Here is a 142,182-nt window from a genome sequence, read left to right on the forward strand (position 1 = left end):
AGTGGATTCATGTATGTATATTGACAATATTTTAGGCCAATAAAAAAACGATATACTAAATTTCGCACCCCCGGCTGCCGGACTAGAATAGAATAGAATAATCAGAATGTGATTTTCATAATGTCAGATATCATTCTTGTAATCATGTATATACTACAGATTAAAAAGAATAAAAACAATTCCCGTTTTTCATTATTGTGTTGATTAACTTTTTCCATACCACTTCAGTGCTTCGAACTGAGGAGTTCCCTTCCCAACAGTTTGATGAGGCTACTTATTCCTGACAAGATCAGCATGGTGATCGGATCCCCGCCGGCGAACGTTTCTGCTTGGGCAATCTGTAGTGCATGAACAAAGCCCCCTGCCCTCCGTGTGGTGGTGGGTAGGACATTTTGCTCAGAAACAATTAGCCCTTCGCTAAGAGCCTCCCCAAACTGTCAATGTCACATTAGCAGCGAGGAGACAGCTAGGGCAAGCTGTCCTTCTCCCCCATTGAGATGCATGTTAAATGATGGGATTTCTCCATATAAATATAATGGATCATTTCAGTAACAAAACCTTCATAATGTCTTCTAAATCTAGTCAACCAGGCCTGCAGTATTTAAGTCCGACGTAATTTTGTAGTGCTACGTTACGTCCGGGTCCAAGTGGCACCAGCTCCCATCCGCATCTCATTGTAAATAGAATATCTAAACGCGTGAATCTTTTTACAATGACGTTACAATGAAGCCATTGAGGGTTAAAATGGGTCTTAATGCTTCCAACTCGAGTAGAATTATTAAAGTCCATTTGCTCAGTAAAATATTTCGGGGGCATATTTAGAATGTTTGCAGGCTTGAGTATGTTGAATCTAGTTTGCATTAATGAGGATTTAGTTGACACAATGAAATAAAATGGCGATAGTATTCCGTGTGGGGCAGACGGCCTGTCACAGCCAGATTTGGGAGAGCAGCACAGCTTTGTTGTTGCGAGGAAAGCGGTGAAATGAGACTTTCGTGGTTGTTTTCGTCTCAGATTTAGTCCGACGGAGCGTCACAGTATAACTCTATGGGGACACAAAAGCGACACAAAAGTAGGACCCGGAAGTATCTCAGGAGGGGGCGCTCACGTCACAGCTAAAATACTACTCATGGGCAAATGTGCATGACATTATTTCAATAAGCTAGAAATACGAGGAAATGACAGAGGCAGAAACAGTATCCAACAATCAACTTTAATGACTGTCCGACGGGAGTTTTCATGTTGCACGGTAAGAGTACGGTCATTAGTATTATTGCCATCACCTGGGTGGCTCAGACGTGTACCTTTCCCGACGTTAAGCTGTGTATGTGTTCAACAACACAGCCATGAAAAATAACAATGACAGCTATGAGGTGACGAAAGTTGCTAAACTATTTGGCCCTTTTTGGGGTGGGGTTTAAGCGAAGGGCTAATTCAGGAGCCTAATCCCAATATTCAAATTTCTGCCTCCTTCACACCAATAGAAACACATTTTCAATATGGGGTGGTACCAATCCTACCCACTCATACAGAATAAACACATGCAATTGGACAGTGGTTATAAAGTAACTAAGTACATTTACTTAAGTACTGTACTTGAGTACAACTTTGAGGTATTATTTACTTTACTTGAGTATTTCCAATTTTGGATACTTTTGAAAACTTTAGTTACTAGTTACTTTACAGATTTTGATTAATATTACAAAACATTAGCCATTCGAAAATAGCCGATCTACGACACAATGTGTCATTTTATACAATTAAAAACTTTGAAATGGGACATTCTGTATAATTAGTACTTTTTGCATTTTGATACCAATGCTTTTGTACTTTTACTGAAGTAAATTTTGAATTTTGGACTTTTACATGTAACAGAGTATTTCTACATTGTGGTATTGATACTTTTAATTAAGTAAAAAAAAATAGTACTTTATCCACCACTGAAATTGGAAGTGATGAAAAAAATAATAGCAGACAAATTTGGAACTGAAAGTAAACACTATACATTTTAAGATGATGAATAATCAGTTTTTTTTTTAAATAAATGAAAATGTGCCATAAACAGTAGACCTGAGATCAAGATCACGGTGGTGAGATGTCGGAAAACGTGAGGAAGTTATGGAGCAGAGTTGGAACCGGTAGCCGCTCAACGGCATTGGTTCTCATAAGGACGTCACTTCCCAGTATGTCCCTGATCTTCAGCCTGCACAGGTGAAGCAGAGAGGGGAAACCATCTACGACACACACACACACACACACACACACACACACACACACACACACACACACACACACACACACACACACACACACACACACACACACACACACACACACACACACACACACACACACACACACACACACACACACACACACACACACACACACACACACACACACACACACACACACAGTTATTGATTTTTCCAGAAACACATAAACAAAGAAAAGTAAACGATGGCCCGGACGGCTAGGGTAGCGGTCCGGTCACCCAGCCTGACGGCGTGTCGTGGGTTCGAACAACCTTTGCACTGCGTGTCAGTCCCCTTCACTCTCCCCATTACCTCTCAGTCTACTGTGATCTATCAATAAAGGCAAAAGCCCCCCAAAATCTTAAACCTAGAACACTAAACCCACACCACTTACTGTAGGAAATCCCAAGCAATCCCTATCCTTGTAACGGTTGTGCACATTTTAAGTGCATTTCCACAAAGTAACAAAAGTTAATCAATGTGTGTTTGTCCATCACGTCGTATTCTGAAGAGCTCACAACATTATGCAATGCTCTTGGAAAAGTGGTCCTAACGCATTGTGAGCTTGTACATTGTCTATTTTATCACAACCTTTGTGCATCACGATGAAACAGGGCATTCATTTACGACAAAACATAAAACGTTTAAATATGGAGCAACAATGTACTAAATGGCATACAGCACATAAGTGAATGTGTTGTACACACCGACGGGACAAGCAGGTATCCAGGTCTTGCTTCTCAGACGCTGCTGCAGAACTTCAGTCAGGGCCGGCGACAGCGTCGACCAGTTCACCATCTCCAGCAGGTAGTTCAGAACCTTGTCATCTGCTGTTCTGAAACTGTGTGGCATGAATGACGACAAAAACACAGCAGCGATCAGAACAATCTATCAGTCGAGTCACGATTATGCACATCAACAACATCTCTAGCACAGTGGTTTTCAACCTTTTTCACATCAAGGTCCATTATTTATTAATTCTGCATTTGAGCCGAACCACCGTTTGATGAGATTTAGCCTCTCAGACCCAAAACCTAGAATATTTTTGTTGTCGTTGGATAGGATTTTGTCCACAATTCCGTGCTGGATTGATGTTGGTACCATTAGGAGAGATGACAGGTAATTATTCCTTCGATAGGGTCCTCAGATGTGTAGTCTTAATTAAGTAATTTAAGGAAATTAAGTAATGGAGATGTTTAACAATAATGTAACTCTTGAGAGTTCATTGCATTTTACACTCTCACAAATTACAGAATAACAACTCTCCATTATTTCGCTGGGGACCACCTGGAATCCCTTCAACGACCACTGGTGGTCCCCGGACCACTGGTTGAGAGAACCACTGCTCTACCATGTAGTGTAGTGTGTGTGTGTGTGTGCGTGCGTTTAAATGTGCAGTACATTAAAAATTAAATAAAAATAGCATAGCAAAAGTAGTAGATCGAATTTTTTTTAAATCACACCTGTGTGAAGTGAGGGGTGCTCTTATCGTACATCATGAATCATCTCATACTGGCCAATCAGAATGCCTGTTGCCACAAATTTAGGTCATATTTGGCTAACTTTCCCTTCATTGTCAATGGCATTTAATGTGTGCGTTGCGGACATTTGACCTAATTTCTCCTTTCATTGTCGATGGCAAATATGAGACGTGTGGGGACAAGATGACGTACATTTTCCCTCAATGGCATTTAATGTTTGTGTGTTGCAGACATTTTGTGGGGACAAAAGCTGTATATAGGAGCCCCTCAAAAAATTGTCAATAGTGGCATCTCTCTTACAAGTTAGGCAGCAGGAGCACAGAGGGGTCCAGTCCAGCCGTCAAGAGGGTGGGGAGCCAAAATTCTGCTTCTTCTGCGTTTTGGGCGGCAACACTCTGCAACGCCTGGAGCTCACTGGGGCAAAAAAGCCCCTCAGTCCGCCATTGCTGTCTTCTTCTGGTATACCCTCTATAGTGGATCAGTGGTGACAGAAGCACGGTGTCTGTTAGACACGCGTCCCAGGAGTCCCTGGTCACGCTTGCTCCTGCAGCCATCAACATTTTCAACGGATGTCTGTGAAAGAGAGCCGATACAGAGCTGTCAGTGAAGTGTAAAAAAATATCATTCTGTATTCAATTGCAGTTATAATATGTTATTGGTTTGTAATGAATGGCTCTACTTTGAATATTGTTTGGACATGATTAGCCTGGTATGGGCACCGGATCGGACAAATTAGGGGCTGGCTTGTCAGTGTCATTGCATTATTGCTTATGTTAGTGTTTTCACTTAACTGCATTACTCACTAAAATATCTTCTTTAGTTTTAGAGGCCCTGCTAGATTATCTTAATGCAGACTAGATGCTTATTTTGTACTTTGGATTCTTATATTAAGGATGGTGTTGCGCAGTGATACCACATCACGTTGTGAGCTGGCCAGATTGGCTATTTTATTTATGAATGAACTAGAGCGGTGCCCGTTGGGCACTGGCCTACTTGGAATGATGGAAATGAATGCCCCACCCAGATATGTCTGTGTCCCTTTTATGCCCATGAAGTTCCTTGTCAGGCATACCCAAATATGAAGTCTATGCAGATTGTGATGTCCTGCTTGTCAGAACAGGCCAGCCCCATATATGGAGATCTCGAGGTGATCAGGTGTGATCAATTGGCAAATTTGGGCCCTGTCCAGAGCCCGGGCAGGGGCCCTGTCCAGAGCTGGGCAGAGGCTTTTGTGGTGTTTCTGGACAACAGTGTATCCCACCAACTCAAGGCCAGGCACTATGGTTTCACACCCTGTGGTGGTGTGGAACACGTGGGTTCTCGAGTTACGTGGATTACAGACATACACACGTACACACAGACATTTATAGATATAGATGAAATACAGATGCCAAGTGGTTCGTACGTGACGGATTCCAGTTCATATATATCGTCTTGAGACAGGACTAAGGCGAGTGGTGAGTCCATCTCGTAGAGGTTCCTGCAGTCCTGGCCTTCAGGACTGAAGCCCTCACTGAGCAGGAGCTTCAGCATGGGTGGATTGTCCACGGCCTCGTACACTGGACTCACCATTCCCTCACCACGGTCAACAGCGCGGTCTGTCACAGCAATGAGCCTTTTAAGGATGCTGGCGAGAAGAAAGTACACAAAAGTTATACCACAACAAAACTGCGTTGGCAGAGTGGAGGACATCTTTGACAAAATGCATATCTTTGCTGTGGGTGGTAGAAACCTTGTATATCGTAGGTTTTCTTTTGTAAATGAATGTCTTACGCCGTCGTGCAAGTGTGAGTGAGTGTCACGTTGTCATAACCAAAATTGGTATGGAATGTTGAAAACGGTTAATATCATAATCATATTTAACCCAGAGGCCGTTACTACAAATGCCTTCTAAATGCACCAATATCTTTTTTTTCTTTTTGCAGTGAGCTTGTACATCTGATAAACCATCTCAAATGACATGGTTTTAATGAGTTAATATAAACTAAAGGGTACAATTTATGCAAAGTGCTTTAAAATGTGTGCATTACATTCTCACACTCATGTGCATTGCACCAACGTGCTTATCGGGAGCAGTAACGACATGCAGGGGTGAGCAACTTTGACAATGGAGAGGACCACTATATTGCCACATTGCATAGTACTGTCATAGCAAAAATAGCCAATCTACAAGCTCGCAGTGCGACGCGTTTTGAGCATGTAGATCAGCTATTTTTGCCATATTTGAATTGAAATCCTGATTTCTTTTGCGCTCTTTTTGAATTGGAATCCTGAAAAGTTTTTATTTAATTTCAAATGCATTTCGTTATAGTTATGTTAACTTTATGAACCAAATACAAATAAAAAAAAACACTTATTTTTTTTTGTGCCGGCATACTTTTCATTTAGACCCTTGGCAGCGGCATGAATGGGCAGTTGTGGCCAAACACGGCTGCAGTGAAGATTTGGGTCGGCCTTGTGGTTCAGCAACACCTCCACACACTTGTCGCACGCGTTCTTTGTAGCAGCCATCAACGGGGTAGTGAAGTCAGCTGCCCGGGTATTCACACATGCACCTGCAAGTCAAGTCTTAAAATGGGTTACGCTATATATTATAGTTTTAAAGGGTTGTCTACTGTAGGAGAAAACTATCGCACACCTAGCAATCAGGCGTATGCACAGGTGCGTAGGCCAGTGGACATCAAAGAAAGCAATAAGGTACACCCGCACACTGTGTATCTGCTCGGCACAAGAGTATTGTCTTATTTAATGAAGCAACGTTTCGGTCACTAGGGACCTTCCTCAGGCATGAGGAATGTCTACTAAAACACCAAGAATGAGAACTATAAGATTGGAACTGGAAATTTTAAGGTGATAGATGGGTAGTCTTTTCTGATTGGCTGAAAATTGGCAACACATGTGAAAATGTATTTTCTGTTTACTAAGCAGGATGATGTTGAGCATGGTTTGCTCAAGTCATGGTAATAATTCTGGCAGAGGTTTACACCACAAACCCATTTCTTCATCTTATTTCACTCTTGTTTGACAAACACCTGTCTTTTCATTCTGGATTTTAATAAAAAAAACTAATAACTAGTACCTGCTTCAGCTAATATTTTCAAACAATGGTCATGACCATTCTCTGCTGCCAGATACAAGGCTGTCTTCTCCTTTGTGTCATAGCGAGCTAAAGAACACAGTGGTGCCAGGATTTTAACAATTCCACAGAAACCCTGGAGAGAGAGAGAGAGAAGTGGGATAATATCCAAGTGAGTAGATTTATCTGAATTGTAGCAATATATAGATTCCATACAAGATAATAGTCTCCTCATACAGATGATGGGGTCATTTGTGTGGCTCCACTATTCGGCTAGGACAGTGGTTCTCAACCAGTGGTCCGGGGGACCACCAGTGGTCCTTGAGGAGGTTCCAGGTGGTCCCCAGATAAATGATGGGAGCGTTTGTAACTCTTGAGTGTGAAATGAAACCAAATGGACCCTTAAGGGAAACAAATGGACCCTTATGGGTCCATTGGTTTAATTTTACTTATTTAATTATTGTTAAACATCTGCATTACTTAATTTACAGTCTACACAATTAGAGAATGTAGAAGAATTGTTACTAGAAAAAAGGCGGCGATCCGAGCACTCAAAAAAGTAAAAAAATGAGGAGAGGGTGGATAAAAATCAAGGCACTAAGAATTGTTATTTTTATCAACGTTTGCCTGTTATCTCTCCTACGGTCAATACAGATGGAATTGTGGACAAAGGTTTTGGGTCTGAGTGGCTAAATGGCCACTCAGATGCTCAAATGCCAAATGATATGAAAAAGGTTGAAAAGCACTGTGCTAGGACAAAAGCTATATTTGTAAAGCTGTTCCTCAACTGACTGGGTTATCAATCACACTGGAAAGGGCCATACTTTCTGGGCCATACTGTGCACTTGTATTTACCTTTTCGGCAGCGTAATGAAGAGAATAGCGGGAATCGGAATCCGTGGCGTTGACATACGCCCCGTTCTCAACGAGCAGCTTGACCATGTCGAGGTGCTGTACACTTGAGGTTCCCTTTCCAGCAACGTAGTGAAGACAAGACCAGGACTTGTCATCTTTTGCGTTGACATCTGCCCCTTTGTCAATCAGCAGCTTCATCATGTCCAGGTTGTCATCTATCACGGCTGTGAGCACCAGTGTTGTAGTTTTAGTCATACTCTTTTGATTTTGAATACAAAATAAATTATTTTTTGTCACATTTTAGTCATCTGGAATGTTTTAGTGTTAGTCTAGTTTTAGTCGACTAAATGTACAGTTGATTTAGTCAACTAAAATGCATTTTGGCGTCGTAATGGCCGATCTACAAGCTCACGTGTCGCGCTGCGGCACGTTGTGAGCTTTTAGATTTATTTTCTGCATGCAACCAAGTGTAAAATGACTTATACTGGTCCCTTGTCCACTAGTCCCTCAATTTTAGTCTAGGTTTTATTTGACGACGAAATTGTCAATATATTTAGTCTTGGTTTTAGTCGTCATAGCTTAGTTTTCATTTAGTTTCCATTTAGTTTGTCAGTGAAAAAAGGTAGTCGACGAACATTTTTTGTCATAGTATTAGTCAACGAAATGAACACTACTGAGCACACATTGACACATGAGAGCAATCCTCAAAACAACATTCACAGACAAACCAACTCTTTGGGCACGTTCGGAAATACCGCACCGGAGCACACTGGCCTATTAGTTTGCATTGCACAGTGCGCTCAGTGCGCTATTTCCGAACGCGCCCATAATGTATCTGCAGACCTGAATCTGGGTACATGTGTTTGGTCCGACGCACTAACAGTCCGACAAGCATTATATTATTAGTCCCGACAACCTACCCCAAACAGGGAAGCCATGTGGGTGAGTCTTAACCGGCCACGCATGTGTCGGACTGTTGCATGTCGGACTGTTAGTACGTCGGACCAACGTATGCCCCCCCCTGAATCTTACCCACGTGGAGCGGAGACAATCCTATTTTGTCTCGGATGTTGACGTTGCCGCCTGCATTCAGGAGGAGTTTTACGATGTCAAGGTTGCGGATACCGACAGCCAGGCGGAGCGCAGTGCACCCATCTTCAGTGGTCCAGTCCACATACTCACTTATGGTGCAGTTGGAGGCTGTTGCTGGGAAATGATCCAGTCAGAGAAACAGAGAGAGGGAGACAGCAGGTGGTGAAATATGAGCAAAGATTGCAAACATAATGCCACAAATGTGATGAGTCATCACTTTTCGAAAAGTGGCTATGGCCGTTTTTAGTCCAAGGAGTGCAAACCAAATGTGACTCTTTTTGATACAGAGTTTGATTGATTGATTGAAGAATTTATTAACAGTTTGCAGAATTACAGTACATTTCAAGCACAAACTCAATACAAAGGCTGTTAACTGTGAGTGGACGACCCAATTAAGCATTACACTTGTTTCCAATAGGGTCCACCATGTTCAAATCATCAAAACATTTAGAGACGTACAAATAGACACTTCTATAGACAGAACAGGAATTCATCATAAAGGAGGTAAAAAGGGAAAAGAAACATATACAGTGAGGGGGAAAAAAAGGGGTGGGCGGTGGGGGGGATTCACGTTCAGCTCCGTTAATTTGTTTGTTTTCCTTGGAGGAGCTGCGTTGGGTCCCCAAGTCGGCTCCGTGGCCGTACCTTGAGCTGGCTGTGTGGCCGTGACCGTCTCTTGTGTTGTCCTTGCGTTGGGTTATACATCACAGAGAAACATCTTATGGATCAGTACTACAGTAGGTACCTGATGTGGCCCAACTGAGCGGCAGCGTGAATGGGGAGCTGGGGCCAGTCAGAGCTGCATGGGAGGTTAGGATCAGCGCCGCGCTCTAAAAGAAGCTCCACGCATCCTTCATAACCCTCTTGAGCTGCAATAAACAGCGGCGTGGCCAAGTCCTCTACCTGGGCATTCACGTTGGCACCTACAGTACAGTGGAAAACACACCACGTGAACACCTAATAACAACAGTAATAAACTAGAAAGGTGCAATTCTGGGTAATTGCAAGTGTGGTTGCACTGATACGTGGGGAATCCATTTATATTATAGAAATAGATAGAGTGTGTGTGTGTGTGTGTGTGTGTGTGTGTGTGTGTGTGTGTGTGTGTGTGTGTGTGTGTGTGTGTGTGTGTGTGTGTGTGTGTGTGTGCATGTGTGTCTTATCATTAAAATAAGATCTGGTTGCAAAAGGGGTGAAGTGTCCCTTTAAAGGCAGAAAAGCCCCCCAAAAATATTTTTAAATAAAGAAGAGAGGACCAGCCGGCGGGCGGACCATGTCTAGTAATAATGATGATGATGATGATCGTCACAAAGACACAGTAAGGAAAATTGGTTGACCTGCATCAATAAGAATCTCCAGGCACTGCTGCTGTCCGTACTGCGAGGCTAAAAACACAGGAGTGATCTTGTGGTCATCGAGTGCCTCCAGGTGACACACACCAACCAGTGTGCGTAAAATGTCACTGTGACCCTTGGGAAAGAAAATAATAAAAGTGTGACATGATTCATGGTATAAAATGTAAACTGTACATCTGTGTGTGTGTCTGTGTGTGTGTGTGTGTGTGGGGGGGGGGGGGGGGGGGTGTGTGTTAAAATATTACCTTATAAACAGCTTGGTGAAGGCAGGACCAACAGGAGGCAGTATGTGTGCCGTTGACTTCTGCACCTTTACGGACTAGCAGTTCCACAATCCCTTTATGCCCAGCATCCACAGCTACAGTATATAGGAACAAAACGGATAAATAACACATAATATACAGATTTAAGTACCACAATGACAATAGTAATGAATGAATGCGTTCGTTACATACAGTACCTGCAAAAAGAGGACAGGACAGATCGTTGGTTGGCTGGTTAATGTTGCCGTGTGCTTTCAGAAGGGTTCGTACCACCGGCAGGTTCCCTTGCCGTGCCGCCAGGTACAGTGCAGACTCTCCCTCGTGAGTCAAAGAGTTCACGTAGCCGCGATGGCCGTGCGATGAGCCTGCTGCTTAGCAATTCAGAGGAGAAAAGAAAAGCAGGAAGAGAAAAGGGAGTCTTTAGCCACTGAAACCTAATACTGTGCCATACGACGAACATGAGCCATGAGCAATAATGTACGGAAGTATTTGAGACCACCTATTGATAATCAAAGGCCCCTTTTCCACCAAAATAAGATAATAATAGAACTGGTTCCCTTCTAGATTCTTGGAACCGTGGCGTTTTAATGGAACCGGCGGCCATTTTTTGGTTCCAGTTTTGAACCAACTTTTAGGGTTCTGAACTTCTGAACCAATTCATTTTCAGTGGAAACACTCTGAACTGGTTTAATATTAGGCGGGAAAAAATACTTGAACCGGTTCAACCCAAGGGGCCAGTGAGGCGCTCCAACGTTGAAGCTCTGGGCCCTAGTGGTAAGAGGAAGGACTGCAGGCGGACCCGTGCACGGACACGTAGGACCATCACTCCCTACGTCACCCATACGTCACCCCGGACCTCAAATTTGAGGTCCGGAGGAGGTACTTCCGGCAGTCTTCCGGGTGCTTCAAAACGCCACTGAGCAACTTCATCGAAATGAATAGCTTGGGGGCGGGGCTAGTGCTCCAGTTCAGTCTCTATCCTTTATATACTCTATGGTTCAACCCCGGTGGAAAAGGGGACATAGGGTACTCGTGTCATACGTGGCACAGGGGTAAAGTGGGATATGGTGGTTCAACTGCAGTGCTCTTATTTTACATTCCACAGACCAGAAGACAGAATGTTGCGTGTTGTGTTTATTGTTGGTTGCGTCTCCTCTCAAACAAGCACTTGTTTGAGAGGAGACCCCCCACCCCCCCCAAGTATGTATGAACATAACTGTTTGCCGTATACAATCCTTGCTTACCAGCAGCAGACAGGATCTCTTGCACGCACTCCTTGTGGCCAGCGGCTGCTGCCTCGTGCAGGGCGTTCCAGCCACGGTTGTCTCTGCTGTCTACGCTGAGGCCTTTGCGGATCAGCTTCCGAACACGCTCTCTGCACCCGGAGCGAGCTGCTGCCGCGACGCTGGACACGGTGTCCCCGTAACACTCAGTGAAGTCCATCGCCTTTCTAAGTGTTTTAGGAGGATATACAATTATATTATACATACAGGAACTGGGAAGTTTGTGTTTTTTTCCCTCACCTATGAATACCTTAATGGAGAGAGGGAACAACAAGTTTAACTAGAGTAGTTTTCCACCCTTAAGCATAATTTTATACTTTGTCGCACATGTTGTGCAAAAAATAATGGAAATGGCAGATCTACAAGCTCACAACGAGTTGCATAGCAAAGTGTTATCGGCTTGTTGATCTGATATTGTCACTATTTTTGAAGAATTGTAACGTTTCTTGAAACTTCTCACCTATGACATGCCCAAAATAGGGACTGTTTTATTAAATTGTTGATATCAATTACTTTTATGATACATTAAATCGATTAGTTCTCTTAACTGCTGCACCCCTGATCTGCAGGGCAGAATCATAGAACCATTAGGGCTATGGACCAGAGCTACCCAGCTTATCTGTGATTGGACGGTGATAAAACCTTTCCAGTTTGCTCTCTGTGAGTGAAAAACATTTAGCTAATTAACTTGCCCTACATTTGCCAGGAGCCCAGGACCGTCAGAAGATAATTTACAAGGAAGTGGTGCTTGCATAGCCTTGGATCAATTCAAGACTATGTCTTTTGAAATTTGCATAGAGAAATACGAAAGTATTAGTCAGACTCGGATATAGTCTTGAGCCAAGGCTAGCATTCTGTCATTGCTGTGTGACTGTGACTGAGAGAGTTCATACAATACAGTGCAAAGAGAGATTCCTGCATTCGTGTTTAAACCTAAATGGAAAACGTAAAAAAATAAATGTCCAATTGATTGATTGAAATATGTATTAACAGTTTGCAGAATTACAGTACAATTCAAGCACAACGAGTCAATAAAAAGACTGTTAACTGTGAGTGGACGACCCAATAAAGCATTACACTTGCTTACAAGAGGGTCCACCTTGTTCAATTCATCAAAAAAATCACCAACGCAATGGACCAGAGCCCCACACACTTTAAAGTGTTACGCTAGGACACAATTTAAACAAACGTAGTACTGTAGTGATTAATACTGTATATGATTTTATATATGTATATAAATACATGTATACACGATTACACGGTAATGATCGGTTGTAGTAACGAGTTAAATTCCTACCCTGTGGGCATTTGGTCCATTTATAAATGTATATCAAGTGCCAGTTGGGGAGTTTCACCAAAGAGGACCATTTTACCAGTTCACTTTACTTCCGTACACACACGGCAGCTACTGCTGCGATTGGTCAACAGAAAAGCCCCTGTGACATGATTGGACCAATATTATTGTGGGTGCAAAAACCTAGATTGGGCGAGAGGCTCCCCCTAGTGGCTAATCTGAATTCCACTGCAACTTCAGATTTAAATCAACTAAGGCAAATACCGTTAACTTCAAATCATGACGCAAAGGTCAGTTTTAAAAGGTCTTTCAAGGGTTGTCAGTTTTAATTTAATGCTGCTACATCCACAAATGCCACCTGCATCCTCAGAGGAGTGAGAGTTCACTATACCAGATTCTAAACCCTTTTCATTCCAAAAAACATAGTTATACAATTTGTCATCCGTCTCTGGTCCCCAAATCTACACTTTTATTCATAAACTCTGGTAAGGGTTCATATATTGGACCCCTGGTGTTGAGAACCAGTGTACTATGAAGGCATGTGGTACAGCGTAGACAGTATACTGTACCACACATGTGGTTCCCCGCTGCAGTCTATTCCAGAGCAGAGCTTTTCACTTTGTGCCCAACAAAGAGACAAGTCAAAATCTCAAGTCATACCTGTATTTAGTGAAATAGACGATCTACAAGCTCAGTATGGCACAATGAGCTTGTAGATCTTTTGTCTGGGGGTGGAAAATAAATTCCTTAGTGGTTAAAATATTCTTTGTAGGTATATCATTGTTTTGCCTCTGCATGGGGAAACTGGGTGTGCATTAAATACTTATGTAAACAGAAATGTTATAGTACAATACAGTATATTGCAATAATGCATGTCTGTCACACAATCCCAAGGCACACCAAAAGGAACCAAGTGTCTATTCAATCAATTTCTTAGAAAAAGTACATTAGTAAATAAACCAGGTGAAGGTTTCATGGGCATTACAACTAGTGGCATAACTTCCTTTTAAACATTACCATACAAAATTATACCACCAATTCAAAATGTATTACATTTATTATTTACATAATGCATATATTTACAAAAATGTACATGTGAGAACTTTGCTATAGTTTGCCATTTACATTGATAATTCATAGATATGTTTGACATGAGACCTTTTCCATATGATGGTACACAGAACATAATTGATACATTGTCTTTGGCACAACAACATGTAGTATGTTATGTAGCCTACATGACAAGAAGTCTACAAGGTCCCAACACGTGAGCTTGTAGATTGACCATTTGCTGTCGAGTCACACCCATCCAAAACGCATCACTCTCATTTTGAGTAGGCTCAGAGAAAAAATATATATATATATATATAGAGGTCGATGAAAGGCAACATGTCTGCAAGCATGTCCGATTCAACCTCAGGGATTGCCAAGCAGCTAGACTCTTCACAGTAGACGACTGCAGCTCAGAAAGGCCAGTGACATCAGCTTGCTCTCCGAGTTCTTCTCCTTGACGGCCTAGTTGAGAGGGAAAACTAGCATTAGAATTATTGTATTTAAACATTATATTATACTAACCCTAGTGGAGAGGAACTCTTGTATTAAACATCCCCATCCAACTCCATTATATGCTACATTTTACTAACCCTAGTGGAGAATAGACATTTAGTATTCAATATTTATCCACGTAAACATCCCCATCTTACTGCATTATACTCACTCCAAGTTACAATTAAGCAGATGCTCATCACATGCAGAGAGTGTCTCAGTAATCTAGAATAATTGGTCTGAACATCTGTACATCGAAACTATAGGATGCCTGGTAAAGAAATGACCCTAGCATCCGTCTTAAATTACATGCCATCTAACCTACATTTATACTAACCCCATCCCTAGTGCAAACTCACCTGGAAATGTTCATTCCCCTCACTGACATTCTTAGCGATGTGCTGCATAATTGGTTTCAGGTGAGCCTCATCATGTTGCGAGATGAGTCTCCTGATGTAGCTGGAAACTGTGATGAGCGTTGATCAGCCAGTCCATTAAGACAGCTCACATGTGTGCCGTTATCTTGTAGCCCTTCACGTACCCTGGTGTGTGACCTGTGCAAACAAAACATTTCATTACATTGCTGCAAGACACCAGGTCACATTATAGGCCCCACCTGTCCCAATTATAATATACAAGTCTACAAGCACACAATGCGTTGCACAGATTTGTGAGCTTTTAGATTTTGGCATTTTTTGCCTAGCTAAGTTATTTGTCAAATCTGCCTAGTGCAATTTGTGTTTACAATGCCTAAAAGCCATATAGAATAATTGAAATTGTTTTTTTCATTGAACATAAACATTTAATTTCTATGACAATTAAATGTCAAGTAAAATGTCATGATTGTGACAGACAACCCTAGTCACATCATGTAGTAAAAAAAAAAATCACACCCGTGTGAACTGAGTGGTGTAAGGTCTTACGTATATAGACTGATCAGCTGTGGTCTTACGAACAGACAGACACGTAAACTAACAAAGCCAGTTGTAAGAGTGGTTTACACCACTCAAAAAAATAATATATATATATTATACACACACACACACACACACACACACACACACACGGTTTAGAAGACATTTTGTAGGGCGAATCTAGCCCCTAGGATGACCCGAGGCCCACCACTTAAAAACCACATGCTACGGTGCCCAAATCTGAATTTAGGTGCTCAAATGAACTCAAACTGAAGCAATTCAGTAAAGGCCAACACTTCCTCCTGGGGTCATTTTAGGGGCTGGGACCTCCAGTAAAAGGCCTAAATACTCTCCAAGAGTTGGGGAACGACATATCAAGAGAGTGGAGTGGTAGGCCCTTGGATTGACCCAGGACCAGTGATTAAATGTACCCCACTGAAAAATAGCAGATCTACAAGCTCGTAGCGTGGCACTCGGTGCCGCACTACGAGCTTGTAGATCTGCCCAAAGTTGAAGGGCTTCAACCTTGGGTACTGGGTAGCTGAAGCTCTGCCCTTCAACTTTGGGCACTTTTACATGTAGGCTGACCCAAAGTTGAAACAGTTGCCAGGGGGACATCTTTGGGCATGGGGTCCTCATCGTTGGATATGTTGTTCCCACAACCAAGAAGAGTATTTTACCCTTTACTGGAGGTCCTAGGCCCTAAAATGACCCCATGAGGAATCGTTGGGCACCCTAACATGTGGTCTTTAAGTGGTGGGCCTGTGGTCATCTTTGTGGCTAGGAGGTCCAGTGAAAGGCCTACATACTCTCCCAAGATGGAGGAACAACATTTTACAATCTGGGAACCCTAGGCCTTTGTATGGCTACAGTGAGACTGGTTCAATCCTACCCTAAATCTAGGCCTAAAACATGACACCTCAAAGTGGGGTACATTGCATCCACTGGTCAATCCAAGGGCCTACCACTCCACTCTCTTGATATGTTCTTTCCCAACTCTTGGAGAGTATGTAGGCCTTTCCCTGGACCTTCTAGCGGCTAGAAGGTCCAGGGAAAGTCCTACATTGTAGGACTAGTAGCATGCCAAAGTTTGTGCTATTGCCATTGAGAATGCATTGGGCGTTAAATACGGGGGGGGGGGGGACATATTTTGACAGCAGACAGCCCCCCCCCCCCGGTACATTATATATTTAAACTATTTTCAGCAATGGTACACTTATTTTTTCAGTGGGTAGATCTTGTTGAGCTGGTCATTTTGAAAGTAGATCTCACGTCATAAATGTGTGGGCACCCCTGGCCGCTAGAGTTCATGCAGCTTTCTCTGCTCCAGCAATTGGCGAGTCACCTTGGATGAAGAGCAGTGTTCAAAGATAAGAGAAAAAGAGATGAAACTACTTCAGAAAAGTAGTGTGTGTGTGATTTACCTGGGGTCCCTGCTCAGTTGTGCATGTTGTAAGGGTCTCCCACCACACACCTCCTAGCATGCTCCATGGTGGTATCACCTTGGACGTCTGCCTGGAGTGCTTTGGATCCTTGGTGATTTCTGTAAAAGGTTTGTTTTATCTACGGGTGGTCCTTCGTCTGATCCCTTACCCTTTGAGCTGTCCGGCATGGTGGCCCCTGCCAAGACCTGCTCTGGGTAAGCGATTCGCAAGCTCCTCCACCAACGTCAAGGTGACCACCCATGGGAGGAGTCCCAATTTAGTCATCGCCAATTCCCAATTGCCCCAAGTGTCCTTGAGTCCCTGTTGCTGGCACCACCACCCCCACAGCTGGGGAGGTATAAAACTACTGTGTGCATCCTCCCATACACACTTGGAAGTAGCTTCTGCAGTGCAGCAAAAGGGACAGTCACTTGATCCATCGCCAGCTTAAGTTCCCACCCGTAAACACGGCCAATTGTGTTTGATGGAGCGCCAGGCCAAGCTGGAAGCACTGCAGTTACTCCTGGGCGTTGAACCCAGCTTTCTGCTGCAGTGGTGGGTGAGTACTTTACCTCTTACCACACCCAGACACCCCACAGACAGACAAACGCTCAGGCGCAAGACGCAACCTAGAGCATTCACAGGGTTGAATGGCACCTCCGCCAGACACAAGGCCAACTGACTGGTGAAGATGACACCGAGCAGCAGCATGCAAGACTCAGTCGGTAGAAACCTGTGAACTGAACATACTGCAGAAATGATACAGGCAAACAAGACTGTTAGTTTTGTCATAATCACCATTATTACGTTATGTTAAAAGTTAAGTCAAAACAGTGCGATAGTGTCAAGTTTCTCTGAGAGGGCTACCACATGTGGAGGAACATGAATCCCACCCAGATCCACTTCCTGCTGAAGGCACCAAACCAACCCTCACATCAACATAGATCACCCTCCCCAACTTAACACACCGATGCCATCATTTGCGTGTACATTTTTCATAATTTCTAAAGTAGTCAGCCAATAGAAAAAAAAGAAAAGTCAACCACCCCTTAACTTAACCTTAAATTACTTATCAATATTATAACAATGGAGCAGCGGTGTGCCCCAGAGGCGAGGACACGCATTGGTATCAGCCAACCTGATCCTATCACTGACATCACAGGCATCCTCTAAACCTGCAGGTTCCACACACCTGTCGTCCTCATGAAGAACTAAACAACTCAAATTGAATTTAGTTTAATGTAATTAAAGATTGAAATATTTTGTAGATCCAGTGAGGTGAATGAGCTAAAAGTCTAACAGAAAAAAAGTTATTACAGTAATTCATCAATAATACTTACTTGCCATAATACTTACTTGCAGTCTTGCACGTCCGAGGTAGGCGACGGCTCGTTGATCTTACAGTCTTGCTTCGAGGAGGACCTCTGCCGATGGTCTGAAGGGGAAGGCGCTCCGTCGGCTCGTCGCTAAAGGCGAGGCACCGCCGTACCTTCTCCTCGGGGAAGCTACAGAACACAGACAGCTGCATCTGTAGACGGTCACCCTCCACTGGCACGGGACAACCCGTGGGAGAAAGGTCACTTTCCTGATCCATGCACCGATAGAGCTCAGGGACGCACTCTGTGATGGCCTCCATCGGTCAGGGGCGGTTCCTCAGGTTGTCCACGTGGACGTTGATCTGCCTTCTGGAACGAGCTCCTGCAATGCAAAACACAACTTTAGTTTACCATCATCGTTATTCTAAACTGAAATGTTTGTTGAGGGGCGCCAGCACCTCCTATGCCCAGCTTTGAGTGTTTGTGTAAACACAAACATGGAAGACAAAAGTGAGGACACAAATTGTGATGATGTATGAATATGATAAGAGCTCCTCTAACTTCACACAGGTGCAATTGTTAAATTCCAAATTAGATTGAAATATTTTGTAGATCCAGTGAGGTGAATGAGCTAAAAGTCTGACAAAAAAAAAAGTATTACAGTAATTGATCAATAACTTACTTGCACGTCCAGAGGTTGAAGACGGCTCGTTGATGAACTTGATGTGACACCGCTCCATTCTGCTGTTCTGTGGAGAGAGGGGGGGGGTGCTGAGAGAGAGAGAGAGAGAGAGAGAGAGCGAGCGAGCGGACACCTATGGAAGTAAAATACTTTATACATCTCATTACAATACATTAGTTACAAAATATTAATTTACCAATTAAGCTTACTTGCCATAATACTTACTTGCACGTCCGAGGTAGACGACGGCTTGTTGATCTTACAGTCTTAGACCTGTCATGCTTCGAGGAGGACCTCTGGCGATGGTCTGAAGAGGAAGGCGCTCCGTCGGCCGGCCGCTAAAGGCGAGACACCTCCGTACCTTCTCCTCAGGGAAGCTACAGAACACCGACAGCTGCATCTGTCCATCTGTCCTGTAGACGGTCACCCTCCACTGGCGCGGGACGACGCGTCCCCCCAGTTCCCATGTGGCGGAGACACCGGAGATGACTCTGGCCAGCTGCTGACCGTTCACCTCCACAAGGTCATGCTGGTTGCCGCTGCGGGCGTTCCAACACCTGAAGGGGGGTAAATGAGGAAAAAGAGGTTGCGCATCAGCAATGGTTTTCAGTGGAGTGCTAAACCCAAATCCAGTATATGCGTTTCGGCTATGCAGCCTTCATCAGAGCATGATGCTTCATGATATAATAAAGAAATGGAAATGTGTGTAAATTCCAAAAAGGTAGCAAATAAATGGTGGACAAATTCCTACCTGAAGGGGGGTGTTAGGGTGTCAGGGTGGGGTGGAGTCACGAGGGACCTGGAGAATTCCTGGAAAAGAATGTTGTTTTGAGTAGTCACCACCGCTGGTGTTGGCATAGGCCGGCGCACCCGCACAAACTTCTTAGTAGGGGGGTCATACTGCACACAGCCACAGCGGTGGTACTCGGGTCTGAACGCCGGCCTCCACCGCTTAGTACGCCGGTCATAGCGTTGGTACACCGGCCTCCACTCCTTAGTGAGACGGTCATAGACACACTCACAGGGTCTGTTCAGGTGAACAGCAGGTGTGAAGTCCTTTGGAGGTCTCAGGAGCTGCTCGTCTACTACTGTGAGAGAGGAAAGGTCACTTTCCTGATCCACGCGCCGGTAGAGCTCAGGGACACACGCTGCGATGGCCTCTATGTCGTAGTCGGTCAGTGGGCGGTTCCTTAGGTTGTCCACGTGGACGTCGATCTGCCTTCTGAAACGAGCTCCTGCAATGGAAAACACAACGTTAGTTTACCATTAGCGTTATCGTTCTTAACTGAAATGTTTGTTGAGGAGCCCCTCCTATGCCCAGGTTTGAGTGTTTGTGTAAACACAAACATGGAAGCCAAAAGTGAGGACGCAAATTGTGAGGCCAGAATGAGATGTATGAATATTATAAGAGCTCCTCTCACTTCACACGGGTGCGATTGTTAAATTCAAAATTGGATTAAAATATTTTGTAGATCCAGTGAGGTGAATGAGCTAAAAGTCTAACAAAAATGTATTAGTTATTGATCAAAAACTTACTTGCACGTCCAGAGGTTGAAGACAGCTCGTTGATCAACTTGATGTGGCACCGCTCCATGCTGCTGTTGTGGTGAGGGGGTGCTGAGAGAGAGAGGGGGGAGAGAGGGGGGGGGGGGGGTGCTGAGAGAGTGAGAGAGAGAGAGAGAGAGAGAGAGAGCTGAGAGCTTTGCAGAGATCTGACACCTGTGAAGGAGAGAGAGAGGTCAGTTTATTATGTCAGTGGTGGAGGAAAGTAACTAAACATTTACTACTAACTGTAGCCTAATTAAGTACAATTTTGAGGTAGGCCACTGTAGTAATATGGAAGTAAAATACTTTATAAATCTCATTACAATACATTAGTTACAAAATATTTATTTACCAATTAAGCCCCAAAATACAAACTCGCAATCGTATTGTTAGCTTGTAGATAGAAAAATAAGCAGATCTGCTTATTTTTTAGGGATAATATAGGCCCCCCTATGTCCAGCTTTTAGTTTATGTAAGCCGAATTTTGTCCCAACAAACATTAAATGCCATTGATAATGGACAATCTTGAGTGTTTGGGTAAATACAAACATTGCTGTAACAAACATTGATGAAAGTGAGGACACATTTATGATTGGCCGGGATTACATGTATCCATATATGCTGATAAGAGCGCTCCTCACTTCACACAGTGTGATTTTTGAAATATTAATTTGGCCAAATTCCATTCATAATGCATATAATTACTGTAACTGTTGATTTGCTCCCATGCACTCTAACCTTATTAGGTCATGTATAGCTCTGGTCCATAGCCTTACTGCTTCTATCTGCAGGGCAGTAAGGCTATGGACCAGAGCTAGGTCATGTTGAGAGAAAATTTGGAAAAACAAAAAAAACAGATCTCCCAACGTTCCAAAGAAATTTGAACGACTGTGTAATCCGTTGTTACTAGTTTGATTCAAATGTGAATCACGTTTGAATCAAACGAGTAACATCATAACCGAGGCCCAGAGCCATTAACGTCAACTCGTTCACGATCGTTAACGTTTAAATGCAAGTAGGCCTGACTCATTTAAACACACTGCAACTTACAACGGCAACCGACAGCCTATTTAAATGACATTACCACCGTTGATTTTTTAAAAAAAAACACAACTGTTCCATAAACGGTGCAAGTTGCATCATGTACCGATGACAGCCACGGTAACGGAGTATCCACACCGACGACCGACCTTGCAGCTGAGCTTCTAGACTATAGACGTTAACCCACGCTACAAACACATCAATAAATAGGCATTTTAAACTGCATAGCATTGAAATGTCAGGTGGCCCTAAACCCCCAACGGACTAGCTCCGTTTGGAACCTCATATCTAGGTAGCCCCTTTTGGAACCCTACGTTAAAGTTTCTGACATTTAAAGTCATCAAAATGTCAGAAACTTTAACGTAGGGTTCCAAAAGGGGCTAATATCTAGGCTGCTACGCTCAGAGCTCAAGCGTACTAGCAGCGTTGATAGAGGTTCCAAACGGAGCTACCGTTGCACGACTCCACGGGCATTTCGAAAATAAACTCACCGTTTGTAGAGGAAAAGCTGGTTAAGAGCAACAAATAATACTGCTGCAAAACGCTGGTTCCTCTAGTTGGCGATGTACAGTATCCTGTTTAGCGCTGGTCTGGTTGGTTGGTTAGTGGTTTGCTGTTAGGCAGTTAGTGATGCTGTGAAGCGAGTAGAATGCGACTGGTCCGATCAAGGTCTGGAAGCATTCAGAGAGGTAAAGCTCCGCGCTGTGGTTTAAATACCTGCAGTGGTCTGCTCGAGCAATGGGCCCGCCCCTCGTCGTTGATTAGTCAGCTGTGAGCTGACACCGGCCGATGATTGGTCAGATTGAATGTCAACGTAGGATGCCATAGTTCAAAAGTTCAATATCGTCGCGTAACGTAACAAATTGTTGTTTTTATTTTCGCGTTGCAATTGTTATTTTTGTTTTAATTAAGTGACACGTCCGTTTAGAGGAGAAAATATTTAAGTTTAAAAGGTACGAACGCTCGTTTATTTACTTTTATTAAAGTGACATACGTTACGTTTGTTGAACCACCACTGCGGGCCACTGAGCAGATCTTACCGTAATTACAATCCTTAATGCGCAATGAAATTATTTGTGGTGTGTTTACTGTTTACATGACATCACGTCAGAGCACATTAGCACATCAGCACATTAGCACATCAAGCTACTGTCATGTGGGCCTCATTTACAATATTAACCGAATCCCCCATTAATTATGTAAATGTGGCCCACCCGTTGTTTGTTGTGTATTGATAATAGAGTATAGTATTTCCGTATATACATCTAGGAGATTTACATTAAACCTAAGACAAGTGATGTGTCCTGAAGAAGCCACTATGCTGCTATAACACTGTCACGGGGCAGCCATAGGGGGGCAGCACGTGCCCTATAGAGACCTGTCTCGCGTTGCCAGACTGTTGCCTCTCGCAATTTCCAAGTGCTTATACTTATAGCATTCGGAGATTATAGTAATAGTTATCTGGCTACACGAGACTATAGAGACAAACCGGGACAAAGCCATAGACTGTGGACAATGCACACACATTCATCTACACAATTGCTTCTAATTAATTATCACTGGCCAGCTTGAAAGTGACTGTGGGGAGTGGTGTGTTTCATATGTCTCAACTATATCTTAATGAATTCCTGAGCATGGACATTGCAATTATTTTAAACATGATGTTCAAATTGTGTCACCTGTCCTGACTCCTCTCCAGTGCTGGCAATCCTCCTGTTGATTGGGAGGTGCCAAGTGCTGTAGAGGAGAGGGGTGTTTGTTCCCGTTTCTAATTATAGGCCTAATGTGTTTGTAAAGTGGTGCTTGAAATATGAAATGTAAATAGTTAAGTAATGGTGTGTAAATTATGCAAAGGCTCAACTTATGTAACTTAGATAGCATTTTATGTAGACATATCACTATAGTATATAGGCCTACTCAGTTTCACTGTTAGGTTCTTAACTTCTTAGCTTACGTATGATTCTATCTTGATGACTATTTCTATGTATTTCATGTATTACCATGTGTTGTTCTTGCTTGCTGTAAGTCACTCTGGACCACTTGCCCAAAATGTGCTGATCTCATCACATTTGTGATGACGGCTATGGCCGTTTTGAACCCAATGAGTGTTTTTTTGTGCAAAACTAATGCTTGGAATGGATTCAGAAACATGAAAACCCCCTAGTTTGACACTCGCATGCTGATGCTACTTAAAGCATAATGACATTTTTAAAATGTTCCCTTATATAGATTGTTAAAAGCGCTCGAACGGTTTTGTTTTCATTAATCTCCGTCCTGTTTATCAATCTCCGTGTTGGGCACTTGACCATGACCTTGAACTTGGACGGAGAACTCCGGCTTGGACATCCAAGGGTAATGGTATGGTCACATATAAACCCCTATAAAAGAAATACCGCCGGTCAGCAAGTGGATTCATGTATGTATATTGACAATATTGTAGGCCAATAAAAAAAACGATATACTAAATTTCGCACCCCCGGCTGCCGGACTAGAATAGAATAGAATAATCAGAATGTGATTTTCATAATGTCAGATATCATTCTTGTAATCATGTATATACACTACAGATTAAAAAGAATAAAAACAATTCCCGTTTTTCATTATTGTGTTGATTAACTTTTTCCATACCACTTCAGTGCTTCGAACTGAGGAGTTCCCTTCCCAACAGTTTGATGAGGCTACTTATTCCTGACAAGATCAGCATGGTGATCGGATCCCCGCCGGCGAACGTTTCTGCTTGGGCAATCTGTAGTGCATGAATAAAGCCCCCTGCCCTCCGTGTGGTGGTGGGTAGGACATTTTGCTCAGAAACAATTAGCCCTTCGCTAAGAGCCTCCCCAAACTGTCAATGTCACATTAGCAGCGAGGAGACAGCTAGGGCAAGCTGTCCTTCTCCCCCATTGAGATGCATGTTAAATTATGGGATTTCTCCATATAAATATAATGGATCATTTCAGTAACAAAACCTTCATAATGTCTTCTAAATCTAGTCAACCAGGCCTGCAGTATTTAAGTCCGACGTCATTTTGTAGTGCTACGTTACGTCCGGGTCCAAGTGGCACCAGCTCCCATCCGCATCTCATTGTAAATAGAATATCTAAACGCGTGAATCTTTTTACAATGACGTTACAATGAAGCCATTGAGGGTTAAAATGGGTCTTAATGCTTCCAACTCGAGTAGAATTATTAATGTTTTGTACAAGTTTCCATGACAAAAAAAAAATTATGTGGAGACAATAAAGACTAAGTCCATTTGCTCAGTAAAATATTTCGGGGGCATATTTAGAATGTTTGCAGGCTTGAGTATGTTGAATCTAGTTTGCATTAATGAGGATTTAGTTGACACAATGAAATAAAATGGCGATAGTATTCCGTGTGGGGCAGACGGCCTGTCACAGCCAGATTTGGGAGAGCAGCACAGCTTTGTTGTTGCGAGGAAAGCGGTGAAATGAGACTTTCGTGGTTGTTTTCGTCTCAGATTTAGTCCGACGGAGCGTCACAGTATAACTATGGGGACACAAAAGCTACACAAAAGTAGGACCCGGAAGTATCTCAGGAGGGGGCGCTCACGTCACAGCTAAAATACTGAATGCACTCATGGGCAAATGTGCATGACATTATTTCAATAAGCTAGAAATACGAGGAAATGACAGAGGCAGAAACAGTATCCAACAATCAACTTTAATGACCGTCCGACGGGAGTTTTCATGTTGCACGGTAAGAGTACGGTCATTGGTATTATTGCCATCACCTGGGTGGCTCAGACGTGTACCTTTCCCGACGTTAAGCTGTGTATGTGTTCAACAACACAGCCATGAAAAATAACAATGACAGCTATGAGGTGACGAAAGTTGCTAAACTATTTGGCCCTTTTTGGGGTGGGGTTTAGCGAAGGGCTAATTCAGGAGCCTAATCCCAATATTCACATTTCTGCCTCCTTCACACCAATAGAAACACATTTTCAATATGGGGTGGTACCAATCCTACCCACTCATACAGAAAAAAACACATGCAATTGGACAGTGGTTATAAGTACTGTACTTGAGTACAACTTTGAGGTATTATTTACTTTACTTGAGTATTTCCAATTTTGGATACTTTTGAAAACTTTAGTTACTAGTTACTTTACAGATTTTGATTAATATTACAAAACATTAGCCATTCGAAAATAGCCGATCTACGACACAATGTGTCATTTTATACAATACAATTAAAAACTTTGAAATGGGACATTCTGTATAATTAGTACTTTTTGCATTTTGATACCAATGCTTTTGTACTTTTACTGAAGTAAGTATTTCTACATTGTGGTATTGATACTTTTAATTAAGTAAAAAAAAAAAGTACTTTATCCACCACTGCAATTGGAAGTGATGAAAAAAATAATAGCAGACAAATTTGGAACTGAAAGTAAACACTATACAATTTAAGATGATGAATAATCAGGGTTTTTTTTAAATAAATGAAAATGTGCCATAAACAGTAGACCTGAGATCAAGATCACGGTGGTGAGATGTCGGAAAACGTGAGGAAGTTATGGAGCAGAGTTGGAACCGGTAGCCGCTCAACGGCATTGGTTCTCATAAGGACGTCACTTCCCAGTATGTCCCTGATCTTCAGCCTGCACAGGTGAAGCAGAGAGGGGAAACCATCTACGACACACACACACACACACACACACACACACACACACACACACACACACACACACACACACACACACACACACACACACACACACACACACACACACACACACACACACACACACACACACACACACACACACACACACACATTATCGGCTAGTGTAAGGCCACCTTTACTGTAGGAAATCCCAAGCAATCCCTATCCTTGTAACGGTTGTGCACATTTTAAGTGCATTTCCACAAAGTAACAAAAGTTAATCAATGTGTGTTTGTCCATCACGTCGTATTCTGAAGAGCTCACAACATTATGCAATGCTCTTGGAAAAGTGGTCCTAACGCATTGCGTTGTGAGCTTGTACATTGTCTATTTTATCACAACCTTTGTGCATCACGATGAAACAGGGCATTCATTTACGACAAAACATAAAACGTTTAAATATGGAGCAACAATGTACTAAATGGCATACAGCACATAAGTGAATGTGTTGTACACACCGACGGGACAAGCAGGTATCCAGGTCTTGCTTCTCAGACGCTGCTGCAGAACTTCAGTCAGGGCCGGCGACAGCGTCGACCAGTTCACCATCTCCAGCAGGTAGTTCAGAACCTTGTCGTCTGCCGTTCTGAAACTGTGTGGCATGAATGACGACAAAAACACAGCAGCGATCAGAACAATGTATCAGTCGAGGCACGATTATGCACATCAACAACATCTCTAGCACAGTGGTTTTCAACCTTTTTCACATCAAGGTCCATTATTTATTAATTCTGCATTTGAGCCAAACCACCGTTTGATGAGATTTAGCCTCTCAGACCCAAAACCTAGAATATTTTGTTGTCGTTGGATAGGATTTTGTCCACAATTCCGTGCTGGATTGATGTTGGTACCATTAGGAGAGACGACAGGTAATTTTTCCTTTGATAGGGTCCTCAGATGTGTAGTCTTAATTAAGTAATTTAAGGAAATTAAGTAATGGAGATGTTTAACAATAATGTAACTCTTGAGAGTTCATTGCATTTTACAGTCTCACAAATTACAGAATAAGGGTCCATTTGGTTAACAACTCTCCATTATTTCGCTGGGGACCACCTGGAATCCCTTCAACGACCACTGGTGGTCCCCGGACCACTGGTTGAGAGAACCACTGCTCTACCATGTAGTGTAGTGTGTGTGTGTGCGTGCGTGCGTGCGTGTTTAAATGTGCAGTACATTAAAAAAAAATAAAAAATAGCATGGTTATTTGATTAATCCAAAAGTAGTAGATAGAATTTTCTTTAAAACACACCCATGTGAAGTGAGGGGTACATCATGAATCATCTCATACTGGCCAATCAGAATGCCTGTTGCCACAAATTTAGGTCATATATGGCTAACTTTCCCTTCATTGTCAATGGCATTTAATGTTTGTGTTGCGGACATTTGACCTAATTTCTCCTTTCATTGTCGATGGCAAATATGAGACGTGTGGGGACAAGATGACGTACATTTTCCCTCCATGGCATTTAATGTTTGTGTTGCGGACATAAGCTGTATATAGGAGCCCCTCAAAAATGAGTCAATAGTGGCATCTCTCTTACAAGTTAGGCAGCAGGAGCACAGAGGGGTCCAGTCCAGCCGTCAAGAGGGTGGGGAGCCAAAATTCTGCTTCTTCTGCGTTTTGGGCGGCAACACTCTGCAACGCCTGGAGCTCACTGGGGCCAAAAAGCCCCTCAGTCCGCCATTGCTGTCTTCTTCTGGTATACCCTCTATAGTGGATCAGTGGTGACAGAAGCACGGTGTCTGTTAGACACGCGTCCCAGGAGTCCCTGGTCACGCTTGCTCCTGCAGCCATCAACATTTTCAACGGATGTCTGTGAAAGAGAGCCGATACAGAGCTGTCAGTGAAGTGTAAAAAAATATCATTCTGTATTCAATTGCAGTTATAATATGTTATTGGTTTGTAATGAATGGCTCTACTTTGAATATTGTTTGGACATGATTAGCCTGGTATGGGCACCAGATCGGACAAATTAGGGGCTGGCTTATCAGTGTCATTGCATTATTTCCATACAGTTCAATTACACAAGGCTTATGTTCGTGTTTTCACTTAACTGCATTACTCACTAAAATATCTTCTTTAGTTTTAGAGGCCCTGCTAGATTATCTTAATGCAGACTAGATGCTTATTTTGTACTTTGGATTCTTATACTAAGGATGGTGTTGCACAGTGACACACCACATCACGTTGTGAGCAGGCCAGATTGGCTATTTTATTTATGAATGAACTAGAGCGGTGCCCGTTGGGCACTGGCCTACTTGGAATGATGGAAATGAATGCCCCACCCAGATATGTCTGTGTCCCTTTTATGCCCATGAAGTTCCTTGTCAGGCATACCCAAATATGAAGTCTATGCAGATGTCAGAACATCATTGTGATGTCATGCTTGTCAGAACAGGCCAGCCCCATATATGGAGATCTCGGGGTGATCAGGTGTGATCAATTGGCAAATTTGGGCCCTGTCCAGAGCCCGGGCAGGGGCCCTGTCCAGAGATGGGCAGAGGCTTTTGTGGTGTATCCCACCAACTCAAGGCCAGGCACTATGGTTTCACACCCTGTGGTGGTGTGGAACACGTGGGTTCTCGAGTTACGTGGATTACAGACATACACACGTACACACAGAGACATTTATAGATATAGATGAAATAGATGCCAAGTGGTTCGTACGTGACGGATTCCAGTTCATATATATCGTCTTGAGACAGGACTAAGGCGAGTGGTGAGTCCATCTCGTAGAGGTTCCTGCAGTCCTGGCCTTCAGGACTGAAGCCCTCACTGAGCAGGAGCTTCAGCATGGGTGGATTGTCCACGGCCTCGTACACTGGACTCACCATTCCCTCACCACGGTCAACAGCGCGGTCTGTCACAGCAATGAGCCTTTTAAGGATGCTGGCGAGAAGAAAGTACACAAAAGTTATACCACAACAAAACTGCGTTGGCAGAATGGAGGACATCTTTGACAAAATGCATATCTTTGCTGTGGGTGGTAGAAACCTTGTATATCGTATGTTTTCTTTTGTAAATGAATGTCTTACGCCGTCGTGCAAGTGTGAGTGAGTGTCACGTTGTCATAACCAAAATTGGTATGGAATGTTGAAAACGGTTAATATCATAATCATATTTAACCCTGAGGCCGATTCTACAAATGCCTTCTAAATGCACCAAGATCTTTTTTTTCTTCTTGCAGTGAGCTTGTACATCTGCTAAACCATCTAAAATTACATGGTTTTAATGAGTGAATATAAACTAAAGGGTACAATTTATGCAAAGTGCTTTAAAATGTGTGCATTACATTCTCACACTCATGTGCATTGCACCAACGTGCTTATCGGGAGCAGTAACGACATGCAGGGGTGAGCAACTTTGACAATGGAGAGGACCACTATATTTCCACACTCACTCCAGAGTGCCACATTGCATAGTACTGTCATAGCAAAAATAGCCAATCTACAAGCTCGCAGTGCGACGCGTTTTGAGCATGTAGATCAGCTATTTTTGACATATTTGAATTGAAATCCTGATTTCTTTTGCACTCTTTTTTAATTGGAATCCTGAAAAGTTTTGATTTAATTTCAAATGCATTTCGTTATAGTTATGTTAACTTTATGAACCAAATACAAATAAAAAGAAACACTTATTTTTTTTTGTGCCGGCATACTTTTCGTTTAGACCCTTGGCAGCGGCATGAATGGGCAGTTGTGGCCAAACACGGCTGCAGTGAAGATTTGGGTCGGCCTTGTGGTTCAGCAACACCTCCACACACTTGTCGCACGCGTTCTTTGTAGCAGCCATCAACGGGGTAGTGAAGTCAGCTGCCCGGGTATTCACACATGCACCTGCAAGTCAAGTCTTAAAATGGGTTACGCTATATATTATAGTTTTAAAGGGTTGTCTACTGTAGGAGAAAACTATCGCACACCTAGCAATCAGGCGTATGCACAGGTGCGTAGGCCAGTGGACATCAAAGAAAGCAATAAGGTACACCCGCACACTGTGTATCTGCTCGGCACAAGAGTATTGTCTTATTTAATGAAGCGGAGGAAGGTCTACTAAAACACCAAGAATGAGAACTATAAGATTGGAACTGGAAGTTTTAAGGTGATAGATGGGTAGTCTTTTCTGATTGGCTGAAAATTGGCAACACATGTGAAAATGTATTTTCTGTTTACTAAGCAGGATGATGTTGAGCATGGTTTGCTCAAGTCATGGTAATAATTCTGGCAGAAGTTTACACCACAAACCCATTTCTTCATCTTATTTCACTCTTGTTTGACAAACACCTGTCTTTTCATTCTGGATTTTAATAAAAAAGCTAATAACTAGTACCTGCTTCAGCTAATATTTTCAAACAATGGTCATGACCATTCTCTGCTGCCAGATACAAGGCTGTCTTCTCCTTTGTGTCGTAGCGAGCTAAAGAACACAGTGGTGCCAGGATTTTAACAATTCCACAGAAACCCTGGAGAGAGAGAGAGAAGTGGGATAATATCCAAGTGAGTAGATTTATCTGAATTGTAGCAATATATAGATTCCATACAAGATAGTCTCCTCATACAGATGATGGGGTCATTTGTGTGGCTCCACTATTCAGCTAGGACAGTGGTTCTCAACCAGTGGTCCGGGGGACCACCAGTGGTCCTTGAGGAGGTTCCAGGTGGTCCCCAGCTAAATGATGGAGCGTTTGTAACTCTTGAGTGTGAAATGAAACCAAATGGACCCGTAAGGGAAACAAATGGACCCTTATGGGTCCATTGGTTTAATTTTACGATCTCAAGAGTTAAATTATTGTTAAACATCTGCATTACTTAATTTACAGTCTACACAATTAGAGAATGTAGAAGAATTGTTACTAGAAAAAAGGGTGGCGATCCGAGCACTCAAAAAAGTTAAAAAATGAGGAGAGGGTGGATAAAAATCAAGGCACTAGAAGAATTGTTATTTTGATCAACGTTTGCCTGTTATCTCTCCTACGGTACCACATCAATACAGATGGAATTGTGGACAAAGGTTTTGGGTCTGAGTGGCTAAATGTAATCAAAATGGTCGTCTGTGGCTCAAATGCCGAATGATATGAAAAAGGTTGAAAAGCACTGTGCTAGGACAAAAGCTATATTTGTAAAGCTGTTCCTCAACTGACTGGGTTATCAAGTTGGCTTGTGAAAGACGGTAGATCACACTGGAAAGGGCCATACTTTCTGGGCCATACTGTGCACTTGTATTTACCTTTTCGGCAGCGTAATGAAGAGAATAGCGGGAATCGGCATCCGTGGCGTTGACATACGCCCCGTTCTCAACGAGCAGCTTGACCATGTCGAGGTGCTGTACACTTGAGGTTCCCTTTCCAGCAACGTAGTGAAGAGAAGACCAGGACTTGTCATCTTTTGCGTTGACATCTGCCCCTTTGTCAATCAGCAGCTTCATCATGTCCAGGTTGTCATCTATCACGGCTGTGAGCACCAGTGTTAAAAAATAAATTATTTTTTGTCACATTTTAGTCATCTGGAATGTTTTAGTGTTAGTCTAGTTTTAGTCGACTAAATGTACAGTTGATTTAGTCAACTAAAATGCATTTTGGCGGGCCTCGATGCTGTCGTAAATCGTAATGGCCGATCTAGTGTAAAATGACTTATACTGGTCCCTCAATTTTAGTCTAGGTTTTATTTGACGACGAAATTGTCAATATATTTAGTCTTAGTTTTAGTCGTCATAGCTTAGTTTTCATTTAGTTTCCATTTAGTTTGTCAGTGAAAAAAGGTAGTCGACGAACATTTTTTGTCATAGTATTAGTCAACGAAATGAACACTAGTGAGCACACATTGACACATGAGAGCAATCCTAAAAACAACATTCACGGACAAACCAACTCTTTATGTATTATTATATCTGCAGACCTGAATCTGGGTGCATGTGTTTGGTCCGACGCACTAACAGTCCGACAAGCATTATATTATTAGTCCCGACAACCTACCCCAAACAGGGAAGCCATGATGTGGGTGAGTCTTAACCGGCCACGCATGTGTCGGACTGTTAGTACGTCGGACCAATGTATGCCCCCCCCTCCCCCTGAATCTTACCCACGTGGAGTGGAGACAATCCTATTTTGTCTCGGATGTTGATTTGTTGATTTGATTTGATTTTTTATTCTTAGATTATGCCATAAGATGACAGACGTTTCAGATATCCAGCCTTCATCAGTGTGAATAGAGGGTATGCGTGTGACATAAAAAAAACAAAACAAAGGGGAACACCTACTGAATAAACTACTTTGTGGCCTTGACAGCCCATACATTCAAACAGAAAGGTCCTAGTTGATACTAAATTGCATTAAACAATGTTAAACTAATTTTGCCACTTGTATTGCCACTCACTGAATGCATACACATACCCTCTATAGTAAACAAACAAACCAACAATCTTTCCACTCCTGGCGTTTTGAGCAGGAAACAAGGGAACAGATGTTCTCAACTCAAAGGAAAGCAAAAATAGTAATCAGCACTTGAAGACAAGTTGGAAATAATGTACAAAAGGTTTAGTCATATTGCATGGATACAAAATAATATAAATGTACTATAACGAGAGGCAGAAGGGCATAATTACACAAGTGTCTTTATAGAACATGTCTGTGAATGTGTATGTGTACGATATCGCTGTGCCTTTGATCTGGCAAAGGCGGGGGTGGTGGGACGTCTGAGAAGTGGAGGTAGCCATGTAGTCGGGTGGGCACTGGAAGCTGCTGGATGAGCGTCGGATGCCCCCCCAACACATCTCTGATCTTCAGCCTGCAGAGGTGGAAGAGAGACGGTACACAGTCTAGAGAGGAAAGGGGAGAGAGAGAGAGAACAGAGATGGATTGTTACAATTCCATTGTTCAGAAGACACTGTGGAATCTGTTAATGCTGCTTTGTTTCTGCACCACATGTCCATTCAATCCAACCTTGGGTCGGGAGCATAGACTGTAAGGTCGGGAGCCTATCTTCTGTTTCTGTAGCATGAGGAAGATGGATGTACCTGTACCTGCCCTGGACATGACGCTAGTATGTCGCAAGGCCTTACCCCGAATCCAACCCTTTATACCAGGGGTATAAACCTGTTTCATTTGAAAAAACATTATTTATTCACCATTTCTAAAACGGTTAGTCCCAATACTTGATTCTGATTGGCTGGTTTATGATTAGACCATGTACTAAATGTCACGATAAATAATCTACACCTTAAAGCTGCTATAAGCAATAATGACAAAATTTGAATGACCTTTTTTTGGTATTTAGACAGCCATCAATGAGTAAAACGCTCCCCCAAAAAAATTAGTCTCTGTGACACATCTAAGGCATCTGCATTCAAAGATGTTCCTAGAAGCTTTGTCATTGGTCAAAAACACTTCTAAGCACCACCCGTGCTCTAAGGACTGTGAATGAGTCTCTCCAGGCGGGCTTGTAAAGACAGCAATCCTATTCCCCTGTGAACAGCTGACCACCCTCGTAATGTAGCCAAGCTAGAGTTTGTGACATGATGTTCACATACATATCAGCTAAATCTGCCACCAAATAAATGTTGTTTGTCAATGTAATTTCGTTTGGCAAAAGTTGACAACTAACAAACAAAGCCTGACTGGAATGGCTGAGTAAACAAGGAAGTAGCTCTATCTGGTGGCCGTAAAGTGTAACTACTTTCTCCAGTAGGAATAGTTTTATGAGTTTAATATTGCCAATCGTTTGTAACCGTTTTAGACACGTCTCGTGCCTCACCACGACTCACGCCATTATAAAATACAAGGTAATCTGAGACCTCTTGTGGCTTATTGCTTTATTGAGCCACGGAACAACATTTGATGAGATTTAGCCTCTCAGACTCAAAACTAAAGAATATTTTGTTGTCGTTGGATAAGATTTCTCATACCGGAAGTTCAATGAATATATGGCAGTTGAGACCGTTGTCCTATAAATCGGTTCAGGAATACAAAAGAAGACACAGTACATCATTTTATTGAGCATCATAAACAGCGGTATAGGTATCGTTTCTGTCTCGGGGGTATCACGAGATTTGGCTGCCAGACAGGAAGCGGTGGAAAGTCTCACGATACTTGGTACGTTCAGAAAGGTACTTTGTGCTCTTTAGATACCATACCTCTATAAAATTACACAGTGTACATACTGTACTATTATGGCAGACAATCTTCCTTATTTACTCTGATTCTACGGCACTGTCCGTGGTTTTAATAATTCTAATTCTAATTCTGTCCTAATTTCTGACTTGATCATGCGTGGCCTTACCAAAACAGGCCAGTGGTGTCCAGGTCTTCTCATCCAGTCTCCGAAGCAGAATGTTTCTCAGATCTTGTGACAGGGTCGACCAGTTCACGAATGCCAGTAGGTAGTTCAACACCTCGCTGTCTGCCTTTTCCAGCCTATGAAAATAATCACAAGCTCAATTGACGGAGCTAGTACAGGGGGTCCCCAGCTAAATGATTGATAGCTAGGGAGTATGAACCAAAGTGTTACCGTAACAGTGTACGAATTAAGTCACATTTATGCGTTGAAAAAGCAAAGAGCTTACATGATGGGCTGCAGCAGTAAAGACGGCTCCAGGTCAGCCTGTAGGAGCACGGGCAGCCAGCAGGAGGCAAACTTCACATAGTCGAGTGCTACACAGAGCAGTGCCCTCAATTCAGTGCGCCTCAACGCTCTTCGCTGGTCCGGTATGGAAGAAAGGCTCCGGCTCATATTCTGGATCTTGGGGATACGTCTGTGCTGCAGTATCAGCGGCAGCAGCTCTGGTTTAATGGGCAAGGCAAACATCCACACAGCCTCAGTCAAAGTGGCTCCTGCGGCCAGAAGCAACTTCACCGTTTCACTGAAAGAAGATATTTAGTTGTATATTTCAGCCATGTCATACAGCAGAAAAACTGCATTTTAAATTTACTGTACATAGGTGTTAGACTCCTCTGGCGTTTCAATAGCGCAAGGTGACGAAAATAGCCTACAGGCAGCTCGTAGTGATAAACACCACACGTGAAATGCTACAATAAGGATGCAAGGATGCAGCAGAAAGAACGCCATTATGAAGGAAATAAGGAATCGGCAGTGATGTGACATCACTGGCGATTCCTTGACTTGGGTATGTGAGAAGCACCCAGATGCAATCTTGCAGTGCGCTCTGATTAAAGTGTTACCCGCCCACGTTTAGTTCAGATAACGCTCGTCCCCGTACCATAGCCCCGTACCCGTGAAGTATATTTTTCCACCCGCTTTCACCCATCAAAGGTTGCAGGACTCTGGCATGTGGATAGTTTATCCACTTACGGTGCTGTAAGTGATCTAATATAACTTTCAATTGAAAATGTTACACAGTATGTCCTTAAAAGTAAGACAAAAGGGCAAAAACAAATATAGAATATAGCTGCAAGCAGCGATAAAGCGGGACCAAGATAGAAGAAGAACAATGCGCAATAAGAACAACACGCACAAATGAGACTGACGAGCTGAGTTGTCGGTACCGGGATTTGAACTCGCAACCTTGTGCACCGAAGGCGGGAGCTCTACTGACTGACCTACACAGAGACAATCAGTGAATACATTGTAAACTGTAAAACCATTTACTGATTTGGTAACAAGAAGGTGTGTCCTCATTTTGGGCATGTCTTTATCCATTACTACAGTGTGTTTTCACGCACAGTTAAAGTGTGTGTGTGTGTGCGTGTGCGTGCGTGCGTGCGTGCGTGCGTGCGTGCGTGCCTGCCTGCCTGCCTGCCTGCCTGCCTGCCTGCCTGCGTGCGTGCGTGCGTGCGTGCGTACAAACTTCTCTTTGTGTGTGTGTGTGCGCGTGCGTGCGTGCGTGCGTGCGTGCGTGCGTGCGTGCGTGCAAACTTCTCTTTGTGTGTGTGTGTGTGTGTGTGCGTGCGTGCGTGCGTGCGTGCGTGCGTGCGTGCGTGCGTGCGTGCGTGCGTGCGTGCGTGCGTGCGTGCGTGCGTGCGTGGCTGCATGCGTGTGTGTGTTAGGCAGACATTCGTTCACAACCATGGATTTGGATTGAAGATCATCTCTTTAGTTTTTGTGGTGTTTAACATCACACCAGTCTTTAAAGTTATTGATCTCACTGATATAGCCCACAACAATATGTACAAATAAGACTGACAAGCTGAGTTGTCAGTAGCTGGATTTGAACACACAACCTTGCGGTCCAAGGGCAAGAGCTCAACTGACTGAGCTACACGGAGACAATCAGATACTCCATTGTTAACAGGAAAATCATTCAGTGTTTGTTCAGCATAAGTACTCAAACTTTAGTGTGTGTGTGTGTGTGTGTGTGTGTGTGTGTGTGTGTGTGTGTGTGTGTGTGTGCGTGCGCGCGCAATTTTCATTGGCTCATAAAAACTTCATTTTTTCACTTAGAAAAAAGTGTTCTACGATTATTTGTCCGTATAGGTCCAAAGTTCACGTGTAGAAGTTTTCGTGCATTTTGAGCAAAGATTCTGGGAGGAGTTACATTTTAACTGTTTTTCATATAATTCAAAATGGCGGGTGATCTAAAGGTCAGAGGTCAAAAGTCAGAACACGAAAGTTGTTCGGCATGAGGAGACACATATGTGTATCAAAGTGTCATTGCCAACGGTCAAACGGTTCATGAGATATGCACGTTCAAAGTTTGCAAGTTTTGCATCAATTGAGTGCTATAGCGCCACCATTTGGCCAATCGTGATGGGCTTCGCATAGTAAAGTGACATAAGCATATGTGTGTATTAGAGGCAGAAGAAAAATTTTCACAAAACAGCAATTTTTATTGGTTCATAAAAACTTAATTTTTTCACTTAGAAAAAATGTGCTACGATTATTTGTCCGTATCGGTCCAAAGTTCACGTGTAGAAGTTTTCGTTCATTTTGAGCAAAGATTCTGGGAGGAGTTACATTTGAACTGTTTTTCAAATAATTCAAAATGGCGGGTGATCTAAAGGTCAGAGGTCAAAAGTCAGAACAAGGCAGTTGTTCGGCATGAGGAGACACATATGTGCATCAAAGTGTCATTGCCAACGGTCAAACGGTTCATGAGATATGCACGTTCAAAGTTTGCAAGTTTTGCAAGTTTTGCATCAATTGAGTGCTATAGCGCCACCATTTGGCCAATCATGATGGGCTTCACATAGTCACCGTTTGGCATGGTCCTCTATCATGTTGACAAGTTTTGCGCAAACCGACTGCACGGTTCAGTCAGAACAGCTATTTTTGGCAGAAGGAGAATAAAATAAAGTACTGATCATATAATTCAAAATGGCGGGTGATCTAAAGGTCAGAGGTCAAAAGTCAGAACACGAAAGTTGTTCAGCACGAGGATACGCATATGGGTATCAAAGTGTCATTGCCAACGGTCAAACGGTTCATGAGCTATGCACGTTCAAAGTTAGCATTTTAAATTGAGCGCTATAGCGCCACCATTTGGCCAATCGTCTTGGGCTTCGCATATTCACCGTTTGGCATGGCCCTCTACCAGATTACCGCGTTTCGCGAAAACCGACTGCACCATTCAGTCAGAACAGCTATTTTTGGCGGAAGAAGAAGGAGAAGAAGAAGAAAAATAAACACAAAAACAAAGAGTGACCAAAGTCACTGCGTGACTTCTTGGTCCCTAAAAACAACTAAAACTGTTCAAATTAGAAAAAAGTAAAAAGGGGAATTTGATTAGGTGGGGAAGGAAAGTCTGAAGACGTGATTTTAATCCATTTACTGTAGGACTGAGGCCGAAGTTTTCTGAAAAACGTACAAAAAATTACAAAACATTTATGTTGCTATACTGTACATAGCAACAAGAACCCCAAAAGGGGTTCCCGTCTTGAAGGAACAAACACCAAAAGTGATTCCCGTCCTAAAAGGGTTGGAGAAGGGTGAGTTTCATAGGGAAGGCCAGCGAGTGAGAACTGAGAAGGCCCTGACACCCCAGGTTCAGCGCTTTGTCCTGGGGACCACCAGGTGGTTGGCACCACCAGGGGCATGGTTATGTATGAGGTCGTAGAGGTAGCAGAGAGCTGCTAGGTTGTTCAGGGCCTTATAGGTGGTGAGCAGTATTTTAGAATCTATTCTGTATTTTACTAGTGAGCCAGTCCACTTCGGGGAGCCAGAAAGAGGGGCTTTGAGCTTGTATCTCTGATATGTTCAATGTTTTTTTGTTTGTTTTTGTTTTTGTTAAATGAGTTTGTGTACAAACCTGCACGGTTGGTCGTCACACGCTATAGACATGGCCAGCGGTGAATGATGACCCAGCTTGAGACTGCAGTCCTGGGCGTCTGGACTGTAGCCCTCCTGCAAGAGCAGCGCGACACTCCACCGCCGATTCTGATCCACAGCTACGTACAGAGGACTCACCATGGCCTCGCCGCGGTCGCACGCACGGTCCGTCACAGCTATCAGCCTCTTGAGGATGCTGGAAGCACAGAAGTGAGAAACATTTCTCAGTAAGTATTTTTTGAGGGGCGCTAATGTTTGTCTTTAGTTCAATGTTTGTTTTGTAAACGCCATTGACAATGAAGGGAAAATGTATGTCATAATCAGTGTTGGGTGTAACGGCGCTATTAATAACGGCGTTATGTAACAGACTACTTTTATTGGTAACGGAATAAAGTAACTACTTAGTTTTGCAATTTAGTAGTTAGTTACCTAGTTACATTTCCAAAAAAGTAATCCCGTTACTATAATGTGTCCCTGTTCATTTTGTTGGCAAGATTTAAAAAATAATAAAGCCCCGACTGCCCGCGGAGTCTATTTCTCCTGCCTTCTGTGTGAGTTATCCTTCCATGCCCACTATACCATGTACTATATATCCTGCGTCTACTACATCCTGTAGTTCACTTAAGAAATAAAAGTATTGTTACACGTAGCTTTTATTTTGAAGAGGAAGAGGAAGTTGTTTCGGTTGTAGCCAGCTGCCATGACAGTCTAGTCGACTGGAAGTGCCGGGTGGTAGTGGAATAATAATAACTAGAAACAGTGCCCCTCAGGGCACAGGTCTCCACCAGGGCAGGTCAGGTTGTGGCCTCCTGGTGGTGCTATAATAGGCCAATGTGAAAAGGGTGCCATTTCTTCATACGCCTTTGATGGCAATTGGATGATTTGAGGCATTTTGTTCCAAAAATGTGTTTTGCAAAAATCAACCTGTTGGTGGCGCTATAACAGGCCAATGTGAAAAGGGTGGGATATATTCCTCAGCCTAGTAAGAAAATGTGTGAAAGATTTCACGTAAATTGCACGCTGCGTTCCTGATTTGAGGCTTTTGTTCAAAACGGGGCAATCTTGCAAACTGTGAAAGCCAATTATAGCCAATTAGGATGGAATATGAAATATTGGACAGATCCGACTTGCGCACATGACCATAGAGATACTGTGTAACGATTTGTGAGATTTTTGGACAGAATCTGGAGGAGTAATATCAAAAAATGTGTTTTACAAAAGTCGGCCTCCTGGTGGCGCTATAAAAGGCAGATGCGGAAAATGCAGGTCAAAGGTTTGTCCTTGGCCTCTAGGGAGTGTGCATGCAACATTTCACGCAGATCGGTGCAGTTTTAGGTAAAACATGTGAAAAGCTGCCTCATGGTGGCGCTATAACAGGCCGTTCTGGAAAATGTGGGGCAGAGGTTCATTGTTGGCATCCAGGGAGTGTGTGTGCAAAGTTTGGCATCGACCGGGTTAACGGTGCCGGAGATTAGCTGGTAACAGACGGACGGAAGGACGGACGGACACACACACACACACACACACGGACGGACACACACACGGACGGAGTGCAAAACATACTCTCTCCCCATGCCTTCGGCCTGGTGGAGACAACAACAACATGCTTTTAGCCAAAGTTCATGAAAACCGCATGCGTCTATGACTTAAACAATGTAGGCTAAGCACTTTGGAATTACGTTTAACATGGTATATCCTCCGTGGCGGCGTCATTAGGTGAGTACTAGTTAATGAATTGTTAAGTTTCATAGTATCATTCATCATCAACAACAGGCTGTTGTTGTTGCCCCCCCAAAATGAACAGGTTACTGCCTACAGGATTCTCATTCTGTTACTGTCACTGCCTGCAAGGATGGCCGCCGTGCCATTGCTTATAAACTATCTAATTCATACGTGGGTCGTCGTGGGTCCACGTGGAGTTAACGAATGTTAACGAAGTCCACACCCACAACACCAGAGGGAGTGCAACGAACCATGTACAACCCAGATTCGGCACAAACAAGGGACTAAATTCTTTTCGCTCCTATGCCACAAAAATGTGGACCGCCCTACCAAGACATGCGAATCCCTTGACTCCTTCAAAACCGCTCTCAAAGGGCACCTACAGATGGCTGCAATTCGAAACTGGCCCCCGTAAAATCTGAATCCCCCCCCACCGCCCCCCCCCCCCCCCCTTTTCCCCTCACTGTATATGTTTCTTTTCCCTTTTTACCTCCATTATGATGAATTCCTGTTCTGTTCTTTGTCTATATAGAAGTGTCTATTTGTACGTCTCTACATTTTTGAAGAAGTTTTGATGAATTGAACATGGTGGACCCTGTTGTAAACAAGTGTAATGCTTAATTGGGTCGTCCACTCACAGTTAACAGCCTTTGTATTGAGTTTGTGCTTGAAATGTACTGTAATTCTGCAAACTGTTAATACAATTTTCAATCAATCAATCAAAGTTGTTGATGTTGTTCATGCGCCACGGCGTGCGGCGTGGAGAGGGCATCAGAGCGCAGCGCAACAGGTATGGCATATTGTAGTGTACTCTCTGCACTATCTTTCTGTCCAGTCCTACGTGTATAGGCTGGTGATTGTGGCAAATTATATTCATTAATAAAGAGAGAGCTGTAAAGGGGATATTGTCTATGGTCAGTTCATGGTGTGTATCATTCTCGTTTTTAACCGGGCCGTGATAATGCGGCGCAATGACGGTAGGCAGTAGCCTAATACAATGTAACCAACTTGCGCAAGCATTACAAAATGGGTTTTAATTGTCAGGTAACGGAAAATAATCTAACCTTTTACTTTTCTCAGAAGGTAATTTGTAACGGTAAGGGATTATTTTTATGGGCAGTAATCCAGTAACCTAACGACGTTACTTTCTAAAGTAACGATGCCCAACACTGGTCATAATGTGCCTCATTACGTCATATTGTCTCTTTATTGTTAATGGTGTTTAATGTTTGTGTTGGCACCGTTTGTTTTACATCACCATTACATCACCTAATCAACATGAGTTAGACTTTAATATATTAGCGCCCCTCACTTCATGTGTGATTTTTGAAATTGACTGTCATTATATCTTTGTGGCTTTCACACTAAACGATTGGTCGCCGACTAGGCATCACACACTGCAAGAGTTCACCAAGATGCGATCCAGACGCGATCATATAGGCTACATCATTTGTTTTTTATTCCAATTCATTTTGACATTGCACGTACGTGCAGGATAGATCTGGTACCCACACCGTGATACAAGCGCAAGACCGACACAGGACGCGGTCACGGGCCGGGACGTTTTTCGGGTGTAAAATGTGTGCTAATTAGTAAGGCCAGGTGGGGCCTCGGGCCAGCCCAGTTAAGACCCAGGTGGGGCCGGGCCTTCATTTTCGGGCCTGTTGAGAACTGTTTTCGCCAGCTGCCGGGCACAGCTGCGCTAATAACCTTGGGGCGTTTGAATGGACATAGTCAGAGTTTGAATGGACCGGTATCAGTCAAAAGGGAGACATCGAAGAGAAAGGACGGGTGGGGAGGATCTGGAATGTCAGTTCAGGTAGGCTCCATATATGGAGATCTAAGGTTCGAGGTCAGATGTAGAGTTGCTGGCCGGCTCTATGAGATGAGATGAGATGATGTACGATGATAAGAGTGCCCCTCACTTCACACGGGTGTGATTTCTATGAAATCAATTGAACTTTTCACCAGTTTGAATAACGAATATTGCCAATCTACAATCTCACAACACGTTTTATAATGACATGCAGCCTGCAGTGTACTGTGTATATACAGTTATACATCACAGAGAAACATCTTATGGATCAGTACTACAGTAGGTACCTGATGTGGCCCAACTGAGCGGCAGCGTGAATGGGGAGCTGGGGCCAGTCAGAGCTGCACGGTAGGTTAGGATCAGCGCCGCGCTCTAAAAGAAGCTCCACGCATCCTTCATAACCCTCTTGAGCTGCAATAAACAGCGGCGTGGCCAAGTCCTCGACCTGGGCATTCACGTTGGCACCTACAGTACAGTGGAAAACACACCACGTGAACACCTAATAACAACAGTAATAAACTAGAAAGGTGCAATTCTGGGTAATTGCAAGTGTGGTTGCATTGATGCGAGTCATGGGGAATCCATTTATATTATATAAATATATTTCTATGTGTGTGTGTGTGTGTGTGTGTGTGTGTGTGTGTGTGTGTGTGTGTGTGCACGCGCGCGTGCGTGCGTGCGTGCGTGCGTCATTGTGTCTTATCATTAAAATAAGATCTGGTTGCAAAAGGGGTGAAGTGTCCCTTTAAAGGCAGAAAAGCCCCCCAATTTTTTTTTAAATAAAGAAGAGAGGACCAGCCGGCGGGCAGACCCTAGTAATAATAATGATGATGATGATGATCGTCACAAAGACACAGTAAGGAAAATTGGTTGACCTGCATCAATAAGAATCTCCAGGCACTGCTGCTGTCCGTACTGCGAGGCTAAAAACACAGGAGTGATCTTGTGGTCATCGAGTGCCTCCAGGTGACACACACCAACCAGTGTGCGTAAAATGTCACTGTGACCCTTGGGGAAGAAAATAATAAAAGTGTGACATGATTCATGGTATAAAATGTAAACTGTACATCTGTGTGTGTGTGTGTGTGGAGGGGGGGGGGTGCGTGCGTTAAATTATTACCTTATAAACAGCTTGGTGAAGGCAGGACCAACAGGAGGCAGTATGTGTGCCGTTGACTTCTGCACCTTTACGGACTAGCAGTTCCACAATCCCTTTATGCCCAGCATCCACAGCTACAGTATATAGGAACAAAACGGATAAATAACACATAATATACAGATTTAAGTACCACAATGACAATAGTAATGAATGAATGCGTTCGTTACATACAGTACCTGCAAAAAGAGGACAGGACAGATCGTTGGTTGGCTGGTTAATGTTGCCGTGTGCTTTCAGAAGGGTTCGTACCACCGGCAGGTTCCCTTGCCGTGCCGCCAGGTACAGTGCAGACTCTCCCTCGTGAGTCAAAGAGTTCACGTAGCCGCGATGGCCGTGCGATGAGCCTGCTGCTTAGCAATTCAGAGGAGAAAAGAAAAGCAGGAAGAGAAAAGGGCGTCTTTAGCCACTGAAACCTAATACTGTGCCATACGACGAACATGAGCCATGAGCAATAATGTACGGAAGTATTTGAGACCACCTATTGATAATCAAAGGCCCCTTTTCCACCAAAATAAGATAATAATAGAACTGGTTCCCTTCTAGATTCTTGGAACCGTGGCGTTTTAATGGAACCGGCGGCCATTTTTTGGTTCCAGTTCTGAACCAACTTTTAGGGTTCTGAACTTCTGAACCAATTCATTTTCAGTGGAAACACTCTGAACTGGTTTAATATTAGGCGGGAAAAAATACTTGAACCGGTTCAACCCCGGTGGAAAAGGGGACATAGGGTACTCGTGTCGTACGTGGCACAGGGGTAAAGTGGGATATGGTGGTTCAACTGCAGTGCTCTTATTTTACATTCCACAGACCAGAAGACAGAATGTTGCGTGTTGTGTTTATTGTTGGTTGCGTCTCCTCTCAAACAAGCACTTGTTTGAGAGGAGACACCCCCCCCCCCCCCCCCCCCCCCCCCCCCCCCAAGTATGTATGAACATAACTGTTTTCCGTATACAATCCTTGCTTACCAGCAGCAGACAGGATCTCTTGCACGCACTCCTTGTGGCCAGCGGCTGCTGCCTCGTGCAGGGCGTTCCAGCCACGGTTGTCTCTGCTGTCTACGCTGAGGCCTTTGCGGATCAGCTTCCGAACACGCTCTCTGCACCCGGAGCGAGCTGCTGCCGCGACGCTGGACACGGTGTCCCCGTAACACTCAGTGAAGTCCATCGCCTTTCTAAGTGTTGGAATTTAGGAGGATATACAATTATATTATACATACAGGAACTGGGAAGTTTGTGTTTTTTTCCCTCACCTATGAATACCTTAATGGAGAGAGGGAACAACAAGTTTAACTAGAGTAGTTTTCCACCCTTAAGCATAATTTTATGCACATGTGCAAAAAATAATGGAAATGGCAGATCTACAAGCTCACAACGAGTTGCATAGCAGTGTTATCGGCTTGTTGATCTGATATTGTCACTATTTTTTAAGAATTGTAACGTTTATTGAGACTTCTCACCTATGACATGCCCAAAATAGGGACTGTTTTTATTAAATTGTTGATATCAATTACTTTTATGATACATTAAATCGATTAGTTCTCTTAACTGCTGCACCCCTGATCTGCAGGGCAGAATCATAGAACCATTAGGGCTATGGACCAGAGCTACCCAGCTGATCTGTGATTGGACGGTGATAAAACCTTTCCAGTTTGCTCTCTGTGAGTGAAAAACATTTAGCTAATTAACTTGCCCTACATTTGCCAGGAGCCCAGGACCGTCAGAAGATAATTTACAAGGAAGGGGTGCTTGCATAGCCTTGGATCAATTCAAGACTATGTCTTTTGACATTTGCATAGAGAAATACGAAATTATTGGTCACGGCCACACAGCCAACTCAAGGTACGGCCACGGAGCCGACTTGGTGACCCAACGCAGCTCCTCCAAGGAAAACAAACAAATGAACGGAGCTGAACGTGAATCCCCCCCACCCCTTTTTTCCCCTCACTGTATACATTTCTTTTCCCTTTTTACCTCCTTTATGGTGAATTCCTGTTCTGTCCTTTGTCTATATAGAAGTGTCTATTTGTACGTCTCTAAATGTTTTTGATGAATTGAACATTGTGGACCCTATTGGAAACAAGTGTAATGCTTAATTGGGTCGTCCACTCACAGTTAACAGCCTTTGTATTGAGTTTGTGCTTGAAATGTACTGTAATTCTGCAAACTGTTAATACATTTTTCAATCAATCAAAGTATTAGTCAGACTCGGATATAGTCTTGAGCCAAGGCTAGCATTCTGTCATTGCTGTGTGACTGTGACTGAGAGAGTTCATACAATACAGTGCAAAGAGAGATTCCTGCATTCGTGTTTAAACCTAAATGGAAAGCGTAAAAAAATAAATGTCCAATTGATTGATTGAAATATGTATTAACAGTTTGCGGAATTACAGTACAATTCAAGCACAACGAGTCAATACAAAGACTGTTAACTGTGAGTGGACGACCCAATAAAGCATTACACTTGCTTACAAGAGGGTCCACCTTGTTCAATTCATCAAAAACATCACCAACGCAATGGACCAGAGCCCCACACACTTTAACGTGTTACGCTAGGACACAATTTAAACAAAAGTAGTACTGTAGTGATTAATACTGTATATGATTTTATATTATGTATATAAATACATGTATACACGATTACACGGTAATGATCGGTTGTAGTAACGAGGAAAGTTCCTACCCTGTGGGCATTTGGTCCATTTATAAATGTATATCAAGTGCCAGTTGGGGAGTTTCACCAAAGCGGACCATTTTACCAGTTCACTTTACTTCCGTACACACACCGCAGCTACTGCTGCGATTGGTCAACAGAAAAGCCCCAGTGACATGATTGGACCAATATTCTTGTGGGTGCAAAAACCTAGATTGGGCGAGAGGCTCCCCCTAGTGGCTAATCTGAATTCCACTGCAACTTCAGATTTAAATCAACTAAGGCAAATACCGTTAACTTCAAATCATGATGCAAAGGTCAGTTTTAAAAGGTCTTTCAAGGGTTGTCAGTTTTAATGTAATGCTGCTACATCCACAAATTCCACCTGCATCCTCAGAGGAGTGAGAGTTCACTATACCAGATTCTAAACCCTTTTCATTCCAAAAAACATAGTTATACAATTTGTCATCCGTCTCTGGTCCCCAAATCTACACTTTTATTCATAAACTCTGGTAAGGGTTCATATATTGGACCCCTGGTGTTGAGAACCAGTGTACTATGAATGCATGTGGTACAGCATAGACAGTATACTGTACCACATGTGGTTCCCCGCTGCAGTCTATTCCAGAGCAGAGCTTTTCACTTTGTGCCCAACAAAGAGACAAGTCAAAATCTCAAGTCATACCTGTATTTAGTGAAATAGACGATCTACAAGCTCAGTATGGCACAATGAGCTTGTAGATCTTTTGTCTGGGGGTGGAAAATAAATTCCTTAGTGGTTAAAATATTCTTTGTAGGTATATCATTTTTTTGCCTCTGCATGGGGAAACTGGGTGTGCAGAAAATACTTATGTAAACAGAAATGTTATAGTACAATACAGTATATTGCAATAATGCATGTCTGTCACACAATCCCAAGGCACACCAATAGGAACCAAGTGTCTATTCAATCAATTTCTTAGAAAAAGTACATTAGTAAATAAACCAGGTGAAGGTTTCATGGGCATTACAACTAGTGGCACAACTTCCTTTTAAACATTACCATACTAAATTATACCACCAATTCAAAATGTATTACATTTATTATTTACATAATGCATATATTTACAAAAATGTACATGTGAGAACTTTGCTATAGTTTTCCATTTACATTGATAATTCATAGATATGTTTGACATGAGACCTTTTCCATATGATGGTACACAGAACATAATTGATACATTGTCTTTGGCACAACAAACATGTAGTATGTTATGTAGCCTACATGACAAGTAGTCTACAAGGTCCCAACACAACACGTGAGCTTGTAGATTGACCATTTGCTGTCGAGTCACACCCATCCAAAACGCATCACTCTCATTTTGAGTAGGCTCTCAGAGAAAGAAAAAAAAATATATATATATAAAGGTCGATGAAAGGCAACATGTCTGCAAGCATGTCCGATTCAACCTCAGGGATTGCCAAGCAGCTAGACTCTTCACAGTAGACGACTGCAGCTCAGAAAGGCCAGTGACATTAGCTTGCTCTCCGAGTTCTTCTCCTTGACGGCCTAGTTGAGAGGGAAAACTAGCATTAGAATTATTGTATTTAAACATGTTTTACTCCATTATATTATACTAACCCTAGTGGAGAGGAACTCTTGTATTAAACATCCCCATCTAACTCCATTATATGCTACATTTTACTAACACTAGTGGAGAATAGACATTTAGTATTCAATATTTATCCACGTAAACATCCCCATCTTACTGCATTATACTCACTCCAAGTTACAATTAAGCAGATGCTCATCACATGCAGAGAGTGTCTCAGTAATCTAGAATAATTGGTCTGAACATCTGTACATCGAAACTATAGGATGCCTGGTAAAGAAATGACCCTAGCATCCTTCTTAAATAACATGCCATCTAACCTACATTTATACTAACCGCCAACTCACCTGGAAATGTTCATTCCCCTCACTAACATTCTTAGCGATGTGCTGCATAATTGGTTTCAGGTGAGCCTCATCATGTTGTGAGATGGGTCTCCTGATGTAGCTGGAAACTGTGATGAACCTTGATCAGCCAGTCCATTAAGACAGCTCACATGTGTGCCGTTATCTTGTAGCCCTTCACGTACCCTGGTGTGTGACCTGTGCAAACAAAACATTTCATTACATTGCTGCAAGACACCAGGTCACATTATAGGCCCCACCTGTCCCAATTATAATATACAAGTCTACAAGCACACAATGCGTTGCACAGATTTGTGAGCTTTTAGATTTTGGCATTTTTTGCCTATCTAAGTTATTTGTCAAATCTGCCTAGTGCAATTTGTGTTTACAATGCCTAAAAGCCAAATAGAATAATTGCAATTGTTTTTTTCATTGAACAAACATTTAATTTCTATGACAATTAAATGTCAAGTAAAATGTCATGATTGTGACAGACAACCCTAGTCACATCATGTAGTAAAAAGAAATCACACCCGTGTGAACTGAGTGGTGTAAGGTCTTACGTCTATAGACTGATCAGCTGTGGTCTTACGGACAGACAGACAGACAGACACGTAAACTAACAAAGCCAGTTGTACGAGTGGTTTACACCACTCAAAAATATAATATATATATTATACACACACACACACACACACACACACACACACGTGGTTTAGAAGACATTTTGTAGGGCGAATCTAGCCCCTAGGATGACCCGAGGCCCACCACTTAAAAACCACATGCTACGGTGCCCAAATCTGAATCTCAAATGAACTCAAACTGAAGCAATTCAGTAAAGGCCAACACTTCCTCCTGGGGTCATTTTAGGGGCTGGGACCTCCAGTAAAAGGCCTAAATACTCTCCAAGAGTTGGGGAACGACATATCAAGAGAGTGGAGTGGTAGGCCCTTGGATTGACCCAGGACCAGTGATTAAATGTACCCCACTGAAAAATAGCAGATCTACAAGCTCGTAGCGTGGCACTCGGTGCCGCACTACGAGCTTGTAGATCTGCCCAAAGTTGAAGGGCTTCAACCTTGGGTACTGGGTAGCTGAAGTTGAAGCTCTGCCCTTCAACTTTGGTCACTTTTACATGTAGGCTCATAGGCTGACCCAAAGTTGAAAGTTGGTACATTGCATCCACTGGTCAATCCAAGGGCCTACCACTCCACTCTCTTGATATGTTCTTTCCCAACTCTTGGAGAGTATGTAGGCCTTTCCCTGGACATTCTAGCGCAGGGGTGCCACATGGCATGGTCCTAAAAATATATTTAATTTAAATATAAAAAAATGGCATCTGACACTTGGAATTAACTGGTGACTTACTTTATTGAAAGCACTATATTTTAAAACTATGAAACATTTCAACGATTTATTTTCAGGCAAACATGTCCACCGTAAGATGAACCTAAATAGGTTTGAATTGGGGTTTCTAGTTGTAAGTATGTAGGACTAGTAGCACCAAAGTTTGTGCTATTGCCATTGAGAATGCATTGGGCGTTTAAGTTAAATACAGGGGGGGGGGGGGGACATATTTTGACAGCAGAAACTGCCTGTCATAATTTCTCTCCTATTCCATTATATATTTAAACTATTTTCAGCAATGGTACAGGTACTTATTTTTTCAGTGGGTAGATCTTGTTGAGCTGGTCATTTTGAAAGTAGATCTCACGTCATAAATGTGTGGGCACCCCTGATGTAGGATTAGTAGCATGCCAAAGTTTGTGTTATTGTCTCCACCAGGCCGAAGGCATGGGGAGAGAGTATGTTTTGCACTCAGTGTGTGTGTGTGTACGTCCGTCCTTCCGTCCGTCTGTTACCAGCTAATCTCCGGCACCGTTAACCCGGTCGATGCCAAACTTTGCACACACACTCCCTGGATGCCAACGATGAACCTCTGCCCCACAGTTTCCAGAACGGCCTGTTATAGCGCCACCATGAGGCAGCTTTTCACATTTTTTACCTGAAACTGCACCGATCTGCGTGAAACGTTGCATGCACACTCCCTAGAGGCCAAGGACAAACCTTTCACCTGCATTTTCCGCATCTGCCTATGAAACATTTCAAAGATTCCATTTCAGGCAAACATGTCCACCGTAAGATGAACCTAAATAGGTTTGAATGGGGTTTCTATAGGTGTAAGTATGTAGGACTAGTAGCATGCCAAAGTTTGTGCTATTGCCATTGAGAATGCATTGGGCGTTTAAGTTAAATACGGGGGGGGGGGGGGGGACATATTTTGACAGCAGACAGCCGTCATAATTTCTCCCCCCTCCCTATTCCAAAGCCCCCCCCCCCGGTACATTATATATTTAAACTATTTTCAGCAATGGTACACTTATTTTTTCAGTGGGTAGATCTTGTTGAGCTGGTCATTTTGAAAGTAGATCTCACGTCATAAATGTGTGGGCACCCCTGGCCGCTAGAGTTCATGCAGCTTTCTCTGCTCCAGCAATTGGCGAGTCGCCTTGGATGAAGAGCAGTGTTCAAAGATAAGAGAAAAAGAGATGAAACTACTTCAGAAAAGTAGTGTGTGTGTGTGTGTGTGTGATTTACCTGGGGTCCCTGCTCAGTTGTGCATGTTGTAAGGGTCTCCCACCACACACCTCCTAGCATGCTCCATGGTGGTATCACCTTGGACGTCTGCCTGGAGTGCTTTGGATCCTTGGTGATTTCTGTAAAAGGTTTGTTTTATCTACGGGTGGTCCTTCGTCTGATCCCTTACCCTTTGAGCTGTCCGGCATGGTGGCCCCTGCCAAGACCTGCTCTCTGGGTAAGCGATTCGCAAGCTCCTCCACCAACGTCAAGGTGACCACCCATGGGAGGAGTCCCAATTTAGTCATCGCCAATTCCCAATTGCCCCAAGTGTCCTTGAGTCCCTTTTGCTGGCACCACCACCCCCACAGCTGAGGAGATATAAACTACTGTGTGCATCCTCCCATACACACTTGGAAGTAGCTTCTGCAGTGCAGCAAAAGGGACAGTCACTTGATCCATCGCCAGCTTAAGTTCCCACCCGTAAACACGGCCAATTGTGTTTGATGGAGCGCCAGGCCAAGCTGGAAGCACTGCAGTTACTCCTGGGCGTTGAACCCAGCTTTCTGCTGCAGTGGTGGGTGAGTACTTTACCTCTTACCACACCCAGACGCCCCACAGACAGACAAACGCTCAGGCGCAAGACGCAACCTAGAGCATTCACAGGGTTGAATGGCACCTCCGCCAGACACAAGGCCAACTGACTGGTGAAGATGACACCGAGCAGCAGCACGCAAGACTCAGTCGGTAGAAACCTGTGAACTGAACATACTGCAGAAATGAAATGATACAGGCAAACAAGACACTTTGTTAGTTTTGTCATAATCACCATTATTACATTATGTTAAAAGTTAAGTCAAAACAGTGCGATAGTGTCAAGTTTCTCTGAGAGGGCTAAGCACATGTGGAGGAACATGAATCCCTCCCAGATCCACTTCCTGCTGAAGGCACCAAACCAACCCTCACATCAACATAGATCACCCTCCCCAACTTAACACACCGATGCCCCATCATTTGTGTGTGCATTTTTCATAATTTCTAAAGTAGTCAGCCAATAGGGAAAAAAGAAAAGTCAACCACCCCTTAACTTAACCTTAAATTACTTATCAAGATTATAACAATGGAGCAGCGGTGTGCCCCAGAGGCGAGGACACACATTGGTATAAGCCAACATGATCCTATCACTGACATCACAGGCATCCTCTAAACCTGCAGGTTCCACACACATGTCGTCCTCATGAAGAACTATAAACAAACATCAAATTAGGTTTAATGTAATTTAAAAATATTTTTAAATGAAGAGCTCCCGTCACTTCACACGGGTGTGATTGTCAAGTTCCAAATTGGATTGAAATATTTTGTAGATCCAGTGAGGTGAATGAGCTAAAAGTCTAACAGAAAAAGTTTTATTACAGTAATTCATCAATAATACTTACTTGCCATAATACTTACTTGCAGTCTTGCACGTCCGAGATCTTACAGTCTTAGACCTGTCATGCTAGGAGGACCTCTGCCGATGGTCTGAAGGGGAAGGCGCTCCGTCGGCTCGTCGCTAAAGGCGAGACACCTCCGTACCTTCTCCTCGGGGAAGCTACAGAACACAGACAGCTGCATCTGTAGATGGTCACCCTCCACTGGCACGGGACAACCCGTGGGAGAAAGGTCACTTTCCTGGTCCATGCACCGGTAGAGCTCAAAGACGCACGCTGTGATGGCCTCCATCGGTCAGGGGCGGTTCCTCAGGTTGTCCACGTGGACGTTGATCTGCCTTCTGGAACGAGCTCCTGCAATGCAAAACACAACTTTAGTTTACCATCATCGTTATTCTAAACTGAAATGTTTGTTGAGGGGCGCCAGCCCCTCCTATGCCCAGCTTTGAGTGTTTGTGTAAACACAAACATGGAAGACAAAAGTGAGGACACAAATTGTGATGATGTATGAATATGATAAGAGCTCCTCTAACTTCACACAGGTGCGATTGTTAAATTCCAAATTAGATTGAAATATTTTGTAGATCCAGTGAGGTGAATGAGCTAAAAGTCTGACAAAAAAAATGTATTACAGTAATTGATCAATAACTTACTTGCACGTCCAGAGGTTGAAGACGGCTCGTTGATGAACTTGATGTGACACCGCTCCATTCTGCTGTTCTGTGGAGAGAGGGGGGGGGGGGTGCTGAGAGAGAGAGAGAGAGAGAGAGAGAGAGAGAGAGAGAGAGAGAGAGCGAGAGAGAGAGAGAGAGAGCGAGAGAGCTGAGAGCTTTGCAGAGATCTGACACCTGTGAAGCAGAGAGAGAGAGAGAGAGAGAGAGAGGTCAATTTATTATGTCAGTGGTGGAGGAAAGTAACTAAACATTTACTACTAACTGTAGACTAATTAAGTACAATTTTGAGGTAGGCCACTGTAGTAATATGGAAGTAAAATACTTTACACATCTCATTACAATACATAGTTACAAAATATTAATTTAAGCTTACTTGCCATAATACTTACTTGCACGTCCGAGGTAGACGACGGCTTGTTGATCTTACAGTCTTAGACCTGTCATGCTTCGAGGAGGACCTCTGGCGATGGTCTGAAGAGGAAGGCGCTCCGTCGGCCCGCCGCTAAAGGCGAGACACCTCCGTACCTTCTCCTCAGGGAAGCTACAGAACACCGACAGCTGCATCTGTCCATCTGTCCTGTAGACGGTCACCCTCCACTGGCGCGGGACGACGCGTCCCCCCAGTTCCCATGTGGCGGAGACACCGGAGATGACTCTGGCCAGCTGCTGACCGTTCACCTCCACAAGGTCATGCTTGTTGCCGCTGCGGGCGTTCCAACACCTGAAGGGGGGTAAATGAGGAAAAAGAGGTTGCGCATCAGCAATGGTTTTCAGTGGCGTGCTAAACCCAAATCCAGTATATGCGTTTCGGCTATGCAGCCTTCATCAGAGCATGATGCTTCATGATATAATAAATAAATGGAAATGTGTGTACTTTCGTGTGTAAAATTCCAAAAAGGTAGCAAATAAATGGTGGACAAATTCCTACCTGAAGGGGGGTGTTAGGGTGTCAGGGTGGGGTGGAGTCACGAGGGACCTGGAGAATTCCTGGAAAAGAATGTTGTTTTGAGTAGTCACCACCGCTGGTGTTGGCATAGGCCGGCGCACCCGCACAAACTTCTTAGTAGGGGGGTCATACTGCACACAGACACAGCGGTGGTACTCGGGTCTGAACGCCGGCCTCCACCGCTTAGTACGCCGGTCATAGCGTTGGTACACCGGCCTCCACTCCTTAGTGAGACGGTCATAGACACACTCACAGGGTCTGTTCAGGTGAACAGCAGGTGTGAAGTCCTTTGGAGGTCTCAGGAGCTGCTCGTCTACTACTGTGAGAGAGGAAAGGTCACTTTCCTGATCCACGCGCCGGTAGAGCTCAGGGACACACGCTGCGATGGCCTCCATGTCGTAGTCGGTCAGTGGGCGGTTCCTTAGGTTGTCCACGTGGACGTTGATCTGCCTTCTGGAACGAGCTCCTGCAATGCAAAACACAACGTTAGTTTACCATTAGCGTTATTGTTCTTAACTGAAATGTTTGTTGAGGAGCCCCTCCTATGCACAGGTTTGAGTGTTTGTGTAAACACAAACATGGAAGCCAAAAGTGAGGACGCAAATTGTGATTGGCCAGAATGAGATGTATGAATATTATAAGAGCTCCTCTCACTTCACACGGGTGCGATTGTTAAATTCCAAATTGGATTAAAATATTTTGTAGATCCAGTGAGGTGAATGAGCTAAAAGTCTAACAAAAATGTATTAGTTATTGATCAAAAACTTACTTGCACGTCCAGAGGTTGAAGACAGCTCGTTGATCAACTTGATGTGGCACCGCTCCATGCTGCTGTTGTGGTGAGGGGGTGCTGAGGGAGAGAGGGGGGAGAGAGAGGGGGGTGCCGAGAGAGAGAGAGAGAGAGAGAGAGAGAGAGAGAGAGCTGAGAGCTTTGCAGATATCTGACACCTGTGAAGGAGAGAGAGAGAGAGAGAGGTCAGTTTATTATGTCAGTGGTGGAGGAAAGTAACTAAACATTTACTACTAACTGTAGCCTAATTAAGTACAATTTTGAGGTAGGCCACTGTAGTAATATGGAAGTAAAATAATTTATAAATCTCATTACAAAACATTAGTTACAAAATATTTATTTACCAATTAAGCCCCAAAATACAAACTCGCAATCGTATTGTTAGCTTGTAGATAGAAAAATAAGCAGATCTGCTTATTTTTTAGGGATAATATAGGCCCCCCTATGTCCAGCTTTTAGTTTATGTAACCCGAATTTTGTCCCAACAAACATTAAATGCCATTGATAATAGACAATCTTGAGTGTTTGGGTAAATACAAACATTGCTGTAACAAACATTGATGAAAGTGAGGACACATTTATGATTGGCCGGGATTACATGTATCCATATATGATGATAAGAGCGCTCCTCACTTCACACGGTGTGATTTTTGAAATATTAATTTGGCCAAATTCCATTCATAATGCATATAATTACTGTAACTGTTGATTTGCTCCCATGCACTCTAACCTTATTAGGTCATGTATAGCTCTGGTCCATAGCCTTACTGCTTCTATCTGCAGGGCAGATATAAGCAGTAAGGCTATGGACCAGAGCTAGGTCATGTTGAGAGAAAAATTGGAAAAAAACAAAAAAACACATCTACCAACGTTCCAAAGAATTGGTTGCGCTATGCTTTTTTCACAACAGTGAGACTAGATGGTGACCGATTTGAACGACTGTGTAATCCGTTGTTACTAGTTTGATTCAAATGTGAATCACGTTTGAATCAAACGAGTAACATCATAACCGAGGCCCAGAGCCATTAACGTCAACTCGTTCACGATCGTTAACGTTTAAATGCAAGTAGGCCTGACTCATTTAAACACACTACAACTTACAACGGCAACCGACAGCCTATTTAAATGACATTACCACCGTTGTTTTTGTTTTTTAAAACACAACTGTTCCATAAACGGTGCAAGTTGCATCATGTACCGATGACAGCCACGGTAACGGAGTAGCCACACCGACGACCGACCTTGCAGCTGAGCTTCTAGACTATAGACGTTAACCCACGCTACAAACACATCAATAAATAGGCATTTTAAACTGCATAGCATTGAAATGTCAGGTGGCCCTAAACCCCCAACGGACTAGCTCCGTTTGGAACCTCATATCTAGGTAGCCCCTTTTGGAAACCTACGTTAAAGTTTCTGACATTTAAAGTCATCAAAATGTCAGAAACTTTAACGTAGGGTTCCAAAAGGGGCTAATATCTAGGCTGCTACGCTCAGAGCTCAAGCGTACTAGCAGCGTAGATAGAGGTTCCAAACGGAGCTACCGTTGCACGACTCCACGGGCATTTCGAAAATAAACTCACCGTTTGTAGAGGAAAAGCTGGTTAAGAGCAACAAATAATACTGCTGCAAAACGCTGGTTCCTCTAGTTGGCGATGTACAGTATCCTGTTTAGCGCTGGTCTGGTTGGTTGGTTGGTTAGTGGTTTGCTGTTAGGCAGTTAGTGATGCTGTGAAGCGAGTAGAATGCGACTGGTCCGATCAAGGTCTGGAAGCATTCAGAGAGGTGAAGCTCCGCGCTGTGGTTTAAATACCTGCAGTGGTCTGCTCGAGCAATGGGCCCGCCCCTCGTCGTTGATTGGTCAGCTGTGAGCTGACACCGGCCGATGATTGGTCAGATTGAATGTCAACGTAAGATGCCATAGTTCAAAAGTTCAATATCGTCGCGTAACGTAACAAATTGTTGTTTTTATTTTCGCGTTGCAATTGTTATTTTTGTTTTAATTAAGTCCCATAATGGTCACGTTGGCCAATCACTGGTCGCGTAGGCGTACGTGTTTTAATGCTTTTTTATCATTATTATTTCAATGTAATTAAAATGTATTATAAGACAGTGGTGGATGAGATTTAGCCTCTCAGACCCAAACTAAATATGACCACATTTCCATGCTGTATTGATGTTGGTACCATTAGGAGAGATAACAGGCAAACGTTGATCAAAATAACAATTCTTCTACATTCTGTAATTGTGTAGACTTCATGCAGATGTTTAACAATAATTTAACTCTTGAGAGTAGAAAATTCATTCATTTCAAATTTCAGTAATTTAAATTTGTATTTCAGTGAAATCTCAAACTCTACCACCAATGTACCACTGCGCTCTGACCACTATGATACATTCACTGTCAAAGTAAAGTGTTCAACATATCAAAACATGGAGGGCGACACTAATTTTTTATTCTTAGATTATGCCATAAAATAACAGACGTTTCAGATATCCAGCCTTCATCAGTGTGAATAGAGGGTATGCGTGTGACATAAAAAAAATCACACCTGTGTGAACTGAGTGGTGTAAGGTCTTATATAGACTGATCAGCTGTGGTCTGACGTAATGTCTGCCGTAATGAAATCACACCCGTGTGAACTGGGTGACCATAGCAACCATGCTCATTTTTTGGTACGAACAGACAGACAGACAGACACGTAAACTAACAAAGCCAGTTGTAGGAGTGGTTTACACCACTCAAAAACAAAACAAAGGGGAACACTTACTGAATAAACTACTTTGTGGCCTTGACAGCCCATACATTCAAACAGAAAGGTCCTAGCTGATACTAAATTGCATTAAACAATGTTAAACTCATTTTGCCACTCACTGAATGCATGCACATACCCTCTATAGTAAACAAACAAACCAACAATCTTTCCACTCCTGGCGTTCTGAGCAGGAAACAAGGGAACAGATGTTCTCAACTCAAAGGAAAGCAAAAATAGTAATCAGCACTTGAAGATAAGTTGGAAATAATGTACAAAAGGTTTAGTCATATTGCATGGATACAAAATAATATAAATGTACTATAAAGAGAGGCAGAAGGGCATAATTACACAAGTGTCTTTATAGAACATGTCTGTGAATGTGTATGTGTACGATATCGGTGTGCCTTTGATCTGGCAAAGGCGGGGGTGGTGGGACGTCTGAGAAGTGGAGGTAGCCATGTAGTCGGGTGGGCACTGGAAGCTGCTGGATGAGCGTCGGATGCCCCCCCAACACATCTCTGATCTTCAGCCTGCAGAGGTGGAAGAGAGACGGTACACAGTCTAGAGAGGAAAGGGGAGAGAGAGAGAGAACAGAGATGGATTGTTAAAATTCCATTGTTCAGAAGACACTGTGGAATCTGTTAATGCTGCTTTGTTTCTGCACCACATGTCCATTCAATCCAACCTTGGGTCGGGAGCATAGACTGTAAGGTCGGGAGCCTATCTTCTGTTTCTGTAGCATGAGGAAGATGGATGTACCTGTACCTGCCCTGGACATGACGCTAGTATGTCGCAAGGCCTTACCCCGAATCCAACCCTTTATACCAGGGGTATAAACCTGTTTCATTTGAAAAAACATTATTTATTCACCATTTCTAAAACGGTTAGTCCCAATACTTGATTCTGATTGGCTGGTTTATGATTAGACCGTGTACTAAATGTCACAATAAATAATCTACACCTTAAAGCTGCTATAAGCAATAATGACAAAATTTGAATGACCTTTTTTTGGTATTTAGACAGCCATCAATGAGTAAAACGCTCCCCCCAAAAAATGAGTCTCTGTGACACATCTAGGCATCTGCATTCAAAGATGTTCCTAGAAGCTTTGTCATTGGTCAAAAACACTTCTAAGCACCACCCGTGCTCTAAGGACTGTGAATGAGTCTCTCCAGGCGGGCTTGTAAAGACAGCAATCCTATTCCCCTGTGAACAGCTGACCACCCTCGTAATGTAGCCAAGTAGCCATGCTAGAGTTTGTGACATGATGTTCACATACATATCAGCTAAATCTGCCACCACATAAATGTTGTTTGTCAATGTAACTTCGTTTGGCAAAAGTTGACAACTAACAAACAAAGCCTGACTGGAATGGCTGCGTAAACAAGGAAGTAGCTCTATCTGGTGGCCGTAAAGTGTAACTACTTTCTCCAGTAGGAATAGTTTTATGAGTTTAATATTGCCAATTGTTTGTAACCGTTTTAGACACGTCTCGTGCCTCACCACGCCTCTCAGCCATTATAAAATACAAGGTAATCTGAGACCTCTTGTGGCTTATTGCTTTATTGAGCCACGGAACAACATTTGATGAGATTTAGCCTCTCAGACTCAAAACTAAAGAATATTTTGTTTGTCGTTGGATAAGATTTCTCATACCGGAAGTTCAATGAATATATGGCAGTTGAGACCGTTGTCCTATAAATCGGTTACAAAAGAAGACACAGTACATCATTTTATTGAGCATCATAAACAGTGGTATAGGTATCGTTTCTGTCTCGGGGGTATCACGAGATTTGGCTGCCAGACAGGAAGCGGTGGAAAGTCTCACGATACTTGGTACGTTCAGAAAGGTACTTTGTGCTCTTTAGATACCATACCTCTATAAAATTACACAGTGTACATACTGTACTATTATGGCAGACAATCTTCCTTATTTACTCTGATTCTACGGCACTGTCCGTGGTTTTAATAATTCTAATTCTAATTCTGTCCTAATTTCTGACTTGATCATGCGTGGCCTTACCAAAACAGGCCAGTGGTGTCCAGGTCTTCTCATCCAGTCTCCGAAGCAGAATGTTTCTCAGATCTTGTGACAGGGTCGACCAGTTCACGAATGCCAGTAGGTAGTTCAACACCTCGCTGTCTGCCTTTTCCAGCCTATGAAAATAATCACAAGCTCAATTGACGGAGCTAGTACAGGGGGTCCCCAGCTAAATGATTGATAGCTAGGGAGTATGAACCAAAGTGTTACCGTAACAGTGTACGAATTAAGTCACATTTATGCGTTGAAAAAGCAAAGAGCTTACATGATGGGCTGCAGCAGTAAAGACGGCTCCAGGTCTGCCTGTAGGAGCACGGGCAGCCAGCAGGAGGCAAACTTCACATAGTTGAGTGCTACACAGAGCAGTGCCCTCAATTCAGTGCGCCTCAACGCTCTTCGCTGGTCCGGTATGGAAGAAAGGGTCCGGCTCATATTCTGGATCTTGGGGATACGTCTGTGCTGCAGTATCAGCGGCAGCAGCTCTGGTTTAATGGGCAAGGCAAACATCCACACAGCCTCAGTCAAAGTGGCTCCTGCAGCCAGAAGCAACTTCACCGTTTCACTGAAAGAAGATATTTAGTTGTATATTTCAGCCATGTCATACAGCAGAAAAACTGCATTTTAAATTTACTGTACATAGGTGTTAGACTCCTCTGGCGTTTCAATAGCGCAAGGTGACGAAAATAGCCTACAGGCAGCTCGTAGTGATAAACACCACACGTGAAATGCTACAATAAGGATGCAAGGATGCAGCAGAAAGAACACCATTATGAAGGAAATAAGGAATCGGCAGTGATGTGACATCACTGGCGATTCCTTGACTTGGGTATGCGAGAAGCACCCAGATGCAATCTTGCAGTGCGCTCTGATTAAAGTGTTACCCGCCCGCGTTTAGTTCAGATAACGCTCGTCCCCGTACCATAGCCCCGTACCCGTGAAGTATATTTTTCCACCCGCTTTCACCCATCAAAGGTTGCAGGACTCTGGCATGTGGATAGTTTATCCACTTACGGTGCTGTAAGTGTTCTAATATAACTTTCAATTGAAAATGTTACACAGTATGTCCTTAAAAGTAAGACAAAAGGGCAAAAACAAATAGAGAAAACAACTAAAACTGTTCAAATTAGAATGGTAAAAAGGGGAATTTGATTAGGTGGGGAAGGCAAGTCTGAAGACGTGATTTTAATCCATTTACTGTAGGACTGAGGCCGAAGTTTTCTGAAAAACGTACAAAAAATTACAAAACATTTATGTTGCTATACTGTACATAGCAACAAGAACCCCAAAAGGGGTTCCCGTCTTGAAGGAACAAACACCAAAAGTGATTCCCGTCCTAAAAGGGTTGAAGAAGGGTGAGTTTCATAGGGAAGGCCAGCGAGTGAGAACTGAGAAGGCCCTGACACCCCAGGTTCAGCGCTTTGTCCTGGGGACCACCAGGGGCATGGTTATGTATGAGGTCGTAGTGGTAGCAGAGAGCTGCTAGGTTGTTCAGGGCCTTATAGGTGGTGAGCAGTATTTTAGAATCTATTCTGTATTTTACTAGTGAGCCAGTCCACTTCGGGGAGCCAGAAAGAGGGGCTTTGAGCTTGTATCTCTGATATGTTCAATGTTTTTTTGTTTGTTTTTGTTTTTGTTAAATGAGTTTGTGTACAAACCTGCACGGTTGGTCATCGTCACACGCTATAGACATGGCCAGCGGTGAATGATGACCCAGCTTGAGACTGCAGTCCTGGGCGTCTGGACTGTAGCCCTCCTGCAAGAGCAGCTCGACACTCCACCGCCGATTCTGATCCACAGCTACGTACAGAGGACTCACCATGGCCTCGCCGCGGTCACACGCACGGTCCGTCACAGCTATCAGCCTCTTGAGGATGCTGGAAGCACAGAAGTGAGAAACATTTCTCAGTATACTCAATGATTCACTCAACTCACGATACGATTCAAATCACGATATTAGGTTCACGATACGATTTTTAAAACGCAAAATTATTTTGCATCTTTTCCAAATTATTTCTCTTATGGCCCCTACACACTGTAGGGGTTTTAAAGTTGTCGGCGAGTCATCAGATTGTTATGTATGTCACACTACAGGAGTCTTTTTTGAGGGGCGCTAATGTTTGTCTTTAGTTCAATGTTTCAATGTTTGTTTTGTAAACGCCATTGACAATGAAGGGAAAATGTATGTCATAATGTGCCTCATTTCGTCATATTGTCTCTTTATTGTTAATGGTGTTTAATGTTTGTGTTGGCACAGTTTGTTTTATATCACCATTACATCACCTAATAAACATGAGTTAGACTTTAATATATTAGCGCCCCTCACTTCACACGGGTGTGATTTTTGAAATTGACTGTCATTATATCTTTGTGGCTTTCACACTAAACGATTGGTCGCCGACTAGGCATCACACACTGCAAGAGTTCACCAAGATGCGATCCAGACCCGATCATATAGGCTACATCATTTGTTTTTTATTCCAATTCATTTTGACATTGCACGTACGTGCAGGATAGATCTGGTACCCACACCGTGATACAAGCGCAAGACCGACACAGGACGCTTTCACGGGCCGGGACGTTTTTCGGGTGTAAAATGTGTGCTAATTAGTAAGGCCAGGTGGGGCCTCGGGCCAGCCCAGTTAAGACCCAGGTGGGGCCTCGGGCCAGCCCAGTTAAGACCCAGGTGGGGCCTCGGGCCAGCCCAGTTAAGACCCAGGTGGGGCCGGGCCTTCATTTTCGGGCCTGTTGAGAACTGTTTTCGCCAGCTGCCGGGCACAGCTGCGCTAATAACCTTGGGGCGTTTGAATGGACATAGTCAGAGTTTGAATGGACCGGTATCAGTCAAAAGGGAGACATCGAAGAGAAAGGACGGGTGGGGAGGATCAACATATGGAATGTCAGTTCAGGTAGGCTCCATATATGGAGATCTAAGGTTCGAGGTCAGATGTAGAGTTGCTGGCCGGCTCTATGAGATGAGATGATGTATGATGATGTATGATGATAAGAGCGCCCCTCACTTCACACGGGTGTGATTTCTATGAAATCAATTGAAATTTTCACCAGTTTGAATAGCGAATATTGCCAATCTACAATCTCACAACACGTTTTATAATGACATGCAGCCTGCAGTGTACTGTGTATATACAGTTATACATCACAGAGAAACATCTTATGGATCAGTACTACAGTAGGTACCTGATGTGGCCCAACTGAGCGGCAGCGTGAATGGGGAGCTGGGGCCAGTCAGAGCTGCATGGGAGGTTAGGATCAGCGCCGCGCTCTAAAAGAAGCTCCACGCATCCTTCATAACCCTCTTGAGCTGCAATAAACAGCGGCGTGGCCAAGTCCTCGACCTGGGCATTCACGTTGGCACCTACAGTACAGTGGAAAACACACCACGTGAACACCTAATAACAACAGTAATGAACTAGAAAGGTGCAATTCTGGGTAATTGCAAGTGTGGTTGCATTGATGCGAGTCGTGGGGAATCCATTTTTTTTTTTTTTTTTTTTTTTTTTTTGGACTTTTTTTTTTTTAATTATTATCTTTTATTTGCTTTTAACATTTCATTTACATACAGTTTATAAAATGCAACCTATAAATAAATACATTTATATTATATAAATATATTTCTATAATATAGTGTGTGTGTGTGTGTACACGCATGTGTGTGTACGCGCATGTGCGTGCGTGCGTGCGTGCGTGTGTGCGTGCGTGCGTGCGTGCGTCATTGTGTCTTATCAATAAAATAAGATCTGGTTGCAAAAGGGGTGAAGTGTCCCTTTAAAGGCAGAAAAGCCCCCCAAAAATATTTTTAAATAAAGAAGAGAGGACCAGCCGGCGGGCGGACCATGTCTAGTAATAATGATGATGATGATGATCGTCACAAAGACACAGTAAGGAAAATTGGTTGACCTGCATCAATAAGAATCTCCAGGCACTGCTGCTGTCCGTACTGTGAGGCTAAAAACACAGGAGTGATCTTGTGGTCATCGAGTGCCTCCAGGTGACACACACCAACCAGTGTGCGTAAAATGTCACTGTGACCCTTGGGAAAGAAAATAATAAAAGTGTGACATGATTCATGGTATAAAATGTAAACTGCACATCTGTGTGTGTGTGTGGAGGGGGGGGGGGGGGGGGGGTGCGTGCGTTAAATTATTACCTTATAAACAGCTTGGTGAAGGCAGGACCAACAGGAGGCAGTATGTGTGCCGTTGACTTCTGCACCTTTACGGACTAGCAGTTCCACAATCCCTTTATGCCCAGCATCCACAGCTACAGTATATAGGAACAAAACGGATAAATAACACATAATATACAGATTTAAGTACCACAATGACAATAGTAATGAATGAATGCGTTCGTTACATACAGTACCTGCAAAAAGAGGACAGGACAGATCGTTGGTTGGCTGGTTAATGTTGCCGTGTGCTTTCAGAAGGGTTCGTACCACCGGCAGGTTCCCTTGCCGTGCCGCCAGGTACAGTGCAGACTCTCCCTCGTGAGTCAAAGAGTTCACGTAGCCGCGATGGCCGTGCGATGAGCCTGCTGCTTAGCAATTCAGAGGAGAAAAGAAAAGCAGGAAGAGAAAAGGGCGTCTTTAGCCACTGAAACCTAATACTGTGCCATACGACGAACATGAGCCATGAGCAATAATGTACGGAAGTATTTGAGACCACATATTGATAATCAAAGGCCCCTTTTCCACCAAAATAAGATAATAATAGAACTGGTTCCCTTCTAGATTCTTGGAACCGTGGCGTTTTAATGGAACCGGCGGCCATTTTTTGGTTCCAGTTCTGAACCAACTTTTAGGGTTCTGAACTTCTGAACCAATTCATTTTCAGTGGAAACACTCTGAACTGGTTTAATATTAGGCGGGAAAAAAATACTTGAACCGGTTCAACCCCGGTGGAAAAGGGGACATAGGGTACTCGTGTCGTACGTGGCACAGGGGTAAAGTGGGATATGGTGGTTCAACTGCAGTGCTCTTATTTTACATTCCACAGACCAGAAGACAGAATGTTGCGTGTTGTGTTTATTGTTGGTTGCGTCTCCTCTCAAACGTCCCCCCCCCCCTAAACTGACTCCGCCAGATGGGGCAGCAGAGAGTACACTGGGTTCCCCCCTCCTGCTCCCATCTGGGAACTCTCAGGCAGACTTGATGCCCGGCCACAAAACGGCCTGGCCAATCAGCAGCAGCTATCCCGCCTCTAGCTGCTGCTGATTGGGAGCAGGAGGGGGGACTCTCTGCTGCCCCATCTGGCGGAGTCAGGTAACCCCCCCCCCCCCCTCCCAAGTATGTATGAACATAACTGTTTGCCGTATACAATCCTTGCTTACCAGCAGCAGACAGGATCTCTTGCACGCACTCCTTGTGGCCAGCGGCTGCTGCCTCGTGCAGGGCGTTCCAGCCACGGTTGTCTCTGCTGTCTACGCTGAGGCCTTTGCGGATCAGCTTCCGAACACGCTCTCTGCACCCGGAGCGAGCTGCTGCCGCGACGCTGGACACGGTGTCCCCGTAACACTCAGTGAAGTCCATTGCCTTTCTAAGTGTTGGAATTTAGGAGGATATACAATTATATTATACATACAGGAACTGGGAAGTTTGTGTTTTTTTCCCTCACCTATGAATACCTTAATGGAGAGAGGGAACAACAAGTTTAACTAGAGTAGTTTTCCACCCTTAAGCATAATTTTATACTTTGTCGCACATGTGCAAAAAATAATGGAAATGGCAGATCTACAAGCTCACAACGAGTTGCATAGCAGTGTTATCGGCTTGTTGATCTGATATTGTCACTATTTTTGAAGAATTGTAACGTTTCTTGAAACTTCTCACCTATTTATTTATTTTTTCACAGTTTTGTTTATTCAAGATTTCAGGGTATGCAGAAAATCAAATAATATGACAGTATATGTGACACACCCATATGGAACATACCAAAGAGATAACATGTACATATAAATGTCGTGACCACTATATGCTAAATATTGTGGTAGCATAAAAGCAATTGTATAGTCCTATGCTAACAGGGAAGTGATGACAGTTACAAACCACATAACCTGAATCAAGTTGTGAAACAAAAACACAAACGTAAGACAAGATAAGACAAGACAAGACAACATGGCATGGTCATTGGTCACCCCTCCAAAACATAATGGACGTGGCAGTGCACCCACACATGGTTCCTAATAATAAATATACTGGACAACCCAGCTGTGTCGGGAATCGTATATCTAGTATGCTCAGATTCAGGATTAAACAAATTCAATCTGGAATAGCTTGGAACTGCAACTAATTTACAAAACTTCTCACCTATGACATGCCCAAAATAGGGACTGTTTTATTAAATTGTTGATATCAATTATTTTTATGATACATTAAATCGATTAGTTCTCTTAACTTCTGCACCCCTGATCTGCAGGGCAGAATCATAGAACCATTAGGGCTATGGACCAGAGCTACCCAGCTGATCTGTGATTGGACGGTGATAAAACCTTTCCAGTTTGCTCTCTGTGAGTGAAAAACATTTAGCTAATTAACTTGCCCTACATTTGCCAGGAGCCCAGGACCGTCAGAAGATAATTTACAAGGAAGGGGTGCTTGCATAGCCTTGGATCAATTCAAGACTGTCTTTTGACATTTGCATAGAGAAATACGAAAGTATTAGTCAGACTCGGATATAGTCTTGAGCCAAGGCTAGCATTCTGTCATTGCTGTGTGACTGTGACTGAGAAAGTTCATACAATACAGTGCAAAGAGAGATTCCTGCATTCGTGTTTAAACCTAAATGGAAAACGTAAAAAATAAATGTCCAATTGATTGATTGAAATATGTATTAACAGTTTGCAGAATTACAGTACAATTCAAGCACAACGAGTCAATACAAAGACTGTTAACTGTGAGTGGACGACCCAATAAAGCATTACACTTGCTTACAAGAGGGTCCACCTTGTTCAATTCATCAAAAACATCACCAACGCAATGGACCAGAGCCCCACACACTTTAAAGTGTTACGCTAGGACACAATTTAAACAAACGTAGTACTGTAGTGATTAATACTGTATATGATTTTATATATGTATATAAATACATGTATACACGATTACACGGTAATGATGAAATGAAATGAAATGAAATCTATATTTACCCAGGGTATCTGGGCTAAGCTCAAGAACTTGTTTCCAGCCAGGCCCTGCTCATAGAACACATTTCATCGTAGTGGTTGATGCCTTGTTCAAGGGCATTTCAGCGGTGGTAATTTTAACGTGTCGGACGGCTGGTTCGAACTGGGAACCTTCCGGTATCTAGACCGCGCCGCTATCCGTTCGGCCACCGCTGCCACAAAGTAGTAACGAGGAAAGTTCCTACCCTGTGGGCATTTGGTCCATTTATAAATGTATATCAAGTGCCAGTTGGGGAGTTTCACCAAAGAGGACCATTTTACCAGTTCACTTTACTTCCGTACACACACGGCTGCGATTGGTCAACAGAAAAGCCCCTGTGACATGATTGTACCAATATTATTGTGGGTGCAAAAACCAGGATTATGCGAGAGGCTCCCCCTAGTGGCTAATCTGAATTCCACTGCAATTTCAGATTTAAATCAACTAAGGCAAATACCGTTAACTTCAAGTCATGATTTTTAAAAGGTCAGTTATAAAAAGGTCTTTCAAGGGTTGTCAGTTTTAATTTAATGCTGCTACATCCACAAATTCCACCTGCATCCTCAGAGGAGTGAGAGTTCACTATACCAGATTCTAAACCCTTTTCATTCCAAAAAACATAGTTATACAATTTGTCATCCGTCTCTGGTCCCCAAATCTTTTATTCATAAACTCTGGTAAGGGTTCATATATTGGACGCCTGGTGTTGAGAACCAGTGTACTATGAAGGCATGTGGTACAGCGTAGACAGTATACTGTACCACACATGTGGGTCCCCGCTGCAGTCTATTCCAGAGCAGAGCTTTTCACTTTGTGCCCAACAAAGAGACAAGTCAAAATCTCAAGTCATACCTGTATTTAGTGAAATAGACGATCTACAAGCACAATGAGCTTGTAGATCTTTTGTCTGGGGGTGGAAAATAAATTCCTTAGTGGTTAAAATATTCTTTGTAGGTATATCATTTTTTTGCCTCTGCATGGGGAAACTGGGTGTGCAGAAAATACTTATGTAAACAGAAATGTTATATTACAATACAGTATATTGCAATAATGCATGTCTGTCACACAATCCCAAGGCACACCAATAGGAACCAAGTGTCTATTCAATCAATTTCTTAGAAAAAGTACATTAGTAAATAAACCAGGTGAAGGTTTCATGGACATTACAACTAGTGGCACAACTTCCTTTTAAACATTACCATACTAAATTATACCACCAATTAAAAATGTATTACATTTATTATTTACATAATGCATATATTTACAAAAATGTACATGTGAGAACTTTGCTATTGCCATTTACATTGATAATTCATAGATATGTTTGACATGAGACCTTTTCCATATGATGGTACACAGAACATAATTGATACATTGTCTTTGGCACAACAAACTGTAGTATGTTATGTAGCCTACATGACAAGTAGTCTACAAGGTCCCAACACAACACCAACACGTGAGCTTGTAGATTGACCATTTGCTGTCGAGTCACACCCATCCAAAACGCATCACTCTCATTTTGAGTAGGCTCTCAGAGAAAAAAAAAAAATATATATATAAAGGTCGATGAAAGGCAACATGTCTGCAAGCATGTCCGATTCAACCTCAGGGATTGCCAAGCAGCTAGACTCTTCACAGTAGACGACTGCAGCTCAGAAAGGCCAGTGACATCAGCTTGCTCTCCGAGTTCTTCTCCTTGACGGCCTAGTTGAGAGGGAAAACTAGCATTAGAATTATTGTATTTAAACATGTTTTACGCCATTATATTATACTAACCCTAGTGGAGAGGAACTCTTGTATTAAACATCCCCATCTAACTCCATTATATGCTACATTTTACTAACCCTAGTGGAGAATAGACATTTAGTATTCAATATTTATCCACGTAAACATCCCCATCTTACTGCATATACTCACTCCAAGTTACAATCACATGCAGAGAGTGTCTCAGTAATCTAGAATAATTGGTCTGAACATCTGTACATCGAAACTATAGGATGCCTGGTAAAGAAATGACCCTAGCATCCGTCTTAAATAACATGCCATCTAACCTACATTTATACTAACCCCATCCCTAGTGCCAACTCACCTGGAAATGTTCATTCCCCTCACCGACGTGCTGCATAATTGGTTTCAGGTGAGCCTCATCATGTTGTGAGATGGGTCTCCTGATGTAGCTGGAAACTGTGATGAACCTTGATCAGCCAGTCCATTAAGACAGCTCACATGTGTGCCGTTATCTTGTAGCCCTTCACGTACCCTGGTGTGTGACCTGTGCAAACAAAACATTTCATTACATTGCTGCAAGACACCAGGTCACATTATAGGCCCCACCTGTCCCAATTATAATATACAAGTCTACAAGCACACAATGCGTTGCACAGATTTGTGAGCTTTTAGATTGGCATTTTTTGCCTATCTAAGTTATTTGTCAAATCTGCCTAGTGCAATTTGTGTTTACAATGCCTAAAAGCCAAATACAATAATTGCAATTGTTTTTTTCATTGAACATAAACATTTCATTTCTATGACAATTAAATGTCAAGTAAAATGTCATGATTGTGACACAGACAACCCTTGTAACATCACAAATTATACACACACACGTGGTTTAGAAGACATTTTGTAGGGCGAATCTAGCCCCTAGGATGACCCGAGGCCCACCACTTAAAAACCACATGCTACGGTGCCCAAATCTGAATTTAGGTGCTCAAATTAACTCAAACTGAAGCAATTCAGTAAAGGTCAACACTCCAGTAAAAGGCCTAAATACTCTCCAAGAGTTGGGGAACAACATATCAAGAGAGTGGAGTGGTAGGCCCTTGGATTGACCGAGGACCAGTGATTAAATGTACCCCACTGAAAAATAGCAGATCTACAAGCTCGTAGCGTGGCACTCGGTGCAGCACTACGAGCTTGTAGATCTGCCCAAAGTTGAAGGGCTTCAACCTTGGGTACTGGGTAGCTGAAGTTGAAGCTATGCCCTTCAACTTTGGGCACTTTTACATGTAGGCTGACCCAAAGTTGAAACAGTTGCAAGGGGGACATCTTTGGGCATGGGGTCCTCATCGTTGGATATGTTGTTCCCACAACCAAGAAGAGTATTTTACCCTTTACTGGAGGTCCTAAAATGACCCCATGAGGAAGCGTTGACCTTTAAATTGCTTCAGTTCATTAAGACCACCTAACTTCAGATTTGGGCACCCTAACATGTGGTCTTTAAGTGGTGGGCCTGTGGTCATCTTAGTGGCTAGGAGGTACAGTGAAAGGCCTACATACTCTCCCAAGATGGAGGAACAACATTTTACAATCTGGGAACCCTAGGCCTTTGTATGGCTACAGTGCGACTGGTTCAATCCTACCCTAAAGCTTGGCCTAAAACGTGACACCAAAGTGGGGTACATTGCATCCACTGGTCAATCCAAGGGCCTACCACTCCACTCTCTTGATATGTTCTTTCCCAACTCTTGGAGAGTATGTAGGCCTTTCCCTGGACCTTCTACTAGTGGGTAGATCTTGTTGAGCTGGTCATTTTGAAAGTAGATCTCACGTCATAAATGTGTGGGCACCCCTGGGCTAGAGTGACAAGAGTTCATGCAGCTTTCTCTGCTCCAGCATTTGGCGAGTCGCCTTGGATGAAGAGCAGTGTTCAAAGATAAGAGAAAAAGAGATGAAACTACTTCAGAAAAGTAGTGTGTGTGATTTACCTGGAGTCCGTGCTCAGTTGTGCATGTTGTAAGGGTCTCCCACCACACACCTCCTAGCATGCTCCATGGTGGTATCACCTTGGACGTCTGCCTGGAGTGCTTTGGATCCTTGGTGATTTCTGTAAAAGGTTTGTTTTATCTACGGGTGGTCCTTCGTCTGATCCCTTACCCTTTGAGCTGTCCGGCATGGTGGCCCCTGCCAAGACCTGCTCTCTGGGTAAGCGATTCGCAAGCTCCTCCACCAACGTCAAGGTGACCACCCATGGGAGGAGTCCCAATTTAGTCATCGCCAATTCCCAATTGCCCCAAGTGTCCTTGAGTCCCTGTTGCTGGCACCACCACAGCTGGGGAGGTATAAACTACTGTGTGCATCCTCCCATACACACTTGGAAGTAGCTTCTGCAGTGCAGCAAAAGGGACAGTCACTTGATCCATCGCCAGCTTAAGTTCCCACCCGTAAACACGGCCAATTGTGTTTGATGGAGCGCCAGGCCAAGCTGGAAGCACTGCAGTTACTCCTGGGCGTTGAACCCAGCTTTCTGCTGCAGTGGTGGGTGAGTACTTTACCTCTTACCACACCCAGACGCCCCACAGACAGACAAACGCAAGACGCAACCTAGAGCATTCACAGGGTTGAATGGCACCTCCGCCAGACACAAGGCCAACTGACTGGTGAAGATGACACCGAGCAGCAGCACGCAAGACTCAGTCGGTAGAAACCTGTGAACTGAACATACTGCAGAAATGATACAGGCAAACAAGACACTTTGTTAGTTTTGTCATAATCACCATTGTTATGTTAAAAGTTAAGTCAAAACAGTGCGATAGTGTCAAGTTTCTCTGAGAGGGCTAGCACATGTGGAGGAACATGAAGCCCTCCCAGATCCACTTCCTGCTGAAGGCACCAAACCAACTCTCACATCAACATAGATCACCCTTCCCAACTTAACACACCGATGCCCCATTATTTGTGTGTGCATTTTTCATAATTTCTAAAGTAGTCAGCCAATAGGAAAAAAAGAAAAGTCAACCACCCCTTAACCTTAAATGACTTATCAATATTGTAACAATGGAGCAGCGGTGTGCCCCAGAGGCGAGGACACGCATTGGTATCAGCCAACCTGATCCAATCACTGACATCACAGGCATCCTCTAAACCTGCAGGTTCCACACAGGTCGTCCTCATGAAGAACTATAAACAAATCAAATTGAATTTAGTTTAATGTAATTAAACAATTATTTGAAATGAAGAGCACGTCACTTCACACGGGTGTGATTGTCAAGTTCCAAATTGGATTGAAATATTGTAGATCCAGTGAGGTGAATGAGCTAAAAGTCTAACAGAAAAAAAATGTATTACAGTAATTAATCAATAATACTTACTTGCCATAATACTTACTTGCAGTCTTGCACGTCCGAGGTAGGCGACGGCTCTTTGATCTTACAGTCTTGCTTCGAGGAGGACCTCTGCCGATGGTCTGAAGGGGAAGGCGCTCCGTCGGCTCGTCGCTAAAGGCGAGACACCTCCGTACCTTCTCCTCGGGGAAGCTACAGAACACAGACAGCTGCATCTGTAGATGGTCACCCTCCACTGGCACGGGACAACCCGTGGGAGAAAGGTCACTTTCCTGATCCACTCGCCGGTAGAGCTCAGGGACGCACGCTGTGATTCCTCAGGTTGTCCACGTGGACGTTGATCTGCCTTCTGGAACGAGCCCCTGCAATGCAAAACACGTTAGTTAGTTTACCATCATCGTTATGCTAAACTGAAATGTTTGTTGAGGGGTGCTAGCCCCTCCTATGCTCAACATGGAAGACAAAAGTGAGGACACAAATTGTGATGATGTATGAATATGATAAGAGCTCCTCTAACTTCACACGGGTGATTGTTAAATTCCAAATTGGATTGAAATATTTTGTAGAGCCAGTGAGGTGAATGAGCTAAAAGTCTAACAAAAACAATGTATTACAGTAATTGATCAATAACTTACTTGCACGTCCAGAGGTTGAAGACAGCTCGTTGATCAACTTGATGTGACACCGCTCCAATCTGCTGTTCTGCTGAAAGTAACTAAACATTTACTACTAACTGTAGCCTAATTAAGTACACTTTTTAGGTAGACCACTGTAGTAATATGGAAGTAAAATACTTTATACATCTCATTACAATACATTAGTTACAAAATATTAATTTACCAATTAAGCTTACTTGCCATAATACTTACTTGCACGTCCGAGGTAGACGACGGCTTGTTGCTCTTACAGTCTTAGACCCGTCATGCTTCGAGGAGGACCTCTGGCGATGGTCTGAAGAGGAAGGCGCTCCGTCGGCCCGCCGCTAAAGGCGAGACACCTCCGTACTGTCTCCTCAGGGAAGCTACAGAACACCGACAGCTGCATCTGTCCATCTGTCCTGTAGACGGTCACCCTCCACTGGCGCGGGACGACGCGTCCCCCCAGTTCCCATGTGGCGGAGACACCGGAGATGACTCTGGCCAGCTGCTGACCGTTCACCTCCACAAGGTCATGCTGGTTGCCGCTGCGGGCGTTCCAACACCTGAAGGGGGGTAAATGAGAAAAAGAGGTTGCGCATCAGCAATGGAGTGCTAAACCCAAATCCAGTATATGCGTTTCAGCTATGCAGCCTTCATCAGAGCATGATGCTTCATGATATAATAAATAAATGGAAATGTGTGTACTTAGAACAAAAAAAAAAGGTAGCAAATAAATGGTGGACAAATTCCTACCTGAAGGGGGGTGTTAGGGTGTCAGGGTGGGGTGGAGTCACGAGGGACCTGGAGAATTCCTGGAAAAGAATGTTGTTTTGAGTGGTCACCACCGCTGGTGTTGGCATAGGCCGGCGCACCCGCACAAACTTCTTAGTAGGGGGGTCATACTGCACACAGCCACAGCGGCGGTACTCGGGTCTGAACGCCGGCCTCCACCGCTTAGTACGCTGGTCATAGCGTTGGTACACCGGCCTCCACTCCTTAGTGAGACGGTCATAGACACACTCGCAGGGTCTGTTCAGGTGAACAGCAGGTGTGAAGTCCTTTGGAGGTCTCAGGAGCTGCTCGTCTACTACTGTGAGAGAGGAAAGGTCACTTTCCTGATCCACGCGCCGGTAGAGCTCAGGGACACACGCTGCGATGGCCCCCATGTCGTAGTCGGTCAGTGGGCGGTTCCTTAGGTTGTCCACGTGGACGTCGATCTGCCTTCTGAAACGAGCTCCTGCAATGCAAAACACGTTAGTTTACCATTAGCGTTATCGTTCTTAACTGAAATGTTTGTTGAGGAGCCCCTCCTATGCACAGGTTTGAGTGTTTGTGTAAACACAAACATGGAAGCCAAAAGTGAGGACGCAAATTGTGATTGGCCAGAATGAGATGTATGAATATTATAAGAGCTCCTCTCACTTCACACGGGTGCGATTGTTAAATTCCAAATTGGATTAAAATATTTTGTAGATCCAGTGAGGTGAATGAGCTAAAAGTCTAACAAAAATGTATTAGTTATTGATTAAAAACTTACTTGCACGTCCAGAGGTTGAAGACAGCTCGTTGATCAACTTGATGTGGCACCGCTCCATGCTGCTGTTGTGGTGAGGGGGTGCTGAGAGAGAGAGGGGGGAGAGAGAGGGGGGGGGGGGTGCTGAGAGAGAGAGAGAGAGAGCTGAGAGAGAGAGAGAGAGCTGAGAGCTTTGCAGAGATCCGACACCTGTGAAGGAGAGAGAGAGAGAGGTCAGTTTATTATGTCAGTGGTGGAGGAAAGTAACTAAACATTTACTACTAACTGTAGCCTAATTAAGTACAATTTTGAGGTAGGCCACTGTAGTAATATGGAAGTAAAATACTTTATACATCTCATTACAATACATTAGTTACAAAATATTTATTTACCAATTAAGCCCCAAAATAGCTTGTAGATAGAAAAATAAGCAGATCTGCTTATTTTTTAGGGATAATATAGGCCCCCAGCTATGTCCAACAAACATTAAATGCCATTGATAATGGACAATCTTGAGTGTTTGGGTAAATACAAACATTGCTGTAACAAACATTGATGAAAGTGAGGACACATTTATGATTGGCCGGGATTACATGTATCCATATATGATGATAAGAGCGCTCCTCACTTCACACGGTGTGATCTTTGAAATATTAATTTGGCCAAATTCCATTCATAATGCATATAATTACTGTAACTGTTGATTTGCTCCCATGCACTCTAACCTTATTAGGTCATGTATAGCTCTGGTCCATAGCCTTACTGCTTCTATCTGCAGGGCAGATATAAGCAGTAAGGCTATGGACCAGAGCTAGGTCATGTTTGGAAAAAAACTAAAAAAACAGATCTCCCAACGGTTGCGCTATGCTTTTTTCACAACAGTGAGACTAGATGGTGACCGATTTGAAATGACTGTGTAATCCGTTGTTACTAGTTTGATTCAAATGTGAATCACGTTTGAATCAAACGAGTAACATCATAACCGAGGCCCAGAGCCATTAACGTCAGCTCGTTCACGATCGTTAACGTTTAAATGCAAGTAGGCCTGACTCATTTAAACACACTACAACTTACAACGGCAACCGACAGCCTATTTAAATGACATTACCACCGTTGGTTTAAAAAAAAACAAAAACACAACTGTTCCATAAACGGTGCAAGTTGCATCATGTACCGATGACAGCCACACCGACGACCGACCTTGCAGCTGAGCTTCTAGACTATAGACGTTAACCCACGCTACAAACACATCAATAAATAGGCATTTTAAACTGCATAGCATTGAAATGTCAGGTGGCGCTAAACCCCCAACGGACTAGCTCCGTTTGGAACCTCATATCTAGGTAGCCCCTTTTGGAAACCTACGTTAAAGTTTCTGACATTTAAAGTCATCAAAATGTCAGAAACTTTAACGTAGGGTTCCAAAAGGGGCTAATATCTAGGCTGCTACGCTCAAGCGTACTAGCAGCGTAGATAGAGGTTCCAAACGGAGCTACCGTTGCACGACTCCACGGGCATTTCGAAAATAAACTCACCGTTTGTAGAGGAAAAGCTGGTTAAGAGCAACAAATAATACTGCTGCAAAACGCTGGTTCCTCTAGTTGGCGATGTACAGTATCCTGTTTAGCGCTGGTCTGGTTGGTTGGTTGGTTGGTTAATTATTGGTTTGCTGTTAGGCAGTTAGTGATGCTGTGAAGCGAGTAGAATGCGACTGGTCCGATCAAGGTCTGGAAGCATTCAGAGAGGTGAAGCTCCGCGCTGTGGTTTAAATACCTGCAGTGGTCTGCTCGAGCAATGGGCCCGCCCCTCGTCGTTGATTGGTCAGCTGTGAGCTGACACCGGCCGATGATTGGTCAGATTGAATGTCAACGTAAGATGCCATAGTTCAAAAGTTCAATATCGTCGCGTAACGTAACAAATTGTTGTTTTTATTTTCGCGTTGCAATTGTTATTTTTGTTTTAATTAAGTGACACGTCCGTTTAGAGGATAAAATATTTAAGTTTAAAAGGTACGAACGCTCGTTTATTTACTTTTATTAAAGTGACATACGTTACGTTTGTTGAACCACCACTGCGGGCCACTGAGCAGATCTTACCGTAATTACAATCCTTAATGCGCAATGAAATTATTTGTGGTGTGTTTACTGTTTACATGACATCACGTCAGAGTACATTAGCACATCAGCACATTAGCACATCAAGCTACTGTCGGTTTACAATATTAACCGAATCCCCCATTAATTATGTAAATGTGGCCCACCCGTTGTTTGTTGTGTATTGATAATAGAGTACCGGTATAGTATTTCCGTATTTACATCTAGGAGATTTACATTAAACCTAAGACAAGTGATGTGTCCTGAAGAAGCCACTATGAATGCTGCTATAACACTGTCACGGGGCAGCCATAGGGGGGCAGCACGTTTGATTGATTGATTGAAGAATTTATTAACAGTTTGCAGAATTACAGTACATTTCAAGCACAAACTCAATACAAAGGCTGTTAACTGTGAGTGGACGACCCAATTAAGCATTACACTTGTTTCCAATAGGGTCCACCATGTTCAAATCATCAAAACATTTAGAGACGTACAAATAGACACTTCTATAGACAGAACAGGAATTCATCATAAAGGAGGTAAAAAGGGAAAAGAAACATATACAGTGAGGGGGGGGGGGGAAAGGGGTGGGCGGTGGGGGGGATTCACGTTCAGCTCCGTTAATTTGTTTGTTTTCCTTGGAGGAGCTGCGTTGGGTCCCCAAGTCGGCTCCGTGGCCGTACCTTGAGTTGGCTGTGTGGCCGCGACCGTCTCTTGTGTTGTCCTTGCGTTCGTGTTTGAGGGATTCCGATTTTACAGGGGCCAGTTTCGAATTGCAGCCGTCCGTAGGTGCCCTTTGAGAGCGGTTTTGAAAGAGTCAAGGGATTCGCATGTCTTAATGACAGTTGGTAGGGCGTTCCAAATTTTGGTGGCATAGGAGCGAAAAGAATTTAGTCCCTTGTTTGTGCCGAATCTGGGTTGTACATGGTTCGTTGTACTCCCTCTGGTGTTGTGGGTGTGGACTTCGTTAACATTAAGGAAGTATCTAGACAGGTACATGGGTATCTTGGTGGTGTATCGAATCTTGTGGACCAGACCCATTGCAAGATGCTGTACTCTGTCGTCGACCCTAAGCCATTCCAACCTGTCTAAGTGGGCAGGGGTGAGGTGGGTTCGGGGGGCTAGGTCAAGTAGGAGCCTGACCAGTTTGTTTTGGGAAGTCTGGAGCCTGGTTTTAAGGGCCTTTGAGGTGCTGTGGTACCAGGAGGTGCATGCATAGTCAAAGAAACCCTGTACAAGGGCTCCTGTTAAGGTCTTCAAGGTGTTTTTGTTGACCAGTGAGGAGATCCTGTAAAGGAATCTTGTTCTATGGTTGACCTTTTTGATTACGTTGGCGGCCATTTTATCACCGGAAAGATTAGCCTCCAGGATGGAACCTAGGTAGGTAATTTCATCTTTACGTGTGATAACATTGTCACCCACTTTAACCAAGAAGCCATTTGCCTTGCTGAGATTACTATTAGAGCCAAAGAGAATGGATTCAGTTTTTCCCAGGTGTAAAGATAGTTTGTTATCAGCGAGCCAGGTGCAGATTCTACCGAGTTCAGAGCTGAGGGCATTTTCAACCTGCAGTTTGTCCCTGTCCGAGACCAGCAGTGCTGAGTCATCTGCGAACAGGAACAAGTTGCAGTCACAAGCTGAAGTCATGTCGTTTACATATATTAGGAACAGTAGAGGCCCTAGTATGCTTCCTTGTGGAACGCCACAGCTCACTGGGAGGGGGGGGGACAGTGTTCCGTTCACTTCCACCATCTGTTCTCTCCCCTCCAGGTAGGATTGCATCCAGCTCACTGATGTGCTATCGAAACCAATTGCTTTTAGCTTGTTAACCAGTATGGAGTGGTTCACGGTGTCAAAAGCCTTTTGGAGGTCCAGCATGACCATGCCGCAGTATTTGCCAGCGTCCACCTCTTGTTTGATGTGGTCGCTCAAATAGAGAAGGCATGTGTCAGTGGAGTGGGATGTTCTGAAGCCAGATAGAGACCTGTGCCCTATAGAGACCTGTCTCGCGTTGCCAGACTGTTGCCTCTCGCAATTTCCAAGTGCTTATACTTATAGCATTCGGAGATTATAGTAATAGTTATCTGGCTACACGAGACTATAGAGACAAACCGGGACAAAGCCATAGACTGTGGACAATGCACACACATTCATCTACACAATTGCTTCTAATTAATTATCACTGGCCAGCTTGAAAGTGACTGTGGGGAGTGGTGTGTTTCATATGTCTCAACTATATCTTAATGAATTCCTGAGCATGGACATTGCAATTATTTTAAACATGATGTTCAAATTGGGTCACCTGTCCTGACTCCTCTCCAGTGCTGGCAATCCTCCTGTTGATTGGGAGGTGCCAAGTGCTGTAGAGGAGAGGGGTGTTTGTTCCCGTTTTATATTGTAGATTTTCTAATTATAGGCCTAATGTGTTTGTAAAGTGGTGCTTGAAATATGAAATGTAAATAGTTAAGTAATGGTGTGTAAATTATGCAAAGGCTCAACTTATGTAACGTAGATAGCATTTTATGTAGACATATCACTATAGTATATAGGCCTACTCCGTTTCACTGAGCTTACGTATGATTCTATCTTGATGACTATTTCTATGTATTTGATGTATTACCATGTGTTGTTCTTGCTTGCTGTAAGTCACTCTGGACCACTTGCCCAAAATGTGCTGATCTCATCACATTTGTGATGACGGCTATGGCCGTTTTGAACCCAATGAGTGTTTTTTTGTGCAAAACTAATGCTTGGAATGGATTCAGAAACATGAAAACCCCCTAGTTTGACACTCGCATGCTGATGCTACTTAAAGCATAATGACATTTTTAAAATGTTCCCTTATATAGATTGTTAAAAGCGCTCCAAGGCTCTAGAGCGATGCGAACGGTTTTGTTTTCATTAATCTCCGTCCTGTTTATCAATCTGCCACTTGACCATGACCTTGAACTTGGACGGAGAACTCCGGCTTGGACATCCAAGGGTAATGGTATGGTCACATATAAACCCCTATAAAAGAAATACCGCCGGTCAGCAAGTGGATTCATGTATGTATATTGACAATATTTTAGGCCAATAAAAAAAACGATATACTAAATTTCGCACCCCCGGCTGCCGGACTAGAATAGAATAGAATAATCAGAATGTGATTTTCATAATGTCAGATATCATTCTTGTAATCATGTATATACTACAGATTAAAAAGAATAAAAACAATTCCCGTTTTTCATTATTGTGTTGATTAACTTTTTCCATACCACTTCAGTGCTTCGAACTGAGGAGTTCCCTTCCCAACAGTTTGACGAGGCTACTTATTCCTGACAAGATCAGCATGGTGATCGGATCCCCGCCGGCGAACGTTTCTGCTTGGGCAATCTGTAGTGCATGAATAAAGCCCCCTGCCCTCCTTTAACTTTAGACAGCAGGTTATTCAATCGAGGGAAACCGCTGTTTCAACCAGTGTGGTGGTGGGTAGGACATTTTGCTCAGAAACAATTAGCCCTTCGCTAAGAGCCTCCCCAAACTGTCAATGTCACATTAGCAGCGAGGAGACAGCTAGGGCAAGCTGTCCTTCTCCCCCATTGAGATGCATGTTAAATGATGGGATTTCTCCATATAAATATAATGGATCATTTCAGTAACAAAACCTTCATAATGTCTTCTAAATCTAGTCAACCAGGCCTGCAGTATTTAAGTCCGACGTAATTTTGTAGTGCTACGTTACGTCCGGGTCCAAGTGGCACCAGCTCCCATCCGCATCTCATTGTAAATAGAATATCTAAACGCGTGAATCTTTTTACAATGACGTTACAATGAAGCCATTGAGGGTTAAAATGGGTCTTAATGCTTCCAACTCGAGTAGAATTATTAAAGTCCATTTGCTCAGTAAAATATTTCGGGGGCATATTTAGAATGTTTGCAGGCTTGAGTATGTTGAATCTAGTTTGCATTAATGAGGATTTAGTTGACACAATGAAATAAAATGGCGATAGTATTCCGTGTGGGGCAGACGGCCTGTCACAGCCAGATTTGGGAGAGCAGCACAGCTTTGTTGTTGCGAGGAAAGCGGTGAAATGAGACTTTCGTGGTTGTTTTCGTCTCAGATTTAGTCCGACGGAGCGTCACAGTATAACTCTATGGGGACACAAAAGCGACACAAAAGTAGGACCCGGAAGTATCTCAGGAGGGGGCGCTCACGTCACAGCTAAAATACTGGCAAATGTGCATGACATTATTTCAATAAGCTAGAAATACGAGGAAATGACAGAGGCAGAAACAGTATCCAACAATCAACTTTAATGACTGTCCGACGGGAGTTTTCATGTTGCACGGTAAGAGTACGGTCATTAGTATTATTGCCATCACCTGGGTGGCTCAGACGTGTACCTTTCCCGACGTTAAGCTGTGTATGTGTTCAACAACACAGCCATGAAAAATAACAATGACAGCTATGAGGTGACGAAAGTTGCTAAACTATTTGGCCCTTTTTGGGGTGGGGTTTAAGCGAAGGGCTAATTCAGGAGCCTAATCCCAATATTCAAATTTCTGCCTCCTTCACACCAATAGAAACACATTTTCAATATGGGGTGGTACCAATCCTACCCACTCATACAGAATAAACACATGCAATTGGACAGTGGTTATAAAGTAACTAAGTACATTTACTTAAGTACTGTACTTGAGTACAACTTTGAGGTATTATTTACTTTACTTGAGTATTTCCAATTTTGGATACTTTTGAAAACTTTAGTTACTAGTTACTTTACAGATTTTGATTAATATTACAAAACATTAGCCATTCGAAAATAGCCGATCTACGACACAATGTGTCATCCTATATTACAATTGAAAACATGTGCCCAAAAGCACGCACAGGAACAAAAGGCACCAGCTACTACGTCACTGACACGCTGCAACACGCTGCAACACACACTGCAACAACACACTAACACGTCACACACTTACCCTCCGCGTCGTTGGTTCCCTATCTCCTCATGTCGCGCCGCACGGCCACACTCGACACCAGCCGCGTAAAAATTGTCATCGCACTGCCACTACAGCCGGCTCCCGTCCACACTCGCTATCAATATCAATATCAATAACAAACACAAACACGCCACAAGCACCGACACCCCCGCCTAATTTGTTGCCACGTCTATGAAAACAAGCACAGAAAAAATGCCATTCAACACGCTACTTACACACACTACCACTCGCTTACAATACGCGGACCTGGCAACACTACATTCCCTCTCCCATTCGCTCCCAGCCCACCACGTGACCCACACAGGGAGGGAGACGATTGCGTGATGCTTCTAGGTACAGGATTCTATAGGTCACCACTTTTGGTGTGACACACACACAGTGTACAGCCTGCCGGAAACCAACAGTAGAAGAAGAAGAACAACAACAACACAGGTTCTACACTGATTCTAACTTGGATGGAGAGCGCCGCGATTACATACATACAACGTTACAATCATGCAAACACGACCGCATCGACACCTGACGTGGTACAATCGGCCCGAACCGACGCGCATATATGGATAACAACAACAACGCCAACACTACACGCAGACGCTGCAACAACGCGATGCAACACAAAACGTAAGTTACGTATGTAACTATGGTTCTATGAATCCTGGATGACTGCTTAACACTGGATGATTTGCGTCCAGTGTTAAGCACTGCCTCTGGCAGTCAGTACGGATGAAATACAACAGCTGTGTACAACGCAGTGTCACTGCAGACACGTGTGTGTGTGTGTGTGGTGTGTGCGTGCGTGCGTGCGCGGGGGCGGGGGGGGGGAATTTGGATCGCCTCGCGATGCAGCTGAAATGGCACACACACACACGCCACAAAACGCTAATAATAATAATAACACAAAATTACAACAACACACTAATCATAACAACAGTACAGAGAACAGTACAGTACACATGAGTACAGTACAGTACAGAAACAAACCTCACATCAGCATATTAATCCATATCCAATAATAATAATAATAACACAACACTAATAACTATAATATCAACAGTACAGACAACAGTACAGTACAGTACATCAGAATATTAATCCATGTAATAATAATAATAATAATAAATAACAACACAACACTAATAACAGTACAGAGAACAGTACAGTACAGTACACATGAGTACAGTACAGTACAGTATACTGTTCCTGCGCCTTGCCATGCTCTCTTTCAATCATAATAACAATAATCAACACCACTACTAATAACAACAATAATATCAACAATACAGAGAACAGCACAGTACACATGAGTACAGTACAGTACAGAAACAAAGCTCACATCAGAATATTAATCCATGTAATAATACTAATAATAATAATAAGAAATAATAACACAACACTAATAACTATAATATCAACAGTACAGAGAACAGTACAGTACAGTACATCAGAATATTAATCCATGTAATAATAATAATAATAATAATAAAAAATAACACTAATACAACAGCACAGACAACAGTACAGTACAGTACACATGAGTACAGTACAGTACAAAGACTTACAGTACAGCACAGTACAGTACAGTATACTGTTCCTGCGCCTTGCCATGCTCACTTTCAGACGCAAATACACAAAACCACACAGGGCCACTCAGCCAGCTTGGCAACTTTGCGCTTTCCAAGCAAATGCATAAATTCAAACATCATGGCTTGCCATTGCCTTCTTCCCATTTGCGACGCATCGCATGGCGCGAGGATGAGCGGGCCGAAGGCCCGCGAAATTCTAGTTTTATACAATTAAAAACTTTGAAATGGGACATTCTGTATAATTAGTACTTTTTGCATTTTGATACCAATGCTTTTGTACTTTTACTGAAGTAAATTTTGAATTTTGGACTTTTACATGTAACAGAGTATTTCTACATTGTGGTATTGATACTTTTAATTAAGTAAAAAAAAATAGTACTTTATCCACCACTGAAATTGGAAGTGATGAAAAAAATAATAGCAGACAAATTTGGAACTGAAAGTAAACACTATACATTTTAAGATGATGAATAATCAGTTTTTTTTTAAATAAATGAAAATGTGCCATAAACAGTAGACCTGAGATCAAGATCACGGTGGTGAGATGTCGGAAAACGTGAGGAAGTTATGGAGCAGAGTTGGAACCGGTAGCCGCTCAACGGCATTGGTTCTCATAAGGACGTCACTTCCCAGTATGTCCCTGATCTTCAGCCTGCACAGGTGAAGCAGAGAGGGGAAACCATCTACGACACACACACACACACACACACACACACACACACACACACACACACACACACACACACACACACACACACACACACACACACACACACACACACACACACACACACACACACACACACACACACACACACACAGTTATTGATTTTTCCAGAAACACATAAACAAAGAAAAGTAAACGATGTCCCGGACGGCTAGGGTAGCGGTCCGGTCACCCAGCCTGACGGCGTGTCGTGGGTTCGAACAACCTTTGCACTGCGTGTCAGTCCCCTTCACTCTCCCCATTACCTCTCAGTCTACTGTGATCTATCAATAAAGGCAAAAGCCCCCCAAAATCTTAAACCTAGAACACTAAACCCACACCACTTACTGTAGGAAATCCCAAGCAATCCCTATCCTTGTAACGGTTGTGCACATTTTAAGTGCATTTCCACAAAGTAACAAAAGTTAATCAATGTGTGTTTGTCCATCACGTCGTATTCTGAAGAGCTCACAACATTATGCAATGCTCTTGGAAAAGTGGTCCTAACGCATTGTGAGCTTGTACATTGTCTATTTTATCACAACCTTTGTGCATCACGATGAAACAGGGCATTCATTTACGACAAAACATAAAACGTTTAAATATGGAGCAACAATGTACTAAATGGCATACAGCACACAAGTGAATGTGTTGTACACACCGACGGGACAAGCAGGTATCCAGGTCTTGCTTCTCAGACGCTGCTGCAGAACTTCAGTCAGGGCCGGCGACAGCGTCGACCAGTTCACCATCTCCAGCAGGTAGTTCAGAACCTTGTCGTCTGCCGTTCTGAAACTGTGTGGCATGAATGACGACAAAAACACAGCAGCGATCAGAACAATCTATCAGTCGAGTCACGATTATGCACATCAACAACATCTCTAGCACAGTGGTTTTCAACCTTTTTCACATCAAGGTCCATTATTTATTAATTCTGCATTTGAGCCGAACCACCGTTTGATGAGATTTAGCCTCTCAGACCCAAAACCTAGAATATTTTTGTTGTCGTTGGATAGGATTTTGTCCACAATTCCGTGCTGGATTGATGTTGGTACCATTAGGAGAGATGACAGGTAATTATTCCTTCGATAGGGTCCTCAAGTCTTAATTAAGTAATTTAAGGAAATTAAGTAATGGAGATGTTTAACAATAATGTAACTCTTGAGAGTTCATTGCATTTTACACTCTCACAAATTACAGAATAACAACTCTCCATTATTTCGCTGGGGACCACCTGGAATCCCTTCAACGACCACTGGTGGTCCCCGGACCACTGGTTGAGAGAACCACTGCTCTACCATGTAGTGTAGTGTGTGTGTGTGTGTGCGTGCGTTTAAATGTGCAGTACATTAAAAATAAAATAAAAATAGCATAGCAAAAGTAGTAGATCGAATTTTTTAAAAATCACACCTGTGTGAAGTGAGGGGTGCTCTTATCGTACATCATGAATCATCTCATACTGGCCAATCAGAATGCCTGTTGCCACAAATTTAGGTCATATTTGGCTAACTTTCCCTTCATTGTCAATGGCATTTAATGTGTGCGTTGCGGACATTTGACCTAATTTCTCCTTTCATTGTCGATGGCAAATATGAGACGTGTGGGGACAAGATGACGTACATTTTCCCTCAATGGCATTTAATGTTTGTGTGTTGCAGACATTTTGTGGGGACAAAAGCTGTATATAGGAGCCCCTCAAAAAATTGTCAATAGTGGCATCTCTCTTACAAGTTAGGCAGCAGGAGCACAGAGGGGTCCAGTCCAGCCGTCAAGAGGGTGGGGAGCCAAAATTCTGCTTCTTCTGCGTTTTGGGCGGCAACACTCTGCAACGCCTGGAGCTCACTGGGGCAAAAAAGCCCCTCAGTCCGCCATTGCTGTCTTCTTCTGGTATACCCTCTATAGTGGATCAGTGGTGACAGAAGCACGGTGTCTGTTAGACACGCGTCCCAGGAGTCCCTGGTCACGCTTGCTCCTGCAGCCATCAACATTTTCAACGGATGTCTGTGAAAGAGAGCCGATACAGAGCTGTCAGTGAAGTGTAAAAAAATATCATTCTGTATTCAATTGCAGTTATAATATGTTATTGGTTTGTAATGAATGGCTCTACTTTGAATATTTGAATATTGTTTGGACATGATTAGCCTGGTATGGGCACCGGATCGGACAAATTAGGGGCTGGCTTGTCAGTGTCATTGCATTATTTCCATACAGTTCAATTACACAAGGCTTATGTTAGTGTTTTCACTTAACTGCATTACTCACTAAAATATCTTCTTTAGTTTTAGAGGCCCTGCTAGATTATCTTAATGCAGACTAGATGCTTATTTTGTACTTTGGATTCTTATATTAAGGATGGTGTTGCGCAGTGATACCACATCACGTTGTGAGCTGGCCAGATTGGCTATTTTATTTATGAATGAACTAGAGCGGTGCCCGTTGGGCACTGGCCTACTTGGAATGATGGAAATGAATGCCCCACCCAGATATGTCTGTGTCCCTTTTATGCCCATGAAGTTCCTTGTCAGGCATACCCAAATATGAAGTCTATGCAGATGTCAGAACATCATTGTGATGTCCTGCTTGTCAGAACAGGCCAGCCCCATATATGGAGATCTCGAGGTGATCAGGTGTGATCAATTGGCAAATTTGGGCCCTGTCCAGAGCCCGGGCAGGGGCCCTGTCCAGAGCTGGGCAGAGGCTTTTGTGGTGTTTCTGGACAACAGTGTATCCCACCAACTCAAGGCCAGGCACTATGGTTTCACACCCTGTGGTGGTGTGGAACACGTGGGTTCTCGAGTTACGTGGATTACAGACATACACACGTACACACAGACATTTATAGATATAGATGAAATACAGATGCCAAGTGGTTCGTACGTGACGGATTCCAGTTCATATATATCGTCTTGAGACAGGACTAAGGCGAGTGGTGAGTCCATCTCGTAGAGGTTCCTGCAGTCCTGGCCTTCAGGACTGAAGCCCTCACTGAGCAGGAGCTTCAGCATGGGTGGATTGTCCACGGCCTCGTACACTGGACTCACCATTCCCTCACCACGGTCAACAGCGCGGTCTGTCACAGCAATGAGCCTTTTAAGGATGCTGGCGAGAAGAAAGTACACAAAAGTTATACCACAACAAAACTGCGTTGGCAGAGTGGAGGACATCTTTGACAAAATGCATATCTTTGCTGTGGGTGGTAGAAACCTTGTATATCGTATGTTTTCTTTTGTAAATGAATGTCTTACGCCGTCGTGCAAGTGTGAGTGAGTGTCACGTTGTCATAACCAAAATTGGTATGGAATGTTGAAAACGGTTAATATCATAATCATATTTAACCCTGAGGCCGATTCTACAAATGCCTTCTAAATGCACCAAGATCTTTTTTTTCTTTTTGCAGTGAGCTTGTACATCTGCTAAACCATCTAAAATGACATGGTTTTAATGAGTTAATATAAACTAAAAGGGTACAATTTATGCAAAGTGCTTTAAAATGTGTGCATTACATTCTCACACTCATGTGCGTTGCACCAACGTGCTTATCGGGAGCAGTAACGACATGCAGGGGTGAGCAACTTTGACAATGGAGAGGACCACTATATTTCCACACTCACTCCAGACAGAGTGCCACATTGCATAGTACTGTCATAGCAAAAATAGCCAATCTACAAGCTCGCAGTGCGACGCGTTTTGAGCATGTAGATCAGCTATTTTTGCCATATTTTAATTGAAATCCTGATTTCTTTTGCGCTCTTTTTGAATTGGAATCCTGAAAAGTTTTTATTTAATTTCAAATGCATTTCGTTATAGTTATGTTAACTTTATGAACCAAATACAAATTTGTGCCGGCATACTTTTCATTTAGACCCTTGGCAGCGGCATGAATGGGCAGTTGTGGCCAAACACGGCTGCAGTGAAGATTTGGGTCGGCCTTGTGGTTCAGCAACACCTCCACACACTTGTCGCACGCGTTCTTTGTAGCAGCCATCAGCGGGGTAGTGAAGTCAGCTGCCCTGGTATTCACACATGCACCTGCAAGTCAAGTCTTAAAATGGGTTACGCTATATATTATAGTTTTAAAGGGTTGTCTACTGTAGGAGAAAACTATCGCACACCTAGCAATCAGGCGTATGCACAGGTGCGTAGGCCAGTGGACATCAAAGAAAGCAATAAGGTACACCCGCACACTGTGTATCTGCTCGGCACAAGAGTATTGTCTTATTTAATGAAGCGGAGGAAGGTCTACTAAAACACCAAGAATGAGAACTATAAGATTGGAACTGGACATTTTAAGGTGATAGATGGGTAGTCTTTTCTGATTGGCTGAAAATTGGCAACACATGTGAAAATGTATTTTCTGTTTACTAAGCAGGATGATGTTGAGCATGGTTTGCTCAAGTCATGGTAATAATTCTGGCAGAAGTTTACACCACAAACCCATTTCTTCATCTTATTTCACTCTTGTTTGACAAACACCTGTCTTTTCATTCTGGATTTTAATAAAAAAGCTAATAACTAGTACCTGCTTCAGCTAATATTTTCAAACAATGGTCATGACCATTCTCTGCTGCCAGATACAAGGCTGTCTTCTCCTTTGTGTCGTAGCGAGCTAAAGAACACAGTGGTGCCAGGATTTTAACAATTCCACAGAAACCCTGGAGAGAGAGAGAGAAGTGGGATAATATCCAAGTGAGTAGATTTATCTGAATTGTAGCAATATATAGATTCCATACAAGATAATAGTCTCCTCATACAGATGATGGGGTCATTTGTGTGGCTCCACTATTCGGCTAGGACAGTGGTTCTCAACCAGTGGTCCGGGGGACCACCAGTGGTCCTTGAGGAGGTTCCAGGTGGTCCCCAGATAAATGATGGGAGCGTTTGTAACTCTTGAGTGTGAAATGAAACCAAATGGACCCGTAAGGGAAACAAATGGACCCTTATGGGTCCATTGGTTTAATTTTACGATCTCAAGAGTTACATTATTGTTAAACATCTGCATTACTTAATTTACAGTCTACACAATTAGAGAATGTAGAAGAATTGTTACTAGAAAAAAGGCGGCGATCCGAGCACTCAAAAAAGTTAAAAAATGAGGAGAGGGTGGATAAAAATCAAGGCACTAGAAGAATTGTTATTTTGATCAACGTTTGCCTGTTATCTCTCCTACGGTACCACATCAATACAGATGGAATTGTGGACAAAGGTTTTGGGTCTGAGTGGCTAAATGTAATCAAAATGGTCGGCATTTGAGCCACAGACGGCTCAAATGCCGAATGATATGAAAAAGGTTGAAAAGCACTGTGCAAAAGGACAAAAGCTATATTTGTAAAGCTGTTCCTCAACTGACTGGGTTATCAAGTTGGCTTGTGAAAGACGGTAGATCACACAGGAAAGGGCCATACTTTCTGGGCCATACTGTGCACTTGTATTTACCTTTTCGGCAGCGTAATGAAGAGAATAGCGGGAATCGGAATCCGTGGCGTTGACATACGCCCCGTTCTCAACGAGCAGCTTGACCATGTCGAGGTGCTGTACACTTGAGGTTCCCTTTCCAGCAACATAGTGAAGAGAAGACCAGGACTTGTCATCTTTTGCGTTGACATCTGCCCCTTTGTCAATCAGCAGCTTCATCATGTCCAGGTTGTCATCTATCACGGCTGTGAGCACCAGTGTTGATTTTAGTTTTAGTCATACTCTTTTGATTTTGAATACAAAATAAATTATTTTTTGTCACATTTTAGTCGTCTGGAATGTTTTAGTGTTAGTCTAGTTTTAGTCGACTAAATGTACAGTTGATTTAGTCAACTAAAATGCATTTTGGCGGGCCTCGATGCCGTCGTAAATCGTAATGGCCGATCTACAAGCACACGTGTCGCGCTGCGGCACGTTGTGAGCTTTTAGATTTATTTTCTGCATGCAGTAAATGTAAAATGACTTATACTGGTCCCTTGTCCACTAGTCCCTCCATTTTAGTCTAGGTTTTATTTGACGACGAAATTGTCAATATATTTAGTCTTTTAGTCGTCATAGCTTAGTTTTCATTTAGTTTGTCAGTGAAAAAAGGTAGTCGACGAACATTTTGTTGTCATAGTATTAGTCAACGAAATGAACACTAGTGAGCACACATTGACACATGAGAGCAATCCTAAAAACAACATTCACGGACAAACCAACTCTTTATGTATCTGCAGACCTGAATCTGGGTACATGTGTTTGATCCGACAAGCATTATATTATTAGTCCCGACAACCTACCCCAAACAGGGAAGCCATGTGGGTGAGTCTTAACCGGCCACGCATGTGTCGGACTGTTGCATGTCAATTTACAATTTAGGCATTTAGCAGACGCTCTTAATCCAGAGCGATTTACATTAAGCAAGAACAAAAAAGCATGGGAATACATCACATTCACATATATAAAATGCATTTATCAAGAAACATGCATAAGCTAAGAACGATGTCGGACTGTTAGTACGTCGGACCCCCCCCTGAATCTTACCCACGTGGAGCGGAGACAATCCTATTTTGTCTCGGATGTTGACGTTGCCACCTGCATTCAGGAGGAGTTTTACGATGTCAAGGTTGCGGATACCGACAGCCAGGCGGAGCGCAGTGCAACCATCTTCAGTGGTCCAGTCCACATACTCACTTATGGTGCAGTTGGAGGCTGTTGCTGGGAAATGATCCAGTCAGAGAAACAGAGAGAGGGAGACAGCAGGTGGTGAAATATGAGCAAAGATTGCAAACATAATGCCACAAATGTGATGAGTCATCACTTTTCGAAAAGTGGCTATGGCCGTTTTTAGTCCAAGGAGTGTTTTTCATGCAAACCAAACGTGACTCTTTTTGATACAGAGACAGTCAACTCTACCACCAATGTACCACTGCGCTCTGACCACTATGGTACATTCACTGTCAAAGTAAAGTGTTCAACATATCAAAACATGGAGGGCGACACTCATTTTTTATTCTTAGATTATGCCATAATATGACAGACGTTTCAGATATCCAGCCTTCATCAGTGTGAATAGAGGGTATGCGTGTGACATAAAAAAAACAAAGGGGAACACCTACTGAATAAACTACTTTGTGGCCTTGACAGCCCATACATTCAAACAGAAAGGTCCTAGTTGATACTAAATTGCATTAAACAATGTTAAACTAATTTTGCCACTTGTATTGCCACTCACTGAATGCATGCACATACCCTCTATAGTAAACAAACAAACCAACAATCTTTCCACTCCTGGCGTTTTGAGCAGGAAACAAGGGAACAGATGTTCTCAACTCAAAGGAAAGCAAAAATAGTAATCAGCACTTGAAGACAAGTTGGAAATAATATACAAAAGGTTTAGTCATATTGCATGGATACAAAATAATATAAATGTACTATAAAGAGAGGCAGAAGGGCATAATTACACAAGTGTCTTTATAGAACATGTCTGTGAATGTGTATGTGTACGATATCGCTGTGCCTTTGATCTGGCAAAGGCGGGGGTGGTGGGACGTCTGAGAAGCGGAGGTAGCCATGTAGTCGGGTGGGCACTGGAAGCTGCTGGATGAGCGTCGGATGCCCCCCCAACACATCTCTGATCTTCAGCCTGCAGAGGTGGAAGAGAGACGGTACACAGTCTAGAGAGGAAAGGGGAGAGAGAGAGAGAACAGAGATGGATTGTTAAAATTCCATTGTTCAGAAGACACTGTGGAATCTGTTAATGCTGCTTTGTTTCTGCACCACATGTCCATTCAATCCAACCTTGGGTCGGGAGCATAGACTGTAAGGTCGGGAGCCTATCTTCTGTTTCTGTAGCATGAGGAAGATGGATGTACCTGTACCTGCCCTGGACATGACGCTAGTATGTCGCAAGGCCTTACCCCGAATCCAACCCTTTATACCAGGGGTATAAACCTGTTTCATTTGAAAAAACATTATTTATTCACCATTTCTAAAACGGTTAGTCCCAATACTTGATTCTGATTGGCTGGTTTATGATTAGACCGTGTACTAAATGTCACAATAAATAATCTACACCTTAAAGCTGCTATAAGCAATAATGACAAAATTTGAATGACCTTTTTTTGGTATTTAGACAGCCATCAATGAGTAAAACGCTCCCCCAAAAAATGAGTCTCTGTGACACATCTAGGCATCTGCATTCAAAGATGTTCCTAGAAGCTTTGTCATTGGTCAAAAACACTTCTAAGCACCACCCGTGCTCTAAGGACTGTGAATGAGTCTCTCCAGGCGGGCTTGTAAAAACAGCAATCCTATTCCCCTGTGAACAGCTGACCACCCTCGTAATGTAGCCAAGTAGCCATGCTAGAGTTTGTGACATGATGTTCTCATACATATCAGCTAAATCTGCCACCACATAAATGTTGTTTGTCAATGTAACTTCGTTTGGCAAAAGTTGACAACTAACAAACAAAGCCTGACTGGAATGGCCGAGTAAACAAGGAAGTAGCTCTATCTGGTGGCCGTAAAGTGTAACTACTTTCTCCAGTAGGAATAGTTTTATGAGTTTAATATTGCCAATTGTTTGTAACCGTTTTAGACACGTCTCGTGCCTCACCACGCCTCTCAGCCATTATAAAATACAAGGTAATCTGAGACCTCTTGTGGCTTATTGCTTTATTGAGCCACGGAACAACATTTGATGAGATTTAGCCTCTCAGACTCAAAACTAAAGAATATTTTGTTGTCGTTGGATAAGATTTCTCATACCGGAAGTTCAATGAATATATGGCAGTTGAGACCGTTGTCCTATAAATCGGTTCAGGAATACAAAAGAAGACACAGTACATCATTTTATTGAGCATCATAAACAGCGGTATAGGTATCGTTTCTGTCTCGGGGGTATCACGAGATTTGGCTGCCAGACAGGAAGCGGTGGAAAGTCTCACGATACTTGGTACGTTCAGAAAGGTACTTTGTGCTCTTTAGATACCATACCTCTATAAAATTACACAGTGTACATACTGTACTATTATGGCAGACAATCTTCCTTATTTACTCTGATTCTACGGCACTGTCCGTGGTTTTAATAATTCTAATTCTGTCCTAATTTCTGATTTGATCATGCGTGGCCTTACCAAAACAGGCCAGTGGTGTCCAGGTCTTCTCATCCAGTCTCCGAAGCAGAATGTTTCTCAGATCTTGTGACAGGGTCGACCAGTTCACGAATGCCAGTAGGTAGTTCAACACCTCGCTGTCTGCCTTTTCCAGCCTATGAAAATAATCACAAGCTCAATTGACGGAGCTAGTACAGGGGGTCCCCAGCTAAATGATTGATAGCTAGGGAGTATGAACCAAAGTGTTACCGTAACAGTGTACGAATTAAGTCACATTTATGCATTGAAAAAGCAAAGAGCTTACATGATGGGCTGCAGCAGTAAAGACGGCTCCAGGTCTGCCTGTAGGAGCACGGGCAGCCAGCAGGAGGCAAACTTCACATAGTCGAGTGCTACACAGAGCAGTGCCCTCAATTCAGTGCGGCTCAACGCTCTTCGCTGGTCCGGTATGGAAGAAAGGCTCCGGCTCATATTCTGGATCTTGGGGATACGTCTGTGCTGCAGTATCAGCGGCAGCAGCTCTGGTTTAATGGGCAAGGCAAACATCCACACAGCCTCAGTCAAAGTGGCTCCTGCGGCCAGAAGCAACTTCACCGTTTCACTGAAAGAAGATATTTAGTTGTATATTTCAGCCATGTCATACAGCAGAAAAACTGCATTTTAAATTGACATAGGTGTTAAGACTCCTCTGGCGTTTCAATAGCGCAAGGTGACGAAAATAGCCTACAGGCAGCTCGTAGTGATAAACACCACACGTGAAATGCTACAATAAGGATGCAAGGATTCGGCCGTGATGTCACTTACAACACGGAAGTAGCATAGCAGCAGAAAGGACGCCATTATGAAGGAAATAAGGAATCGGCAGTGATGTGACATCACTGGCGATTCCTTGACTTGGGTATGCGAGAAGCACCCAGATGCAATCTTGCAGTGCGCTCTGATTAAAGTGTTACCCGCCCGCGTTTAGTTCAGATAACGCTCGTCCCCGTACCATAGCCCCGTACCCGTGAAGTATATTTTTCCACCCGCTTTCACCCATCAAAGGTTGCAGGACTCTGGCATGTGGATAGTTTATCCACTTACGGTGCTGTAAGTGATCTAATATAACTTTCAATTGAAAATGTTACACAGTATGTCCTTAAAAGTAAGACAAAAGGGCAAAAACAAATAGAGAAAACAACTAAAACTGTTCAAATTAGAATGGTAAAAAGGGGAATTTGATTAGGTGGGGAAGGCAAGTCTGAAGACGTGATTTTAATCCATTTACTGTAGGACTGAGGCCGAAGTTTTCTGAAAAACAAAACATTTATGTTGCTATACTGTACATAGCAACAAGAACCCCAAAAGGGGTTCCCGTCTTGAAGGAACAAACACCAAAAGTGATTCCCGTCCTAAAAGGGTTGGAGAAGGGTGAGTTTCATAGGGAAGGCCAGCGAGTGAGAACTGAGAAGGCCCCGACACCCCAGGTTCAGCGCTTTGTCCTGGGGACCACCAGGTGGTTGGCACCACCAGGGGCATGGTTATGTATGAGGTCGTAGAGGTAGCAGAGAGCTGCTAGGTTGTTCAGGGCCTTATAGGTGGTGAGCAGTATTTTAGAATCTATTCTGTATTTTACTAGTGAGCCAGTCCACTTCGGGGAGCCAGAAAGAGGGGCGTTGAGCTTGTATCTCTGATATGTTCAATGTTTTTTTGTTTGTTTTTGTTTTTGTTAAATGAGTTTGTGTACAAACCTGCACGGTTGGTCATCGTCACACGCTATAGACATGGCCAGCGGTGAATGATGACCCAGCTTGAGACTGCAGTCCTGGGCGTCTGGACTGTAGCCCTCCTGCAAGAGCAGCTCGACACTCCACAGCCGATTCTGATCCACAGCTACGTACAGAGGACTCACCATGGCCTCGCCGCGGTCGCACGCACGGTCCGTCACAGCTATCAGCCTCTTGAGGATGCTGGAAGCACAGAAGTGAGAAACATTTCTCAGTAAGTATTTTTTGAGGGGCGCTAATGTTTGTCTTTAGTTCAATGTTTGTTTTGTAAACGCCATTGACAATGAAGGGAAAATGTATGTCATAATCAGTGTTGGGTGTAACGGCGCTATTAATAACGGCGTTATGTAACTTTTATTGGTAACGGAATAAAGTAACTACTTAGTTGCGCAAGCATTAAAAAATGGGTTTTAATTGTCGGGTAACGGAAAATAATCTAACCTTTTACTTTTCTCAGAAGGTAATTTGTAACGGTAAGGGATTCTTTTTATGGGCAGTAATCCAGTAACCTAACGACGTTACTTTCTAAAGTAACGATGCCCAACACTGGTCATAATGTGCCTCATTACGTCATATTGTCTCTTTATTGTTAATGGTGTTTAATGTTTGTGTTGGCACCGTTTGTTTTACATCACCATTACATCACCTAATCAACATGAGTTAGACTTTAATATATATAATATATTAGCGCCCCTCACTTCATGTGTGATAGATCTGGTACCCACACCGTGATACAAGCGCAAGAGCGACACAGGACGCGGTCACGGGCCGGGACGTTTTTCGGGTGTAAAATGTGTGCTAATTAGTAAGGCCTTCATTTTCGGGCCTGTTGAGAACTCTGGTTTTCGCCAGCTGCCGGGCACAGCTGCGCTAATAACCTTGGGGCGTTTGAATGGACATAGAGTCAGAGTTTGAATGGACAGGTATCAGTCAAAAGGGAGACATCGAAGAGAAAGGACGGGTGGGGAAGGATCAACATATGGAATGTCAGAACACCATACCTGATGTGGCCCAACTGAGCGGCAGCGTGAATGGGGAGCTGGGGCCAGTCAGAGCTGCATGGGAGGTTAGGATCAGCGCCGCGCTCTAAAAGAAGCTCCACGCATACTTCATAACCCTCTTGAGCTGCAATAAACAGCGGCGTGGCCAAGTCCTCTACCTGGGCATTCACGTTGGCACCTACAGTACAGTGGAAAACGCACCACGTGAACACCTAATAACAACAGTAATAAACTAGAAAGGTGCAATTCTGGGTAATTGCAAGTGTGGTTGCATTGATGCGAGTCGTGGGGAATCCATTTATATTATATAAATATATTTCTATAATATAGTGTGTGTGTGTGTGTGTGTGTGTGTACACGCATGTGTGTGTACGCGCATGTGCGTGCGTGCGTGCGTGTGTGCGTGCGTCATTGTGTCTTATCAATAAAATAAGATCTGGTTGCAAAAGGGGTGAAGTGTCCCTTTAAAGGCAGAAAAGCCCCCCAAAAATATTTTTAAATAAAGAAGAGAGGACCAGCCGGCGGGCGGACCATGTCTAGTAATAATGATGATGATGATGATCGTCACAAAGACACAGTAAGGAAAATTGGTTGACCTGCATCAATAAGAATCTCCAGGCACTGCTGCTGTCCGTACTGCGAGGCTAAAAACACAGGAGTGATCTTGTGGTCATCGAGTGCCTCCAGGTGACACACACCAACCAGTGTGCGTAAAATGTCACTGTGACCCTTGGGAAAGAAAATAATAAAAGTGTGACATGATTCATGGTATAAAATGTAAACTGTACATCTGTGTGTGTGTGTCTGTGTGTGTGTGTGTGTGTGGGGAGGGGGGGGGGGGGTGTGTTAAAATATTACCTTATAAACAGCTTGGTGAAGGCAGGACCAACAGGAGGCAGTATGTGTGCCGTTGACTTCTGCACCTTTACGGACTAGCAGTTCCACAATCCCTTTATGCCCAGCATCCACAGCTACAGTATATAGGAACAAAACGGATAAATAACACATAATATACAGATTTAAGTACCACAATGACAATAGTAATGAATGAATGCGTTCGTTACATACAGTACCTGCAAAAAGAGGACAGGACAGATCGTTGGTTGGCTGGTTAATGTTGCCGTGTGCTTTCAGAAGGGTTCGTACCACCGGCAGGTTCCCTTGCCGTGCCGCCAGGTACAGTGCAGACTCTCCCTCGTGAGTCAAAGAGTTCACGTAGCCGCGATGGCCGTGCGATGAGCCTGCTGCTTAGCAATTCAGAGGAGAAAAGAAAAGCAGGAAGAGAAAAGGGCGTCTTTAGCCACTGAAACCTAATACTGTGCCATACGACGAACGTGAGCCATGAGCAATAATGTACGGAAGTATTTGAGACCACCTATTGATAATCAAAGGCCCCTTTTCCACCAAAATAAGATAATAATAGAACTGGTTCCCTTCTAGATTCTTGGAACCGTGGCGTTTTAATGGAACCGGCGGCCATTTTTTGTTTCCAGTTCTGAACCAACTTTTAGGGTTCTGAACTTCTGAACCAATTCATTTTCAGTGGAAACACTCTGAACTGGTTTAATATTAGGCGGGAAAAAATACTTGAACCGGTTCAACCCCGGTGGAAAAGGGGACATAGGGTACTCGTGTCGTACGTGGCACAGGGGTAAAGTGGGATATGGTGGTTCAACTGAATCAACTGCAGTGCTCTTATTTTACATTCCACAGACCAGAAGACAGAATGTTGCGTGTTGTGTTTATTGTTGGTTGCGTCTCCTCTAAAACAAGCACTTGTTTGAGAGGAGACCCCCCCCCCCCAAAGTATGTATGAACAACTGTTTGCCGTATACAATCCTTGCTTACCAGCAGCAGACAGGATCTCTTGCACGCACTCCTTGTGGCCAGCGGCTGCTGCCTCGTGCAGGGCGTTCCAGCCACGGTTGTCTCTGCTGTCTACGCTGAGGCCTTTGCGGATCAGCTTCCGAACACGCTCTCTGCACCCGGAGCGAGCTGCTGCCGCGACGCTGGACACGGTGTCCCCGTAACACTCAGTGAAGTCCATCGCCTTTCTAAGTGTTGGAATTTAGGAGGATATACAATTATATTATACATACAGGAACTGGGAAGTTTGTGTTTTTTTCCCTCACCTATGAATACCTTAATGGAGAGAGGGAACAACAAGTTTAACTAGAGTAGTTTTCCACCCTTAAGCATAATTTTATACTTTGTCGCACATGTGCAAAAAATAATGGAAATGGCAGATCTACAAGCTCACAACGAGTTGCATAGCAGTGTTATCGGCTTGTTGATCTGATATTGTCACTATTTTTGAAGAATTGTAACGTTTCTTGAAACTTCTCACCTATGACATGCCCAAAATAGGGACTGTTTTATTAAATTGTTGATATCAATTACTTTTATGATACATTAAATCGATTAGTTCTCTTAACTGCTGCACCCCTGATCTGCAGGGCAGAATCATAGAACCATTAGGGCTATGGACCAGAGCTACCCAGCTGATCTGTGATTGGACGGTGATAAAACCTTTCCAGTTTGCTCTCTGTGAGTGAAAAACATTTAGCTAATTAACTTGCCCTACATTTGCCAGGAGCCCAGGACCATCAGAAGATAATTTACAAGGAAGGGGTGCTTGCATAGCCTTGGATCAATTCAAGACTATGTCTTTTGACATTTGCATAGAGAAATACGAAAGTATTAGTCAGACTCGGATATAGTCTTGAGCCAAGGCTAGCATTCTGTCATTGCTGTGACTGAGAGAGTTCATACAATACAGTGCAAAGAGAGATTCCTGCATTCGTGTTTAAACCTAAATGGAAAACGTAAAAAATAAATGTCCAATTGATTGATTGAAATATGTATTAACAGTTTGCAGAATTACAGTACAATTCAAGCACAACGAGTCAATACAAAGACTGTTAACTGTGAGTGGACGACCCAATAAAGCATTACACTTGCTTACAAGAGGGTCCACCTTGTTCAATTCATCAAAAAAATCACCAACGCAATGGACCAGAGCCCCACACACTTTAAAGTGTTACGCTAGGACACAATTTAAACAAACGTAGTACTGTAGTGATTAATACTGTATATGATTTTATATATGTATATAAATACATGTATACACGGTAATGATCAGTTGTAACGAGGAAAGTTCCTACCCTGTGGGCATTTGGTCCATTTATAAATGTATATCAAGTGCCAGTTGGGGAGTTTCACCAAAGGACCATTTTAGCAGTTCACTTTACTTCCGTACACACACGGCAGCTACTGCTGCGATTGGTCAACAGAAAAGCCCCTGTGACATGATTGGACCAATATTGTGGGTGCAAAAACCTAGATTGGGCGAGACGCTCCCCCTAGTGGATAATCTGAATACCACTGCAACTTCAGATTTAAATCAACTAAGGCAAATACCGTTAACTTCTAGTCATGATGCAAAGGTCAGTTTTAAAAGGTCTTTCAAGGGTTGTCAGTTTTAATTTAATGCTGCTACATCCACAAATTCCACCTGCATCCTCAAGAGGAGTGAGAGTTCACTATACCAGATTCTAAACCCCTTTCATTCCAAAAAACAGTTATACAATTTGTCATCCGTCTCTGGTCCCCAAATCTACACTTTTATTCATAAACTCTGGTAAGGGTTCATATATTGGACCCCTGGTGTTGAGAACCAGTGTACTATGAATGCATGTGGTACAGCGTAGACCGTATACTGTACCACACATGTGGTTCCCCGCTGCAGTCTATTCCAGAGCAGAGCTTTTCACTTTGTGCCCAACAAAGAGACAAGTCAAAATCTCAAGTCATACCTGTATTTAGTGAAATAGACGATCTACAAGCTCAGTATGGCACAATGAGCTTGTAGATCTTGTGTCTGGGGTGGAAAATAAATTCCTTAGTGGTTAAAATATTCTTTGTAGGTATATCATTTTTTTGCCTCTGTATGGGGAAACTGGGTGTGCAGAAAATACTTATGTAAACAGAAATGTTATAGTACAATACAGTATATTGCAATAATGCATGTCTGTCACACAATCCCAAGGCACACCAATAGGAACCAAGTGTCTATTCAATCAATTTCTTAGAAAAAGTACATTAGTAAATAAACCAGGTGAAGGTTTCATGGGCATTACAACTAGTGGCACAACTTCCTTTTAAACATTACCATAGTACCATACTAAATTATACCACCAATTCAAAATGTATTACATTATTATTTACATGATGCATATATTTACAAAAATGTACATGTGAGAACTTTGCTGTAGTTTGCCATTTACATTGATAATTCATAGATATGTTTGACATGAGACCTTTTCCATATGATGGTACACAGAACATAATTTATACATTGTCTTTGGCACAACAAACATGTAGTATGTTATGTAGCTTACATGACAAGTAGTCTACAAGGTCCCAACACAACACGTGAGCTTGTAGATTGACCATTTGCTGTCGAGTCACACCCATCCAAAACGCATCACTCTCATTTTGAGTAGGCTCTCAGAGAAAAAAAAAAATATATATATAAAGGTCGATGAAAGGCAACATGTCTGCAAGCATGTCCGATTCAACCTCAGGGATTGCCAAGCAGCTAGACTCTTCACAGTAGACGACTGCAGCTCAGAAAGGCCAGTGACATCAGCTTGCTCTCCGAGTTCTTCTCCTTGACGGCCTAGTTGAGAGGGAAAACTAGCATTAGAATGATTGTATTTAAACATGTTTTACTCCATTATATTATACTAACCCTAGTGGAGAGGAACATCCCCATCTAACTCCATTATATGCTACATTTTACTAACCCTAGTGGAGAAGACATTTAGTATTCAATATTTATCCACGTAAACATCCCCATCTTACTGCATTATACTCACTCCAAGTTACAATTAAGCAGATGCTCATCACATGCAGAGAGTGTCTCAGTAATCTAGAATAATTGGTCTGAACATCTGTACATCGAAACTATAGGATGCCTGGTAAAGAAATGACCCTAGCATCCGTCTTAAATAACATGCCATCTAACCTACATTTATACTAACCCCATCCCTAGTGCCAACTCACCTGGAAATGTTCATTCCCCTCACTGACATTCTTAGCGATGTGCTGCATAATTGGTTTCAGGTGAGCCTCATCATGTTGTGAGATGAGTCTCCTGATGTAGCTGGAAACTGTGATGAGCCTTGATCAGCCAGTCCATTAAGACAGTGTGCCGTTATCTTGTAGCCCTTCACGTACCCTGGTGTGTGACCTGTGCAAACAAAACATTTCATTACATTGCTGCAAGACACCAGGTCACATTATAGGCCCCACCTGTCCCAATTATAATATACAAGTCTACAAGCACACAATGCGTTGCACAGATTTGTGAGCGTTTAGATTGGCATTGTTTGCCTATCTAAGTTATTTGTCAAATCTGCCTAGTGCAATTTGTGTTTACAATGCCTAAAAGCCAAATACAATAATTGCAATTGTTTTTCTCATTGAACATAAACATTTAATTTCTATGACAATTAAATGTCAAGTAAAATGTCATGATTGTGACAGACAACCCTAGTCACATCATGTAGTAAAAAAAAAAAAATCACACCCGTGTGAACTGAGTGGTGTAAGGTCTTACGTATATAGACTGATCAGCTGTGGTCTTACGAACAGACAGACACGTAAACTAACAAAGCCAGTTGTACGAGTGGTTTACACCACTCAAAAATATAATATATATATTATACACACACACACACACACACACACACACACACACACACGTGGTTTAGAAGACATTTTGTAGGGCGAATCTAGCCCCTAGGATGACCACCACTTAAAAACCACATGCTACGGTGCCCAAATCTGAATTTAGGTGCTCAAATGAACTCAAACTGAAGCAATTCAGTAAAGGCCAACACTTCCTCCTGGGGTCATTTTAGGGGCTGGGACCTCCAGTAAAAGGCCTAAATACTCTCCAAGAGTTGGGGAACGACATATCAAGAGAGTGCAGTGGTAGGCCCTTGGATTGACCCAGGACCAGTGATTAAATGTACCCCACTGAAAAATAGCAGATCTACAAGCTCGTAGCGTGGCACTCGGTGCCGCACTACGAGCTTGTAGATCTGCCCAAAGTTGAAGGGCTTCAACCTTGGGTACTGGGTAGCTGAAGCTCTGCCCTTCAACTTTGGGCACTTTTACATGTAGGCTGACCCAAAGTTGAAACAGTTGCCAGGGGGACATCTTTGGGCATGGGGTCCTCATCGTTGGATATGTTGTTCCCACAACCAAGAAGAGTATTTTACCCTTTACTGGAGGTCCTAGGCCCTAAAATGACCCCATGAGGAATCGTTGGGCACCCTAACATGTGGTCTTTAAGTGGTGGGCCTGTGGTCATCTTAGTGGCTAGGAGGTCCAGTGAAAGGCCTACATACTCTCCCAAGATGGAGGAACAACATTTTACAATCTGGGAACCCTAGGCCTTTGTATGGCTACAGTGCGACTGGTTCAATACTACCCTAAATCTAGGCCTAAAACGTGACACCTCAAAGTGGGGTACATTGCATCCACTGGTCAATCCAAGGGCCTACCACTCCACTCTCTTGATAAGTTCTTTCCCAACTCTTGGAGAGTATGTAGGCCTTTCCCTGGACCTTCTAGCGGCTAGAAGGTCCAGGGAAAGTCCTACATTGTAGGACTAGTAGCATGCCAAAGTTTGTGCTATTGCCATTGAGAATGCATTGGGCGTTTAAGTTAAATAACTCAGAAACTACAAATCATTTCAAAGTAAAAAGTTCCAGAATGTGTCTCCACAGTAAGCTGAATTATAAAATGTGAATAGAGTTTCTAGGTGAAAGTAATTTTTTGATGTGCCATAGAGCTGCCATTGAGCCCCATTATAAATTTCTCAAATTTGAAAGCACTATATTTCTAAAACCATGAAACATTTCAAAGATTCCATTTCAGGCAAACATGTCCACCGTAAGATGAACCTAAATAGGTTTGAATGGGGTTTCTATAAGTGTAAGTATGTAGGACTAGTAGCATGCCAAAGTTTGTGCTATTGCCATTGAGAATGCATTGGGCGTTAAATACGGGGGGGGGGGACATATTTTGACAGCAGACAGCCGTCATAATTTCTCCCCCCTCCCTATTCCAAAGCCCCCCCCCCCCCCCCCCCGGTACATTATATATTTAAACTATTTTCAGCAATGGTACACTTATTTTTTCAGTGGGTAGATCTTGTTGAGCTGGTCATTTTGAAAGTAGATCTCACGTCATAAATGTGTGGGCACCCCTGGCCGCTAGAGTTCATGCAGCTTTCTCTGCTCCAGCAATTGGCGAGTCGCCTTGGATGAAGAGCAGTGTTCAAAGATAAGAGAAAAAGAGATGAAACTACTTCAGAAAAGTAGTGTGTGTGATTTACCTGGGGTCCCTGCTCAGTTGTGCATGTTGTAAGGGTCTCCCACCACACACCTCCTAGCATGCTCCATGGTGGTATCACCTTGGACGTCTGCCTGGAGTGCTTTGGATCCTTGGTGATTTCTGTAAAAGGTTTGTTTTATCTACGGGTGGTCCTTAGTCTGATCCCTTACCCTTTGAGCTGTCCGGCATGGTGGCCCCTGCCAAGACCTGCTCTCTGGGTAAGCGATTCGCAAGCTCCTCCACCAACGTCAAGGTGACCACCCATGGGAGGAGTCCCAATTTAGTCATCGCCAATTCCCAATTGCCCCAAGTGTCCTTGAGTCCCTGTTGCTGGCACCACCACCCCCACAGCTGGGGAGGTATAAACTACTGTGTGCATCCTCCCATACACACTTGGAAGTAGCTTCTGCAGTGCAGCAAAAGGGACAGTCACTTGATCCATCGCCAGCTTAAGTTCCCACCCGTAAACACGGCCAATTGTGTTTGATGGAGCGCCAGGCCAAGCTGGAAGCACTGCAGTTACTCCTGGGCGTTGAACCCAGCTTTCTGCTGCAGTGGTGGGTGAGTACTTTACCTCTTACCACACCCAGACACCCCACAGACAGACAAACGCTCAGGCGCAAGACGCAACCTAGAGCATTCACAGGGTTGAATGGCACCTCCGCCAGACACAAGGCCAACTGACTGGTGAAGATGACACCGAGCAGCAGCACGCAAGACTCAGTCGGTAGAAACCTGTGAACTGAACATACTGCAGAAATTATACAGGCAAACGAGACACTTTGTTAGTTGTCATAATCACCATTATTACGTTATGTTAAAAGTTAAGTCAAAACAGTGCGATAGTGTCAAGTTTCTCTGAGAGGGCTACCACATGTGGAGGAACATGAATCCCTCCCAGATCCACTTCCTGCTGAAGGCACCAAACCAACCCTCACATCAACATAGATCACCCTCCCCAACTTAACACACCGATGCCCCATCATTTGCATGTACATTTTTCATAATTTCTAAAGTAGTCAGCCAATAGAAAAAAAAGAAAAGTCAACCACCCCTTAACTTAACCTTAAATTACTTATCAATATTATAACAATGGAGCAGCGGTGTGCCCCAGAGGCGAGGACACGCATTGGTATCAGCCAACCTGATCCTATCACTGACATCACAGGCATCCTCTAAACCCGCAGGTTCCACACACCTGTCGTCCTCATGAAGAACTATAAACAGTCTTATGCTTCGAGGAGGACCTCTGCCGATGGTCTGAAGGGGAAGGCGCTCCGTCGGCTCGTCGCTAAAGGCGAGGCACCTCCGTATTTTCTCCTCGGGGAAGCTACAGAACACAGACAGCTGCATCTGTAGACGGTCACCCTCCACTGGCACGGGACAACCCGTGGGAGAAAGGTCACTTTCCTGATCCATGCACCGATAGAGCTCAGGGACGCACGCTGTGATGGCCTCCATCGGTCAGGGGGCGGTTCCTCAGGTTGCCCACATGGACGTTGATCTGCCTTCTGGAACGAGCTCCTGCAATGCAAAACACAACTTTAGTTTACCATCATCGTTATTCTAAACTGAAATGTTTGTTGAGGGGCGCCAGCACCTCCTATGCCCAGCTTTGAGTGTTTGTGTAAACACAAACATGGAAGACAAAAGTGAGGACACAAATTGTGATGATGTATGAATATGATAAGAGCTCCTCTAACTTCACACAGGTGCAATTGTTAAATTCCAAATTAGATTGAAATATTTTGTAGATCCAGTGAGGTGAATGAGCTAAAAGTCTGACAAAAAAAAATGTATTACAGTAATTGATCAATAACTTACTTGCACGTCCAGAGGTTGAAGACAGCTCGTTGATGAACTTGATGTGACACCGCTCCATTCTGCTGTTCTGTGGAGAGAGGGGGGGGGTGCTGAGAGAGAGAGAGAGAGAGAGAGAGAGAGAGAGAGAGAGAGAGCGAGCGAGCGAGCGGACACCTATGGAAGTAAAATACTTTATACATCTCATTACAATACATTAGTTACAAAATATTAATTTACCAATTAAACTTACTTGCCATAATACTTACTTGCACGTCCGAGGTAGACGACGGCTTGTTGATCTTACAGTCTTAGACCTGTCATGCTTCGAGGAGGACCTCTGGCGATGGTCTGAAGAGGAAGGCGCTCCGTCGGCCGGCCGCTAAAGGCGAGACACCTCCGTACCTTCTCCTCAGGGAAGCTACAGAACACAGACAGCTGCATCTGTCCATCTGTCCTGTAGACGGTCACCCTCCACTGGCGCGGGACTACGCGTCCCCCCAGTTCCCATGTGGCGGAGACACCGGAGATGACTCTGGCCAGCTGCTGACCGTTCACCTCCACAAGGTCATGCTGGTTGCCGCTGCGGGCGTTCCAACACCTGAAGGGGGGTAAATGAGGAAAAAGAGGTTGCACATCAGCAATGGTTTTCAGTGGAGTGCTAAACCCAAATCCAGTATATGCGTTTGGGCTATGCAGCCTTCATCAGAGCATGATGCTTCATGATATAATAAAGAAATGGAAATGTGTGTAAATTCCAAAAAGGTAGCAAATAAATGGTGGACAAATTCCTACCTGAAGGGGGGTGTTAGGGTGTCAGGGTGGGGTGGAGTCACGAGGGACCTGGAGAATTCCTGGAAAATAATGTTGTTTTGAGTAGTCACCACCGCTGGTGTTGGCATAGGCCGGCGCACCCGCACAAACTTCTTAGTAGGGGGGTCATACTGCACACAGCCACAGCGGTGGTACTCGGGTCTGAACGCCGGCCTCCACCGCTTAGTACGCCGGTCATAGCGTTGGTACACCGGCCTCCACTCCTTAGTGAGACGGTCATAGACACACTCACAGGGTCTGTTCAGGTGAACAGCAGGTGTGAAGTCCTTTGGAGGTCTCAGGAGCTGCTCGTCTACTACTGTGAGAGAGGAAAGGTCACTTTCCTGATCCACGCGCCGGTAGAGCTCAGGGACACACGCTGCGATGGCCTCCATGTCGTAGTCGGTCAGTGGGCGGTTCCTTAGGTTGTCCACGTGGACGTCGATCTGCCTTCTGGAACGAGCTCCTGCAATGGAAAACACAACGTTAGTTTACCATTAGCGTTATCGTTCTTAACTGAAATGTTTGTTGAGGAGCCCCTCCTATGCCCAGGTTTGAGTGTTTGTGTAAACACAAACATGGAAGCAAAAAGTGAGGACGCAAATTGTGAGGCCAGAATGAGATGTATGAATATTATAAGAGCTCCTCTCACTTCACACGGGTGCGATTGTTAAATTCAAAATTGGATTAAAATATTTTGTAGATCCAGTGAGGTGAATGAGCTAAAAGTCTAACAAAAATGTATTAGTTATTGATCAAAAACTTACTTGCACGTCCAGAGGTTGAAGACAGCTCGTTGATCAACTTGATGTGGCACCGCTCCATGCTGCTGTTGTGGTGAGGGGGTGCTGAGAGAGAGAGGGGGGAGAGAGGGGGGGGGGGGGGGTGCTGAGAGAGAGAGAGAGAGCTGAGAGAGAGAGAGAGAGTGAGAGCTGAGAGCTTTGCAGAGATCTGACACCTGTGAAGGAGAGAGAGAGAGGTCAGTTTATTATGTCAGTGGTGGAGGAAAGTAACTAAACATTTACTACTAACTGTAGCCTAATTAAGTACAATTTTGAGGTAGGCCACTGTAGTAATATGGAAGTAAAATACTTTATAAATCTCATTACAATACATTAGTTACAAAATATTTATTTACCAATTAAGCCCCAAAATACAAACTCGCAATTGTATTGTTAGCTTGTAGATAGAAAAATAAGCAGATCTGCTTATTTTTTAGGGATAATATAGGCCCCCCTATGTCCAGCTTTTAGTTTATGTAAGCCGAATTTTGTCCCAACAAACATTAAATGCCATTGATAATGGACAATCTTGAGTGTTTGGGTAAATACAAACATTGCTGTAACAAACATTGATGAAAGTGAGGACACATTTATGATTGGCCGGGATTACATGCATCCATATATGATGATAAGAGCGCTCCTCACTTCACACTGTGTGATTTTTGAAATATTAATTTGGCCAAATTCCATTCATAATGCATATAATTACTGTAACTGTTGATTTGCTCCCATGCACTCTAACCTTATTAGGTCATGTATAGCTCTGGTCCTTAGCCTTACTGCTTCTATCTGCAGGGCAGATATAAGCAGTAAGGCTATGGACCAGAGCTAGGTCATGTTGAGAGAAAATTTGGAAAAAAACAAAAAAAACAGATCTCCCAACGTTCCAAAGAATTGGTTACGCTATGCTTTTTTCACAACAGTGAGACTAGATGGTGACGAATTTGAAATTTGAACGACTGTGTAATCCGTTGTTACTAGTTTGATTAAAATGTGAATCACGTTTGAATCAAACGAGTAACATCATAACCGAGGCCCAGACCAGAGCCATTAACGTCAACTCGTTCACGATCGTTAACGTTTAAATGCAAGTAGGCCTGACTCATTTAAACACACTACAACTTACAACGGCAACCGACAGCCTATTTAAATGACATTACCACCGTTGGTTTAAAAAAAAAAAAACACAACTGTTCCATAAACGGTGCAAGTTGCATCATGTACCGATGACAGCCACGGTAACGGAGTATCCACACCGACGACCGACCTTGCAGCTGAGCTTCTAGACTATAGACGTTAACCCACGCTACAAACACATCAATAAATAGGCATTTTAAACTGCATAGCATTGAAATGTCAGGTGGCCCTAAACCCCCAACGGACTAGCTCCGTTTGGAACCTCATATCTAGGTAGCCCCTTTTGGAAACCTACGTTAAAGTTTCTGACATTTAAAGTCATCAAAATGTCAGAAACTTTAACGTAGGGTTCCAAAAGGGGCTAATATCTAGGCTGCTACGCTCAGAGCTCAAGCGTACTAGCAGCGTTGATAGAGGTTCCAAACGGAGCTACCGTTGCACGACTCCACGGGCATTTCGAAAATAAACTCACCGTTTGTAGAGGGAAAAGCTGGTTAAGAGCAACAAATAATACTGCTGCAAAACGCTGGTTCCTCTAGTTGGCGATGTACAGTATCCTGTTTAGCGCTGGTCTGGTTGGTTGGTTGGTTAGTGGTTTGCTGTTAGGCAGTTAGTGATGCTGTGAAGCGAGTAGAATGCGACTGGTCCGATCAAGGTCTGGAAGCATTCAGAGGTAAAGCTCCGCGCTGTGGTTTAAATACCTGCAGTGGTCTGCTCGAGCAATGGGCCCGCCCCTCGTCGTTGATTGGTCAGCTGTGAGCTGACACCGGCCGATGATTGGTCAGATTGAATGTCAACGTAGGATGCCATAGTTCAAAAGTTCAATATCGTCGCGTAACGTAACAAATTGTTGTTTTTATTTTCGCGTTGCAATTGTTATTTTTGTTTTAATTAAGTGACACGTCCGTTTAGAGGAGAAAATATTGAAGTTTAAAAGGTACGAACGCTCGTTTATTTACTTTTATTAAAGTGACATACGTTACGTTTGTTGAACCACCACTGCGGGCCACTGAGCAGATCTTACCGTAATTACAATCCTTAATGCGCAATGAAATTATTTGTGGTGTTTCCATGCTGTATTGATGATAGGCGAGATAACACATAATAATTTAACTCTTGAGAGTGTAAAATTCATTCATTTCAAATTTCAGTAATTTCAAATTGTATTTCAGTGAAATCTCAAACTCTACCACCAATGTACCACTGCGCTCTGACCACTATGGTACATTCACTGTCAAAGTAAAGTGTTCAACATATCAAAACATGGAGGGCGACACTCATTTTTTATTCTTAGATTATGCCATAAAATGACAGACGTTTCAGATATCCAGCCTTCATCAGTGTGAATAGAGGGTATGCGTGTGACATAAAAAAAACAAAACAAAGGGGAACACCTACTGAATAAAATACTTTATGGCCTTGACAGCCCATACATTCAAACAGAAAGGTCCTAGCTGATACTAAATTACATTAAACAATGTTAAACAAATTTTGCCACTCACTGAATGCATGCACATACCCTCTATAGTAAACAAACAAACCAACAATCTTTCCACTCCTGGCGTTTTGAGCAGGAAACAAGGGAACAGATGTTCTCAACTCAAAGGAAAGCAAAAACAGTAATCAGCACTTGAAAATAAGTTGGAAATAAAGGTTTAGTCATATTGTAAGTAGCCTTGCCGAGCCATGAGGCCCATAGGGCAGGAGCCTATCTCCTGTTTCTGTAGCGTGAGGCAGCTTGATGTACAAGTACACCCCCTGGAAATGACACTAGTATGTCGCAGGGACTTACCCCCAATCCAACCCTTGATGCTGAGTGTCAAGCAGGGAGGCACTGGGTCCCATTTTTTAGAGTCTTTGGTATGACCCGGCCGGGGATCGAACCCCAACCTCCCAGTCTCAGGGCGGACACTCTAACCACAAGGCCACTGAGCTGGTATTAGTCATATTGCATGGATACAAAATAATATAAATGTACTATAAAGAGAGGCAGAGGGACATAATTACACAAGTGTCTTTATAGAACATGTCTGTGAATGTGTATGTGTGGTGGGACGGGGTGGTGGTGGGACGTCTGAGAAGTGGAGGTAGCCATGTAGTCGGGTGGGCACTGGAAGCTGCTGGATGAGCGTCGGATGCCCCCCCAACACATCTCTGATCTTCAGCCTGCAGAGGTGGAAGAGAGACGGTACACAGTCTAGAGAGGAAAGGGGAGAGAGAGAGAGAGAACAGAGATGGATTGTTAAAATCCCATTGTTCAGAAGACACTGTGGAATCCGTTAATGCTGCTTTGTTTCTGCACCACATGTCCATTCAATCCAACCTTGGGTCAGGAGCCTATCTTCTGTTTCTGTAGCATGAGGAAGATGGATGTACCTGTACCTGCCCTGGACATGGCGCTAGTATGTCGCAAGGCCTTACCCCGAATCCAACCCTTTATACCAGGGGTATAAACCTGTTTAATTTCAAAACCCATTATTTATTCGCCATTTCTAAAACGGATAGTCCCATTATCCATCCATCTTCAACCGCTTATCCGTAGTCGGGTCGCGTTACCGAAGTCCCATTACTTGAATCTAATTGGCTGGTTTATGATTAGACCACGTACTAAATGTCACGATAAATAATCTACATCTTAAAGCTGCTATAAGCAATAATGTCAAAATTTGAATGACCTTTTTCTTGGTATTTAGACAGCCATCAATGAGTAAAACGCTCCCCCAAAAAAATGAGTCTCTGTGACACATCTAGGCACCACAATCTGCATTCAAAGATGTTCCTAGAAGCTTTGTCATTGGTCAAAAACACTTCTAAGCACCACCCGCGCTCATAGGACTGTGAATGAGTCTCTCCAGGCGGGCTTGTAAAGACAGCAATCCTATTCCCCTGTGAACAGCTGACCACCCTCGTAATGTAGTAAAGTAGCCATGCTAGAGTTTGTGACATGATGTTCACATACATATCAGCTAAATCTGCCACCACATAAATGTTGTTTGTCAATGTAACTTCGTTTGGCAAAAGTTGACAACTAACAAACAAAGCCTGACTGGAATGGCTGAGTAAACAAGGAAGTAACTCTATCTGGTGGCCGTAAAGTGTAACTACTTTCTCCAGTAGGAATAGTTTTATGAGTTTAATATTGCCAATTGTTTGTAACCGTTTTAGACACGTCTCGTGCCTCACCACGCCTCTCAGCCATTATAAAATACAAGGTAATCTGAGACCTCTTGTAGCTTATTGCTTTATTGAGCCACGGAACAACATTTGATGAGATTTAGCCTCTCAGACTCAAAACTAAAGAATATTTTGTTGTCGTTGGATAAGATTTCTCATACCGGAAGTTCAATGAATATATGGCAGTTGAGACCGTTGTCCTATAAATCGGTTCAGGAATACAAAAGAAGACACAGTACATCATTTTATTGAGCATCATAAACAGTGGTATAGGTATCGTTTCTGTCTCGGGGGTATCATGAGATTTGGCTGCCAGACAGGAAGCGGTGGAAAGTCTCACGATACTTGGTACGTTCAGAAAGGTACTTTGTGCTCTTTAGATACCATACCTCTATAAAATTACACAGTGTACATACTGTACTATTATGGCAGACAATCTTCCTTATTTACTCTGATTCTACGGCACTGTCCGTGGTTTTAATAATTCTAATTCTAATTCTGTCCTAATTTCTGACTTGATCATGCGTGGACTTACCAAAACAGGCCAGTGGTGTCCAGGTCTTCTCATCCAGTCTCCGAAGCAGAATGTTTCTCAGATCTTGTGACAGGGTCGACCAGTTCACGAATGCCAGTAGGTAGTTCAACACCTCGCTGTCTGCCTTTTCCAGCCTATGAAAATAATCACAAGCTCAATTGACGGAGCTAGTACAGGGGGTCCCCAGCTAAATGATTGATAGCTAGGGAGTATGAACCAAAGTGTTACCGTAACAGTGTACGAATTAAGTCACATTTATGCGTTGAAAAAGCAAAGAGCTTACATGATGGGCTGCAGCAGTAAAGACGGCTCCAGGTCTGCCTGTAGGAGCACGGGCAGCCAGCAGGAGGCAAACTTCACATAGTCGAGTGCTACACAGAGCAGTGCCCTCAATTCAGTGCGCCTCAACGCTCTTCGCTGGTCCGGTATGGAAGAAAGGGTCCGGCTCATATTCTGGATCTTGGGGATACGTCTGTGCTGCAGTATCAGCGGCAGCAGCTCTGGTTTAATGGGCAAGGCAAACATCCACACAGCCTCAGTCAAAGTGGCTCCTGCGGCCAGAAGCAACTTCACCGTTTCACTGAAAGAAGATATTTAGTTGTATATTTCAGCCATGTCATACAGCAGAAAAACTGCATTTTAAATGTACTGTACATAGGTGTTAGACTCCTCTGGCGTTTCAATAGCGCAAGGTGACGAAAATAGCCTACAGGCAGCTCGTAGTGATAAACACCACACGTGAAATGCTACAATAAGGATGCAAGGATGCAGCAGAAAGAACGCCATTATGAAGGAAATAAGACTTGACTTGGGTATGCGAGAAGCACCCAGATGCAATCTTGCAGTGCGCTCTGATTAAAGTGTTACCCGCCCGCGTTTAGTTCAGATAACGCTCGTCCCCGTACCATAGCCCCGTACCCGTGAAGTATATTTTTCCACCCGCTTTCACCCATCAAAGGTTGCAGGACTCTGGCATGTGGATAGTTTATCCACTTACGGTGCTGTAAGTGATCTAATATAACTTTCAATTGAAAATGTTACACAGTATGTCCTTAAAAGTAAGACAAAAGGGCAAAAACAAATAGAGAAAACAACTAAAACTGTTCAAATTAGAATGGTAAAAAGGGGAATTTGATTAGGTGGGGAAGGCAAGTCTGAAGACGTGATTTTAATCCATTTACTGTAGGACTGAGGCCGAAGTTTTCTGAAAAACTTACAAAAAATTACAAAACATTTATGTTGCTATACTGTACATAGCAACAAGAACCCCAAAAGGGGTTCCCGTCTTGAAGGAACAAACACCAAAAGTGATTCCCGTCCTAAAAGGGTTGGAGAAGGGTGAGTTTCATAGGGAAGGCCAGCGAGTGAGAACTGAGAAGGCCCTGACACCCCAGGTTCAGCGCTTTGTCCTGGGGACCACCAGGTGGTTGGCACCACCAGGGGCATGGTTATGTATGAGGTCGTAGAGGTAGCAGAGAGCTGCTAGGTTGTTCAGGGCCTTATAGGTGGTGAGCAGTATTTTAGAATCTATTCTGTATTTTACTAGTGAGCCAGTCCACTTCGGGGAGCCAGAAAGAGGGGCTTTGAGCTTGTATCTCTGATATGTTCAATGTTTTTTTGTTTGTTTTTGTTTTTGTTAAATGAGTTTGTGTACAAACCTGCACGGGTGGTCGTCACACGCTATAGACATGGCCAGCGGTGAATGATGACCCAGCTTGAGACTGCAGTCCTGGGCGTCTGGACTGTAGCCCTCCTGCAAGAGCAGCTCGACACTCCACCGCCGATTCTGATCCACAGCTACGTACAGAGGACTCACCATGGCCTCGCCGCGGTCGCACGCACGGTCCGTCACAGCTATCAGCCTCTTGAGGATGCTGGAAGCACAGAAGTGAGAAACATTTCTCAGTAAGTATTTTTTGAGGGGCGCTAATGTTTGTCTTTAGTTCAATGTTTGTTTTGTAAACGCCATTGACAATGAAGGGAAAATGTATGTCATAATCAGTGTTGGGTGTAACGGCGCTATTAATAACGGCGTTATGTAACGGACTACTTTTATTGGTAACGGAATAAAGTAACTACTTAGTTTTGCAATTTAGTAGTTAGTTACCTAGTTACATTTCCAAAAAAGTAATCCCGTTACTATAATGTGTCCCTGTTCATTTTGTTGGCAAGATTTAAAAAATAATAAAGCCCCGACTGCCCGCGGAGTCTATTTCTCCTGCCTTCTGTGTGAGTTATCCTTCCATGCCCACTATACCATGTACTATACATCCTGCGTCTACTACATCCTGTAGTTCACTTAAGAAATAAAAGTATTGTTACACGTAGCTTTTATTTTGAAGAGGAAGAGGAAGTTGTTTCGGTTGTAGCCAGCTGCCATGACAGTCTAGTCGACTGGAAGTGCCGGGTGGTAGTGGAATAATAATAACTAGAAAAAGTGCCCCTCAGGGCACAGGTCTCCACCAGGGCAGGTCAGGTTGTGGCCTCCTGGTGGTGCTATAATAGGCCAATGTGAAAAGGGTGCCATTTCTTCATACGCCTTTGATGGCAATTGGATGATTTGAGGCAACATTTCACGCAGATCGGTGAAGTTTTAGGTAAAACATGTGAAAAGCTGCCTCATGGTGGCGCTATAACAGGCCGTTCTGGAAAATGTGGGGCAGAGGTTCATTGTTGGCATCCAGGGAGTGTGTGTGCAAAGTTTGGCATCGACCGGGTTAACGGTGCCGGAGATTAGCTGGTAACAGACGGACGGAAGGACGGACGGACACACACACACACACACACACACGGACGGACACACACACGGACGGAGTGCAAAACATACTCTCTCCCCATGCCTTCGGCCTGGTGGAGACAACAACAACATGCTTTTAGCCAAAGTTCATGAAAACCGCAGGCGTCTATGACTTAAACAATGTAGGCTAAGCACTTTGGAATTACGTTTAACATGGTATATCCTCCGTGGCGGCGTCATTAGGTGAGTACTAGTTAATGAATTGTTAAGTTTCATAGTATCATTCATCATCAACAACAGGCTGTTGTTGTTGCCCCCCCAAAATGAACAGGTTACTGCCTACAGGATTCTCATTCTGTTACTGTCACTGCCTGCAAGGATGGCCGCCGTGCCATTGCTTATAAACTATCTAATTCATACGTGGGTCGTCGTGGGTCCACGTGGAGTTAACGAATGTTAACGAAGTCCACACCCACAACACCAGAGGGAGTGCAACGAACCATGTACAACCCAGATTCGGCACAAACAAGGGACTAAATTCTTTTCGCTCCTATGCCACAAAAATGTGGAACGCCCTACCAAGACATGCGAATCCCTTGACTCCTTCAAAACCGCTCTCAAAGGGCACCTACGGATGGCTGCAATTCGAAACTGGCCCCCGTAAAATCTGAATCCCCCCCCACCGCCACCCCCCCCCCCCTTTTCCCCTCACTGTATATGTTTCTTTTCCCTTTTTACCTCCATTATGATGAATTCCTGTTCTGTTCTTTGTCTATATAGAAGTGTCTATTTGTACGTCTCTAAATTTTTGAAGAAGTTTTGATGAATTGAACATGGTGGACCCTGTTGTAAACAAGTGTAATGCTTAATTGGGTCGTCCACTCACAGTTAACAGCCTTTGTATTGAGTTTGTGCTTGAAATGTACTGTAATTCTGCAAACTGTTAATACAATTTTCAATCAATCAATCAAAGTTATTGTTGTTGTTCATGCGCCACGGCGTGCGGCGTGGAGAGGGCATCAGAGCGCAGCGCAACAGGTATGGCATATTGTAGTGTACTCTCTGCACTCTCTTTCTGTCCAGTCCTACGTGTATAGGCTGGTGATTGTGGCAAATTATATTCATTAATAAAGAGAGAGCTGTAAAGGGGATATTGTCTATGGTCAGTTCATGGTGTGTATCATTCTCGTTTTTAACCGGGCCGTGATAATGCGGCGCAATGACGGTAGGCAGTAGCCTAATACAATGTAACCAACTTGCGCAAGCATTACAAAATGGGTTTTAATTGTCAGGTAACGGAAAATAATCTAACCTTTTACTTTTCTCAGAAGGTAATTTGTAACGGTAAGGGATTATTTTTATGGGCAGTAATCCAGTAACCTAACGACGTTACTTTCTAAAGTAACGATGCCCAACACTGGTCATAATGTGCCTCATTACGTCATATTGTCTCTTTATTGTTAATGGTGTTTAATGTTTGTGTTGGCACCGTTTGTTTTACATCACCATTACATCACCTAATCAACATGAGTTAGACTTTAATATATTAGCGCCCCTCACTTCATGTGTGATTTTTGAAATTGACTGTCATTATATCTTTGTGGCTTTCACACTAAACGATTAGTCGCCGACTAGGCATCACACACTGCAAGAGTTCACCAAGATGCGATCCAGACCCGATCATATAGGCTACATCATTTGTTTTTTATTCCAATTAATTTTGACATTGCACGTACGTGCAGGATAGATCTGGTACCCACACCGTGATACAAGCGCAAGACCGACACAGGACGCGGTCACGGGCCGGGACGTTTTTCGGGTGTAAAATGTGTGCTAATTAGTAAGGCCAGGTGGGGCCTCGGGCCAGCCCAGTTAAGACCCAGGTGGGGCCGGGCCTTCATTTTCGAGCCTGTTGAGAACTCTGGTTTTCGCCAGCTGCCGGGCGCAGCTGCGCTAATAACTTTGGGGCGTTTGAATGGACATAGTCAGAGTTTGAATGGACAGGTATCGGGCAAAAAGGGAGACATCGAAGAGAAAGGACGGGTGGGGAGGATCAACATATGGAATGTCAGTTCAGGTAGGCTCCATATATGGAGATCTAAGGTTCGAGGTCAGATGTAGAGTTGCTGGCCGGCTCTATGAGATGAGATGAAATGAGATGATGTATGATGATGTACGATGATAAGAGCGCCCCTCATTTCACACGGGTGTGATTTCTATGAAATCAATTGAAATTTTCACCAGTTTGAATAGCGAATATTGCCAATCTACAATCTCACAACACGTTTTATAATGACATGCAGCCTGCAGTGTACTGTGTATATACAGTTATACATCACAGAGAAACATCTTATGGATCAGTACTACAGTAGGTACCTGATGTGGCCCAACTGAGCGGCAGCGTGAATGGGGAGCTGGGGCCAGTCAGAGCTGCATGGTAGGTTAGGATCAGCGCCGCGCTCTAAAAGAAGCTCCACACATCCTTCATAACCCTCTTGAGCTGCAATAAACAGCGGCGTGGCCAAGTCCTCTACCTGGGCATTCACGTTGGCACCTACAGTACAGTGGAAAACACACGTGAACACCTAATAACAACAGTAATGAACTAGAAAGGTGCAATTCTGGGTAATTGCAAGTGTGGTTGCATTGATGCGAGTCGTGGGGAATCCATTTATATTATATAAATATATTTCTATAATATAGTGTGTGTGTGTGTGTGTGTGTGTGTGTACGCGCATGTGCGTGCGTGCGTGCGTGTGTGCGTGCGTCATTGTGTCTTATCAATAAAATAAGATCTGGTTGCAAAAGGGGTGAAGTGTCCCTTTAAAGGCAGAAAAGCCCCCCAAAAATATTTTTAAATAAAGAAGAGAGGACCAGCCGGCGGGCGGATCATGTCTAGTAATAATGATGATGATGATGATCGTCACAAAAACACAGTAAGGGAAATTGGTTGACCTGCATCAATAAGAATCTCCAGGCACTGCTGCTGTCCGTACTGCGAGGCTAAAAACACAGGAGTGATCTTGTGGTCATCGAGTGCCTCCAGGTGACACACACCAACCAGTGTGCGTAAAATGTCACTGTGACCCTTGGGAAAGAAAATAATAAAAGTGTGACATGATTCATGGTATAAAATGTAAACTGTACATCTGTGTGTGTGTGTGTGTGTGTGTGGAGGGGGGGGGGGGGGTGCGTTAAATTATTACCTTATAAACAGCTTGGTGAAGGCAGGACCAACAGGAGGCAGTATGTGTGCCGTTGACTTCTGCACCTTTACGGACTAGCAGTTCCACAATCCCTTTATGCCCAGCATCCACAGCTACAGTATATAGGAACAAAACGGATAAATAACACATAATATACAGATTTAAGTACCACAATGACAATAGTAATGAATGAATGCGTTCGTTACATACAGTACCTGCAAAAAGAGGACAGGACAGATCGTTGGTTGGCTGGTTAATGTTGCCGTGTGCTTTCAGAAGGGTTCGTACCACCGCCAGGTTCCCTTGCCGTGCCGCCAGGTACAGTGCAGACTCTCCCTCGTGAGTCAAAGAGTTCACGTAGCCGCGATGGCCGTGCGATGAGCCTGCTGCTTAGCAATTCAGAGGAGAAAAGAAAAGCAGGAAGAGAAAAGGGCGTCTTTAGCCACTGAAACCTAATACTGTGCCATACGACGAACATGAGCCATGAGCAATAATGTACGGAAGTATTTGAGACCACCTATTGATAATCAAAGGCCCCTTTTCCACCAAAATAAGATAATAATAGAACTGGTTCCCTTCTAGATTCTTGGAACCGTGGCGTTTTAATGGAACCGGCGGCCATTTTTTGGTTCCAGTTCTGAACCAACTTTTAGGGTTCTGAACTTCTGAACCAATTCATTTTCAGTGGAAACACTCTGAACTGGTTTAATATTAGGCGGGAAAAAATACTTGAACCGGTTCAACCCCGGTGGAAAAGGGGACATAGGGTACTCGTGTCGTACGTGGCACAGGGGTAAAGTGGGATATGGTGGTTCAACTGCAGTGCTCTTATTTTACATTCCACAGACCAGAAGACAGAATGTTGCGTGTTGTGTTTATTGTTGGTTGGGTCTCCTCTCAAACACGCACTTGTTTGAGAGGAGACCCCCCCCCCCCAAGTATGTATGAACATAATTGTTTGCCGTATACAATCCTTGCTTACCAGCAGCAGACAGGATCTCTTGCACGCACTCCTTGTGGCCAGCGGCTGCTGCCTCGTGCAGGGCGTTCCAGCCACGGTTGTCTCTGCTGTCTACGCTGAGGCCTTTGCGGATCAGCTTCCGAACACGCTCTCTGCACCCGGAGCGAGCTGCTGCCGCGACGCTGGACACGGTGTCCCCGTAACACTCAGTGAAGTCCATCGCCTTTCTAAGTGTTGGAATTTAGGAGGATATACAATTATATTATACATACAGGAACTGGGAAGTTTGTGTTTTTTTCCCTCACCTATGGATACCTTAATGGAGAGAGGGAACAACAAGTTTAACTAGAGTAGTTTTCCACCCTTAAGCATAATTTTATACTTTGTCGCACATGTGCAAAAAATAATGGAAATGGCAGATCTACAAGCTCACAACGAGTTGCATAGCAGTGTTATCGGCTTGTTGATCTGATATTGTCACTATTTTTGAAGAATTGTAACGTTTCTTGAAACTTCTCACCTATGACATGCCCAAAATAGGGACTGTTTTATTAAATTGTTGATATCAATTACTTTTATGATACATTAAATCGATTAGTTCTCTTAACTGCTGCACCCCTGATCTGCAGGGCAGAATCATAGAACCATTAGGGCTATGGACCAGAGCTACCCAGCTTATCTGTGATTGGACGGTGATAAAACCTTTTCAGTTTGCTCTCTGTGAGTGAAAAACATTTAGCTAATTAACTTGCCCTACATTTGCCAGGAGCCCAGGACCGTCAGAAGATAATTTACAAGGAAGGGGTGCTTGCATAGCCTTGGATCAATTCAAGACTATGTCTTTTGACATTTGCATAGAGAAATACGAAAGTATTAGTCAGACTCGGATATAGTCTTGAGCCAAGGCTAGCATTCTGTCATTGCTGTGTGAGTGTGACTGTGACTGAGAGAGTTCATACAATACAGTGCAAAGAGAGATTCCTGCATTCGTGTTTAAACCTAAATGGAAAACGTAAAAAATAAATGTCCAATTGATTGATATGTATTAACAGTTTGCAGAATTACAGTACAATTAAAGCACAACGAGTCAATACAAAGACTGTTAACTGTGAGTGGACGACCCAATAAAGCATTACACTTGCTTACAAGAGGGTCCACCTTGTTCAATTCATCAAAAAAAATCACCAACGCAATGGACCAGAGCCCCACACACTTTAAAGTGTTACGCTAGGACACAATTTAAACAAACGTAGTACTGTAGTGATTAATACTGTATATGATTTTATATATGTATATAAATACATGTATACACGATTACACGGTAATGATCGGTTGTAGTAACGAGGAAAGTTCCTACCCTGTGGGCATTTGGTCCATTTATAAATGTATATCAAGTGCCAGTTGGGGAGTTTCACCAAAGAGGACCATTTTACCAGTTCACTTTACTTCCGTACACACAAGGCAGCTACTGCTGCGATTGGTCAACAGAAAAGCCCCTGTGACATAATTGGACCAATATTATTGTGGGTGCAAAAACCTAGATTGGGCGAGAGGCTCCCCCTAGTGGCTAATCTGAATTCCACTGCAACTTCAGATTTAAATCAACTAAGGCAAATACCGTTAACTTCAAGTCATGATGCAAAGGTCAGTTTTAAAAGGTCTTTCAAGGGTTGTCAGTTTTAATTTAATGCTGCTACATCCACAAATTCCACCTGCATCCTTAGAGGAGTGAGAGTTCACTATACCAGATTCTAAACCCTTTTCATTCCAAAAAACAGTTATACAATTTGTCATCCGTCTCTGGTCCCCAAATCTACACTTTTATTCATAAACTCTGGTAAGGGTTCATATATTGGAGCCCTGGTGTTGAGAACCAGTGTACTATGAATGCATGTGGTACAGCATAGACAGTATACTGTACCACACATGTGGTTCCCCGCTGCAGTCTATTCCAGAGCAGAGCTTTTCCTTTTGTGCCCAACAAAGAGACAAGTCAAAATCTCAAGTCATACCTGTATTTAGTGAAATAGACGATCTACAAGCTCAGTATGGCACAATGAGCTTGTAGATCTTTTGTCTGGGGGGGTGGAAAATAAATTCCTTAGTGGTTAAAATATTCTTTGTAGGTTTTTGCCTCTGCATGGGGAAACTGGGTGTGCAGAAAATACTTATGTAAACAGAAATGTTATAGTACAATACAGTATAATACAATAATAATGCAATAATGCATGTCTGTCACACAATCCCAAGGCACACCAATAGGAACCAAGTGTCTATTCAATCAATTTCTTAGAAAAAGTACATTAGTAAATAAACCAGGTGAAGGTTTCATGGGCATTACAACTAGTGGCACAACTTCCTTTTAAACATTACCATAGTACCATACTAAATTATACCACCAATTCAAAATGTATTACATTTATTATTTACATAATGCATATATTTACAAAAATGTACATGTGAGAACTTTGCTATAGTTTGCCATTTACATTGATAATTCATAGATATGTTTGACATGAGACCTTTTCCATATGATGGTACACAGAACATAATTGATACATTGTCTTTGGCACAACAAACATGTAGTATGTTATGTAGCCTACATGACAAGTAGTCTACAAGGTCCCAACACAACACGTGAGCTTGTAGATTGACCATTTGCTGTCGAGTCACACCCATCCAAAACGCATCACTCTCATTTTGAGTAGGCTCTCAAGAGAAAAAATATATATATATAAAGGTCGCTGAAAGGCAACATGTCTGCAAGCATGTCCGATTCAACCTCAGGGATTGCCAAGCAGCTAGACTCTTCACAGTAGACGACTGCAGCTCAGAAAGGCCAGTGACATCAGCTTGCTCTCCGAGTTCTTCTCCTTGACGGCCTAGTTGAGGGAAAACTAGCATTAGAATGATTGTATTTAAACATGTTTTACTCCATTATATTATACTAACCCTAGTGGAGAGAAACTCTTGTATTAAACATCCCCATCTAACTCCATTATATGCTACATTTTACTAACCCTAGTGGAGAATAGACATTTCAATATTTATCCACGTAAACATCCCCATCTTACTGCATTATACTCACTCCAAGTTACAATTAAGCAGATGCTCATCACATGCAGAGAGTGTCTCAGTAATCTAGAATAATTGGTCTGAACATCTGTACATCGAAACTATAGGATCATGCCTGGTAAAGAAATTACCCTAGCATCCGTCTTAAATAACATGCCATCTAACCTACATTTATACTAACCCCATCCCTAGTGCCAACTCACCTGGAAATGTTCATTCCCCTCACTGACATTCTTAGCGATGTGCTGCATAATTGGTTTCAGGTGAGCCTCGTCATGTTGTGAGATGGGTCTCCTGATGTAGCTGGAAACTGTGATGAGCCTTGATCAGCCAGTCCATTAAGACAGCTCACATGTAGCCCTTCACGTACCCTGGTGTGTGACCTGTGCAAACAAAACATTTCATTACATTGCTGCAAGACACCAGGTCACATTATAGGCCCCACCTGTCCCAATTATAATATAGTCTACAAGCACACAATGCGTTGCACAGATTTGTGAGCTTTTAGATTGGCATTTTCTGCCTATCTAAGTTATTTGTCAAATCTGCCTAGTGCAATTTGTGTTTACAATGCCTAAAAGCCAAATACAATAATTGCAATTGTTTTTTTCATTGAACATAAACATTTCATTTCTATGACAATTAAATGTCAAGTAAAATGTCATGATTGTGACACAGACAACCCTAGTCACATCATCACAAATATAATATATATATATTATACACACACACACACACACACACGTGGTTTAGAAGACATTTTGTAGGGCGAATCTAGCCCCTAGGATGACCCGAGGCCCACCACTTAAAAACCACATGCTACGGTGCCCAAATCTGAATTTAGGTGCTCAAATGAACTCAAACTGAAGCAATTCAGTAAAGGTCAACACTCCAGTAAAAGGCCTAAATACTCTCCAAGAGTTGGGGAACAACATATCAAGAGAGTGGAGTGGTAGGCCCTTGGATTGACCCAGGACCAGTGATTAAATGTACCCCCCCCATAGCAGATCTACAAGCTCGTAGCGTGGCACTCGGTGCCGCACTACGAGCTTGTAGATCTGCCCAAAGTTGAAGGGCTTCAACCTTGGGTACTGGGTAGCTGAAGTTGAAGCTATGCCCTTCAACTTTGGGCACTTTTACATGTAGGCTGACCCAAAGTTGAAACAGTTGCAAGGGGGACATCTTTGGGCATGGGGTCCTCATCGTTGGATATGTTGTTCCCACAACCAAGAAGAGTATTTTACCCTTTACTGGAGGTCCTAGGCCCTAAAATGACCCCATGAGGAAGCGTTGACCTTTACTGAATTGCTTCAGTTCATTAAGACCACCTAACTTCAGATTTGGGCACCCTAACATGTGGTCTTTAAGTGGTGGGCCTGTGGTCATCTTAGTGGCTAGGAGGTCCAGTGAAAGGCCTACATACTCTCCCAAGATGGAGGAACAAAATTTTACAATCTGGGAACCCTAGGCCTTTGTATGGCTACAGTGCGACTGGTTCAATCCTACCCTAAATCTAGGCCTAAAACGTGACACCTCAAAGTGGGGTACATTGCATCCACTGGTCAATCCAAGGGCCTACCACTCCACTCTCTTGATATGTTCTTTCCCAACTCTTGGAGAGTATGTAGGCCTTTCCCTGGACCTTCTACTAGTGGGTAGCTCTTGTTGAGCTGGTCATTTTGAAAGTAGATCTCACGTCATAAATGTGTGGGCACCCCTGGGCTAGAGTGACAAGAGTTCATGCAGCTTTCTCTGCTCCAGCATTTGGCGAGTCGCCTTGGATGAAGAGCAGTGTTCAAAGATAAGAGAAAAAGAGATGAAACTACTTCAGAAAAGTAGTGTGTGTGTGTGTGTGTGTGTGTGTGTGTGTGTGTGTGTGTGTGTGTGTGTGTGTGTGATTTACCTGGGGTCCCTGCTCAGTTGTGCATGTTGTAAGGGTCTCCCACCACACACCTCCTAGCATGCTCCATGGTGGTATCACCTTGGACGTCTGCCTGGAGTGCTTTGGATCCTTGGTGATTTCTGTAAAAGGTTTGTTTTATCTACGGGTGGTCCTTCGTCTGATCCCTTACCCTTTGAGCTGTCCGGCATGGTGGCCCCTGCCAAGACCTGCTCTCTGGGTAAGCGATTCGCAAGCTCCTCCACCAACGTCAAGGTGACCACCCATGGGAGGAGTCCCAATTTAGTCATCGCCAATTCCCAATTGCCCCAAGTGTCCTTGAGTCCCTGTTGCTGGCACCACCACCCCCACAGCTGGGGAGGTATAAAACTACTGTGTGCATCCTCCCATACACACTTGGAAGTAGCTTCTGCAGTGCAGCAAAAGGGACAGTCACTTGATCCATCGCCAGCTTAAGTTCCCACCCGTAAACACGGCCAATTGTGTTTGATGGAGCGCCAGGCCAAGCTGGAAGCACTGCAGTTACTCCTGGGCGTTGAACCCAGCTTTCTGCTGCAGTGGTGGGTGAGTACTTTACCTCTTACCACGCCCAGACACCCCACAGACAGACAAACGCTCAGGCGCAAGACGCAACCTAGAGCATTCACAGGGTTGAATGGCACCTCCGCCAGACACAAGGCCAACAGACTGGTGAAGATGACACCGAGCAGCAGCACGCAAGACTCAGTCGGTAGAAACCTGTGAACTGAACATACTGCAGAAATGATACAGGCAAACAAGACACTTTGTTAGTTTTGTCATAATCACCATTATTACGTTATGTTAAAAGTTAAGTCAAAACAGTGCGATAGTGTCAAGTTTCTCTGAGAGGGCTACCACATGTGGAGGAACATGAATCCCTCCCAGATCCACTTCCTGCTGAAGGCACCAAACCAACCCTCACATCAACATAGATCACCCTCCCCAACTTAACACACACGATGCCCCATCATTTGTGTGCATTTTTCATAATTTCTAAAGTAGTCAGCCAATAGGGAAAAAAGAAAAGTAAACCACCCCTTAACGTAACCTTAAATTACTTATCAATATTATAACAATGGAGCAGCGGTGTGCCCCAGAGGCGAGGACACACATTGGTATAAGCCAACATGATCCTATCACTGACATCACAGGCATCCTCTAAACCTGCAGGTTCCACACACATGTCATCCTCATGAAGAACTATAAACAATCAAATTAGGTTTAATGTAATTTAAAAATATTTTTAAATGAAGAGCTCCCGTCACTTCACACGGGTGTGATTGTCAAGTTCCAAATTGGATTGAAATATTTTGTAGATCCAGTGAGGTGAATGAGCTAAAAGTCTAACAGAAAAAAAGTTTTATTACAGTAATTCATCAATAATACTTACCATAATACTTACTTGCAGTCTTGCACGTCCGAGATCTTACAGTCTTAGACCTGTCATGCTCTGCCGATGGTCTGAAGGGGAAGGTGCTCCGTCGGCTCGTCGCTAAAGGCGAGACACCTCCGTACCTTCTCCTCGGGGAAGGTACAGAACACAGACAGCTGCATCTGTAGACGGTCACCCTCCACTGGCACGGGACAACCCGTAGGAGAAAGGTCACTTTCCTGATCCATGCACCGGTAGAGCTCAGGGACGCATGCTGTGATGGCCTCCATCGGTCAGGGGGCGGTTCCTCAGGTTGTCCACGTGGACATTGATCTGCCTTCTGGAACGAGCTCCTGCAATGCAAAACACAACTTTAGTTTACCATCATCGTTATTCTAAACTGAAATGTTTGTTGAGGGGCGCCAGCCCCTCCTATGCCCAGCTTTGAGTGTTTGTGTAAACACAAACATGGAAGACAAAAGTGAGGACACAAATTGTGATGATGTATGAATATGATAAGAGCTCCTCTAACTTCACACAGGTGCGATTGTTAAATTCCAAATTAGATTGAAATATTTTGTAGATCCAGTGAGGTGAATGAGCTAAATGTCTGACAAAAAAAAAATGTATTACAGTAATTGATCAATAACTTACTTGCACGTCCAGAGGTTGAAGACGGCTCGTTGATGAACTTGATGTGACACCGCTCCATTCTGCTGTTCTGTGGAGAGATTTACTACTAACTGTAGTCTAATTAAGTACAATTTTGAGGTAGGCCACTGTAGTAATATGGAAGTAAAATACTTTATACATCTCATTAAAATACATTAGTTACAAAATATTAATTTACCAATTAAGCTTACTTGCCATAATACTTACTTGCACGTCCGAGGTAGACGACGGCTTGTTGATCTTACAGTCTTAGACCTGTCATGCTTCGAGGAGGACCTCTGGCGATGGTCTGAAGAGATAGGCGCTCCGTCGGCCCGCCGCTAAAGGCGAGACACCTCCGTACCTTCTCCTCAGGGAAGCTACAGAACACCGACAGCTGCATCTGTCCATCTGTCCTGTAGACGGTCACCCTCCACTGGCGCGGGACGACACGTCCCCCCAGTTCCCATGTGGCGGAGACACCGGAGATGACTCTGGCCAGCTGCTGACCGTTCACCTCCACAAGGTCATGCTGGTTGCCGCTGCGGGCGTTCCAACACCTGAAGGGGGGTAAATGAGGAAAAAGAGGTTGCGCATCAGCAATGGTTTTCAGTGGAGTGCTAAACCCAAATCCAGTATATGCGTTTCGGCTATGCAGCCTTCATCAGAGCATGATGCTTCATGATATAATAAATAAATGGAAATGTGTGTACTTAGAACAATTAAAAAAAAGGTAGCAAATAAATGGTGGACAAATTCCTACCTGAAGGGGGGTGTTAGGGTGTCAGGGTGGGGCGGAGTCACCAGGGACCTGGAGAATTCCTGGAAAAGAATGTTGCTTTGAGTAGTCACCACCGCTGGTGTTGGCATAGGCCGGCGCACCCGCACAAACTTCTTAGTAGGGGGGTCATACTGCACACAGCCACAGCGGTGGTACTCGGGTCTGAACGCCGGCCTCCACCGCTTAGTACGCCGGTCATAGCGTTGGTACACCGGCCTCCACTCCTTAGTGAGACGGTCATAGACACACTCGCAGGGTCTGTTCAGGTGAACAGCAGGTGTGAAGTCCTTTGGAGGTCTCAGGAGCTGCTCGTCTACTACTGTGAGAGAGGAAAGGTCACTTTCCTGATCCACGCGCCGGTAGAGCTCAGGGACACACGCTGCGATGGCCTCCATGTCGTAAGCGGTCAGTGGGCGGTTCCTCAGGTTGTCCACGTGGACGTCGATCTGCCTTCTGGAACGAGCTCCTGCAATGGAAAGCACAACGTTAGTTTACCATTAGCGTTATCGTTCTTAACTGAAATGTTTGTTGAGGAGCCCCTCCTATGCACAGGTTTGAGTGTTTGTGTAAACACAAACATGGAAGCCAAAAGTGAGGACGCAAATTGTGATTGGCCAGAATGAGATGTATGAATATTATAAGAGCTCCTCTCACTTCACACGGGTGCGATTGTTAAATTCCAAATTGGATTAAAATATTTTGTAGATCCAGTGAGGTGAATGAGCTAAAAGTCTAACAAAAATGTATTAGTTATTGATCAAAAACTTACTTGCACGTCCAGAGGTTGAAGACAGCTCGTTGATCAACTTGATGTGGCACCGCTCCATGCTGCTGTTGTGGTGAGGGGGTGCTGAGAGAGAGGGGGGAGAGAGAGGGGGGGGGTGCTGAGAGAGAGAGAGAGAGAGAGAGAGAGCTGAGAGAGAGAGAGAGAGAGAGAGAGAGAGAGAGAGAGAGCTGAGAGCTTTGCAGAGATCTGACACCTGTGAAGGAGAGAGAGAGAGAGAGGTCAGTTTATTATGTCAGTGGTGGAGGAAAGTAACTAAACATGTACTACTAACTGTAGCCTAATTAAGTACAATTTTGAGGTAGGCCACTGTAGTAATATGGAAGTAAAATACTTTATAAATCTCATTACAATACATAAGTTACAAAATATTTATTTACCAATTAAGCCCCAAAATACAAACTCGCAATCGTATTGTTAGCTTGTAGATAGAAAAATAAGCAGATCTGCTTATTTTTTAGGGATAATATAGGCCCCCCTATGTCCAGCTTTTAGTTTATGTAACCCGAATGTTGTCCCAACAAACATTAAATGCCATTGATAATGGACAATCTTGAGTGTTTGGGTAAATACAAACATTGCTGTAACAAACATTGATGAAAGTGAGGACACATTTATGATTGGCCGGGATTACATGTATCCATGATGATAAGAGCGCTCCTCACTTCACACGGTGTGATATTTTAAATATTAATTTGGCCAAATTCCATTCATAATGCATATAATTACTGTAACTGTTGATTTGCTCCCATGCACTCTAACCTTATTAGGTCATGTATAGCTCTGGTCCATAGCCTTACTGCTTCTATCTGCAGGGCAGATATAAGCAGTAAGGCTATGGACCAGAGCTAGGTCATGTTGAGAGAAAATTTGGAAAAAAACAAAAAAAACAGATCTCCCAACGTTCCAAAGAATTGGTTGCGCTATGCTTTTTTCACAACAGTGAGACTAGATGGTGACCGATTTGAAATTTGAACGACTGTGTAATCCGTTGTTACTAGTTTGATTCAAATGTGAATCACGTTTGAATCAAACGAGTAACATCATAACCGAGGCCCAGAGCCATTAACGGCAACTCGTTCACGATCGTTAACGTTTAAATGCAAGTAGGCCTGACTCATTTAAACACACTACAACTTACAACGGCAACCGACAGCCTATTTAAATGACATTACCACCGTTGGTTGTTTTTTTTCCATAAACGGTGTAAGTTGCATCATGTACCGATGACAGCCACGGTAACGGAGTAGCCACACCGACGACCGACCTTGCAGCTGAGCTTCTAGACTATAGACGTTAACCCACGCTACAAACACATCAATAAATAGGCATTTTAAACTGCATAGCATTGAAATGTCAGGTGGCCCTAAACCCCCAACGGACTCCGTTTGGAACCTCATATCTAGGTAGCCCCTTTTGGAACCCTACGTTAAAGTTTCTGACATTTAAAGTCATCAAAATGTCAGAAACGTTAACGTATGGTTCCAAAAGGGGCTAATATCTAGGCTGCTACGCTCAGAGCTCAAGCGTACTAGCAGCGTAGATAAAGGTTCCAAACGGAGCTACCGTTGCACGACTCCACGGGCATTTCGAAAATAAACTCACCGTTTGTAGAGGAAAAGCTGGTTAAGAGCAACAAATAATACTGCTGCAAAACGCTGGTTCCTCTAGTTGGCGATGTACAGTATCCTGTTTAGCGCTGGTCTGGTTGGTTGGTTGGTTGGTTAGTGGTTTGCTGTTAGGCAGTTAGTGATGCTGTGAAGCGAGTAGAATGCGACTGGTCCGATCAAGGTCTAGAAGCATTCAGAGGTGAAGCTCCGCGCTGTGGTTTAAATACCTGCAGTGGTCTGCTCGAGCAATGGGCCCGCCCCTCGTCGTTGATTGGTCAGCTGTGAGCTGACACCGGCCGATGATTGGTCAGATTGAATGTCAACGTAAGATGCCATAGTTCAAAAGTTCAATATCGTCGCGTAACGTAACAAATGGTTGTTTTTATTTTCGCGTTGCAATTGTTATTTTTGTTTTAATTAAGTGACACGTCCGTTTAGAGGAGAAAATATTTAAGTTTAAAAGGTACGAACGTTTATTTACTTTTATTAAAGTGACATACGTTACGTTTGTTGAACCACCACTGCGGGCCACTGAGCAGATTTTACCGTAATTACAATCCTTAATGCGCAATGAAATTATTTGTGGTGTGTTTACTGTTTACATGACATCACGTCAGAGCACATTAGCACATCAAGCTACTGTCATGTGGGCCTCATTTACAATATTAACCGAATCCCCCATTAATTATGTAAATGTGGCCCACCCGTTGTTTGTTGTGTATTGATAATAGAGTACCGGTATAGTATTTCCGTATTTACATCTAGGAGATTACATTAAACCTAAGACAAGTGATGTGTCCTGAAGAAGCCACTATGAATGCTGCTATAACACTGTCACGGGGCAGCCATAGGGGGGCAGCACGTGCCCTATAGACCTGTCTCGCGTTGCCAGACTGTTGCCTCTCGCAATTTCCAAGTGCTTATACTTATAGCATTCGGAGATTATAATAATAGTTATCTGGCTACACGAGACTATAGAGACAAACCGGGACAAAGCCATAGACTGTGGACAATGCACACACATTCATCTACACAATTGCTTCTAATTAATTATCACTGGCCAGCTTGAAAGTGACTGTGGGGAGTGGTGTGTTTCATATGTCTCAACTATATCTTAATGAATTCCTGAGCATGGACATTGCAATTATTTTAAGCATGATGTTCAAATTGGGTCACCTGTCCTGACTCCTCTCCAGTGCTGGCAATCCTCCTGTTGATTGGGAGGTGCCAAGTGCTGTAGAGGAGAGGGGTGTTTGTTCCCGTTTTATATTGTAGATTTTCTAATTATAGGCCTAATGTGTTTGTAAAGTGGTGCTTGAAATATGAAATGTAAATAGTTAAGTAATGGTGTGTAAATTATGCAAAGGCTCAACTTATGTAACTTAGATAGCATTTTATGTAGACATAATCACTATAGTATATAGGCCTACTCAGTTTCACTGTTAGGTTCTTAACTTCTTACCTTACGTATGATTCTATCTTGATGACTATTTCTATGTATTTGATGTATTACCATTGTATTACCATGTGTTGTTCTTGCTTGCTGTAAGTCACTCTGGACCACTTGCCCAAAAGGTGCTGATCTCATCACATTTGTGATGACGGCTATGGCCGTTTTGAACCCAATGAGTGTTTTTTTGTGCAAAACTAATGCTTGGAATGGATTCAGAAACATGAAATCCCCCTAGTTTGACACTCGCATGCTGATGCTACTTAAAGCATAATGACATTTTTAAAATGTTCCCTTATATAGATTGTTAAAAGCGTTCCAAGGCTCTAGAGCGATGCGAACGGTTTTGTTTTCATTAATCTCCGTCCTGTTTATCAATCTCCGTGTTGGGCACTTGACCATGACCTTGAACTTGGACGGAGAACTCCGGCTTGGACATCCAAGGGTAATGGTATGGTCACATATAAACCCCTATAAAAGAAATACCGCCGGTCAGCAAGTGGATTCATGTATGTATATTGACAATATTTTAGGCCAATAAAAAAAACGATATACTAAATTTCGCAACCCCGGCTGCCGGACTAGAATAGAATAGAATAATCAGAATGTGATTTTCATAATGTCAGATATCATTCTTGTAATCATGTATATACTACAGATTAAAAAGAATAAAAACAATTCCCGTTTTTCATTATTGTGTTGATTAACTTTTTCCATACCACTTCAGTGCTTCGAACTGAGGAGTTCCCTTCCCAACAGTTTGATGAGGCTACTTATTCCTGACAAGATCAGCATGGTGATCGGATCCCCGCCGGCGAACGTTTCTGCTTGGGCAATCTGTAGTGCATGAATAAAGCCCCCTGCCCTCCGTGTGGTGGTGGGTAGGACATTTTGCTCAGAAACAATTAGCCCTTCGCTAAGAGCCTCCCCAAACTGTCAATGTCACATTAGCAGCGAGGAGACAGCTAGGGCAAGCTGTCCTTCTCCCCCATTGAGATGCATGTTAAATGATGGGATTTCTCCATATAATGGATCATTTCAGTAACAAAACCTTCATAATGTCTTCTAAATCTAGTCAACCAGGCCTGCAGTATTTAAGTCCGACGTCATTTTGTAGTGCTACGTTACGTCCGGGTCCAAGTGGCACCAGCTCCCATCCGCATCTCATTGTAAATAGAATATCTAAACGCGTGAATCTTTTTACAATGACGTTACAATGAAGCCATTGAGGGTTAAAATGGGTCTTAATGCTTCCAACTCGAGTAGAATTATTAATGTTTTGTACAAGTTTCCATGACAAAAAAAAAATGATGTGGAGACAATAAAGACTAAGTCCATTTGCTCAGTAAAATATTTCGGGGGCATATTTAGAATGTTTGCAGGCTTGAGTATGTTGAATCTAGTTTGCATTATTGAGGATTTAGTTGACACAATGAAATAAAATGGCGATAGTATTCCGTGTGGGGCAGACGGCCTGTCACAGCCAGATTTGGGAGAGCAGCACAGCTTTGTTGTTGCGAGGAAAGCGGTGAAATGAGACTTTCGTGGTTGTTTTCGTCTCAGATTTAGTCCGACGGAGCGTCACAGTATAACTCTATGGGGACACAAAAGCGACACAAAAGTAGGACCCGGAAGTATCTCAGGAGGGGGCGCTCACGTCACAGCTAAAATACTGAATGCACTCATGGGCAAATGTGCATGACATTATTTCAATAAGCTAGAAATACGAGGAAATGACAGAGGCAGAAACAGTATCCAACAATCAACTTTAATGCCTGTCCGACGGGAGTTTTCATGTTGCACGGTAAGAGTACGGTCATTGGTATTATTGCCATCACCTGGGTGGCTCAGACGTGTACCTTTCCCGACGTTAAGCTGTGTATGTGTTCAACAACACAGCCATGAAAAATAACAATGACAGCTATGAGGTGACGAAAGTTGCTAAACTATTTGGCCCTTTTTGGGGTGGGGTTTAGCGAAGGGCTAATTCAGGAGCCTAATCCCAATATTCAAATTTCTGCCTCCTTCACACCAATAGAAACACATTTTCAATATGGGGTGGTACCAATCCTACCCACTCATACAGAATAAACACATGCAATTGGACAGTGGTTATAAGTACTGTACTTGAGTACAACTTTGAGGTATTATTTACTTTACTTGAGTATTTCCAATTTTGGATACTTTTGAAAACTTTAGTTACTAGTTACTTTACAGATTTTGATTAATATTACAAAACATTAGCCATTCGAAAATAGCCGATCTACGACACAATGTGTCATTTTATACAATTAAAAACTTTGAAATGGGACATTCTGTATTAGTACTTTTTGCATTTTGATACCAATGCTTTTGTACTTTTACTGAAGTACATTTTTAATTTTGGACTTTTACTTGTAACAGAGTATTTCTACATTGTGGTATTGATACTTTTAATTAAGTAAAAAAAAAAATAGTACTTTATCCACCACTGCAATTGGAAGTGATAATAGCAGACAAATTTGGAACTGAAAGTAAACACTATACAATTTAAGATGATGAATAATCAGGTTTTTTTTTTTAAATAAATGAAAATGTGCCATAAACAGTAGACCTGAGATCAAGATCACGGTGGTGAGATGTCGGAAAACGTGAGGAAGTTATGGAGCAGAGTTGGAACCGGTAGCCGCTCAACGGCATTGGTTCTCATAAGGACGTCACTTCCCAGTATGTCCCTGATCTTCAGCCTGCACAGGTGAAGCAGAGAGGGGAAACCATCTACGACACACACACACACACACACACACACACACACACACACACACACACACACACACACACACACACACACACACACACACACACACACACACACACACACACACACACACACACACACACACACACACACACACACACACACACACACACACACACACACACACACACACACACACACACACAGTTATTGATTTTTCCAGAAACACATACACAAAGAAAAGTAAACTATGGCCCGTTCGGCTAGGGTAGCGGTCCGGGCACCCAGCCTGACGGCGTGTCGCGGGTTCGAACAACCTTTGCACTGCGTGTCAGTCCCCTTCACTCTCCCCATTACCTCTCAGTCTACTGTGATCTATCAATAAAGGCAAAAGCCCCCCAATATCTTAACCCTAGAACACTAAACCCGGATGAGTTACTGACACCCTGTGGTGATCACCACTTACTGTAGGAAATCCCAAGCAATCCCTATCCTTGTAACGGTTGTGCACATTTTAAGTGCATTTCCACAAAGTAACAAAAGTTAATCAATGTGTGTTTGTCCATCACGTCGTATTCTGAAGAGCTCACAACATTATGCAATGCTCTTGGAAAAGTGGTCCTAACGCATTGCGTTGTGAGCTTGTACATTAGTACATTTTATCCCAACCTTTGTGCATCACGATGAAACAGGGCATTCATTTACGACAAAACATAAAACGTTGAAATATGGAGCAACAATGTACTAAATGGCATACAGCACATAAGTGAATGTGTTGTACACACCGACGGGACAAGCAGGTATCCAGGTCTTGCTTCTCAGACGCTGCTGCAGAACTTCAGTCAGGGCCGGCGACAGCGTCGACCAGTTCACCATCTCCAGCAGGTAGTTCAGAACCTTGTCGTCTGCCGTTCTGAAACTGTGTGGCATGAATGACGACAAAAACACAGCAGCGATCAGAACAATTCATCAGTCGAGTCACGATTATGCACATCAACAACATCTCTAGCACAGTGGTTTTCAACCTTTTTCACATCAAGGTCCATTATTTATTAATTCTGCATTTGAGCCGAACCACCGTTTGATGAGATTTAGCCTCTCAGACCCAAAACCTAGAATATTTTTGTTGTCGTTGGATAGGATTTTGTCCACAATTCCGTGCTGGATTGATGTTGGTACCATTAGGAGAGATGACAGGTAATTATTCCTTCGATAGGGTCCTCAGATGTGTCTTAATTAAGTAATTTAAGGAAATTAAGTAATGGAGATGTTTAACAATAATGTAACTCTTGAGAGTTCATTGCATTTTACACTCTCACAAATTACAGAATAACAACTCTCCATTATTTCGCTGGGGACCACCTGGAATCCCTTCAACGACCACTGGTGGTCCCCGGACCACTGGTTGAGAGAACCACTGCTCTACCATGTAGTGTAGTGTGTGTGTGTGCGTGCGTTTAAATGTGCAGTACATTAAAAAATAAAATAAAAATAGCATGGCTATTTGATTAATCCAAAAGTAGTAGATCGATTTTTTTTTAATCACACCCGTGTGAAGTGAGGGGTGCTCTTATCGTACATCATGAATCATCTCATACTGGCCAATCAGAATGCCTGTTGCCACAAATTTAGGTCATATTTGGCTAACTTTCCCTTCATTGTCAATGGCATTTAATGTGTGCGTTGCAGACATTTGACCTAATTTCTCCTTACATTGTCGATGGCAAATATGAGACGTGTGGGGACAAGATGACGTACATTTTCCCTCAATGGCATTTAATGTTTGTGTTGCAGACATTTTGTGGGGACAAAAGCTGTATATAGGAGCCCCTCAAAAATTTGTCAATAGTGGCATCTCTCTTACAAGTTAGGCAGCAGGAGCACAGAGGGGTCCAGTCCAGCCGTCAAGAGGGTGGGGAGCCAAAATTCTGCTTCTTCTGCGTTTTGGGCGGCAACACTCTGCAACGCCTGGAGCTCACTGGGGCAAAAAAGCCCCTCAGTCCGCCATTGCTGTCTTCTTCTGGTATACCCTCTATAGTGGATCAGTGGTGACAGAAGCACGGTGTCTGTTAGACACGCGTCCCAGGAGTCCCTGGTCACGCTTGCTCCTGCAGCCATCAACATTTTCAACGGATGTCTGTGAAAGAGAGCCGATACAGAGCTGTCAGTGAAGTGTAAAAAAATATCATTCTGTATTCAATTGCAGTTATAATATGTTATTGGTTTGTAATGAATGGCTCTACTTTGAATATTGTTTGGACATGATAGCCTGGTATGGGCACCGGATCGGACAAATTAGGGGCTGGCTTGTCAGTGTCATTGCATTATTTCCATACAGTTCAATTACACAAGGCTTATGTTAGTGTTTTCACTTAACTGCATTACTCACTAAAATATCTTCTTTAGTTTTAGAGGCCCTGATAGATTATCTTAATGCAGACTAGATGCTTATTTTGTACTTTGGATTCTTATATTAAGGATGGTGTTGCGCAGTGACACACCACATCACGTTGTGAGCTGGCCAGATTGGCTATTTTATTTATGAATGAACTAGAGCGGTGCCCGTTGGGCACTGGCCTACTTGGAATGATGGAAATGAATGCCCCACCCAGATATGTCTGTGTCCCTTTTATGCCCATGAAGTTCCTTGTCAGGCATACCCAAATATGAAGTCTATGCAGATGTCAGAACATCATTGTGATGTCATGCTTGTCAGAACAGGCCACCCCCATATATGGAGATCTCGGGGTGATCAGGTGTGATCAATTGGCAAATTAGGGCCCTGTCCAGAGCCCGGGCAGGGGCCCTGTCCAGAGCTGGGCAGAGGCTTTTGTGGTGTTTCTGGACAACAGTGTATCACACCAACTCAAGGCCAGGCACTATGGTTTCACACCCTGTGGTGGTGTGGAACACGTGGGTTCTCGAGTTACGTGGATTACAGACATACACACGTACACACAGAGACATTTATAGATATAGATGAAATACAGATGCCAAGTGGTTCGTACGTGACGGATTCCAGTTCATATATATCGTCTTGAGACAGGACTAAGGCGAGTGGTGAGTCCATCTCGTAGAGGTTCCTGCAGTCCTGGCCTTCAGGACTGAAGCCCTCACTGAGCAGGAGCTTCAGCATGGGTGGATTGTCCACGGCCTCGTACACTGGACTCACCATTCCCTCACCACGGTCAACAGCGCGGTCTGTCACAGCAATGAGCCTTTTAAGGATGCTGGCGAGAAGAAAGTACACCAAAGTTATACCACAACAAAACTGCGTTGGCAGAGTGGAGGACATCTTTGACAAAATGCATATCTTTGCTGTGGGTGGTAGAAACCTTGTATATCATATGTTTTCTTTTGTAAATTAATGTCTTACGCCGTCGTGCAAGTGTGAGTGAGTGTCACGTTGTCCAAAATTGGTATGGAATGTTGAAAACGGTTAATATCATAATCATATTTAACCTACTTCTACAAATGCCTTCTAAATGCACCAAGATCTTTTTTTTCTTTTTGCAGTGAGCTTGTACATCTGCTAAACCATCTAAAATGACATGGTTTTAATGAGTTCATATAAACTAAAGGGTACAATTTATGCAAAGTGCTTTAAAATGTGTGCATTACATTCTCACACTCATGGAGTAAACCATGCATTGCACCAACGTGCTTATCGGGAGCAGTAACGACACGCAGGGGTGAGCAACTTTGACAATGGAGAGGACCACTATATTTCCACACTCACTCCCAGAGTGCCACATTGCATATTACTGTCATAGCAAAAATAGCCAATCTACAAGCTCAAAACCCGTCACAGTGCGACGCGTTTTTAGCTTGTAGATCAGCTATTTTTTGCCATATTTGAATTGAAATCCTGATTTCTTTTGCGCTCTTTTTGAATTGGAATCCTGAAAAGTTTTTATTTAATTTCAAATGCATTTCGTTATAGTTATGTTAACCCATGTTGGGCGGGAACCCCTTTTGGTGTTAGCATTATGTTATGCTTTAGCTATTGAAAAATAGCAGCTCTACAAGCTCATAGCGCGCCACCGAGTGGCGCGCTACGAACTTGTAGGTCTGCTATTTTCGAAAAATCGAAGAACCACTGACATAGAAACATAGCTTTTTCAGAAAACTGTCAGGATGTAGAAGACATTTTTAGAATCTGATCTCAGGTCAAAATGGGTTAACTTTATGAACCAAATACAAATTTTTTGTGCCGGCATACTTTTCATTTAGACCCTTGGCAGCGGCATGAATGGGCAGTTGTGGCCAAACACGGCTGCAGTGAAGATTTGGGTCGGCCTTGTGGTTCAGCAACACCTCCACACACTTGTCGCACGCGTTCTTTGTAGCAGCCATCAACGGGGTAGTGAAGTCAGCTGCCCGGGTATTCACACATGCACCTGCAAGTCAAGTCTTAAAATGGGTTACGCTATATATTATAGTTTTAAAGGGTTGTCTACTGTAGGAGAAAACTATCGCACACCTAGCAATCAGGCGTATGCACAGGTGCGTAGGCCAGTGGACATCAAAGAAAGCAATAAGGTACACCCGCACACTGTGTATCTGCTCGGCACAAGAGTATTGTCTTATTTAATGAAGCGGAGGAAGGTCTACTAAAACACCAAGAATGAGAACTATAAGATTGGAACTGGAAATGTTAAGGTGATAGATGGGTAGTCTTTTCTGATTGGCTGAAAATTGGCAACACATGTGAAAATGTATTTTCTGTTTACTAAGCAGGATGATGTTGAGCATGGTTTGCTCAAGTCATGGTAATAATTCTGGCAGAAGTTTACACCACAAACCCATTTCTTCATCTTATTTCACTCTTGTTTGACAAACACCTGTCTTTTCATTCTGGATTTTAATAAAAAAGCTAATAACTAGTACCTGCTTCAGCTAATATTTTCAAACAATGGTCATGACCATTCTCTGCTGCCAGATACAAGGCTGTCTTCTCCTTTGTGTCGTAGCGAGCTAAAGAACACAGTGGTGCCAGGATTTTAACAATTCCACAGAAACCCTGGAGAGAGAGAGAGAAGTGGGATAATATCCAAGTGAGTAGATTTATCTGAATTGTAGCAATATATAGATTCCATACAAGATAATAGTCTCCTCATACAGATGATGGGGTCATTTGTGTGGCTCCACTATTCGGCTAGGACAGTGGTTCTCAACCAGTGGTCGGGGGGACCACCAGTGGTCCTTGAGGAGGTTCCAGGTGGTCCCCAGATAAATGATGGGAGCGTTTGTAACTCTTGAGTGTGAAATGAAACCAAATGGACCCGTAAGGGAAACAAATGGACCCTTATGGGTCCATTGGTTTAATTTTACGATCTCAAGAGTTAAATTATTGTTAAACATCTGCATTACTTAATTTACAGTCTACACAATTAGAGAATGTAGAAGAATTGTTACTAGAAAAAAGGCGGCGATCCGAGAACTCAAAAAAGTAAAAAAATGAGGAGAGGGTGGATAAAAATCAAGGCACTAGAAGAATTGTTATTTTGATCAACGTTTGCCTGTTATCTCTCCTACGGTACCACATCAATACAGATGGAATTGTGGACAAAGGTTTTGGGTCTGAGTGGCTAAATGTAATCAAAATGGTCGTCTGTGGCTCAAATGCCGAATGATATGAAAAAGGTTGAAAACCACTATTCTAGGACAAAAGCTATATTTGTAAAGCTGTTCCTCAACTGACTGGGTTATCAAGTTGGCTTGTGAAAGACGGTATAGATCACACAGGAAAGGGCCATACTTTCTGGGCCATACTGTGCACTTGTATTTACCTTTTCGGCAGCGTAATGAAGAGAATAGCGGGAATCGGAATCCGTGGCGTTGACATACGCCCCGTTCTGAACGAGCAGCTTGACCATGTCGAGGTGCTGTACACTTGAGGTTCCCTTTCCAGCGACGTAGTGAAGACAAGACCAGGACTTGTCATCTTTTGCGTTGACATCTGCCCCTTTGTCAATCAGCAGCTTCATCATGTCCAGGTTGTCATCTATCACGGCTGGGAGCACCAGTGTTGTGGTTTTAGTCATACTCTTTTGATTTTGAATACAAAATAAATTATTTTTTGTCACATTTTAGTCATCTGGAATGTTTTAGTGTTAGTCTAGTTTTAGTCGACTAAATGTACAGTTGATTTAGTCAACTAAAATGCATTTTGGCGGGCCTCGATGCCGTCGTAAATCGCGCTGCGGCACGTTGTGAGCTTTTAGATTTATTTTCTGCATGCAACCAAGTGTAAAATGACGTATACTGGTCCCTTGTCCACTAGTCCCTCAATTTTAGTCTAGGTTTTATTTGACGACGAAATTGTCAATATATTTAGTCTTGGTTTTAGTCGTCATAGCTTAGTTTTCATTTAGTTTCCATTTAGTTTGTCAGTGAAAAAAGGTAGTCGACGAACATTTTTTGTCATAGTATTAGTCAACGAAATGAACACTACTGAGCACACATTGACACATGAGAGCAATCCTCAAAACAACATTCACAGACAAACCAACTCTTTGGGCACGTTCGGAAATACCGCACCGGAGCACACTGGCCTATTAGTTTGCATTGCACAGTGTGCTCAGTGCGCTATTTCCGAACGCGCCCATAATGTATCTGCAGACCTGAATCTGGGTACATGTGTTTGGTCCGACGCACTAACAGTCCAACAAGCATTATATTATTAGTCCCGACAACCTACCCCAAACAGGGAAGCCATGTGGGTGAGTCTTAACCGGCCACGCATGTGTCGGACTGTTGCATGTCGGACTGTTAGTACGTCGGACCAACGTATGCCCCCCCCCCCCCCTGAATCTTACCCACGTGGAGCGGAGACAATCCTATTTTGTCTCGGATGTTGACGTTGCCGCCTGCATTCAGGAGGAGTTTTACGATGTCAAGGTTGCGGATACCGACAGCCAGGCGGAGCGCAGTGCAACCATCTTCAGTGGTCCAGTCCACATACTCACTTATGGTGCAGTTGGAGGCTGTTGCTGGGAAATGATCCAGTCAGAGAAACAGAGAGAGGGAGACAGCAGGTGGTGAAATATGAGCAAAGATTGCAAACATAATGCCACAAATGTGATGAGTCATCACTTTTCGAAAAGTGGCTATGGCCGTTTTTAGTCCAAGGAGTGTTTTTCATGCAAACCAAACGTGACTCTTTTTGATACAGAGACAGTCATGGCGGCAAGACTAACTATTCAGGATGAGAAAAACAGTTTTTTTTAATATTCAAAATTAGTTAATAGCACAGGCAGACACTTCACATACTAGACATGTCTGAAATAAATGTCAGAGCTGAAAAACATGTAGCTAGGTGTAATGTTAGAGTCCACAGAAGTGAACCTTTCAAGCCTGTTTTGTGTTTTCTCAACTCGCTATTTCTGCAAGACATTACTCTACTCCATGGGTTTTCAACAGGTGGTCCGTGGACCACTGGTGGTCCGTGAAGGTATTGCATGTGGTCCCTGACCAGGCATTTAGTAATGTAGGAAAGTGAAGATTTGTATTTTAATTTATTGTATTGACCACAAGTTGAGAAACAATGCAGTAAAGGATGATGACGTGTCGATGTTGTCAGTTACTGGGTCGGACGTAAAGAACTTCCACAGAAAAGGGAGTTGGAATCTCAAGGGAAACTGTACCGGTTTGCCTGGTTGAGTCACCATTATAAGGAAATGTGCCCATAATTAATCGCATGTGTCTGCTCGCTCATACATACAGTAAGTTACAATGAACAGCAACATGAGTTTAATATGGAAGGTTAATTTCCCCCCCACACCACACCCATATCCCCCCTCCCAACACAAAGTGGTCCCCAGGTAGATTCTCAGTCAGACTGCAGGGTGGTGGTCCCTGGTTCATAATCAGTTGAAAACCCCTGCTCTACTCGACTCATTTCAACAAATCAGATTCCAATCTGGATGTGGCTCAGATCTGATTCAGGCTGGATTTGGCAGGCTGCCAGTGCCCGCACCAAACCTACAAAGGCCCACATCGGGTTTGCCGAAGTGATGCCCACAGCTGTGGTCTCACCGTGGGCAGCCCACAGGGGACCCTTAGGTCAGGGCCCTTAGGCCAGCCCTAAGTGGGCTCTTACAGGGCCAGCACAGCAGCAGGGAGGTCTGTGTGGGCAGTTCAGAAACCCGTCCTACTTTTACTCAAGTACATTTTGAATTCAGGACTTGTAAGTAACGGAGTATTTCTACATTGGTCACCCTATACTTACCAAACCAGGACAGTATCTCTCTTACACATCCTATATGGCCAGCACCTGCTGCCATGTGGAGGGGTGTGTAAAAACATCCAGAAGCAGGCGCGGTGCAGAAAAAGACAACGCTGACTCCAGTTTCACGAAGCAAAGTGCGCAGCAGTTTTCTGTCCCCCCTGCCTGCAGCTACAGCAACACGCAGCCGGTGACTGTCACATGCCTCCATGATCTCCATCGTCCTCGAACCTCCGCTAATCGGTGCGGGTTTGCGTCTTTTTTACCCACCAAAAGACGAAACGAGCACACGATGGCAAGAAATTCAATTGAAAGTTCGACCGACAGTTTATGCAAAGTTTTTGCACCTTTTCTCAGTTTTCTGGGAAAATAGCAGAGACTTTCACAACAAACGACAAACTCTGTGGATAAAGCCTGCAGTCCTGTCAGTCAGGACAAAACTAATTTACAGAACAGCTGCACCATCAAGCTTAATTAGCCTACACCAGAGTAATCTAGTAAGAGTGGCGACACGCTTTGACATTGGAACTATCCCATTGAGATAGAATGAGCACTTCCGCATTCCATTGTTACAATGGGATTCAACGCTATAGTGTCGCCACTCTCTTACTATATTACTCTGGCCTGCTGGTGAACTTCAAAATAAGATGTGGAAAAATACATGGCGGGGTGAGTTGTCTGTAGGCCTACTTTCCGCTGGGGCGAGTTAGGCGAGTGGGTAAAGGGAAAAGACGGACAGCTCGCCCAACAATATTTTGACACTTTCTGACGTGGCGGGTGAGTTGTCTGTACTTTGGGTACCGGGTATCCATTACAATAATTCAATTTCGGTTCTAACTATCGGTTCCTACAGACGTGCGCAGTCACGCGCTAATTATTTATTTCACAGCAATCAATCAAGTGGAAGTGGAAGTGGAAAATGTTTCTTTCATTGTCTGTCAGCATGTCACAATGTGCGTAAATCTCCAAATCCCGACTCTCGACTTTTCTCTCCATATAATAAAAAAAATGATAGACACTTTACCATTGCTCTGGCGACTTGGCAAGTCCTGCACAGAAAATAATAGCAGTCAGACCTATAGAAGTGTCGCGTCCACAACCAGTTGTGAGCTTGTAGAGTGGCTATATTTTCCAGGTGTATAATAAATGTCACGTTATAATGTAGGCTAATAAAAGTTCACGCACGAACATTGTCGGCATGCAGGCGCAGTGACAACGGAATGCAGTCAAGCTTTATGAATACCAAAACAGGAGAGAGATGTGCCATATGCGCACGGAGACCCACTGTATACTTTCTTCTCACCGATTTTATGCGATTTCATTCACACCTCTCTCTCTCTCTCTCTCTCTCTCTCTCTCTCCTCGCATGACCATGACCATGAAATGGAGAGCAAAATACAGCACGATATAGTTTCACATGCACATGAGACAGACAGAGACATATGGAGAAGGTGCACCATATGACCAATAGGACAGTGGTTCCCAAAGTGGGGTCTGGGGACCCCCTGGGGTACTTGAGGGAGTTCCAGGGTTCCCCAGCTAAATTATAGTTTGGAACCAATTGGGCCCTTGTGGGTCTCTCAGAGTTAAATTAACATTGATTTTACAATATAAATTGGGGGTCCCAGAGATAGAAATGCCATTTAATGGGGGTCCGTAGACTAATGCATGTCAAACTGGGGGTCCTTGAAATAAAACAGGTTGAGAATCACTACTAGAGCCGTAACAATCTTCTCTTATGGGGGTCCCTGGCATCTCTTTTCAAATGGAAATGGGGGTCTGTGGGCTAAAAATGTCAATTTGGGGGTCCTTGACATGAAAAAGTTTGGGAACCACTGCAATAGGAGACTGATCTCTTCACCTGGTGCAACTCTTTCACTCATTTTGTTAAATAAATACTAGTATTCAAAAGGTGGGTTATTATTCAGCATAATTCATTCATTTTCTTTTGCAGTTTAAGCAAAAATATATATATATATATATATATATATATCCACAAATATGTTGATGTGGCATTTAAAATATATATGTTCATATATTTTAGGATTATTTTTTAGGGTGGCATGTCTGTATTCCTCTAAATCGACATTAAAATAAATTTCGCCGCCGCCCATTGGGCAGCAAACGCATCATGACACTAAAGTCTCACTCTTGCCTTTTTCTGAAACTTGGCAGCCCTAAATTACGTGTTTTCAGGCAGGGAGACAAACGTACAGACATTACAATAATGAAGTACATTTACTTGTGTACTGTAGCATACATTAAGTTGCATTTTGGAAACTTATGACTTACATTTTAAAGACAAAATAGCCTATTGTACTTTTGACTACATTTCTAGCCTAGGTAGGGAACACGTACATATCCCCTGTGATCAGCTAATCTCCGGCGTTGGCTTGATCACAGTGAAACACACACACTCTCTGGATGGCCTGTTATAACGCCACCAGGATGCCAACTTATGTAAAACCCTTTTTTTAACATTATCCTTTATCCAAATTTCACTCAAATCGGTACACACATCTCTATAGTCATGTGATTTTGTGAGTTTGCAAGAGCGGCCCTTTTAGAACAAAATGCCGCAAATCATGTCCGATTGTGGTGAG

The 142,182-nt window shown here is 43.3% G+C and overlaps 8 protein-coding genes and 5 long non-coding RNA genes across 21 annotated transcripts; all 13 read right to left on the minus strand.

The window, feature by feature from the left end:
* Positions 1–1,231: 1,231 nt before the first annotated feature.
* Positions 1,232–13,063, minus strand: LOC306915096 (ankyrin repeat and SOCS box protein 3-like). The gene is made up of 14 exons (XM_079492341.1): positions 12,958–13,063; positions 11,595–11,827; positions 10,575–10,745; positions 10,360–10,472; positions 10,097–10,229; positions 9,505–9,682; positions 8,700–8,848; positions 7,668–7,891; positions 6,816–6,948; positions 6,114–6,291; positions 5,142–5,363; positions 4,037–4,309; positions 2,963–3,096; positions 1,232–2,234 (listed from the first exon to the last, which is right to left on the minus strand). Exons 1-14 carry the CDS (start codon positions 12,975–12,977, stop codon positions 2,083–2,085), a joined length of 2,313 nt encoding a protein of 770 aa, XP_079348467.1. The 5' UTR covers positions 12,978–13,063; the 3' UTR covers positions 1,232–2,082.
* Positions 13,064–14,056: 993 nt separating this feature from the next.
* On the minus strand, positions 14,057–17,086 carry LOC306915346. Its single transcript, XR_013788800.1, has 3 exons — positions 16,838–17,086; positions 14,859–15,053; positions 14,057–14,469 (listed from the first exon to the last, which is right to left on the minus strand). It is a non-coding gene; the product is annotated as an uncharacterized lncRNA (long non-coding RNA).
* An 8,039-nt stretch (positions 17,087–25,125) lies between these two features.
* On the minus strand, positions 25,126–32,196 carry LOC306915587 (ankyrin repeat and SOCS box protein 3-like). The gene is made up of 8 exons (XM_079493009.1): positions 32,183–32,196; positions 31,332–31,555; positions 30,435–30,567; positions 29,767–29,944; positions 28,776–28,997; positions 27,649–27,921; positions 26,566–26,699; positions 25,126–26,073 (listed from the first exon to the last, which is right to left on the minus strand). The coding sequence occupies exons 2-8, from the start codon at positions 31,530–31,532 to the stop codon at positions 25,922–25,924; spliced, it is 1,293 nt and encodes a 430-aa protein (XP_079349135.1). The 5' UTR covers positions 31,533–31,555; positions 32,183–32,196; the 3' UTR covers positions 25,126–25,921.
* Positions 32,197–32,247: 51 nt separating this feature from the next.
* LOC306915583 (ankyrin repeat and SOCS box protein 3-like) lies at positions 32,248–45,790 on the minus strand. Of its 3 annotated transcripts, none has more exons than XM_079493001.1 (10): positions 45,697–45,790; positions 43,983–44,188; positions 43,194–43,364; positions 42,979–43,091; positions 42,734–42,866; positions 42,146–42,323; positions 38,301–38,516; positions 34,662–34,958; positions 34,379–34,512; positions 32,248–32,918 (listed from the first exon to the last, which is right to left on the minus strand). In XM_079493001.1, exons 1-10 carry the CDS (start codon positions 45,714–45,716, stop codon positions 32,716–32,718), a joined length of 1,671 nt encoding a protein of 556 aa, XP_079349127.1. In that variant the 5' UTR covers positions 45,717–45,790; the 3' UTR covers positions 32,248–32,715. The 3 variants fall into 3 exon arrangements, with proteins under 3 accessions (XP_079349127.1, XP_079349126.1, XP_079349128.1); XM_079493000.1 differs by having other exon boundaries at positions 43,194–43,367; XM_079493002.1 differs by lacking the exon at positions 45,697–45,790 and adding an exon at positions 44,474–44,590 and having other exon boundaries at positions 43,194–43,367.
* A 565-nt stretch (positions 45,791–46,355) lies between these two features.
* LOC306915425 lies at positions 46,356–50,457 on the minus strand. Its single transcript, XR_013788817.1, has 3 exons — positions 50,201–50,457; positions 47,606–47,800; positions 46,356–47,215 (listed from the first exon to the last, which is right to left on the minus strand). It is a non-coding gene; the product is annotated as an uncharacterized lncRNA (long non-coding RNA).
* Positions 50,458–56,455: 5,998 nt separating this feature from the next.
* LOC306915586 (ankyrin repeat and SOCS box protein 3-like) lies at positions 56,456–66,271 on the minus strand. 2 transcript variants are annotated; one of them, XM_079493008.1, is made up of 10 exons: positions 65,975–66,271; positions 64,163–64,368; positions 63,197–63,367; positions 62,982–63,094; positions 62,732–62,864; positions 62,012–62,189; positions 60,472–60,690; positions 59,082–59,378; positions 58,799–58,932; positions 56,456–57,336 (listed from the first exon to the last, which is right to left on the minus strand). In XM_079493008.1, the coding sequence occupies exons 2-10, from the start codon at positions 64,359–64,361 to the stop codon at positions 57,134–57,136; spliced, it is 1,647 nt and encodes a 548-aa protein (XP_079349134.1). In that variant the 5' UTR covers positions 64,362–64,368; positions 65,975–66,271; the 3' UTR covers positions 56,456–57,133. The 2 variants fall into 2 exon arrangements, with proteins under 2 accessions (XP_079349134.1, XP_079349133.1); XM_079493007.1 differs by having other exon boundaries at positions 63,197–63,370.
* A 921-nt stretch (positions 66,272–67,192) lies between these two features.
* Positions 67,193–69,953, minus strand: LOC306915590. The gene is made up of 3 exons (XR_013788849.1): positions 69,698–69,953; positions 68,080–68,262; positions 67,193–67,694 (listed from the first exon to the last, which is right to left on the minus strand). It is a non-coding gene; the product is annotated as an uncharacterized lncRNA (long non-coding RNA).
* A 12,141-nt stretch (positions 69,954–82,094) lies between these two features.
* Positions 82,095–90,060, minus strand: LOC306915588 (ankyrin repeat and SOCS box protein 3-like). The gene is made up of 8 exons (XM_079493010.1): positions 89,994–90,060; positions 88,009–88,232; positions 87,095–87,227; positions 86,427–86,604; positions 85,453–85,674; positions 84,304–84,576; positions 83,237–83,370; positions 82,095–82,552 (listed from the first exon to the last, which is right to left on the minus strand). The coding sequence occupies exons 2-8, from the start codon at positions 88,207–88,209 to the stop codon at positions 82,401–82,403; spliced, it is 1,293 nt and encodes a 430-aa protein (XP_079349136.1). The 5' UTR covers positions 88,210–88,232; positions 89,994–90,060; the 3' UTR covers positions 82,095–82,400.
* On the minus strand, positions 89,522–97,659 carry LOC306915582 (ankyrin repeat and SOCS box protein 3-like). 3 transcript variants are annotated; one of them, XM_079492998.1, is made up of 10 exons: positions 97,578–97,659; positions 96,262–96,467; positions 95,487–95,657; positions 95,272–95,384; positions 95,010–95,142; positions 94,414–94,591; positions 93,377–93,595; positions 91,951–92,247; positions 91,668–91,801; positions 89,522–90,206 (listed from the first exon to the last, which is right to left on the minus strand). In XM_079492998.1, exons 1-10 carry the CDS (start codon positions 97,595–97,597, stop codon positions 90,004–90,006), a joined length of 1,674 nt encoding a protein of 557 aa, XP_079349124.1. In that variant the 5' UTR covers positions 97,598–97,659; the 3' UTR covers positions 89,522–90,003. The 3 variants fall into 3 exon arrangements, with proteins under 3 accessions (XP_079349124.1, XP_079349123.1, XP_079349125.1); XM_079492997.1 differs by having other exon boundaries at positions 95,487–95,660; XM_079492999.1 differs by lacking the exon at positions 97,578–97,659 and adding an exon at positions 96,761–96,882 and having other exon boundaries at positions 95,487–95,660.
* Positions 97,660–98,034: 375 nt separating this feature from the next.
* On the minus strand, positions 98,035–102,075 carry LOC306915589. The gene is made up of 3 exons (XR_013788848.1): positions 101,825–102,075; positions 99,481–99,667; positions 98,035–99,094 (listed from the first exon to the last, which is right to left on the minus strand). It is a non-coding gene; the product is annotated as an uncharacterized lncRNA (long non-coding RNA).
* A 5,544-nt stretch (positions 102,076–107,619) lies between these two features.
* Positions 107,620–118,424, minus strand: LOC306915585 (ankyrin repeat and SOCS box protein 3-like). Of its 3 annotated transcripts, none has more exons than XM_079493005.1 (10): positions 118,326–118,424; positions 116,990–117,195; positions 116,223–116,393; positions 116,008–116,120; positions 115,757–115,889; positions 115,178–115,355; positions 111,723–111,938; positions 110,348–110,644; positions 110,065–110,198; positions 107,620–108,552 (listed from the first exon to the last, which is right to left on the minus strand). In XM_079493005.1, the coding sequence occupies exons 1-10, from the start codon at positions 118,343–118,345 to the stop codon at positions 108,359–108,361; spliced, it is 1,662 nt and encodes a 553-aa protein (XP_079349131.1). In that variant the 5' UTR covers positions 118,346–118,424; the 3' UTR covers positions 107,620–108,358. The 3 variants fall into 3 exon arrangements, with proteins under 3 accessions (XP_079349131.1, XP_079349130.1, XP_079349132.1); XM_079493004.1 differs by having other exon boundaries at positions 116,223–116,396; XM_079493006.1 differs by lacking the exon at positions 118,326–118,424 and adding an exon at positions 117,489–117,614 and having other exon boundaries at positions 116,223–116,396.
* A 946-nt stretch (positions 118,425–119,370) lies between these two features.
* On the minus strand, positions 119,371–122,203 carry LOC306914935. The gene is made up of 3 exons (XR_013788762.1): positions 121,947–122,203; positions 120,247–120,426; positions 119,371–119,850 (listed from the first exon to the last, which is right to left on the minus strand). It is a non-coding gene; the product is annotated as an uncharacterized lncRNA (long non-coding RNA).
* An 8,218-nt stretch (positions 122,204–130,421) lies between these two features.
* LOC306914863 (dynein axonemal heavy chain 12-like) lies at positions 130,422–140,002 on the minus strand. 2 transcript variants are annotated; one of them, XM_079492077.1, is made up of 9 exons: positions 139,583–140,002; positions 138,171–138,344; positions 137,142–137,365; positions 136,240–136,372; positions 135,572–135,749; positions 134,358–134,579; positions 133,214–133,486; positions 132,135–132,268; positions 130,422–131,369 (listed from the first exon to the last, which is right to left on the minus strand). In XM_079492077.1, exons 1-9 carry the CDS (start codon positions 139,797–139,799, stop codon positions 131,218–131,220), a joined length of 1,707 nt encoding a protein of 568 aa, XP_079348203.1. In that variant the 5' UTR covers positions 139,800–140,002; the 3' UTR covers positions 130,422–131,217. The 2 variants fall into 2 exon arrangements, with proteins under 2 accessions (XP_079348203.1, XP_079348202.1); XM_079492076.1 differs by having other exon boundaries at positions 135,551–135,749.
* Positions 140,003–142,182: the final 2,180 nt, after the last annotated feature.

The sequence above is a fragment of the Electrona antarctica genome (assembly GCF_951216825.1).
Source record: "Electrona antarctica genome assembly, chromosome: 22".
Classification (NCBI taxonomy): Eukaryota; Metazoa; Chordata; class Actinopteri; order Myctophiformes; family Myctophidae; genus Electrona; species Electrona antarctica.

Bases quoted from the DNA above. Each gene is read 5' to 3' on its own strand.
- LOC306915096 (XM_079492341.1), bottom strand. From the start codon at position 12,977: ATGGACCAAATGCCCACAGG. The intron at 11,828-12,957 runs GTAGGAATTTAA...TAAAACACTTAG, and splicing joins ATGGACCAAATGCCCACAGG to AAAGGCGATGGACTTCACTG. The intron at 5,364-6,113 runs GTATGCCGGCAC...TCTTCTCGCCAG, and splicing joins GCCAAGGGTCTAAATGAAAA to CATCCTTAAAAGGCTCATTG.
- LOC306915587 (XM_079493009.1), bottom strand. From the start codon at position 31,532: ATGATGAAGCTGCTGATTGACAAAGGGGCAGATGTCAACGCAAAAGAT. The intron at 30,568-31,331 runs GTAAATACAAGT...CTCTCTCTCCAG, and splicing joins TTCATTACGCTGCCGAAAAG to GGTTTCTGTGGAATTGTTAA. The intron at 26,074-26,565 runs GTGTGTACAACA...TGTGTGTCGTAG, and splicing joins GATACCTGCTTGTCCCGTCG to ATGGTTTCCCCTCTCTGCTT.
- LOC306915583 (XM_079493000.1), bottom strand. From the start codon at position 45,716: ATGGACCAAATGCCCACAGG. The intron at 44,189-45,696 runs GTAGGAACTTTC...TCCAACACTTAG, and splicing joins ATGGACCAAATGCCCACAGG to AAAGGCGATGGACTTCACTG. The intron at 42,867-42,978 runs GTAATAATTTAA...TTCTTCCCCAAG, and splicing joins TTCACCAAGCTGTTTATAAG to GGTCACAGTGACATTTTACG.
- LOC306915586 (XM_079493007.1), bottom strand. From the start codon at position 64,361: ATGGACTTCACTGAGTGTTACGGGGACACCGTGTCCAGCGTCGCGGCA. The intron at 63,095-63,196 runs GTACTGTATGTA...TATATACTGTAG, and splicing joins GTCCTGTCCTCTTTTTGCAG to CTGTGGATGCTGGGCATAAA. The intron at 58,933-59,081 runs GTAAGCTCTTTG...TTATTTTCATAG, and splicing joins TTACTGCTGCAGCCCATCAT to GCTGGAAAAGGCAGACAGCG.
- LOC306915588 (XM_079493010.1), bottom strand. From the start codon at position 88,209: ATGATGAAGCTGCTGATTGACAAAGGGGCAGATGTCAACGCAAAAGAT. The intron at 86,605-87,094 runs GTACTAGTTATT...CTTGACTTGCAG, and splicing joins GAAAATATTAGCTGAAGCAG to GTGCATGTGTGAATACCAGG. The intron at 83,371-84,303 runs GTAAGAGAGATG...CATGCCACACAG, and splicing joins GTGCTCCTGCTGCCTAACTT to TTTCAGAACGGCAGACGACA.
- LOC306915582 (XM_079492997.1), bottom strand. From the start codon at position 97,597: ATGGACCAAATGCCCACAGG. The intron at 95,385-95,486 runs GTACTGTATGTA...TATATACTGTAG, and splicing joins GTCCTGTCCTCTTTTTGCAG to CTGTGGATGCTGGGCATAAA. The intron at 90,207-91,667 runs GTAAGGCCACGC...TTTCCTCTCTAG, and splicing joins GACACCACTGGCCTGTTTTG to ACTGTGTACCGTCTCTCTTC.
- LOC306915585 (XM_079493004.1), bottom strand. From the start codon at position 118,345: ATGGACCAAATGCCCACAGG. The intron at 117,196-118,325 runs GTAGGAACTTTC...TCCAACACTTAG, and splicing joins ATGGACCAAATGCCCACAGG to AAAGGCGATGGACTTCACTG. The intron at 115,356-115,756 runs GTCAACCAATTT...ACTGTACTGTAG, and splicing joins GGAGATTCTTATTGATGCAG to GTGCCAACGTGAATGCCCAG.
- LOC306914863 (XM_079492076.1), bottom strand. From the start codon at position 139,799: ATGGAGATCATGGAGGCATGTGACAGTCACCGGCTGCGTGTTGCTGTA. The intron at 135,750-136,239 runs GTACTAGTTATT...CTTGACTTGCAG, and splicing joins GAAAATATTAGCTGAAGCAG to GTGCATGTGTGAATACCCGG. The intron at 134,580-135,550 runs GTATTTGGTTCA...TCTTCTCGCCAG, and splicing joins TATGCCGGCACAAAAAATTT to CATCCTTAAAAGGCTCATTG.